The sequence below is a fragment of the Excalfactoria chinensis genome, chromosome 2 (genome assembly GCF_039878825.1).
Source record: "Excalfactoria chinensis isolate bCotChi1 chromosome 2, bCotChi1.hap2, whole genome shotgun sequence".
NCBI lineage: Eukaryota > Metazoa > Chordata > Aves > Galliformes > Phasianidae > Excalfactoria > Excalfactoria chinensis.
Window position 1 is genome coordinate 3,448,208 of NC_092826.1, and position 135,997 is coordinate 3,584,204.

The 135,997-nt window shown below is 44.8% G+C and overlaps 1 protein-coding gene across 1 annotated transcript; it reads left to right on the top strand.

The window, feature by feature from the left end:
• The first annotated feature begins 63,577 nt into the window (after nucleotides 1-63,577).
• On the top strand, nucleotides 63,578-106,115 carry PTP4A3 (protein tyrosine phosphatase 4A3). The gene is made up of 6 exons (XM_072329499.1): nucleotides 63,578-63,717; nucleotides 95,073-95,827; nucleotides 97,386-97,478; nucleotides 100,872-101,002; nucleotides 101,541-101,615; nucleotides 102,014-106,115. The coding sequence occupies exons 2-6, from the start codon at nucleotides 95,723-95,725 to the stop codon at nucleotides 102,129-102,131; spliced, it is 522 nt and encodes a 173-aa protein (XP_072185600.1). The 5' UTR covers nucleotides 63,578-63,717; nucleotides 95,073-95,722; the 3' UTR covers nucleotides 102,132-106,115.
• The last annotated feature ends 29,882 nt before the right edge of the window (nucleotides 106,116-135,997 follow it).

The following is a 135,997-nucleotide window of genomic DNA, read 5'->3' on the forward strand; positions in this document are numbered from 1 at the left end:
CATGGAGCAACGAGGCACTTTCAGCATTGAAGAATCTTAGAATGGTTGGAAGGAACCTCAAAGATCATCTATTTCTAACCCTGCTGCCATGGACAGGGTTGCCATGGTGGTCAGTGAATCAGAGGGATCAGCTTTTGCACAGATGTCAAAATTCTAGAAGTCTATGGAGAGTCACACAAATGCTACTATATGCACAGCAAGACAACAGAATTTGCAGTAACCTAAACTAGCACGAAAAGACATCTGTTTCTTCTTGGAGTTATACTCAATAGGAGGCTTCAATGACTGTAGAAAAACTCAGTCCAGCCCATTTTCCTACAGGGAGGCTTTACTAGTCCATGTCTCCTATGGGAGTCGACACTGTGAAAGCACTTAATGAGTATGATGGTCCCCGGCAAAAAACACCTTTTCTCTCTCTGCATGGAGATTTATCTGCCTCCCGTAAGAGGCTGGAATTGATGTGTGAAAGACGCACCCACTTCATTCACCCAGAGACCCATTCCTTACACATTCCTTTAGCTCACTTCATGCAAGTGCCAGAGCAGGGATTGATTCATAGAGAAAATTCCTTTCTGCCTCACATGAAAGCATTATTAGCTGAAACTGAGCTCTATACGAGACACACTGAAATGTATTGCCAGGCCTCTTTTTCTTCTCCTTTCTCAGCAACTGAACTATCCTGCCAGATAGTTTAGAAGGAAAATGTGCTATGAACAAAAGGAACAAAACAAATGATTTTCTTTTTGCTTCAGATGTCTTCAGATTCCTCAGTTCAAACAACATTCAGGATTTGTTGAAGCTCTCAGCACAGTCTTACAGCCACACCTGCTGGGGAAGGCTGTGAAGAGGAGGGTCTGCACCAGTTCTGCTCCAACACAACCGACTCAGCAACATGGAATCTGCCCGTCGCAAGCAGATAATGTGTTGGCTTTATGTCATTCCTAGTAAGCTCTTTGGAGGCAATGTTGTACCAGATAGAAGTGTGGGTGACCGTAAGAGATCCAGAACCATAAGAAAAGTGAATGAATCATAGAATCATAGAATCATTTAGTCCAACCATTAACCCATCACTGCCATGTCCATTAAACCATGTCCCTCAATGCCACATCTACCTTCTTCTTGAAAACCTCCAAGGATGGTGATTCTACCACTTCCTTGGGCTAATGGTACCATGATACATGGGTGGGATTTGCTATTACATTGTGCAGGCTAGTACAGCAGGGTTATCCCTGGTGTTTCATATACGGAGCTATTGATTTCACAGGTCAACACACTTTGGCCTCAACTTCACTTTGGCCTTCAACTTGCTGCTGGGCAAAGGAAAATGAGGCAATATCACCTTGGATATGGCTGTGGTAGCTCTGCTATATGGGAAAGAGAGGCAGCAAGAAGAAATTTTCCCTTCATACTGCCAGTGAGCTGCTATTTCCTATGCTGTGAAAGTGAGTAACAGTGCCACATAAGTGTATATACACCACTCTTGCTTGACTGTGAGATTCCAAGCAGCTCCATGGAAGAGCTAGGAAAGAGAGCGACGTGGGCAGGAAATGAGGGAGGAGGATTCATCAAGAGGAAGAATGCTAATGTGCAGCTGGAGAGGAAAGTGGTTGAAATAAAACAATAATGGAAACAAGAAAAAATGAGGAGAGAGGGGCTCATAGACTGCATGTGCGTTTATTATTTAAGCAAAGAATCCTGTGCATACTGATAATAGTGTTGGCTGGTCTTCATCAGATCATTGCCCAGCAGGAACTAAAATGAGGCAACCAGACCAGTTCATAAGGACCATCAGCAGTGCTGCCACATTTTCTCACTGGGAATTTAAATCTTTATAAAATCATAGCTCCTGGAGAGACCTGCTTTCTGTTCATCTCATTTATGTCTTAATTGTGCAGGTGAATGCATGTGGCAGCTGAGTTGTCACTGGGCTGGAGCCATCCATCTATCCATCTGTCCCTTCACACAGTAGAATGTATGCTCATGTCCTTCTGTTATCTTATGTCCTGTTATATCCATCATGTATGCAACACCTACTCTTCTTTCAATGCACATGCTAACACATGGCTCCTCACACCAACACACTGCCTTTGAGCTTTCAGTATGTTCCACCATCCATCACACCTGTCCCTCAGATCCCTCTTTCCTACACTGACCTCGTGTCCACCTTCCAGCATCCTTTCAATCACTCAAAGAGTTTAGGGGCTATCACACCAGATCCAAATTATTCTCAGTAACATCTAAGTCCCTCAAACTCCCCACCAATAAACTTGGATTCCCAAAGCCAGATCTGGGAGATGGCAGAAAGGCACCAAAGTAAGGAGACATGATTTAGAAAGGGAAAAGTGATCTAAATAAAGCCACAAAATCAACAAGATGTCTTATCTTCTGCACTTCAAAATCTGTGGGATGTTTGGTTTTTTCCTTCTAACACACACTTTTATTTTCATTGCCATTGCTGACATATTCTCAACAAAATGCTTTCAGAACTTCCTTGCTTCCTAAGTGCTGTTTTTGTTATGAGATCTAATGAGTGCCCAGGAAACCTCTTGAACCCCTATCAAATAGAGAAATCTATCTAAAGAAGATGTCTTTTCTTAGAAAACAGCATGTGCCCAGTCGAAAATGGGTCTATGCTACAAAAATAACTTCAAATAAGCTCAACCGCCTTGTCTCAGAAGTTGTTGGCTTCAGGTATCCTGAGTAACAGGGAACAAGGACAACATGTACAGCTTGGCACAAGGCATCTAGTTTGACAGTTTACACTCTATTTAGGCTTCACTTCCCCAGGCTTTCTTCTCCTTCTTCCTCAAACAGACATGTCTCCAGATAATACATGTTCTAGGGTTGACCAAATAGCATTACTACATTTCTTGTTATTGAAGGAAGGTGCATACCACCCAGCTAACCATTAGCATATGGTAATTTAAGCATTACTATGCTAGCATTGCAGCACATTCCTTCAGGCTTATACAAAATTGTTCACTTTGATGCCAAACAGCACCAAAGCAACAAATAATTCCTTTCATACAGTATTACTGAACTTGATTATGTAGTCTTTTTTTTTCTGAAAGTGGCTCTTTCAATCAAGATCCTGAAACCAGTCAAGGCTCTGTGCTGGGAGGGGGTGGAGTGAAGCAGCTGAGCTGGTTAAAGGGACAGTGAGAAAATGTGTGCATGAGTCCAGCCATTATTTATGCCTTTTCCATTTCAAATCCAAGAGCTACCTCAGGAGAACAGCCACCCAGCAGAGCACTGGCAAGTCACAGAACTCTTTTATGTGCAGAAACAATTCAGGCACTTCAGAGCTCTATGCTGCTTTCCCTGCAGCCAGGAGAGGAAGGGAAGATCCTGCTAGTTGTCTGCTAGCTGCAATGAGATTGTACATACACATCCATGCTTAGAATAGGTATTAAACAGGTCAAGAGTGAAGAGAGACAGTATACTACATGCAGATCAAAAATCATGAGCTCAGACTGACCAAAGCACTACAGATCTGATTCCTTCCACTAACAGCAACTGATGACATGCACCAAAATTGTATCAGAAATTGGCTTTGATGATCTTTGTGGGTCCTTTCCCACTCAGGATATTCTATGATTACATGACCCTAATTGGGTATTTCTATGGTTGCCCATCACTCCATCACTTGAGAAAGTGTTCAGACTTAAAGAAATATTGCAGGGCTACCTTTCTGTATGGCAACCCCACTAGATTCAAGCACTGCCCTCTCACCCATCTCCTACTTTTTCATCCTTGTTCCCTGCTTGGTTGCCCTTTGATGGTCCCAGGGTTATTTCTCTTTCTCACCTGCTCAGTCCTACTCCCAGCTTCTGTTCTCAGCAAATTCCACTCATTTCGCTGACCCTTTCCAGACACATGGGGTTCCTACCTTGCCTTCAGTCCATTGCATCCCATGGCCTTGTGATGTCTTCATCTTAGCTTCAGTATCTCAGCGTTTCTTTCATTGTAAGTCCAAAAGCAACTGACTATGCTCTGATTAACTGCTTCTCCCAGAGATATCCCCTTTGCAATTCATGCACTTAATGCTGGATAAGCAAGCAGAGTAAAAGCAATTCCAGCTGTTTGCAAATTACAGGCTTTGGATTTGGGTAGTTGTTGAGGCAAGGTATCACTGCTTTCCACTGAAAAGCAAAATCTGACTTCTTTGGCTTTCTGCATATGTTTTCACTGAAATTTCAGTTTCCAAAACTAGCTCCAGCCAGGCTCACTTTGTAACTTATATGTGGCTTTGAGCCCAGGAGATGACATAGATTTTAGTACTGCCTCTTCTGTACTCCTGTGCCTGGAATTAAATTACTGCAGTTCTTCATGCAGAAAGCTCCAAGACTTGCAACCTGTGACTTCTTCATTAAGAATAGCTACTTATATGAATTAATTAGTGCTTTAGGATATGGAATTCTATCATGCAAACAACAAAAATCCTGCACAGGAAAGCTCTTTTGAGGACAGTCTTGGACTCCAACCTTTGCTGGAGGACTGTAATACGTGAAGCATAACAAGGAAATGGGGATTTTGACTTTGCTGACAAGAACTTTAACTCTTGTTTTCTCTGTCAAGGCAGAACTTTCCTCAGAATCCACCAATAGTGCCCTACTCTGGCCTTCTCTTATTCATGAGGATGATTTCCGCACTACTGCTGTAATTTTTATAAGAGATTCTTATACACAACAGTGGGATTCCCACCAGCAGAAATCCATACTGAGTGATAAGGCAGCATTTCAGGATGACCGCAGAAGCTGAATATTATATTCTTATCATGCCTTATATTCAGGAAAAGCATTCATATTAAAAAGAGAAGGCAAGGACCAAGGAGATGAAAAAACACAGGCTGGCCTTAAGGACAGTCTACAAAGCATCTGTGTTACATTATGGGCAGAAAGTAAATGAAGAAGTTGATCTCCATCTCATAGAATATATCTGTGCAAAAGGAGCGTGTACAGCTAAGTGACTTCCAAGGGAGCAGGAACTGTTAACAGAAAAACAATCTCATAAGCACTTCCTTCCTCAGCCAGCTTTGTGTTTTGCTGGACTCCATGCATGCACACAGACAGGAGTTTCACTCTAGCCACAGTTCAGAGGGATGACACACAAGTTTTTGGGTAACAGAAATGAGCATTAGTAGGAATTCTAGTTTAGTAGATGGCCATGTTCATTTAATAAATTAGACATGAGACATGATATACATTTATGACCAGTGTTTAGCCTGTGATCGAGTTTCCTGAAAAGAAGCAAAATGTATATTGGTAAAAGACAGTGTAGAAAAATATGTATTATTAAAACAGGGCTGGCACTTTACAGGACATAAAGAGATGCTTCAAGGTCCACAAACATAATTTTAGAAAAAGAAGTAAATAATGATCACATTTTCCCTCCATGAGTGAGCAAACAGATGGAAAGTGATGCAGAAGCTTCAAAAGGGAAAATGATCAAATTGTGCTCCAAAGAAAAAAGCTCTAAGATCCACTTGGATGAATCTCATTGGTTTATCAAACAGCCTATAAACCCTACAAGCTTGGTGAAATCCTGCTTTGTTTGATGGAAATTTGTCTTTTTTCTTTTGCTATTTTATCCACTGGCTTTTCCCGATTTTCTTGCAGGAAGGATCCCAGTATGGCTTCTCCCCAGCTCCTTTCCATGTCAAAGCTGAAGAATAATATGTGATCTGAAATACAGCAGTATCCCAAGCAGCATTCACCTTGATGCTCGGGACTCCCCTGAAACTTGCCATGCTCTATGACTGAATTTTGTTCTTCATGTAACAAGCAGTAGGCACTCATCATCAAGAAAACACCACTGGTAATGTCCTCCTCAAAGAATGCCGTACCAATGAAAAAGTTTGTACTGTGGCAATGTGCCCACCTGCACTGATCCTTTTCTCCTCTCGTCCTAAAATCCAGTTCCTGTTTTCAGAAAGCATGCATGTGCACAGACCTTTGATCATACTGTAAAGGTGAACTTTCAGTCTTCAGGAGGTCTGGATACAAGGAAAAGGTTTTTTACAATAATAGTAGTGAAGCACTGGAGCAAGTTGTGTAGGGATCTGGTGGGTGCCCCATCCTTGCAAGGTCAGGCTGGACGGGGCTCTGAGCAACCTGATCGAGCTGTAGATTTCCCTGTTCATTTCAGGGGAGTTGGGATAGTTGACTTCTCAGGGTTCCTTCCAACAGAAACAATTCTATGATTCTACCATTCTAGGTCTTATAGGTTGTGGTATGAAAATTTCTAAGGAGAAAATGCTTCCCAAACAGCTCAAGCACTCAACACTAAGCAAAGGGAAATCTTTCCAGAGTGACCATAATTCCATCCCTGGCTTATTAGTCTTGAAATCTGATGAAACAGGAATTCATGGCTGACACAGGGCCTGCTCACAAAAGACTACTTTCCATGTTGATCCAACATGGAACCAGCACTGTCTTGCAATTTAGCTGCCTTCTCTCTTGGTAGCTTGCCTTTCTCAGCACCTGCTTGAAGAACCATGAATTCAACTTTCCAGCCACATTATCTACATAGAATCTTTTTCTGAAGCCTCAGACTCATCTTCTCAGACCATCCAGTATCAACTGATTGCTGTTTCTGGTGGTTTTCCAAACAATATTAAGCACAGAGCCTTTGTAAATGCAGAGGTTGACAGTGTATCTTCTTGGCTGTGGTGGCATTGTTTGCACTCTTCTCAAACTTTTTACTCTAACGAATTCATTTCTATAGAGGGCACATTTAAGAGCAAATTCTCAATAGAAAATATATTTTGGAGATGTACTCATTACATGCAATATCAGGTAGGGGATAAGATTATCTCACACTTAAGAATGCTTTTGATACATTCAAGACAGGATAACTAGGGATTCTATAGCATAAACAGCAGAACAACAGAGATCATTTCACTGCTTGGAAAAATTCCTGGAAGTAAGAAAAAATAACTAAATACAAACCAACCAGCATGTGTTTTGTCAGATATAATCAGTAAGGAACAATATTTTCTTTCTGAGGGTGTAAGAGAATATTAAATATAATGAAAAGTGTTGGGTTTCATCTGTTCTTCTATCACGAGAATGAGAAAAAAACCCACTCTTGTGTCCACTGATATGAGAGAGGTTAGAATTGAATGAGAGATCCATTCCAAATGGATCTATTCCCACCCTCAGGTGGGAATGCTGGGGATGCTAAACAAAAGATAAATGTAGTAAAGGCAAGTCAGAGGAAAGCCCTTTGGATAGCTTCAGCAAAACTACACACTACCAGAGCACAAGAAAAGCTAAGAACCAGATCTCGTGATTCTTTCACCAAATAGCCAGCCTACCTCATTACAGCCTCCAGTAAAAGCTTTGGCAATGCTGGCTGTGTTGGCCAGACAATGGGCCCTTGATACATGCCTTCCGTGCATCAGTACTGTGAACATTCATGTCCAAGAGACAGTCCAAAATGGAAATAACCATCACTCAGCAGCCAATTGAAAATCTCAGGAACCAAAAAGTTGATTTCCCATTTGCACAAAAGAAAAGGCACAGAGTAAAATGAGAACCACACTCAATTCCTTGTCCCATGACATCCAGGACTAGGAAGGACTGTTGCTCATGGTGAACATTAATCTATTTAGTTACTCTTGAAAATCGCATCCCTTCAGAGCTCTCTTGCTTACCCAAGCACACAGCAAAAAGAGCTGGTTGTGGATGACCTTCCAAGTCATAGAGGACAAAACGATTTAGCAGACTGCTTTCCAGAGGCTTAATTTCATCCTGATAATCAGAAATATACTTTGGGAAGGGATCCCAAAGAGAAGCTACTGCATGAGAGGAGAGCAAGAACTGTTAGAAGCTGTTAAGGAGAACAAGCTATGCAGACAGGATCGTAGAATTATTAGGAATTATTAAGGTTGGAAAAGATCTCTAAAATCATCTAGTCCAACCATCAAGCCATCAACACCATGACTAAGCTACATCCCTCAGTGCCACGTCTACCATTCAACACCTCTAGAGACAGTGACTCCATCATTTCCCTGGGCAGCCTGTTCCAGTGCGTCGGCACTCTTTCTAAGAAGAAATTTTTCCTAATATCCAATCTGCACCTTGTGCAACTTGAGGCCATTAATTCTTTTCCACTCTCAAGCAATGGTCCCACCTCCTGTCTCAAACCATTCCTGTACCAGGCTAATGTCCTTAATCTGAAGTGGCACTAGCCCATGGTTCTTTTTTAGTGATATATAAGCACATTTGCTACAGGAAATATAAAAATACTGCCCCACTGTGGTGTAGTCATAGTGTGCTGAGACTCATCTTGGACCACATTACCTGCTGGTGGGACCTGGCATCACAGCCATCAAACTCAATTACTTACACACCTCATAGGCTAAAAGTAAGTCCAGCAATGCTTATTTCATATAAATGTTCAGGACAAAGGCAGGAGCTGAAAGGACTGAGCCCAAAGTACAGCTTTATAGTCCTGGGTTTAATTATAGAGCAACTTCATGGCTTGCACTTTGATCCGGTGATCAGGAACAACAGTTATCTTGCAGGAGATGGATTGTTTTCCAAGACACACAAAATCTGGGGCAGTACCCACTATCTCTCTGCCCCAATCATCCCCATTCAGATGCAGCCACCAGCAAAGAGAAAATCCCTGCACATGTGACATCCACATCATTTCTGCTCAGGGTGTCCATAAAGACCAGGCAACTGAAGTAGGTGACAAACGTGAGATGCTTCCATGTTCTTCCATGCTCTACCACATGAGTACAGGCCTGAAGAGGGATGATGACATCTCACCCCTTTCTCCCTGGATCAACCATGCCAGATATTCCCTATTATAGCCCTACCATGTACATATTTAGGACTGATGATCATATTCTTTACCAGAAACATACTGCATTGTTTCACTCTTGTCTGGCAGCTTCAGCAGAGCACTGAGGAAGCAGCCTGAATGAATCTGTTTGAGCATCACATAAATTCTTGGAGGAAAAGGTTATGCAAATATTTCATTTGCACAGCAGCAGGCTTTGACCTCAGGGCAACCACTGTGTCTGTGTTGTGTCTGCTAAAGGCTTTCAAGTAAATTCAGATCTGGCATGTAAGATTAATAGCCATGTAAAGGGGTTAGGTTTTGTGCAGAAATGTTGTTGAAAGGAAACACAGTGATTTCTTTTACTCAGTAGCTATACAGCTTGTTTGGACAGTGAGAGGATTTCAGTGTAGCTCCAGCTTCAGTCCAGGTTCCTTCTGCAACAGTTCTACATCCACCTCCTGGTTTAGTGGGCATGGTGGTGATGAGAGTTGGACTAGATTATCTTAGTGACCTTTTCCAACTTTGATGATGCTATGATTCCTCAAAGGCTTTGGGGCACCCCATTCCTCACACAGAAATGTATAAGGGAAGCAACTACATTCATGTGATCAGACTTCCCTGGCTCATCCTGGATATTGTTCCTTGGCCAGAAATTCCTTCCTTAAATCCATTGCTTGTAGTGCAACAAGAGAATTGTCATCACAACCTCAGGGCTTTTCGGTGGATTTTTTTTGTAAGTTCTGACTGGAGTATGACTGCAAGAAAGTGGTCTGAAGCTCAAAATGCCTTTCATGACAGAGCAGCTCTAGACCCACATACCATTCAAACCATATATTAGTTGAACAAGACCCAGTATAATTTGTGAACAGTTATTGAGGTCTAGGCCAGCATGCAGTAATGATTTTCCAGCTTAGGGCTTCCTCTGGCAGAGTCTTTACTTGCAGTGTTTTTTGGCGGATTTTTCTCCCCTTTTAATTCATTTTCTGCTGTCTGGATCCACCTGGACTCCTGGTATCCTCACTGTTCCCTGGCAAGAAATACAGAATATTAATTAAAAAACTATACAAAGAAATAAATTTGTTTTTGAAGTGCCAACACTGAGACCTTTCCCTCAGTCCCATTACTCACCTGATTTACCATGGGCTTTTATGTCATTCAGCTTGGCAAAGGGTATTTCTTTCTGTTCCACTCACATCCTTGTAGACCACTGTCCTCAGTCCTGGGTGATCCCACCTATTTGAACAGATTTAGCTTTCTTCTCCAACTCTTGTTTATCTGTTTCCTGTTGAAGTGACAATCTTGCTATTCATCTTAATTAATACAAGCCGTCTGCAGTGCATTCCGTTTCAAGAAGCGTGTACACAGATGCGAGAATTATAACAAAATTTAAGTAAGAATAACCTCAGTAAATTCTCTTATCCAACTTCCTGCTCAAAAAAAGGGCTTTGACATTTTAACAAATTGCCCAGGGTCTAGTTGAATCTTTTTTTGTTGTTGTTGTTCTTTTTTGGTATCTCCAAGGAAACTCTGCAGCCTATCTGGGCATCCTGTTTCAGTGTTTAAACTAGCATTGATAGGAAAGAAATTTTATCAATACGTTAATATATTCTGGAACAAATTTGGGATGAGCCAGCCTGGACTTGACTTGTGCTGTATCTCTGTTCTTTGTATCTCATTATCAGTAACTCAAAGTAATTCTTCTCAAGGATTTTAATTCCAGGGGCTGTGATTGCTTTCAAATTGATTGTCTATGGTCACTTCTTATTCAGATCTAATTTCAGAACATTTGCTACTGTCTCATGGGCAACAATCTTCAAATCACCTTTTCCGCTTCTTCATGCAAACTTTTTAGTTGCACCACAGAAAACAAAAGTTAATGGAGAAAACCAGCGATAGGAAGACACTTTCTACAGTTCTATCCAGAGTAACTGGGAGAAAAAGTTTTATACCTTTTTTTTTTTTTTTTTCCTTTTTTCTTTCTTGTTTTTAAATCCCTCTTTATCAAGATTTGAAAAATATCCTGCTTTCAGGTTTCCAGATGGCCCCATCTCTATGATTATTTATTGTGTGGACATGAGGAGGCTGGTTGGCAGTAAACAAAGGTCCACAGATTTTCAAAGGAATTCATACCACTTGTTGAAAAACTAATTAAGTATCATACAGACTAGATGCATGCTACAGTGATTGCAAATGCTTTGTGTCTCAAATTCCATCATAGCACAGACATCAACTTTATAATTTTAATTTCCTTACACCCATCCTCTCTTCAGTTCCGCCCGAGCAGTTTACTTGGGCTTTTCAAGTGATATAAATTAGCATAAATTGAAATGTCAATATCAGGCAAGAGGAGGGAAAAAAAGAAAACAAACTCAAAAACTAATCACTCTTGGGAAAACTACGTGTCTTTTTTCAGTTACTCGAAGAGCTTTTATTTTTAACTAAGGAAGCACTACCACTTCAAAATGCTACAACCTCAAGAAGTTTAGTTATAAAGGAAAAGGAAGTGCAGATCATGGCTTAGTATATATGCTGGTCTGTCATTCTTAGTTTCCCATTCCTAAAGTGCAGGAGTGGAAATTTTCACCATTTATAACAGTAGAAGAGATGGAATGGTACAGCACAGAACCTCAGTGAGTTGGCAGTGGCCAATGATCAACAATGTGCCCTCAGCACAGAAAGGCAACTGTATGCTGGGCTGCACCAAAAGAAGTATGGCCAGTAGGTTGAGGGAGATGATCCCACTCCTCTACTCTGCACTTGTGAGGCCTCACCTGGAGTACTGCATCCAGATGTGGAGTCCTCAGTACAGGAGAGATATGGACCTGTTGGAGCATGTCCAGAAGAGGGCCACTCCCCAGTTCAAAAAAGACAGAGATCTCCTAGAAGTAGTCCAGAAGAGGGCCAAAAAGATTATAAAGGACCTGGAGCATCTCCTGTATGAGGAAAAGTTGAGTAACATCTATCTGTTCAGCCTGAGGAAAAGAAGACTGAGAGGGGATCTGATAAATGTTTATAAATATCTATAGGGTAGTGGGAGGCAAATGGATGAGGCCAGACTCTTCTTGGTGGTGTGTAGCAATAGGACAAGGCTTTAAGTAATGGCCTAGAATGTGTACACAGGAAGTTCCACACTAACAAGTGGAATAACTTCTTCACGGTTAAGGTGATGGAGCACTGGAACAGGTTGCCCAGAGAGGCTGTGGAGTCTCCTGCTATTAAAGATATTCAATACCTATCTGGATACCTATTTTTACTACAAAACCTATTGTAGGGTACCTGCTTTAGCAGCAGGGTTGGACTCCATGATCTCTTGAGGTCCCTTCCAGCCCCTGAGATTCTGTGAAGAATGAAGGATGTCTCTCTTATTTGAAGTATTCTGAGTCTCATGCAGAAGAAATTAATGCAGTCTCAAAGTACTGTCTGTCCCTTTGTCTTTAAATGAACTATGTTCAGATGGTATGTCAGACAGAAGCAGAGTGTAGGAAATTACTTACATCAAAGTAAACTCATTGTGCCAGGTAGAGAGGGTAGGTACTGGAGAAACCTAGAGATAATCTCTATCACAGTGAACTTTCCAACTAGGGTGATATGGATTACAGACACAGAACATGGTGATATGTTTTACAGGAGGTTTTATAAAAGCCAAGATGCAGCAAGCCAGTGAAATTTTTCATACCTTCCTAAGTCTTTAGTGAATCTTCCACTTATTGTTACCATCTGTGACATGAAATTAAGTCTAGGCAAAACAATCTAACAAGTCACAAACACATGACTGGGAAGCAAAGGTGCTCCTTCTGTAACTGTATCTGCAAGGAAAAGAGAACAGATGTGTTTCACTGCTACTCATCAAATATTCTAGAATTTTTAGACCAAAAGTGCTAAATGAGAGCCAAGTGCTAAGATGCATGGTGACAGCTAAATTAACAAACTATAACTACGAGCAGACAGGAAATAAATGGCACGTCTGAAATGAGTTTTCATTTCAAAGTGCAGTCACTTCAAATCAGCTGCAGCACTTTGGCCATGGCTTTTCCAACCTAGATGGTATATCCACTTCTTTTTCATATGATTGCAACTGCATATGACCTGGTGATCTTCCTACCTGTCATTTGTACTGTCCACCTCCTGTTCCCCATCACACCCTCAAGATTCTCACATCCTAGCATAAAGGGGCTGTAGGTGAGAATCTTTTATATAGGCATACAGCCTCCAACCATGCAGCCCATCAATTCTCTGCTGCTGCTATTCCATACCAAAGGGAGGAACAGATATCCACAGGTAAAAAGAATCAAACATTTCAGAGCTGAGTGTTCCATTATTTCAACAATATAGGTACCTAAATGCTCCTCCAGGCTCATTACTTTCCTTGCCTTCAAGGAAATCGGAGACCTTGATGGTATCAATAAATACATTATTACTCTTGTTCAATTACATTCCTGCCGCTTCTGAGCTGGCTAAAGGAAACCATTCATTGGGTTCAACTTTCATAATCTTATTGCTGCTACACAGCCTGCAGCTCAGCTCTGAGGTGGTGCCAGCCATCCCCTCCTTGTGCAAGGTACTGCCTACAAGGGCAGTCAGAGCATGTCATTATCTGAGAGGCAATGAAGCAATGAATGTATTAGGGATGAGGAGAAAAGTTGGTAAAACTGCTGATTATTATTTCTGACAGACTATGAGCTCATCTGTAGAAATGCAGCAGCATTAAGGGCAGAAAGGATTCCACTGCTTACTAGTTGCTTTGTGTGGTACAAAGTTTTTCTCTAGTTTTCTTTGGAAAAAAGGATGGATTCCTGTTTTCTAAGGCACGATGTTAAACATCTTTTTATGTACATCCTATATTTATGCAATACCAAAGTGACATAAATCTGTGTGAGATTCTGTGCTTGTAGAAATAAAATTTCTCAAACTAGGAAACCCGTTCATTTTCCAAACCTTCTGCAAAAGGAGAAACTCGTCTCACTAAAGCTTACGACTGCATGGTGGTAACACTAAGCCCAAAGACCACGTTCTCACCACAGTACAATTGGCATTGCCTGCTTCATTTTCCTTGGATGTGCTGTTAACATCCAGTTTGTAGCTGGGATACTACAGCCCCCTGCAATCCCTCCTGCTATTAGTGGGAGAGATAAAACAGATTGTCAAGACTTGAGTCAAGACAAGTAAGAAGCCTTTATTTCATTTTTCATTTGGAAAAAGAGACTTTGCAATGATCTTCAGCCTCTTGCCCTGCCAGAAGATTTCTGCTGGGGGACATTTCTTAATCATATGAAGTTCTAGATGTTAGTTTGCATCTGGAAATCTACAGAGTTTGAACCAGAAGCAAGGCCCATGTTGGATACTCAGAAAAACTTTATCTCAGGAAGACTGGTGAGGTATTGGCACAAGCTGTGCAGGGAAGTGGTGGAGTCACCATCCCCAGAGGTGTGAAACATGGAGATACGGTATTGAGGGACATGGTTTAATGGCATAATGGTGATGGATTGACAGCTGAACTAGATGATCTTAGTGGCCTTTCCAACCTTAATGATTCTATGATTTAAGATACTTTAACAGAGGACAATTAACTATTGGAGATTAGCATGATGGGACATAGGAAGACTGTCCAATACTTGAGTCTCTTAGTCAAAGTTGAATGTCTTTCCAAAAAGAGTGACTGCAAGTCATTAAAGAGAAACCTGAATGATTACAAAACTATGGAGCCTCCACAACTTCTGTACACCTAGAGCCTTCATATGTGCTCTTTCAGTCAATAACATTTAGACACTTAGTTCTTGGCATAGAGTATGAACTTTATAAATAAGCAATGGCCTTGATATGTTTTTGCTAAAAAATAAAAAAATAAAAAAATAATCATATCATTGTCAAAAATCAGGCACCTTTTAACAATCTGTTAGCAAACAGGTATTTTATTCTTCTGAGGGAAAATGTAGGAAGCAGCAGGACATCATCAAAATGCAGTGCAGAAAGGGACAAAAGGCACCAGTGTCACATAACCCCCTCCAGTTCATTCCTATATTTTGAAGTGGAAGGACTCAAAGTTGAAACTAGGTGGTCTATAAGGTCCCTTCTAACTCAAACCATTCTATGATTTTATGATTTTACGGATATTCCTACCCCACATCTGCACTGGCTATTACTGTCTATTACACATCAAGACCAAGTGTTGGATCCCTTGACAAAAAGTATTCTTTCCTCAAAATGCTGTAGTTAAGGTGGACCATTTAATAACTACGTGATTTTGCAGATGATCTGATATTTTATCGGTAGCAAATGTTGTCTTTAAGTAGGAAATGAACAAGGAGAATGTTATTCTTGCTTGCATGAGAACTGCAGCTTTCAACTAATGCAGTTTAAATTTACAAACGTGCTGTGAAGGAATGCTTTGGAACAGGGCCTATCTTTCCTCTGCACAACAAAGACCCATTACTGAGAATGTGCAGTGTAGCAGGAACACTTAATGAATGTGTTAATTAATCAGTTTTCTTTAGAAAGGTGTCACAGAGAATGGCTCCCAAAAAATTCTCCTCAGCATTAAGACTAAGAGGAAGGCTGTGACTGACTGGGTTAAAGAAGAAAATTGCCCAAAAACTAAGGGCTCCTACAAACTATCCTAGATTTACCCTTCCTAATTCAAAACACTGTTCTAAATTACATCTCTGGGGCAGATTCATCAGATGGGGACAGATTTACAGTAGCACTTTGCAACAGCACGTACCCATTTCACTCCGAAGTAGCTCCAGTTCTGAGCAGTAATAAAAACTAAATTACATGTATTAAATCCCTTGATTCCACCTTTAAGGATTGCCAGTAACAACATTTTCATAAAAGGAAATGTCTCTCCTAGCTCCAAATCTTTCAATTTCTGTTGGAATTTAAAGTGGGGAATAATTTAAGAAAAGATAACTACCAATGACAGACATTCGTGTTAGGAATGGTTAATGTTTAATAAAATTTTGAACACACCATGCTATATATCAAACACTTCATACACAAGATATTTGATGAGCATCATAGAAGAGATATTTCAGTTTACTGAATGTTCATTCCCATTGCTCCAGAGACCACGAACTTTCAAAATGCGTTGTGTTTTGGGGCTATTTTCTAGGAATTCCTACCATAGGTGATGCTACATCAGAAGAAATATATCCCTCTTGGGAGCAGGGGGCCTAAGTCACTGCTGACACACTCCATGTTTAATATAAAGTCCAAGAAATGGAATGAGTGCCTCAATCACACCGGTGCGAGGGGTAACAGTGGATACCCATGGAAGGACAAGAAACAAGAAAGGTATTTTTCTCCTAAACGTCCTCTACACTGTGCAGAGACATCATTAGTTCCTCATTTCATCAGTTCATCATTTTCCATGATCTGCTTTATGAATTGACAGGACAAACACCAGCTGAGATCACTGGTTTCTTGCCTGAGCAACTTGACATCATTGTGGACTCTCATCTCTGGCAAGTTGAAGCAGGGCAGTCCATGACCCCCCACTGTAGCTCCTCCTTATTGATGGGGGACTGTGGCATATTATCACAGAGACATGTTTACCACTAAAACAAGAATCTTCCCATAACAGAATATGATGCTACTTATAAAGTCCTAGTAGAATCTCTGGCCTATTCAGACTAATAGAATCTCACTTTCCACTGAAAAATTCTGAGGAGCACTTTCTGCTCTTTCCTGGTACCACAAATTGTGCTTCTCTTTTTATACTCTCATCTTAAAAGTCTGTCAAAAAATGAATTGGAACTTCTCAGCAAGCTCATTTTTCTACTGCATTTTTCTACAACAGCTGCAGTTAACAGAGATGTAAGGGCTGAGGCTTTGCCAGGATGATGGATGATTATTGACTGTAGAATTCCCTGAAAGTAGTTGTATGATGCAATTCATGTCCAGCAATGGCAGTACATTTACCATCAGTGATGGAAAGGGACTTACACTCCAAATTTATCCTGAAATAAAATGTGGTCGTCAAGGATAAACGAATTCAGGATTTCAAAAGAAAGCAAAGGAAGAGAAGCAAACAGAGAATAAGCTCTTCTTCCTCTGTGTGTGTTGCCACAACAGTGTGATGATGAAGAAAGAGGTTATTAACAGCAGATATGGAAGAAGAATACCTGTCTCCACTTTGTACTCTTTTTCCTCCAAATAAAAATAAGTGATAGCTTTTTGGCAGCATTTATAAGAATACAAGGAATACTTGACAAGGAAGGAAGGATACTATCCAGCTGTGGTTTTGTGGCTTTTTTTGTCTGTTTACTTCTTTCTTTTTAGACAAAGTCTTAACTGGAATTTGACTATGTTGATATGCCAGCAGTAACAAGAGAACCTCAAAATAACTTGCAGTGCTCCTCTAAAACAAAGCCTGGTTTGTCAAGCAGTGTCTGTGCTTGCACACCAGGGTACTGATTTAGTTGCAACTATAGGAGAAAAGTGCTGCAGGGGCTGAAAAGTTCAATCTTCTGAGGATTTACTGAGTGAAAAGCCCTCAGATCATTTACCACTTAAGATAAGCTGCCTTGCATTCACTGTACACAAGGGAATGACAGGAATATTCATGTATTATTATGGTCCTAACCCATTTAATGTCTGTTTAAGCAAGCAAAATTGAAACAAGAAAGATTTTGGAAATTTGAGGATGCTAGATGAAACCTTCATTTTAAGTTAATTTTTACTTCAAGCTTCAGGCATAAGGAGACTCTGCTTTAAAACAGTTTGGGATGTTTTTATGGGATGATCACAGAGTTACTGAGGTTAGCAGAGGCCAACCTCCTGACCAAAGCACGGTTAGCTAGAGAAGGTTACCCAGCCAAGTTCTGAAGATCTCCAAGGATGGAGACTCCATAGCCTTTCTGGGCAAGCTTTGGCAAGTTTTTGACCAATGACAAAACACTGACTTCATCTTCTTTACATGCTATTTGCCTCACTCACTGCACTGTGATTGTGATTAGACAGTTACGTTCTGCAGCCACTGGATCCTGATACCAATTACTTGAAGACATGCCTAAGAGCCTCTCAAAAGACGGACTGGATAGAAAAGAAACAGAACGCAGCTTCAGCCTTCAGGTCTTTCTCTTTTACAGCTTCACTGTTGGGAAATTGCAAATACAACACATGGCTTTCCAAAATATGCATACTAGAAAAGAGAAGATACCTTAGCTGACTTGTGGAGGCTGTAGGCAACATGGGAAAGATGAGACTGAAGAAGTAAGGCACATATTTTGCTGACTGTCTCCAAGAGGGACAAGGCCAATAGGCTTCAAGAGAAGACCAGATCTGAAAGCTCTAATGAAGTACTGCTGGTGGTCAATGTGACAATGAGATAAATTACGAACTTTGTAAAATAACATGACTTATGCATGAAGAACTTTCTCCACAAGTAAGGACAGCAAGCATGAGCTTGCTATCGTGTAATAGCTTTATTGCGCCTAAAGACTTGCCCACACTCTATTCCTGCCAATAAGTCCTGGTTTGGGTAACTGTAGTTGCTGTGGATTTGGGAAAAGCTCTGTGTTTTATATAGCTGAAAACAGACAACGTGAGGAAATGGGATTCTCCGGGCATCAGTGCCTGGGTTATCATGAAAATGCATTTTGAAGCTCTCTGTGATAAATTACAGTTATTCCTTCAGAAAAAAAAAAAAAAAAAATATATATATATATATATAGGAATAAAATTTTGGCTTTGTATACATTTTTCCATTCCCTTTAGAAAACAAAGAAAAACTGGGGGAAGATTGTGAACATCTCTTTACTGGCCAGTATGTGCTGGTTTTCATAATCATTGGCAATTCGTACATCCATCATCTGGTCTTTAATAATCACAAATAACTTTGACAAGGCAACCTGATAGAAAAGCATTCTGCACCATTCCCATGGTCTTAATTAAGAGACAGAGCTGAGACATCCTTAGATCATTCACGCCTGTTCTTTAGTTAAATGAAAACATTGGGTAGCTTAACAATATATGTCTTCTTTTGGATCCCTGTTTTGAAATGATAGCTAACTACATCAAAACAAAGTGTGAGGGTATGAGGTATTCCTTACTGCAATCACACATGGCAGCTATGTTGATTAATCATCTCAGCCTGGATGGTGGAGAGGTGAGATCATAAATTTAAACAGCCAGGGTCACATCTGTAACAAAGCCAGAATATAAGCCAAAAAGACTGGTGGGAAAGGAATAATATTTTAGCTATCTCTATTTTGGAAAAGTTCATTAATGGTGAAATGCCGTAGGAGTTAAGAAAACATTTTATCTACTAAAACTGATTGAATGCTGTTTCTCTGCAGAGAGGAAATTCTTGCCTGTTGCTATTTTTCGTTTCTTCAGAAAAATTTTGTCTCCAGAGACTATACCAGAATTGAAGTCCTCATGAACTGTTGCTACCAGCCACAAGCTTGAATATTTTGTTTTATTTGTTAGGGAATAAACTTGCTACTTTGTCCCAGCTAGTTAAATTAGCTTTGCTTTTTGCACTGATTCCCCAGGCCCAACAGAAAACAAAATATCACCATTCATTTGTTAAGGAAAAAAATATCAGAACTGGAAACTGGATTTTGGTGGATTTTTTAGCAAGAGATTTCTAGCAAAAATAAAATGAAGGCAATTTGTTTTCATTCTCCCTATCTCTGGGCTCCTTTGCAGAAACTTTAGTTTAACGAATGCTTTGAGAGCATCTGTTCTCATCATTGGTCCAGGATGAGCAACATAACAAACCATACCTTGATTTCTCTTTTCTGTAAGTATCCATTACCCTTTGACAATCTGAAAGTTTCCATTTTCTTAAATTATGTTTTTTTGGAAGATGGGAATGACGGGGTTTCATTCTCTGGGTGTACAACCATGGCTTTTGAAGTCTTAAAATCAATGGAAAGAGGAATGACAGGAATTGTGGCTGCTTCGTCTCCCACTGCCTCCCAAGCCATTGCTTTTCTCCTCTACCTCTGCTCCATCACCAAAATAAGGAGTGTTACTTCCCACTCACTGCCTTGGACATTGCTTCTCTTTTCTCTTAGTAGAAGAAGCTCAGCTACATCCCTGTTTCCACTTCCTGCTAAGAAGTGTTGAGAGATCATTGCTGAGCAATGAGCTCTTCTCTGCTGCATCATCAATTCCTCTTTTACTATTACCGGTAAGAGCAGGCATTGACTTCTGTAATTCCACCCTAGAGATAACCAGAGGGATTTGCACCCCAGAAATTCTAAGGGGACTCCATGGTAACTCCATGTTGATTCTAAGATGATTCCACAATGATTCTAAGGTAGTTCTATGTGACTCTAAAATGATTCTAAGCTGATTCCATGGGAGTACTGAGGTGATTCCATGGTGTTTCTAAGGTGACTCCATGGATATTTGAAGTTGATTCCATGTAAATACATGGTTGTCTGATTTCACAATGATTCAAAGGTAATTCTAAGATGATTGTAATTCGATTCTAGTGTGATTTTAATGTAATTTCATAGTGATTCCACAGAGACTTTAAAGTGATTCTAAGGTGATTCCACAGTATTTGTAGGGTGATTCCTTGTGGCACTAATGTTGTCTCAAGACAACATGTAACGAGCTCATCATGAATGACATGTCCCAGTGAGCAGCATGCTTTCTAGGTCCTTGTAGTGGTGAGGGTTGGTGTGGGAGGGTTGGTATTATCCTAAAGTTAATGGTCTTTAAATGCTCTGTATTGAAATACTCTATAAAACACTGAACTTTTCACCAGATCACTGATCCCCCAGAAGAGACCAGATTGCATTGTCTTTTAGGGCCAGTTTATTCATAACCATGCCTAACCTAAATTTTTCTCCTCCTATGCATTGAAAGTAATAAAGTTTTCTCACATTCTCCCTTGGTTCGTCTTGTTGGTACAGATAAGGGCTACTTTGCAAAATTCTCTATGCCTGTGTATTTACCTTGGGCTTAGCATAATGAGCCACTAATCCTGTTTCCGGCCTCCAAGCAGTATTGAAATATAGACTGTTATTAATAATGATAGCACTCGTATATTACTGTTGCTGAAATGGCAGCCCTTTCCACCTTGCTTGCAAATGCTGCAAGAGAATATGTTGCCTGAATATCAAATGAGTATGTCAGAAAAACAATGTTAAACACTCCAGCTATACCCAGCTTTAATAAGCATCTCTTCTTTGAATAATGGTGCTGCAGATTGCTGCATTAAATAATAAGTAAATAAATAAATAATGATATTACATGCTGGAATCTTCACACCAGGGATGCAGCTCACTGGGTTGATATGAGTCAAGCAAGGCACTGTTCCATCAAGTCTGATAAATCAGAGAATTGAATATGATGTCACTCATGGTGTCCCATCATATTCTCTGCTGAGTAATTGAAAATGTGGTCAAAAGATCCTCAGTCCCAGGAGCTGGGATGCATGTTATGGTCTACTCAGCTGGGAACGCTGCCACTGCTTTGGTTTTATCATAGAATCCCAGAATCATAGAGTTATAGGATGGCTTGGGTTGGAAGGAACATTTAAGATCCAATGTGGAGTTGGTCACAAAAATGACATTTTTCAGGTGTTTCAGCATGTCGAGAACTTTTGTCTCACAATAATTTTTCACTAGAAAATGACCTTTAATTAAAACAGAGATGCTGGGTTGAAACCTGATGGTTTCAGTGGCATTTCAGATGGTAAAAGTGGAAAAATAGGGATTGTTTTGACTTCCTCATTCCACTTTGATGTGAAAATATTTTGTTTCAGTAAAGGGGATCTATTTTTACTTTCTCACTCTTCGATTTCACCTTAATTTTATGTTATAACCCTTTAAATTTTATACTTATGTACTTGGCTATTATAGCAGTAGTTCCTCGGACCATCTGCAAATTTGAAAGAAATCAAGTATAATTCATATTTTCTGTTAATAGTACTGATTATTTCACATCATACTGTTTCTGAAATTGCTGATGGCTTTTTTATGTGGAGCTTTATTTTAAAAAGCCCAGTAAGTTTTATTTTATTTTGTTTGGGTTTGCGTTGGTTTTGTGGGGTTTTTAACTACAAAAGCAATTTTCAGAAAGGCAGTTTTTTCCCAAAGTCTTCAATCCCATCCAGCCTCCAGGGCAATAAATTTGCCCACCATGTGACAATGGTTGCCTTTTTTTCTGCTGATTGTAAAATCATAGAATCATTCAGATTGGAAAACATCTCTAAGATCATCAAGTTCAACCACCAACTGATCACCACCAAACCACTAACCGTGTGCCTCAGTGCCACATCTCCACCTTGCTCAAACACCTCCAGGAATGATGATTTCACCCATGCTGGATAACATGCTCCTGTGCCCAACCACTGTTTACAAGAAGAAATTTTTCCTAATATCCAACCTGAATCTCCCCTTGTGATCCTAAAATCCATGACCTCCGAACCTGTTACTAGTAACTGGGGAGAAGAGACTGACCTCCACCTCACCACAACCTCCTTTAGGGGAGTTGTAGAGAGTGATAAGGTCTCCCCTGAGCCTCCTTCAGACTAAACAATCCCAGCTCCCTTAGATGCCCTTCATGAGCTCCAGACCCCTCACAGCTTTGTTGTCATTCTCTGGACATTCTCCAGGATCTCAGTGTCTTTCTTCTTGTGAGGTCCAAAATTTGAGGCACTGTGCCTCATTGTACATCCTTCCCCTTGCACTGGAATAAGTCCTCTGGCCTCCTTGCTGGGAAAATTAGGTACTGCTTCTCTACAGTGTACAGAGAAGGCAGTTTTTGACTCCTTGTTTAATGTGATGGCAAGCACTAGAAGCAATCTGGATAATATTCATGTGAGCATGTACCGGTGATCCAGATATATCTTCAGAGAGGTGAACAACTTGGTTCTGCACAGCGTCTTCAGGAGGTTAGAGGATGATGGCAGTGTATCTATATCAGTCTTATTCCCTTGATGTTCATCTCATGTTATCTTTAGGTTCATACCAGTCCAAGTAATCAGAGAATAACAGAATCATAGAATCGTTTCAGTTGTAAGAGGCCTTTAAAGGCCATCTAGTCCAACTCCCCTGCAGTGAACAGGGACACCTACAGCTAGATCAGATTGCTCTCAGCCCCATCCAGCCTGACCTTGAAAGTCTCCAGGGACAAGGCATCCATCATCTCTCTGGGCAGTCTGTTCCAATTCCTCACTATCCTTATTGTAAAATTATTTTTTCTTATATTCAGTCTAAATCTTCTCTCTTTTAATTTGAAAGTATTTCTCTTTCTCCTGTCACAACAGACCCTGTTCAAGAGACTTTCTCTTTTATTCTTACATATAAATATAAAATATATCTTTTTCACATATATATATTTATAATAACATATTTTTATATTCATGTATCTTCATTTAACTCTTACGATCCCTCATGCACAGTATGCACAAAAACTCTGCAGCTTCATTCAGGAGTGATCATCCTTCTGCCAGAGCACTGCTAGCGTAACTCTGTAGTGACATGGCTTCAGCTTGAATGCTCTGACAAGTCTTTTGTTTCTCCTGTTTTTGACTAACATATTTGTGTTTCTAAACACTTTCCTTGTTCTCACTTCTATTTCCACCTCTGTACTGCTGTTATCTATTATTACCAGGTTGCCACAGTAACCACATTCCTCAACAGTCCTTATTTGTTCCATAGCAATTGTTATATGGGCACTATTTGTTCCCACTGTTGCCAAGATCTTGGTCTTTTTACTCGAAACTTCCAGCCCTATCTCCCCCCATTTATCAGCAGTTGGAAAGCTCTTGGCTACGTGTCATAGGGTGAGAAAGGGCCACCTACTTCTCCGAGGCCCTGCATTCACATTTCTCATTAGCAATGTTATTTTCTGTAGCAGCTGATCCTTACTCATCAGTGCCTGTGGAGCACTCAGTTTCTCCATCTTTTAAGTATTAACACTCCTTATGAAACAAGGTGACTCTCTTCAGCTATCAGTGCCTCACCCCTTTTCCTGGAATTGCTCTCATTTGGATTTTTAGCAAAATTCTCACCCTATCGGCTTTGAACAGGCTGCAGGAGCATCTCCATATGCAGCACTGTGCAACCCCCAGATCCCATGAACCCACCTTTAAAACCTTTAAAAATGTTCATGCAAGCTTTGCAAGGGAGAGGGGGGGAAAATCTCCTTTCTCTCTCTCTCTATGTTTTGCTGCCCTCTTCTGCACAGCTAGGAAATCTCTCACTGCTTTCAAATCAGAAAGCCCCTCTAAAAGTTCCCCCCCTGGATATTACAGTCAGCTGCATGCATATTATGGGTCTCCCCCAATTGGCACAAAGCAGCAGAGGCAGCAGCCAGGTACAAGGTGTTAGTGGAGACCTGGATTAACACTTCTGACAATACTGTGGGGGAAGATATTAAAAAAAAAAAGCCTAGTGAATGCTCTGCAGAAGAATCACGGAATCATAGGAGTTGAAAGGGACCACTGGAGATCATCAAGTCCAACTGCGTGCAGTAATGGCCAGCCTGTGCAGCTTCACCGCAGTGAAAGGGACATTTTCCAATGTTCCATGTGTGCCTTTGGGGTACTGAAGATGTTTCCCTTCCTTTTCCTCCTGTCTCACTGTTTTCCTTGAAATATTCCATAGCTTAAAGTGTGGCAGCAGGGAAGAAAGGGACATAGCAGGGGAGTTGGACTAGATGACCCTTACAGATCCCTTCCCACTTACAGTTTCATGATTCTATGATTCTGTGTTGCAGGAATGGCAGTCACAGAGCTGCAATAAAAGCCAAGTACCTTTCCACCTACATACCTGTCCCATATTTATGGGGCACATAATGGGTCTTGGCTACCACTTCAGATGTGACAGGAAAGATTTTATATTGCTATTACTGATGTGTTGAATGGCTTTTCCGCAGCGTAGAACAGAAACTTAGTTTGGGTTGATAGAAACCGAGAACCAATGGCCTGTACAGCTGCAACTCTGCCAGAGCATCAGGAATGGAGCAATTTCCTCCCACTAAAAGCCATCATAGGAAAAAGGAGACTGTGGCTGGTTTTAGTTGATTTTGTCCTTGAAAGGAAGGCAAATGGTTTCCGTTAACTCACTCCCTACAATCCAGCACAAGGACATTGCACAGTAATGCAGGAAACTGAGTCATCATGTCCCCTTCTTGATAGCCCTTGATTGGCACTGCTGTTGTACACATTACTGAGCCCATGGCTTGTTTTAGACACCAAATGGCTTCCCCCACTTGAAGACAAACTAACAAAAAACGTATCTATTGCAATATGTGATTTATATTCATCATTTCCATGTATCACTCATTACTATTTTCTCTGTGGAGCCAGAGTATAAAAACTCTGCAAGATAACACTTGACAGCAAAATATCAAATTAAATTCTTATATTAAATAGCATCCTCCTTCAGCAGTATATCATATTAGTTTAAATTTGTTGAAAGGCTGTCTTGACTTGAGAGTCAATAAAAATCTGTATATCTTTACACTCTGAAAGATCACCAACTAAGCTAATAGCTGCTAACCCTAAGGTGTTCATCCAACCTCCATTAAGAAGATCAGACAAGCAGAGGTTGCTGTCCTACATGGAATACACTTCCACGCACACCAAAGATGTTGGCAGAAAGCTCTGTCTAAAGCACAAGTGGAAGAATATCTAACAGAATGAGAGATACATCCAAGACACAGATGATGGACAAGTTACCCAAATACTCAGTGTTTAGGGATGTGTTGCCCGTGGGCTGGAGCTGTCAATGCCATGGAGAGGACATTATAGAGCCTGTGGACAGTCTGCAATCAGGAAAAGTCTGACTCCACTGAATGCCCAAATTATTGATAATCTTTTCCAAGAACACAGTCCTTTATGACAGTGTTAATATCTGGAGTTCCTTGTGCTAAGCATCTCCCTGGAAGAAACACATAAGCTGGCATCAGACAGCAGACAGAAAATAGACAAATGGCTGGGAAAAATACTGACTGTTTTGTTTTAAATTCAGATACTAACAGACTGAAATGTTGAGCAACAGCAGAATGGAATCAACTCAGCCTGTAAAAGCAAAATAAGCCACATTGTAAGAAAGCACTCTTAAAATAAGTTTTGATGTTCACTTAATTATATTCCCATGGTTCAGTCATAAAAACAAAAGCTTGCATTATTAATATCATTTCACATTTTTATGAAGGTCTTTGATTGGGTTTAGTAGATGGTCTTAATGGGATCTGTCAAACAATAGGATAATCCTAATTTAAATGAAAAAGCTATCTCTCTGAAAAGCACATTTGTTTGATTAATGGCTCTTTCATTAAGGCACAAGCCTAGCAAGGCATTGAGTCATGTGTTCAAAATATAATGGCTCACATGATTAACACAGAGTTAACACAGAAAGGTATAAGGTACTTAAGAAAAATCTCTTTATTCCCAAGAAGAAAAAGAAGGCTGTGATAGCAGTATTAATATTTACTGCTGGTTCTGCCACAGCTACCTCTGCACTCAGTATAAATTACCATTTAAATTCTACAGCCCTCCAGTAACATGGAGGTCCAGGGAACTTAGAATAATAGATTATATAGAGTTGCCTAAAAAATTCCATTGGAAGAAAATTCCTTAATATGTTTATCAAAATCATTACTAGAATGAATAATATCTACCAACACAATTAGAACTGGAGAATGATATCAATCAAATCAGCAAAAGCAGAAAGGCACATTTGTCAAAGCAGTATTACCAGCAAAGAGGCATATCATAGCAAAAAATGCAGAAAACTGCACTCTTTCTCCTCAGAAAAGCCATAATTTGGCAAAGAACTTCAGTATGTGCTTGAACTATAAAGTACATTATACACAACGGAAGTGAAGCAGTTGGGTTATTATTCCCCGGAATGGTGTAACTTAATTTCCTCAATTTAACAATTAACCTGGCATGGGAAAAATACCTTAGAAATTCAAAAATAAATATACCTTGGGAAGTGCTAATAAAGGTCTGATGTATAAGACGGTTGGCTATGATGTCCAAGCTTCACAAAACTTGTACAACCGCACACATTACTGATTCACTTGCAAACAAGCATGCTACAGATCTGCCAATACACCCGAGTGCCTCGGGCCTTTTTGAAAACCCATTCTACATGAGAAACAAGAAAATCCAGACTTCTTTTATTTATGATTTAAAGCAGAGTCTCTAGGGTTTTGTCAAGGCTGAGAAATGTTCATGCTTCAAGGCATGTTGCAACCATCAACTAGCAGAGGTCAGGAGGAATATGTCCTTGCTGGTACATCTCTTGAGGGTAGGACTACTGGTAGCATTTCAAGGCATGCGTGCTTGGCTACCATAAAAAAGAACTCATTGATCCAGGTTGTTAATTCCTCTGTCCCTGGTCACAAAGGACATCTCTATGAGGATCTCAAGGGATACTGGTTAGTTTTAGTCTTTGCATCTTCCCCAGCCAGACGCAACATGTCCAGAGTGTCTCTGAATTGAAGCTGAAGGATCATAGGCAAAGTAACGGTATACCAGAACTGCATATCGGTGGGGAGGACACCATAGCAAGTATGATTCTCAATAAAGCTGTGCTTTCATCTAGAAGTAGAGAACTGAAGAAAGATTTGATTTCTATACAGTATTGCCCTTTATCTTATCAAGTCAGCCCTGAAGCAGCCTTATGAATATTAAAGGCATTATGCAGTGACCTCTGGACAGATCACTCTACCATCATACAACTCAGCTTTCCAATCACCTCCAGGGTCCTAGCACCTGACGATCCATAGATATGTAAACGTCAGTTCACTACTAGGCTATTTTCAAATAAGCAACTACTTTCTTCCACAACAATTGCCAAGTTTCAGTTGGGTGTTTTTACTCAAAAAACCTTGCTACGTGAGCAACATAGATGGGACTGCATTATTCAGCTCTCTTAGCCTGACAGTGTGTTCAGGTGGGGTCCCAGCTGGCTTTACAACCTCCATAGTAGTGTGAACACTTCATTCTGCTCTAAAAGAGACACGTCCTGATTACTGTGGAGAATCAGTGGCCATAATGAATGAGAGGAATGGAGAAAGCAGGAAAGGATGGCAGTAGATGCTTAAGAAATCACAGCAGAGTTGGATGAAATCCCCAGACTTCACAAGTCTTTTATGTTGAATGTATTGTTCCCATTCAATAGCGTACTGCTGAATAGCACCATTCCCAGCTGCAGCCCCTTTCTGTGGTCTGCCATCTCATCTCTCCCGCAGCAATGCTGACAAATACAGCAAAAGTGAATTCCACAGGGCCACAGTTTCTCCGAGTTACATAGCTGTGCTATGCTCAAGTCTGCCCCAGTAGACCTGTGTGAAGCTTTGACAGAGGAAATCTGGGCCCAGTCCTCAAGAGTTCATGAACCTTTCAGCAAAACTGGCTCCAGTTCCAAAAAATCCTGGGATGATATCCAAGAAAAACTCCAGCTCCAAGAACATCCTGCCTTGCCATAGCTCTTCTGCACCCATCCACCAAGCTCATGCCAGAGAATGCTAAACTCTCTCTCTCTGCCCTTAATTGCACACACAGAAGCAGTAATAGATCTTACTATCAGGAAAGCAAACAAAAACAGAAAGGCCAGGTGTCTGCTAAAGCCAGCCAGAAGGAGACTCTCTCCTCTCTAATAGCTGGTATAACAAGTGGGTGTTAATTCATGCTAACTTACAGATGCATTCCCATGCACTATACCCACATCTGCTCTTGCACTGAGTACTGAGGAAGAAGGAAGCAGAGGCTAACATGCTTTTCCTCCTGTTTTGCAAGCAGAAGAGCATTTGGCTTCTCATATTTGTTAACCTCTTCTGGGAAAGTGACTTTGAAACACATCATCTGAACCCAGGGAGCCAAAAATAGACAAAGGGATCTGATGGTGTGTGTGCTCTTGCAGACAGTAGCTGTGTGCAAGCATTGTTAGAATAGGCAAAGCCAGTCCACAGCTACCAGGCTTCATCTACTACCTAAGGACCTGGCACTTGGACTTGTTGAACCTCATCCCATTCACCTCAGCCAAATGATTCAGCCTATTTAGATGCCTCTGAAGGGCCTCCCTACCCTCAGGCGGATCAACACCACCTCCCAACTTGGTGCCATCTGCAAACTTACTGAGGGTACACTCAATCCCCTCATCTAGGTCATCAGTGAAGGTATTAAACAAGATGGGCACCAGTACCAACCCCTGGGGGACACCACTTGTAAGGGAACACCAGCTGGACTTAACTCCATTAACCACTACCACTGGGCACAGCCCTTTAGCCAGTTCCTTACCCAAAGGAGGTTATACCTGTCTAGGCCCCGGGCAGCTAGTTTCCCCAGGAGAATACTGTTGCATCATGCCCATGGATTACTCTTGGATCTGCTCCAGCTCTCCATATATCACAAAATCATAAAATCATCAAGGTTGGAAAAGACCTCTAAGACCATCTAGCCCAGCCATCAACCCATCCCCACCATGCCCACTAGACCATGGTCTTCAGTACCACATCTCTGCATTTCTTGAACATCTCCAGGGACAGTGACTCCACCACTTCCCTGGGCAGCCTGATCAAATATCTCACCATTCCTTCTGAAAAATTTTCCTAAAATCCAACCTGACCACCCTAAGTGTGAAATAGCCACATTTTTTAGCCTGCAGTGATATGAAGGAGCGAGGTTCTTACCCTTGTATGACAGGGTGCACCCATTCTGGAGTCAATTGTAAGTCTTTCAGGAAGGTCTTTTCCAACCTTAATGATTCAATGACTCTGTGCAACAGCAGAGGGCAGAATTCTCTGTTCCAGGATTTGAACGTGTTTCAAACACAGAACTCAATCAGAAGGTTGGGGGTTTTACAAAGAACTGGTAGATCAAAGAAGCACTTATGTAGATATTTTTAGGTATAGTCAGAAAGGGTTAGATAGGACTAGGCAAGCATGCTGTTCTCATTTGCACTGTATTTCTAGCTATCACATGCTCAATGAGCAGAGAAAGTCTGCCCTTGATGTACGTACTGAGTGTGTAGGAGAGCACTAGAACCACTTAGCACAACATCACTATTTCCTATAACACTGACATCGATTTTCCTTTCAGTCAAGAAGAAATGGGGGAAGTCTCTATTTCAGTCACTGTCAAGTCCAAGAATTTCTAATTCTACATGCAGAGAAGCTTGTTATCATCACTTTGCAAATTATTAAGGAAGAAAAAATCCTTCTGCAGATTTGACATACAATGCCAGCCCCCTGAGAAGCAGGTTCAGGTCTTCAAGTCACCTCTCATTTCCTCCACGGCTCCGAAAAAGTTGTTTAATCTCTCTATGTCCTTCAGATCTGCCTCTCTAAGTGAGGATAATGCTGCTGACCCAGAAGCCTGTTGTAAGGAGAAAGGTCTTCGATTATCTCCAGTACCACACAGAAAAAAAAACAAGGGAGAGTTTGAAGAGAAAGGGATTACTTTCAGCTCTGCTTCTTAATTGCATAAAACTCTATTTGCAAGTAATTGGAGGAAAACACTCAAGTGTCTGTGAGTGGGGAAAGAGGAGAATTCCACTAATTTGCATCTCATTTTGTCTGAGATAAATATGCTTTTCTCTTTCTCAACAGATTTCTATGAATGGTGGACAAGTTGTGCGACACTGATCTTTCCTGAGAATGGATAGATGGTGTATGTGTTCAGCACTGACAGGACAAATGATTAATGAGATCTCCCTTGATGGTGATGCCTTTTTAGTCACAGTTATCACCTAAAGCTTTAAACTAATAGGTAGTTAAAGCCCGGAAGTTTCTCCTATTCGTTTTATGAAAAATCTCTCTCACTCCAACCTCCTTTGCAATTGCTCTTATAGTCTCCAGTTCTGCTTCAGATTTACCCAATAATGGAACTGAAGAAATCTTGAGCCTCTCTACAGCCTTGATACAAAGGTCCAGAGGAGTCCATATAAACTGTAAAATGAAGAGTCCAGATGTGCATCCAAATACAGAGTCCTCACCACAGGAGAGACACAGACCTGCTGGCGCACATCCAGAGGAAAGCCAAAAAGGATGATCCAATGAATGGAACACCTTCCCTATAAGGACAGGCTGAGAGAGCTGGGGCTGTTAAGCCTGGAAAAAAGAAGGCTCCAGGGAGACTTGAGAGCAGCCTTTCAGTATCTAAACAGGAGTTTTAAGAAAGAAGTGAACAGATTCTTTATGAGGGTCTGTTGTGATAGGACAAAGGAAAATGGTTTCAAACTAACAGATGAGAGATTTAGATTGGATATAAGGATAAAGTTTTCTATAATAAGAGTGGTGAGACACCTACACAGGTTGCCCAGAGAGGTGGTGGATGCTCCATTCCTGGAGACATTAAAGGTCAGGTTGGATGGGGTTCTGAGCAACCTGATCTAGATGTAGGTGTCCCTGTTTATTGCAGGGGAGTTGAATGAGATGACTTTTAAGGATCTGTTCCAGCTCAAATGATTCTGTGATTCTGACTCTAACAGCAGGCAAAGTGTGGTCCATCTGTTCACACTGCATTAGCAGGCACTTGGATTTCATGTTCCTCCAGATTTGTCCAACTATTTGCATCTCAGCCTTCACAGAAGTGATGGAAGCTGTGGTTCAGTTTCATAACAATTGGACCCACATCTCGTTTGAATGAGCATTGTGAACTGACCCTTGATGATATCAGCTGGTTTTTGGTTCGAGTTGGAATTTTGTGCATATATATGTATATATATATGTATAATTATTTCTTTAAACAGAGTATTTCCAGTCACCTGGCACCATAATCAGCAGTCAAGATTAGGTCATCTGCATGTAGATGTTGGCATACACCTGTATGCTAACGTATCAGCTACCGTAATATTCAGTGGACATCATGGGTAGCATGCAATTGCTTTTACACAGGTCTTTAGTGCAATTTTGGACACCTTACACAATCCTACTTGGCTACAGTTATGGCTTCACATGGGCACAGCACTCCTGTATGGGCTCTACTCTCTCTTCCGTTCCCATGAAAATTGTTCAGGTGTTAAATGGAAGCAAGAGCCTGTGACAACCAAGTATTACCACTGGCAAATAGTACCAACTCAGACCAGAGAGTAATGCTTTCTAAAAGCAGAAACCTGTGAGCTATTCATCCAGAAAGAGGCAGGTTACTCAGAAGACCTCTGCTACTTCTGCCTGCCCTGTAGATATTTTTGGATGCTGTCAGGCATCCCAAATGACATGGGTCATTCGTATTTGGCAAATGAACTCTACCTTTGTGCTGTCATCTGCAATAGTGAAAAATTAACAGAGTAAAAATCCAAGAGGTAATCATAGCCAAACTCAATGTAATTGACCTCATGAGGTATGATGTAGTGGGTAAATAAATCCATCATTTTGAGTCAGTTATTGTTTCTTTTCTCTGAGCAGTATTCCTACTTGACTTTTTAAGCTAGCAAATCTGCATTAAATAGTAGCATGTCACTTAACTCTGTTCATATTTATATATATATCACCTCTCACATATGTTTGCTGCACACGATGTTAACTGTGTTCCTTGCCAATAAGCCATCCAGAGAAGAAGAACAACATTAAAGATCAGGAGAAAACAAAAGCAAGTCAATAATAACCTCAGTGGTAATTTCAGAATGAGAAACACATTCACAGCCTTATTCGTGCCTGGGAGCTCTCATTGTTCTTATTACGAATCCTTATGCATGAAAAGTGGATGTGACTTCTAATACAACACAATTTGTATCACCCTCTAGAACTGAATCTTCCTGAAATCATTAAGCAGAGTTCCAACACTGCATTTTGAAGAGAGCTGCATGTTCTGAATAGTGTTGTGGCTACATAACTGAATGACGGAGACAAGCACCTCTGCCCTTCAGGTACAGAAATGGAAACCCTGATAACCACATTTCATACATTTCACATAGATACATGCTAACATGGAGAGGGTCTGTGCTTCTGGGGAAGAAAAGATAGAGAGTGCTCCCTTAGGTACCCTAGGAAGTCATCATAGTAGTAAAATTGCCTAATTGCTGCAGGTGATCAAAAGATATTTCTTTCTCTGCAAGTCCTTGACATTACATATCAAATCCTGCTACAGAGCTCACGTGGATCTTGGTACTCCTCAGACAACACAGAACATTGTGGCATCTCTCCCACTTATTATTTATCAGACAACCAACAACGCACCAATAGCTTTGTTCAAAGAATGCCCAGACAAGATATGAATTGGCACAATCACTCTGTAAGGTTTTGACACTGGGATTGTGTAGTCCACAGAAGAGGCTCAGGAGAGACTTTATCACACTCTAAAACTCCATGAAAGGAAGTTGTGTTGAGGTAGGGATTGGCCTCTTCTCCTGTATAACAGTGATAGGACAAAAAAGAACTGCCTCAAATAGCACCGGGGGGGTTTAGGTTGGATATTAGGGAAAATTTCTTCCCAGGAAGAGTGGTAATGCATTGGAACAGGCTGTGTGATGTGCACTGAGGGACACAGTTTATTGGGTATGCTGGGGGTGGGATGATGATTGGAGTAGATGATCTCAGTGGTCTTTTCTAACCTTAATGACTCTAACCACCAGTGAGGCCACACTTAGAGTATTGTGTTCAGTTCTGGGCCTCTTACTCCAAGAAAGACAATGTTCTGGAGCTTGTCCAGAAAAGGGCAACAAAGATGGTGAGGGTTCTGGAGCACAAGTCTTATGTGGAGAGTCTGTGGGAACTGGAAATGTTTAGTCTGAAGACTCGGGGAGCACTTTATAGCTCTCTACAACTCCCTGAAAGGAGGTAATGGTGAGGTGGGGGCTGGCCCCTTCTCCCACATAACAATATGATGAGAGGGAATGGCCTCAAGTTGTGCCAGGGGAAATTCAAGTTGGATGTTTGGAAAAAGTTCTCCTCCAAAAGATCAGTCAGGCACTGGAATGGGCTGCACAGGATGGTGATGGAGTCACCATTCCATCCAGTGCTCAAGAAACATTTAGATGTTGTACTAAGGGACGTGGTTTAGTGGGGAAATGGTGGAAGTTGGATGACTGGACTGGATGATCTTGGAGGTCTTTCCCAACTTCGGTGATTCTATGATTCTATGTTTCTATAATTCTAAGGTTAAAGCAGGAAAAAATATATGTATTTATTTGAAGGTAGACTGTCATGTCAGATTGTGTTATTGTATAGGTGAACAAAAAGAAACTTCCCTTGTTGTAGCAATATCTCAGATGTTTTTTATCATATCTTCTCCCCCAGGTGAAGTGAAATTTCCATCCATCACCTAAAGATGGATTCTCTACTGCTTATATTGCCTAAAGCAATTTGATTGCCCAAGTTTCTGAAGTTTTGTACACATGTCACCTACCCCTGTCCCTTGGTGAGAACAGCAGAGGTATGGCATGAAAGCTTCTAGGTCAGTTCAAATTAGTGTTACATAGACTTGCTCACCTCCTCCTCAAGGGCATTTCCTTCCTGTTTTCTGCCATTAGTGCTGCATTCGTACCTGACTTAGCACACTCTTGGCCTCAGGCTCCTTGTCTCTGCTACAGCTGCCTGAAAACACATTTGTTAAACTCCTGAATGATACGATGATGTATGAATGCATGTTTTTGGTACATTTGATTTCTTTTCCAAAATAACTTCTGCAGGAAAGTACAAAGACATGGGGACCAGGCACTATAGCCAAGAAACTGCGTTCTGGAAAGGAATATAGGATCCTACAAAGGATTTTGACATCAGAGCAATCTCCTTCAGCTAAATAAGTCCTTGGGTGCATGAAGAATTAAGCAGAACTAAGGAAAGGTTTTAACTTCTGTGTACGGCAGTCCCATATACAGATCCCATATAGGATCAAGTGGCTTGAAAAAATATTTAAAAGCATATAGTAACCACTTAGTGTTCAAGAACTATGGAAATTGACTTAAGAGAAGATTTTGAGGAACTGATCATTACAAGGATAGGGCTGATCTGAGTCTTGCAGAGTAAAAATTGGATATTAGTGCATTATATACATATATATATTTACATGAGAGAAAGAAGTAGCAATAAGATGAGTTGTCAATTGGTTGAACATCTCCACATCCTATTTTCTCTTTTATTCATATCTCTAGAATTTAGGAAAAATTATCACCAGAAATACCAGCATGCCTTCACTGACAAATGAAAACAAAGGCTCTACTATATTTTCACCAGCCAAACAAAACTGCATAAAACACTTCTCTGATCCTGTGGGATTGATTACAGGTCTGAACACTGATATGGAAGAAAATATTGCAAAGCAGAAGAGCGATGGAGATCTGGGATCTTTATGATGCCCCTGCCTGGGACTGAACACATGGTTTGCATAGTCTGCATCAAATGGCCATCAGTGACCCAAAAACTAGATCTCTTCCATTCCCAATCATGTGTTATGATAGAGGTTAAGATGACATTGAGGGAAGGTTGGCTGATAGGCATGAAATATTGGAGTCAGAAGGCTTCGTACTGCTGATTTTCTCTGTTTCAGAACAAGACAGCTCTAGAGGCAGGAAACCTTTCTGCTAAACCAGCCTCTTCCTCTGGAAATCACTTTGTCATATAATGAGCATAAAATGACAAATTCCATGGCTGAGGTCATGGCATAATCCACTTTAATAAAAGGTAAATAATGATTAGAACAAACTCATTATCTCCATCACATACAGAGGGAAATTGCAGAAAGGAAAGGGACTACTGAGAGCGCAGACAGGGGCATGAGCTGGAGCTCCATGGGTCATAGCTGGTGCTTCCCCTGAGTGCCTATGTAACCTTTGAGGCCCAGAAGCGAGTGTATGTTCCTATTTACCATGTCTCCCTTTCTTCCATGCTGCAATGGCTGTCATGAAGAATGCTGTTTCCATAGATGTAGGAGTGGACTGGGGTAAATCAGAGACAAACCCTGGATTTCTGTCTCCAGATCTATAGGTCTCTGGTTCTGTCCTTCTCTGGTAAGAGAGAAGTACTTGAATATGCAACAGAAGTTTAGATTGCTATTTCCAGTGCCCTCATCTCCATCACTGCTGGGAAATGCCTTATTTTTGCTAGCTGCTATTTTAATCCCTTTCAGAAAGTTCGCAAGGAGAAGCGTCTCTACTAAGCCTGAGCAGTATGTACCTACTATGGTTTCCTTTCTTATTCCTTACTCCCTCCCAGACATGGTGGGCTGAACACGTGGTCTGCACAAGGTCTCTGAGCAGTGCTAACCTGCATGAATATTGTCCTCTCTACACTCTTCTAGCACAGCTGGGCTTACCTCCCTTGCATGCCTACATGCAGCCTCAGCCTCTCCAAAGGTAGCACTGTCATTCTGTATTTTTTGTTTGGTTTTTCAGTTGCATCATAGATCAACTATTGAGGGTGACTGTATCAAAGATAGTTCACGTTATCAGTGAAAAGTCTTCTTTGGTAATTGAAACTAGTTTTTAAAGGAAAGAATAGAATCATAGAATCACCAAGGTTGGAAAAGACCTAAAAGATCATCCAGTCCAACTGTTCAACTATCACCAATAGCTCCCACTAAGCCATGTCCCTCAACACAACATCCAATTGTTCCTTGAACACCCCCAGGGTTGGTGACTCCACCACCTCCCTGGGCAGTCCATTCCAGTGCCTGACCACCCCTTCTGAGAAGTAATATTTCCTAAGGAGAATATACTCCCTTTTACTCTGCAGTAAGCTGGGAGTAGAAAGCTAGTAGAAAAAATAAAATAGATATCAGGTTGGGAAGAGATGTTTCTTTACAGATTCCGATTCCCGCAGGGGGGCTGGAACTGAATGATACTTAAAGTCCCTTTCAACCCAAGCCTTTCTATGATTCCCACTTTCAGCTAGGAGAAGCACAGGAACCCACACTGGGGAGTAGCAAGTTAGAAAAAAATAAAACAGATATCAGGTTGGGAAGAGATGTTTCTTTACAGATTCCCGCAGGGGAGCTGGGGAACTGAATGATACTTAAAGTCCCTTTCAACCCAAGCCTTTCTATGATTCCCACTTTCAGCTAGGAGAAGCACAGGAACCCACACTGCTGGGTATCAGGAAGTTGACCGTGGGTGGTGGATTTCCACACATTTCCATGTCTCACCTCTTGAGCACATCCAGTGAACCTGGCAACCACCAAGCCTTCTTCTGTTTGCTGTTCATTAAACCCATCACCCAGCTGCTGTGTCTTTCTCCATCCCTTAAACACTCAGAGGCATAAACAAAAGTATGCGCTAATAAAGCAAAGAAAAGAGCCTGTGGAATCATAGAATTATTTGAGCTGGAAGGGACCTTTAATAGCCATCTAGTCCAACTCCCCTGCAATGAACAGGGACCCCTACAGCTACATCAGGGTAGCTCACAGGTGTACATCAAGGTATATACCCTAAGAAATGTCACACTGTTATCAGTGGGGTAAGCGATTGCATCCCGCATCAAACAGAAGCTCTTGCTGCAGGAGCAGGGAGCAGGAAACACAAATCCCAGGCACTGTGCGGGTGAAGCTTTGCCCTTCACTTCAGGTCCTTGAGTTCAGCTGCAAACAACAGCAAGTGCAAGGGTGGGCAGATCTGAAGTTTCACACGACCTTCCTCCCTGAACCAAATCTGCTGACGTCCACCCAGCCCCAATCTGGGCACAAATCCAGAGCCTGCTTGTGAAAGTTTGTCCCCCTTCCAAACCACCCCAGCTGGAACCTCTGAGTTCCTGAACCTGCTGCTCCTGCAGTAAGAACAGCCCTGGGCTGTGGTTCACCTTCATGCAAACAGCTTCCGTCTGCATAGCTCCCCAGTAACAACCCAATAACAATCCCAAAAGCTGCCCCCACTGCAGGTTGAGTATTAAGAAGAATTTCTTCTCAGGAAGAGTGGTAATGCATTGGAACAGGCTGCCCAGAGAGGTGATGGAGCCACTGACCCAGGAGGTTTTCAAGAAACATGGAAATGTGGCACTGAGGGACATATATATATATAACTATAGTTGGCAATACTGGTGGTAGGCAGACAGTTGGACTAGATTATCTCAGTGGTCTTTTCCAACCTTAATGATTCTATGATTCTTTTCCCTCTTCTTTTCCTTCCGCGAGGTTCATTTTCCAACTGAAATAAACAAGGAAATGATTCCTTTGAGGGGTGCTCTTATCTTTAACAAGGTACCTGGATTTCCATATTAAGGGGCTGGCAATTATTTCTTAGAGTTAATAAAAAATGCTCCAGGAAATTCTGATCTACGCTCAGCCACTGGTGAGAAAGCTATTGATAAAAATAGGAAATAATGTAGGAAGAACTGGACAGACTATGAGAATTATCTCTAAACAAAATAGGTGTTTCAAATAAATAGGTAATAAAGGCCACTGCATCTAAACAGAGATACAGACAGTATTCTGCAGTATGAAAAGCCGTTATTGTCATTTTTATTCTTCAAAAAGATGAGAAAGAAGAGCTCAGACTCATAGACTAGCAAGTCAACATGATTAAAGTAATATACAAACATGAAGCAGTCAAAATAGAAATGCAATTAGGACAGTGAAGAAAGAAAAAAGAACCCACTGAATTGCACAATAACTTCACAAAATAGCATTTGAAATAGCAGTTTGGCCTCTCTCTAGTTAGAGGCTGGAAGGAAATGAGCTTAAAGAGCCCTGATAAGCGGATAACTGTATTATACCAATTCATTCCACCCTCCAACACAGCTCCTTAATGGGATCCTTGAGCATTGGAGAGGGTTGGAGAAGTGGCTATCATCCCTCGGATAACAATTCAAATCCTCTTCTCAGTGAGATGTTTAATCCCAGATCTGTTCTAAGGACAGCAGGCCAAGAAAAGGGCTGGAGCAGCTGCCAAGCTGTGTTGCTTCCCTATCTACTCAGGAACATGTTGCCCAAAGAAGGTATGGATGCTGCATCCCTGAAGGTCTTCAAGGCTAGGCTGGATGGGGCCCTGGGCAACACTAACTGGTGGGTGGCATCCAGCCAGGCAGGGAGTTTGAACTTGGTGCATTTCAAGGTCCCTTCCAACCTAAGCCATTCTATGATTTCCTATGAGAAAATCAGTTTCTCGGACCACAGCTTTGTCCTTGGGAAGACTGGTCCAGTCTGGTGGCTTCCCAAGTATCAGTGAGCAGAGGTAAAGACCATCACAGTGCAGAAGGTGACACAAGTTAATTCTGATGCAAGTCCTCAACTGGTTAAATTTCTTGCAGACATAGTTGATCACATAAATAGTGAAAGCCTGGATATTTATAATCCCTACTCACCAAAACACATGAACAAAGAAGGTAGAAAAGTAATACTGACTCCATGTCACCCCTGAAGTTCAGCCCTGGGAGAAGGAAGGGATTCAGACAACAGCTCTTTCCAGCTGCTCATCCATTGCAGAGCATCGCAGCAGTAGGCCCTAAAAGGTGGCATGGACATCAGGGATGTGAATGCAAGGCAGGTGGAAGGTGAAGGTGGCAATAAATGCTATATGAAACAAGGGGAAATGGAATAAGAGCTTCAGTTGGGAGGATAGATAATGAGAAAAAGGAGAGCTAAAATATCTTATGTAGAGAAAGTTCTGCATCTTCAGAGCCTTTCCTTGGGGTCCTGTCAGTGCTAATGGGACACTCCTGTCCACCAGGCTCTTAGCACTCTGTTCTAGATGTAGGTGTCCCTGTTAATTACAGGGAGGACCTGCAATGGGCCAGGCTTAGATATTTTATTAATGATAAGCAATGGCATATTTATCAGACTATGGCTCCAGCAAGAAACAAACAAACAGAAGCACATACTTAAGCTATATGTCAGAGCAGGCAGTGCTGGCACTCAGAGGCACTTCCAGACAGATCCAGACACTGATAAATCCTGACTTGGCCCTTAAAACTGAAGTGCCCAGCTTCAAAACCCACAGGAGAATGTGACATTTATAAATAATAATAACAGCAGCAGAAGCAGCAAAAACCTTGGCATCTTACCCTTGGCTATCCGCTGTATTCCCAGCTTGCATTTCTCAGCCAGCATTCACTTTTTGATGATGAAACCTGAGAATATCGTATGTTAGAGGATCCCAGGATCTCACTGTTTCAGGGAAAACCTCAAATATTGCAAAACTAACCCCAAAAAAATGGCACGACTTGACAGCAATGTTGTGCCTGACATCTTTAAGAAGCAGGCTTATATGCATTTCTTCCACTTACCTAAGAAAATCTACTGAATATTTGCCTTTTCCAGCAACTAAGTGACTTTTAGTCATATTTAGTTTTATGCTTTTCTCAGTTTATTCTTTTTTTTTTCTTCTTTTTTCCCCCTGAAAAGACAGAACGAGGGAGAGAGTAGAACGGGAAAGCCAAAAATATCCTTGATTTTCATTTTCAAAAAAAAAAAAAAAAAAAAAATGCTTTGCTTGGTGGGTTAAGGCAAATACCCATTTCTGAAATAACAACAACAACAACAAAAAAAAATGCTGTTTCCCATCCTAACAGCCTTCTGGCATGGGGAAATACATGATTTGATTGTGCAAGCTGAACATGTTGCAATGCACTTAGGACAAATGGAGAAGCGAACTGCAGATGCAGTTCTGGCTTCCATCCCCATCTCCATCCCTTCCTAAAATCCTCCGCCTCAGTTTCTCTGTGTGTACAAGACACTAAAAATAGCATCCTTCCTCCCAGAGGGAGCTCTGTGGAATAATTAACTAATGTTTGCAGAGTGTCGACAAGCACTAATTACTATCATTATGCTGGAGAGGAACAGTTGGGGTTTGCTTTGGTCCTAATGGTGCTTGTTTTCAGGGGCTCAATGATCCACTGCGTCAATGAGCCACTGATGGGGCTGTAAGTGGCTCCCCTGGGCTCTGCAACACATCCTGACAATATAAACACCAACAACTTAATGTAACACACCAGCAGCCTCCAGGACAGCAATGGTTCAGGCCTCAGTGTCAAGGAAGAGCAAAATACTGTTATTCCTGGTACTTGAGGCTCATAAAGAGCCCAGGCCATGCTGCCCATCTCCACTTGCCATTTGATTTGTCTGATCCTTTCTTTCAAACCTATGTAGCTTGCTCCAAAAGTAATGCATCCTATTTGTTTCCATGGAAATACAACAGTTACGAAGAACACAATAACACTATTTAATAAGGGGGGGAGGATGGGGAGGGGGGGGAAAGTCACATAACATTATTTTTCAACGTAGATGCCACCACTATCTGTACATTTGCACCAGCAATTAACAAGAGCCTGAATGTTGGGCTCATAAAATCTGCACCAGTGGAGTTGACCCACTATTTCACAGCTGTTATGACAGTGTAAATGATGAAATGCACCTCCCACCACCTCACTGTACTCAAATCCACTGTTTGGACTCCATAAACACTGGCCAAGCACCAACGAATGTCAACAAGCTTCATTTTTGTCACATGAAGGAATTCAGTTCCACATCTTTGCTTCAGATGCACTTCCATGTTGGATGCCAGTTTATCAGACAGCCCCTCTTCTGCCATCTGTTGCATGGCAACAAAATGAAATGGAATACTGGTGAGAAGATTTAACTTCTACTGCCATACCACCAACATCTGCCTCCAAAGTTGTGGGCCAGCATCATGAAATAGGAGGCATTACTTTTGGAGCAGCCCTCATATTTATCTGATCAGAAAAACATCAGCTACTCTGTCATCCTTTGGTTTTACACCAGGAGAAGCTGCCAGGTGTGCAGATCTGTGCAAGTTCAACCAAAATTACAGAAGGATTACATGAAGTGGTAATTATGTGACCTTATTTACCAGAAGGATTACATGAAGTGATAATTATGTGACCTTATTCACAGCTTATCGGTTGTTTTGACAACTTGAAACACAGAACTAAATTTTCTTTAGCAAAAAGCAAGCCAATGTCAGATATTTTCTTCTTTCCTTATAGTTAAGTTCCAAGTAAAAATACTTCCAATATTGATATTAACTAGCTGATTATCTGGAGCTTGTGTAGCACAATACTTCTAATAGAAAAAAAAGGGAGAACATTTTGTGGGATGAGCACTTCGATGTAGCTGCCACTGATCTAACTTCCTCTTGTCCTTCATATCCATCTTCTTGTGATTGCATGTAATCCAAGTATTCACACAGACTGCTAAAACCATGTCTTTATTAAGGAAAAGAATCTTAACAGATCCCACTTTCAGTACAACCTTTTGTTCTTTTTCTCTGTAATTTTTTTGCTTGTGTGTTTGCTTAATGGAAAAACAACATTTTCATCTCCTATGATTTTGCCAGTTACTAATACCCAGTACAGATAAATATACAGATAACTTTGCCTGCTGTAAGGAATCTGCTTTAGTAGGCTGATGATCTCTCTAAACTCAGTGACCTCTGGAGTTCTCTTCCAGCCCCTGTGATTCTGTGTGTGATAAGGAAATAAGGAAAACGTTTTATATGATGAGTAGTGAGACGCTGGAAGAGGTTGCCCAGAGAGGTGGTGGATGCTCCATCCTTGGAGACATCAAGGTCAATCTAGATGAGACTCTGAGCACCCTGATGTAGGCACCCCTGTTCCCTGCAGGGGAGTTGGACTGTATGGCTTTTAAGGGTCCCTTCAAACTTAAATGGTTCTATGATTCTATAATTATGGATGTGTGGTGGTGGTCCAGCGGGCACCAGGGGAGAAGAGGCAACTTGATCCTGTGAGGCACCCACTGAGGGAGGGTAATGGTCACCTCTTATGCTCTGTCCCCTAACAGGGGAGCAGGGGAGGGTCCCAGCAGGATGGCAGATGTACATAGCAATACCTCAGCTCCACAGTAAAGTTGGACGTGAATTGTTGTGATCCATCTCCTGCTGCTTATAAGGCAAAATGTTCTCCTTTCTCCAGTGAAGAATGCGTCTTTAAGAGCTAAGCGGACTTGATCCTTCTGTTTACTCCAAAGCCCATACAATTAACAGGACTAAGCTGGAAGAAAACAGCTTGTGTTACCCCAATGTGACATTAGATGTCACCCATGCACTGCATTTCCTGTATGTCCCACTGTCTTGGTCCCCACATTGGAGAGCTGCAGACAGACCATTCCCCCCTCACATCAGAAGACTGACTTCAAGTGATTCAGGTTGGGGTGGACCTCCAGAGGTCACCGAGTCCATGCACCTGGAAATGGCCCTAACAGAGATGTGCTGACAGCCCAAGATCTGAAACCTCAACCTGGAAGCAGTGGGATGGGAGAGGGGTATCTCATGCCCCCATGTCTTGGGGTGCAGCGGGAGGTAACCCTGCAGAGCAAGGAACTGGGGCCACAGGATGATCCACAGCACAGATATTTAACTCTCAACGTAGCTCATGATCCACATCAGCTAGCACTGCTTATGCTTAAGGAAGGGGAAATGGCTTCAAACTAAAACAGGGGTGATTTATATTGGATATAAGGAAAATGCTTTTTACAATAAAGATAGTAGGGCCATGGAGCAGGTTGCCTGGAGACATAGTGGATTCCCCATCCCTGGGGATATTCAAGGGCAGGCTGGACAGGACTCTGAGCAACCTGATCTATCTGTAGGTGTCCCTGTTCATAGCAGGGGGTTGGACTAGTTAACCTTTAAAAGTCCCTTCCAACTCAAATGGTTCTATGATTCTATGATCCTCTGGAAGGAACTGAAGGGTTTTCAGAATGGTCCCAAATTGGAAGTACACCTAATTCAGCATGAATCATGCACCTAATACATATTTATGGTATCAGCTGTACTGTTCTAGGGAATAGGTCATTGGATGGGACCGTGGCCAGCAATCACAAAGGGATCACCCTTACTTGTAAAACAAGCAGGCTGCTCTGCAAAACCAGGACTGAGCAGCCTTGGGCTGAAAACCTCCGTGCTGTTGGGCTACTGGGTGGAAAAGAATGGGCATCCTCCTGGCACTGCAGAAGAGCAAAGGAGGGCAACCACATGAAAGCCCATGGAAATCCCCTTCCACATTCCCAGCAGTGGTGTTTCCTCTCTCACAAGAGCATGTGGCAGGCGGAGAGAGGCACTTTAGGGAATGTGTTTACAGAGATCCTGCCAAACCACAGGAAGTCCCAGCTCCTGGGGATGAAGAGCAGGAAGAGGAGGAAGAGGAAGAGGCCAAGGCTCTGTCAACTCCTCTCCACCACTGCTGGCAAACAAAAGCCAGAGCACAGCTCTGCTGTTACGCAGAGACATGAGAGATACAGCTGGGGCTGTATCCTTCTCTCCTGGCTGTTTTATCTCACAGTAGATCAGAGGATGTAATCTGCCAGCAAAGGGAGAGGAAAGCATCTGGGAAATACATTGCTCTTCCATACGTAAGAAGGTAGCTTTGCTTGGACATCAGAGCTTCTGGATCTGGCAGCCATGGGCAGACCTTTACCAATAAGACACAACATCTCACAGTCCAGAAAGCTGATCAGAGGGCACTGAGCACCACTATTAAGTATTATGGAGCATTAAAGAGATCTTGGGACCAGGCACCATGGGGCTCTCCTCTACTGTTAGCCCTTGAGCAGCATTTGGGCAGTAGATTCATGGCGCAGTGAGTTTTCCCTATTCCTCCTCAGAGTGCAGCCCTGGGTGGCCTTGTTGAATTGCTGGCAAAGACCATGTGCTCATAGTATCCAAAGTGAAGCACTTCTCCATGTTCAGCAGAGTAGTACTCTGAATGGCTTCTCCCTGTTCTCATATTTGACTTGCTCAGTGAGGACAGATACTCCACACCCTGATTTATCTGTTCACATCTGCAGGGGCACAGACAGGCAGAAAAACAACGCACCTACTGAAATATTGCCTCATACTTCTCAAAGCCATTAGGAACTGCAAATTAATCTGTAACGGACTGAATTTAAGAGCTAAAGAAAAAAAAATATAACTTCATTTTGCTGGACATGCTATTTCAGAATGAATAATACAGCTCTGTTTTAATAGCCATTAAACGGACAGACTCATTAAAAGAGCGAATATCCCCGAGAGATTTCAGCTGACAATGAACATCCTACCGAATATAGCCAAGAGTTAAACTGATGTTGCTGCTGCAATGAAGTCTATGCAATTAGTAGTTCTCTGCACTCCTTTTTGGCAGTGAGTTTAGCCAATCCCAAATGTTCATAGTGAGTTAAAAGTTGTTGCAATACCTCGCAGTCAAAAACTTTGCACAGGCTCTCATATCCTGCAGCATTCTTAATCATTAATTACCTGTATATGATGCTGGTTCCCAGAAGAATGGCCTTTCCCATTAGCTGAGCAATATTTAACCTCATTTCTTTTTTTTTTTGTTTACAGCAGACTTCACGATGACCACTGTGATAACCCAGAGAGATTGGGCTTCTCCTCCTTAAGTTAAAAACTCCCGTTCTTTAGCATTCCTTTTGAGGTAAGACTTTCCAGGTATTACTATCTATTTCCCAAATAAGTTGTTCTCCATTCTGTATCTGTGCAGTTGGATGCTTCTGTTTCATTCCACCCTGCATGTCTCCTGCCTATAGCTCACTCTGCTTTTCCTATCCTAGTTCTCCACTGATCTGAAGCCACCCTACATTCCAGTTTCACGGACATGGTGATGACGGGTTGACAGTTGGACTAAATCATGGAATCATAGAACATCCAGAGTTGGAATGGACTCATAAGGATCATCAAGTTCAATTCCTAATGATCTTAGAGGTCTTTTTCATTCCTAAAGTTTCTGATTTTATAATCCTCCAGTGCCACCTTCAGTCCTTCCTGACTGTTCTGCAGTTCAAAAAGCCTCCTCTGTAGTCATTCATCCACCCTGTAGAAGCATGCTAAATCTTCACCTTCCTCTCTTGGAGGCCACTTTAACAAGCATGAGTCATGTGCTTTAGATATCTGAGGAGAATATCAGTGATGAAAGCCTTGCTGGAGCCAAGACAAGTGGCATTTGCTCTCTCCTTTCCAGAAAGACTCTCACAAAAATAATTCAATGGCTCTGAAAGTTTCTTCTGACATGACACATTTTTTGTGGTACTCAATCTATATTTGCAAAGAGGACATTTTACTGCCTGTCCCAGCCCTTGCTTCTTCTTTGTAAGACTGTATATGTCATGGGATATTAGCATAGGCTGCCCAAGGATGTGTTGGAGTCACCATTCTTGGAGGTGTTCAAAAAAGGGGGAGATGTGACACTGAGGGACATGGTTTAGTGGGCATGGTGAGGATGGATCAACAGCTGGACTGGATGATCTTAAAGGACTCTTCCAACCTTAATGATCTGATTATTCTATAATCCTGTCTCCTTTATTTCACCTATTGGCTCTGTTAATCCCATTTTACTGTGGTTGTATACTTTGTCTTAATGGCATTCTGTATCTTGATCTCTGATGCTCAGCATGAAACAGTCCTGCTACTAGGAAAAAAAAACACCATACAAAATCCTGTATGAACCTATGCTAAATTTTACCACTGTCTCCATTAAGCACTGGAGTCTCAGTCCATCAGACCCTAAGAAAACTTTAGGCACACAAGTAATACCAACTTCATTTCTGGCCACATAGTTTATTATTCTGGCCCATAACATTGTCAAATCTAAATGTTTTCACTCATGGGTTAAAAAAATACCTAGTGATGCTTATCTATTCCAGGGAAATAGAACTGATAATTTGACTCCGACCTATGAAGTGGATTCACATATGACAAACATTTTCCAAGTCTCAAAAGAAAAATACATGAGCCAAACAAGGGGAAATGGTTTCATACTAAAATAGGGGAGATTCAGATTGGATATAAGAAAAAAAAGTGCTTTACAATAAGGGTAGTGAAGCATTGGAACATATTACCCAGGATGTGGTTGATGCCATAACCCTGGAGACATTCAAGGGCAGGCTGGATGGGGCTCTGAGCAACCTGATCTATCTGTAGGTGTTCCTGTTCACTGCAGGGGAGTTGGACTAGGTGTCCTCTGAAGGACAACTCAAACAATTCTATGATTCTATGAAACCCTGGCTTCATGTTCCCTAGCCAGGGTCATACTCTTGTTCTCCTGGGAGACCTGTGCTAAGCTGGCCTCAAGAGGATTTCAAACACACTCAACTGAAGCACCGACATTTAAAAGCTGTCTCCCTAGGGCCCTTATATAACCCAAGAAGAGGCAGAACATCACTCCTGGAGCTTCTTTAGGGATCTCTAAGATAGCAAGCACGAATGCCAGCTCTTCTGGTATTGTTTCTTTTTTTTTTTTTTCTCCACTGCTTTGGGGCAAATTGCTTTCAGTCACGACAAGAAGGAATCAAAGCTTGCATTCCACCCACTGCTCAGCTCTTCTGCAGAGAGATAAAATTCATCCCAAAGCCAGTCCCTCGGTGCCAGAAAATGGAAGGGATCCAATGCAAACAGCAGGACAAATCATCCAGCCAGCACCAGCCCTCTCTGTCCATCCACATTCTCTCCAAAATGAAATGTAAGCAACTCCCAGAGGTCTCTCCTGCTCTTAGCATGCCTTTACAATTATAAATTACCCCAAAACTATCTCTGTCCCCAGTGCTGCTGTATTTACCTCCTCTGTGTTTGCTGGGGGGATTAATTGCTGCTGCATTGGCTGCACTGCAGTATAAAAGCTTGGGACATAGCAAAATCCTAATTACCACCATCATTCACTGGTAGCAAGAGGTGATAAATTTAAAGCCAAATATGTGAAGAAATGTTTTTTTCTTTTAACAGTCCACAAATCTGCAATTAACCAGCATGGAGCACTGCTGGGAAGGACATCAAGACAAATAGAACCAGCCACTCAAAAGACCCACAGAAAGAAGGGCTATTAGAGTTGCACTGGATAGGACAGCAATGCCCAGGGCATCATCCAGATACTTCTTGCTTTTACCACATCCTAGCATGATGTCTGACAGTGCCTGGCTGCAGCATCCATCCTAACCCTGATACCTTCCTGTCCCATGCAGTCAGATGGTCTGTAATGTATAACTAATGGGGCATCACCAAGATGAGAGAGGCTACAGTGGTGCCAGATTATGGGATTCTGCACTTGATGAAGGACAATCCCCACATTCAGCCTCCTTCTCTGGTGTAATGCATGTTCCACATGAAATGTGAAGGCAGTAATGTCAGAAAGGAGCTCAACAGAATAATCATAGATTCATCATTCTCCCTGATAGGACAAAGGGAAATAGTTTCAAATTAGAACGGGAGATTTAGAGTGGATATAAGAAAAAAGCGTTTTACAGTAAGGGTAGTGAGGCACTGAAACATCTTGCCCAGAGATATGGTGGATGCCCCATCCCTGGAGACATTAAAGGGCAGGCTGGATGGGGCTCTGAAGCACCCTGATCTAGCTATAGGTGTTCCTGTTCATTGCATGGGAGTTGAACTAGATGTTCTTTAAAAGTCCCTTCTAATTCAAATGATTCCATGATTCTGTGATCATCAGTCATCAACAGAAAATCTTCTGGTTTGCAGAATTCACCCTCATCATCCTCATCCATGATGGGAACAAGCAGTAAATACATTTCTCACCATCTTCAGGCTGGAGCACAGTAAAGCTCCATGGGATTGCTGGAAGCTTCTGGACACCAGAATCGCTGTCATTCTGGTGCTATGGGACTGCCATGCACCCAGAAATGTGGACCCAGAGGCTCAGATGAGATACTAGAAGAGCTCTATGGCCCTGAGTGGGCCTGGGCTGGAAATCTGAGAAGCTTTCTCATGAGATTTCCCCTCTCCCTCCTGGTTCTGTTCAAGCTGGAAACACCATGAGAATTACTTTCCTCCTCACATTTCAGCAGTTTTGCTTCCGGGCCTGGGCTAAACAAGGAAGTGCAGAGGCGTGGGAACTGAAGGGAGACACAAACATATGAGAGCATGGGCTGAGCTGCTCCAAATCTCTGTATGCAATTCATTGCTTCCATCGTGGCAGTTCTGCCAAAGTAACTCCTCCATCTGGATGGTACCTTCAGATGGAGATGGCTTTGTCAGACTTCCCTGTAGGCCAGATTGCATTCAGGCAACAAAGCAGTCCCAAAAATAGCTACTCAAATTGTAGTGCCAAATGCTTTGTTCATACATTCAGAATTCTGATGCATTTCAAAGACATACCAGCCCATGGACTACAGAGCACATGGACATGAAGACCAAACCTCCAGAGAACCTCATTCACTGCCTACCATGAGACACAGTAAAGAGCTTAATTTCTTGACTTAGTATCTCAGAACTCCAATACCAGGGAGCATTTCAGGTGAGTAAAGTTAAGCTTCCAGTGTAGAGAACCACAAACTATTGGCAGTTCAGGAAGGGGTTGACCTTCTCTTCCAGAATCCAGATTATTTCACTGTCATGTGTCTTCAGCACCCACAAACCAAACAAGGTGTGCTCACAGAAGCATGTTTGGTATGTGGGGATGAATAATGATCTTCTCACCCCTTATGTATGTCAGGATAAAGTTCAGCCATCACCACAGGCTAACACATAATGTAGGTTTAGACCAAACACGCAGTATCTCAAAGCTACAAAGAATGAGGAAATGGGAAGGAGCTGTTCCCACCCCAACTGACTTGCAATTTAAGGCATTGCTCCTTCCCACAAGCTGCCACCAGATTGGCATGAAAATCTCTTTAGGATTAGGAGTAGCTCAAAGGTTAATTGGAGCAACATCAGAGTTACAAGTAGAAAGACAGGGACAACTTGTCAGTAGGACAAGAGGTAATGGCCTTAAGTTGTGCCAGGGGAGGTTCAGGTTGGATATTAGGAAATATTTCTTCTCAGAAAGAATGGTAATACATTGGAACAGGCTCTCCAGGTAAGTGTGGAGATACTGTTCCTGCAGGTGTTACAAGGGTAGATGTGTCACTGAGGGACATGGTTTAGTGGACATGGTAGTGATGGGTTGGACTAGATGATCTTAGTGTTCTTTTCCAACCTTAGTGGTTTTGGGATGAACTTCTAGCATTAAGGTCATGGAGCTCCTGAGCATGATGCTCTGGAGCATTCACCAATATTTACTTACTGCTTTACTAATAGCTACTATGATTTAAGGTATCTGAGATCTCTTAAGCTTTTCAAAAGAAGCAAGACTCTGTTTTATTTGAGGACTTCTGAACAGGAGATGGGTATAGCAGCCCTCTAGTCCCACAGGTCCTGTCTCAGCACTGAGCACTGAAGGCCATAGGACTTCAAGATTTCTTGGTAGGATCAGGCTTAGACCATGGGCAAAGCAGTTCAGGCATATGTCAAGGATCTGCTTACATTTTCAGAGACTGAGACAATTTCAATGCTAGCTAGGACAGTGACTCAAGAGTCATTTTAGAGCAACCCTGAGAAGAAAGATATAGGGGTGTTGGTTGATGAAAAACTCAACGTGAGCTGGCAATATATGCTTGCAGCCCAAAAGGTCAACTGTATCCTGGGTTGCACCACTTCAGTGTGACCAGAAGGTTGAGGGAGGTGATTCTGTCCCTCTATTCTGCTCTTATGAGGCCCCACCTGAAGTACTGTGTCCAGTTCTGGACCCCCCAACACAAGAAGGACATGAAGGTGTTGGAGCAGGTCCAAAGGAGGGCTATGAGGATGATCAGAGGGCTGGAGCACCTCCCCTGTGTAGACAGGCTGAGGGAGGTGGGGCTCTTCAGCCTGGAGAAGAGAAAGCTCCAAGGGGACCTTATAGCAGCCTTCCAGTACCTGAAGGGGGCCTACAGAAAAGCTGGGGAAGGACTTTTAAAAGGACAGATAGTGACAGGATGAGGGGAAATGGCTTTAAACTGGAAGAGGGTAGATTTAGGCTAGTAGATATTAGGAAGAAATTCTTTAGTGTGAGAGTACTGAGACACTGGAACAGATTGCCCAGTGAGGTTGTGGATGCCCCCTCAGTGGATGCATTGAAGGCCAGGCTGGATGGGGATTTGAGCAACCTGGTCTAGAGGGAGGTGCTCCTGCCTATAGCAGGAGGTTGGAACTAGATGATCTTAAAGGTCCCATCCAACCCAAACCATTCTGTGATTCAATGATTCTATGATTCTATGATCGAAGATGTCACTTCTGGTTCCATCTGAAAACTTGGCTACCTTTACATACTGCTCAGCAACAAGGGATCTCCATCCAGCTGGGAGACAAAGGGACACGACAAACCATTTTTTCAGTGGTCTGTAGGGACAGCACTAGGGGAAATAGCCATAAAATGGAGCATTGGAAGTTCTGCACAAATATGCAAAAGAGCTTCATGGTGAGGGTGAGAGAGCACTGGAATGGGCTGCCCAGAGAGGTTGCAGAACCTCTTTCTCTGGAGATATTCAAGACCCACCTGGACACCTACCTATGCAACCTGATGTAGGGAGCCTACTTTAGCAATGAGGGAGGACTCAATGAGCTCTAGACATGCCTTCCAACCCCTTCAACTCTGTAATTCTGTGATTCTGTGATCCTATCAAACGCTTCTTGTTCAGTTTGTCCCATCTTTGCAAGGCCTTTGACACTGTCCCCCACAACATCCTCATGGAGAAGCTGGCTGCCCATGACTTGGATGGATGTACACTCTGCTGGGTGAAGCACTGGCTGGATGGCCAGGCCCAAAGAGTTGTGGTCAATAGAGTTAAACCTAGCTGGCAGCCAGTCACGAGCGGCATCCCCCAGGGCTCATTACTGGGGCTACTTCTATTTAACATCTTTATTAATGATCTTGATGAGGGGATTGAGTGCACCCTCAGTAAGTTTGCAGACGACATTGAGCTGGGAGGGAATGCTGATCTGCCTGAGGGGAGAAGGGCACTTCAGAGGGACCTGGATAGACTGGATCCATGGGACAAGGTTAACAGTATTGAGTTTCAATAGGGCCAAGTGTCGGGAGCATTTTGGTCACAACAACCCCATGCAACCCTACAGGCTTGGGGAGGAGTGACTGGAAAGCTACCTGATGGGAAGGAACCTTCGTGTGCTGATGGACAGTTGACTGAATGTGAACCAGCAATGTGCCCAGGTAGCCAAGAAGGTCAGTGGCATCCTGGCTTATATCAGGAATGGTGTGGTGAGCAGGACTAGGGAAGTCATCCTGCCCCTGTACTCGGCATTGGCGAGGCCTCACAAAATCACAGAATCACCATGGTTGGAAAAGACCTACAAGATCATCCAGTCTAACCATCCACCCATCACCAATAGCTCTCACTAAACCATGTCCTTCAACACAATGTCCAAATGTTCCTTGAATGCCTCCAGTCCAGAAACTAGGGCTGTTTAGTCTGGGGAAAAGGAGGCTGAGGGGAAACCTTATTGCTCTCTTCCAGTATCTGAAAGGTGCTTACAGTGAGAGCTGAGCTGGTCTCTTCTCACTGGTGACAGGTGACAGGTTGAAGGGAAATGGCCTCAAGTTGCGCTAGGGTAAGTTTAGGTTGGATATAAGGAAACTCTTCTTTACGGAAAGGGCTGTTAAGCAATGGAATAGGCTCCTCCTGGAGTCCCCATCCCTGGATGTATTTAAAACCATCTGGATGTGGTGCTCAGGGACGTGATTTAGCAGATTTAGTTAGTTAGGGTAGTATGGTTAGGTTGTGGTTGGACTCAATGATCTTAAGGTCTTTTCCAACCTGAGTGATTCTATGATTCCATTATCTGATTTTGAGCCTGGTATTCAGGATTAGTACTGGTTGCAAAGCTATATTCTCATCCTGGACAATTCTGCTTATCAGTCAGGTTCTGTAGTCTCTACAGCAGACACCATTTGCCTGCTCTGTACACTGGTATTATCTGTAAAGCTGGAGCTGCATCCCCAGAGGTATGTGCATGGTTTCTCTGTGTTCTTAGCTCACACAAAGTCCAATGGTCCTTCCTTTCTGCCTGTTAGAAGAAGCAAGAGAGGTAGAGACTGTCCATGAGCCATCCCATGACTCTGATCTTTGCCAGCTCCCTCCAGTCTGCCCTTCCTAAGGTATTTTTCCCCATCACAGTCTGGCAAATCTATTTCATATCTGAAATTCAGAGGATTGTCACATATCTCAGGGAATGAGAAACAGATTCCCACTGGGTAAGGCGGGTCCCAGAACAGTGTGGCGTCAATGGCATGTCCTTGAAGTTCAGAGGAGAAGGACCCAGCTGCTTATTAAAGCTACTTCTCAGCTGGTGATTTCTAGGGATAACCTAACCAGGGAATTCTAGGGAAAACTTCAGTAAAAAAGTTAAGCAATGCACTGTGAGAATAAAATCCCCCAGCCTTGCAGCTCACAGGGAGACAACGCTGCTCATAACACAATAAACCACTGGACACAGATTCAAAACTTGAGGAAACATACAGGAAAGTCTCTATGCCCTTTTATCAAAATGGTCTGTCTTTTGTGGATTGGCATTAGAAACCTGCTCGCAGTCTGGGGTGAAATATACAATGTCTCCATGTCTACTTTTCAGCCCCATTTTTCCACAGTTCTAGGATTTCCTACATTACTGATACTTTACCCCTCAGTACTTCTATTAATTCAGAGATGCCTTGTCTTGGAGAACAGGAAAGAGCAAGATGGAAGAACAAGGTAAGGCCACAGCTGCTCCTCCAGAAAACAAGCACGTGCTCAGTGGCCACCTTGATCATACTTTGCGTAGTCCTGCAAGTAATGAATTAGAAATGAATCAACAGAACAGTGCTTCACCTTTACACTGCAAGGAAAAAGAGTCAGGGATGAGGGTAAGTCATGACATCAGAGCTGCATCACTCAGCGTGGTCAGTGTGTCATCACACTGTGCAACTGACCACTTGAGTCACACCAGTGGAATTCATCTCACTTAAATTTATACACCTAAAATGCAGACTTGTATGCCTGGCCATGCAACTTCATCTTATTTTATAGCCTGTGATTCATCTGACCTCTCTCAGATGCTGCTATAGACTGAATCACACTCTGTTTCTTCTTATTTCTCTGCATCGGAAATAAAGAGAGCCAACAGCGACTGGTTCATCTGAAGTCAGACAGCTCTCTGTCAGATGCTGAAATAAGAGCAAAGGAATCCCACTCTGGGCATTGTCATTTCTCCCTAATTGAAGGGCTTAAAACTTTCAAAGCAGGAGGACAATGACAGTTGGATTTGCGGTTGGGTTTTTCATGCCAACATTCAGAGATCGTTCCTCCCCTGCCAGCTTGCTCAGCTTAATTCATGGGAATGTCTAGAAACAGGAACCCCTGGAGCACAGCAAAAAACGAGCCCAGCTCTGGCATTTGTGTGAGCAACTAGTTCTTTGTTATTTGAGCAATCCTAGCATTGTGCAGCAAATGCATGCACCAGAGGGACTGCAAAGAAAGACCCACAAGCATACCTCCATATGGAAGTGTATCGTGTATCTGCAGCATTCCAGGTGCAAGGGCACAATAGCCAGCAAAGAGGATGGGGCTTGTTTGTAGAGCTTAGAACATGTAAGAAATCAGCTGCCAGAATTCAAGAAGTGCTTGGGCAATGATCTCAGACACAGAGCCTGAATTTGGACTGGTCCTGTGTGGAGTCAGGAGTTGGACTCAATGATCCTTGTGTGTACCTTCCAACTCAGAATATTCTATGACTTATGATTCTATGATTCTGTGATTCTATGAGTAAGGTGCAAATTCTAGAGAGGACAGGAGTTGGCTGGAAGTGGGAGTGATAGGAAAACCACATGAGTGAGTAAAATTATTCATCAGTCCACAGAGGTTGGATCCCTGGGGATATGAGGTTTCCCACTTCCTTAGGAGACAGATCAGAGGAGGTTCAGGTTGGATATTAGGAAAAAATTCTTCTCAGAGTGGTGAGGCACTGAGACAGGCTGCCAAGGGAAGTGGTGCAGTCACCATCCCTGGAGGTGTCCAAGAAGCATGGAAATGTGGCATTTAGGGAGATGCTTCAGTGGTATGGTAGTTGTGTTTGATGGTTGAACTTGATGCTTTTCAGGTCTTTCCCAACTTTAAAGATTCTATAGATCACATATGACTAGAAATTAGGGCATTATCTTTCCTCTTCCTGCACTGAGAAGTGTTGCTAGCAGAGCAAGGAGGAGAGGAAAAGACTTGGGCTGTGCCTACAGGCTGCACTCAGACCCCATGGGGCTACAGCAGAGCACTGGAGAAGGAACTCTCCTGGCAAGGTTGTATAGCAGCTGTCTGCAGAAATGAATCCAGGAGCAGCATCCTCCTGGGGTGGGCCAGGAGGATCTTGTGTTGACTGACTGCCCTTTCTGAGTTTGGGAGGAAATTAATCTCTCACCATGAGCTCCAGTTTATTTTTACATTGCAAGTTGGCTCAAAGGGGAAAAAAAAAAATCATAAAAAAAAATCTATTCCCTAAAAGGAATCACAAATTTCACAGCAAACTAAGGAGATTAGTCAAATCTCTGTGACCGTCAGCAGTTACACGTAGGTCAAAGCCTGGCATAACTCAGTCTCTGTGAGAATAGAGGAGTGGTTCAGACTGCCCAGCTCTGCAAGCCTCTTTGACAGGTCCCTCTTGCAGTATCTGGAGGGAAATATCCCTTTTGCTGCCCTGGAGAGAAGAGGCAGTCAGCCTGGCCTGGAGTGCAGACAGCAAAAGGGAACGTTATCTCTTGCAGATACCAGAGTGAGACCTTCCAAGCTGGGAAGCAGGAGGGGGACCAATTTCCCAGGCTAGGAGACATCAAAATCTGTGTGAAACCTTCTGAAAATGCTCACCCTGAATTTCTCATGGCTGGTTGGGCATGTGGGATAACTCTCCATAGGGTCAGGGAAATGGAGAAAGTAAGAGCTGTTGGGTTCTGATTCACTTCTTGCTCTATGGAGAAGACAAAGAGATAGTTCAGTAGCTAAAGTTAAGTATGCCACCCATAGGTTTGATTTTGCACAGAAGCCAGCTCAGGTTAGCTAACTGAGGGCCCTTTTTGGATGAAGTCATTTCCATACCCTGGCTAACACATCTGTGCTGTTGGGCTCACAAGACATCAGCCTTCTTAACCACACACCAGATTTCATCCTGGAGATCAGAAACACTCAGGAGCTGTCATACCGTTGCAGTGCACATATCAAGCAGAGAGACGCTGGAGAAGGAAACCAAGGACAATTTCTTTGATTGCTCTAAGGAGAAATAGGCCTTTCAACTCATGATCAGTGATTTAAAAAGAACTGTAAACCTTTAGCTCTGAGGAAGGAGCTCCCTGATAGAAAATGAAGCGACAGTCTCCTTCCCTGTCATAGGAACACAGACGGTATTGTTTTAAACTGTCTCATGAAGCCAAATAGGATGGGAAAGCCCATGGTGCCTGCCTTCTACAGCAGAGAGGCCGGAGGCTTTTTGCAATTGTTTCCCTTTCCCTGATAGAGTTGCTGGTGTGGTTTTGAGATGAAATCAGCATTTTCTGCAATTCTTAGCTCTCCTCACAGGGCAGCTTGGTCTCTAGTCTGTCATTTGAACCCTTTCAGTAGTAGCAGCCCTGAGGTTTCCAAAATTATGAGTCAAGCATGGGGAAATCCTTGCACTGATTTAGATACAAGAAGATTAAAAACAAAACATCAAAAGAAAAACCAAAGATGGGAACTTTCAAATTGCTTCTGGTCTTTGAGCCTTTAATGTTGAGAGTGGAACAGTCTCACTGTGGTGTTTCTGGTCACCATCACACCTGCAATTCCAAATGCAGTTTCTATTCTACATTTTCAGCCCTTGGTATTTGCTCCTGACCCAGTGAGAACTTTCCTGCAGGAAAAAGGCAAGGCCAATGAAGATGATTTCAGTGTCACTGATGTCAAAGCACAGCATGCATACAGAAAAAGACAGTCAGGTCCTATTTCTAATAGCAGACATTGTGGAGGGCCCTGAAAGACCTCTGTGATCAGGTTCCCAGAGTGATTAGTACTGATAGAGCAAGCAGGAAGATATATCACTCCAATAAGGTTTACATCTACGAGGCAGAGCACAAAAGGACAAACATGGCCCTCGCCTCTACAAGTGGAAAAAGCAGATCCATAAGGATGGAGTAAGCTGAGATCCACCACCACTGGACTGTGCAATGGTCAGAATAACAGCTGGAGCATTAGAGTTGCACAGCTGACTCAAATGTGGGCACACCCAGAGCACCTCTTACTCCCAAGGGTCAGAGCAATGCTTGTGTGGCACCACAGCTAACCACTAAAGACAGTCAGACCTGCTCTGTCCAGCCCCAGAATATCTCTTCTCTTGGTCCCTTGCAAGGTCATGTTTCTCCAAGCTCGAGTTTGCAGCCCTGCGCCTATAATCCATGCAAAGAGGACACGAGCCCTGCGCTGTTTGACCAATTGATTGCCACTTGTTTCCAGGAATGCTGTTAAAGTGCCTCGCAAAGTGCATGGTTTTGGTATTTCTGCTGCAGAGGGTCTCCTCCAGTCCAAAATGGTATATAAAATGGATAATAATAGTAATAATACAATATTCTTCCAACCTCAAAGTGCTGCTATTTCTATAATATTGAGATGAGTTGGACTTTGCACCCCAGCGGGTTCAGAGGTTGCATGACCTTTTGAATCCAATGATCTCACCAGCCTGATATTTGCTCTCATGCATTTCTCCACTCTCCGTTCCATCTCCCTACCCCCTCCACCCACCAAAAAAACCCCAACCCTAACTAGAAACACACATTTCAAAGAAACATTTTCCAGACCACGTTGCAAAAGGTAAAGTGGGACAAACTTTTTCAACACGGCTTTGGCAGAACCTCCTGGCTCTTACCTGGCCCCATGTTGTCTGTGCCCTGACAGATTCCTCCAGCAATCTCCAGCTCCTCTCGACTTCGCCTTTTTGTGGTGTTTGCTTCTTTGCCCTTCTTAAATAAACCACTGGCAGTTACTATGGTAACACGCCTCATTCTTTCTCCCTCCTCCCTAAAAAGTCTACTTCTATTTAACAGGCTTTTAAAAAGACTATTTATACTTTCTTTTGTTATCCTGCCCCTGCTCCCTTGCAGCCAGACAAGGGCAGGCAGGGAGAAGTGCATGCACGAGCTGATGTTACTAATAATGGCTATAAACACCAGAATGAGCCACAGGGATCTAAGCTGTGACCTTCATCAAGAGATGTTCTGCGTCCCAGATGAACAAAAAGAAAACCTGAGCCATGGCACACAGTGAAGAGTGTCTGGAAGGGGCCATCCCCACCTTTCACAAAGGGCCGCGAATCCCCAGTAAAGCATCATGTGAAAAGCAGTCATGCTGTCACTGCAGGCAGCTTCCACCTTTCATCCATCCTCAATGTCAGACGTGTGTCTGCTCTGCTGGTAATTGGATAAAAAGAAGAGCCGTGCTCCTTTTTGTTTCCTGTGAGAAAGACAGGCTGCCTTCTTCTCTTTGCTTTTTCATCTTAAATCTCAGGGCTATTAGCAAGTGTCAGGGTTTACTTCCTTAAGGCTCATTATATTATTTCAACGTGCAGATTGCAATTTATCTTAACCCTTAGCTAGAGCAGTAGGTGTCTGAATTTCTACCATGGCAGCTTTTCCCCTATTGTTTCTCAGGCATTTATTTTAATACAAAGCAATGTGTCTGAAACAATCTCCATCGAGAGGTATCACTTGCATCAGGCTGGTGCCAGAAACCACGCGTTTTTTGGTCATCCTTAGGGTGTTCTAGGGAACATACTGTCGACAGAGCTCAATTTTTCAGTAGGAAAAGCAAGCAGAAGTAAGACTCTCCAGCCCTTCCCTTCTTCCCTCCACATAAAGATAGCTTTCAAGGTCTCTTTATTGATGAATCATGACCCCAAAAATCATTAATCCATTCTTTTTCTTGCTCGTGATTTCCGGATAGCACCAGAAACGGAGATGCTCTCAGTGACACTCCAGAAAGGGTTAAGATATCTAAAACTTCAGCCTCAATAAGCAGCTAGCAAAAGTGTCCTGTCCCCAGGGTAGGATCAGTGTATGAGAATTTGCTCAGATCATGTAATGTTTGTAACTTGATTTCCTGCCGGAAAGCTTCAGTGGGTGGAGTTTCTGCTGAACCAGACAGAACTAGAGTTATTTCCTTCTCCAGATTGCTTGTGCATGTCCAGTCAAGCTCGACTGAATTAATAGCAACCGGCTCATTTCCCCCACACACCCCTTCCCATTCACTTTTTGCAGTGGAGGTGCGGGAAATATGTGATAATCTTTCTGCCTGAGGATGTGGGATGGTCCTGCAAACTTGGCCAAGTCCCCTTCTTTCTCTGTACCTCTTAACCAGGTCTTCTTGAATTCTGGAGAAAGGATGTCCTCATGACCAGCTTGCTGCCCTATTGATTTCCTACATGACCTTGGGAAAGTCATTTAACCTCTGTTCCGTAAAATGTGGAAAGGAAACCAGTGGGAGACTTGGCCTCCCTGCTGCCAGCACCAGCATCAAAGCAGGACCCACCAGGACTGAATGAAGGAATTTCTCCAGTTTAAGCTTTAAAAAGTCACTATATATTTCCTGGAACAGTGGTAGAACAGTGGTCCTGGTCACAGAGGCGCTTCTGCAAGAGAAATACAACTCCCATGCTCCCAGCTGCAAACTGATGCATCCATCCCCTGCCTCCACACTCCAGGAACATGAGTTTCCTTTGTATCCATCACTGAGCACAAGCAAGGCTTCTTCAGAAGGCCAGATCCTACTTCAGGTGCTCTATTTTTTACCAAAGTTTTAGACCACACCTACCGCCAATGTGGTCTAAGCTAAACTACAGTAAAATGTTTTTGTCTGTATCAAGAGCATCCACAACGGGATGAGCACATGCCCTGCCAAGTGAGATCCTACAGATCCTGTAGGAGAATTAAAAGCCAGGGCCAGGTTTCTATGCCAGGTACAGCTCCAGGACTCTGTTGGCTTTGAATGGTAGCAGGTCAAGTTATTTGGCATTCAATATCCCAAGCTGGAAGGGATCCATAAGGATCACTGAGACCAACTCATGGCTCTACACAAGACCACTCAAAAATCAGACCATAAAATGAAGATGGACAGATTCCTTTTCCCCAGTCATTCAGCATTCACATTTTGCAAACCTCTCCCAGTTACCCTGACGAAAATAAATGTAGCACTCTTTTGTTGCTGTTGTTGTTTTTTGTTTGTTCTTGGTTGTTTTGTTGTTTTTTTTTTTGCACATGAGACCAAGCAAGAAACTCTTCCAAGGCAGAGAGACATTTCCGAGCTCCATTTTTCTCACCAGTCGCTGTCTCCATCAGCCTTGGGCACACCCTGTCCCTTCCACACTGATAGTATCGTGCCCTTAGGATGTGTCTGCTTTCCCTGGTAGCGCTTGTTATACAGAACAGTCCTTTCCGTAGGGGTGGCTAAGTCTGGATGCTTGGGTATGAGACAGAAAGTAGGCACTGCTGCTTATCAAACAAAGAAAAGTATGCAAGCTTGTCCTTTAATAAGGGAAAGGTTATGTTGATAGGTTGGTAACTTTGGGCAGTGAGAAGGGCCAAGTTTTCCAACTTCCAGATGAAGTGGGATACAGGTGGAGCAACCAGCTGCCCCTCAGCAACTTCCTTAAATCAAAGGACTGCTGCATCATCTGGATTTAAAAGAAATTGAACAAAACTTGAGCACTATTGCATGTAGCATCACTAGAGAGATTGCCACCAAGCTACAGAACTCAGATTTGTATCAACTTCTAATACTCTTTCCCTACCTCCTTTCTGACTGAGGGCTTACTGGCGTGGGAATGCATGTGTATGGCTTAGTATTTTTAATTGCAATCAATCTGCAGACCACCTTCAGACATGTTGGAGACCACCAATAGAGCAGGGACCACATGGGAAGAAGCCCTGCCCTGGGAGGCCCATCCTGCCTTCCCTCATGTGATTAAAATACCATTCCACATTGCAGTGTCTGCAAACATTTAACCAAATTCTCAGACCAAATGAAAAACCCTGGACTATGCCATGTGCATCAGCAAGCAGGACTGAGCCTGAGCTACACTGGATGGCAGAGAGGAGGCTATCTAGCCATCACCAATGATCCCTGCATAGCCTCTCACATCTCTGCTACATGCAAATGCAACTTAGCGCCAGGGCCCAGCTCCTTCTGTTCTGAAGCCTTCATCAGCTATTAATACCCACAGAATCTATGATGTATGCAAAGAAGGTTTTGATGAGTGTGGGAAAGAGAAAGGCATTAACACGTATGAGTGAACTTCAGTTTCACTCATGTGCTGAATGCAACTCAATTAGTCAGTTCCTTCAAGTGAAGGTCCAGCTTCAGGTGTTGGTCCAGCTATTAAATGACTCTTCATGAACAGGTGAATGCTCAACTTTCAGCATCTCCTGGAGGAAAAACCCACTTAATTTAAATAAAAACCAACCCAATAACACCTAAATTTTAACCAGAACTTTTGCATATGTATATATATATATACTGCAGCTTTCTTAGCTCTCCCAGAAAGAAGTACTCAGTAGACACTGCACAGCAAGCTGGAGAAACCCAGGTTGTTTGTAACGCAGGTGAGTATGATGTCTGTCTACTAACTGGAAACCTCATTCAGGTTTGGAATGGCATGTCTTAACTGCTCCACCAAAGGAGTAGAAAAGGACCTTGTGTACTTGGTGGAGAACTTGTTCACGTCAAACAATTAGTAGATGAGAAGGAGCAATCGGTGTTGAAACATTAAAACTGACATATCAGGAATCCATGTTTCACATCCTACCCTGGAGGAGTTGTTTCTCCTGTAACCTTTCCAAACGGGAATTATCATGTTTCTGCTGCCTTCCTCCACCACAGCAGCTATGAGAATCATTCTCTGCAAGTGGCAAAAGAAAGCAATTTGTTTTCCATCACTGATGTGTCGCAGTGCCCTGACTCAAAGAAAGCTTTTGCATTCAGCTGAAATGAAAATGACAGAAGGTCCACAGAAAAAAAAATGATTACAGAAACTCAGACAAAGCAGGTGCACGGGTGCTGCTACCATCCTTTCAGTAAACATGGTGGTTGCACGGACTTGATATGAGCAGGTGTTCAAGCTGTAATACAAGCACTGCCACAAGCACACATTAAAACACAGCCAGGCTTTCCACTAACTCTAAGGCAGATACAGTCCTCTGGGATTAGCATCCACACAGAGGTTACAATCCTCCCACATTGCTTTTCAGTGCATTATACTGGAAACCGTGCTCAAGGATGCTAACGTTCACAGGAGATTGTCAATATTTCTGCTGCAAATCCATTCAAATTCAGGAAATTACAGCTAACGTGAAGCCTATTTGATCCTCTTAAGGCAGTGACCTGATTGCAGAAACATTTCTCAGTCTGTTTTTCTAAAATATAGAGAAGTGAGTTGGCTGAAGATGAATACAGGCTTGCCAAGAGACCTGAAGGTGTTCCTCATATCAATTTTTAATGCCTCCATTTCCCCTTCAGCTTAGAGAGGACAAATGCTCACCCACCAAAGAGCAGAAGCAAAACCCAATCCTTCGCCCAAGGAGGTTGTGGATACCTGGAGCCATTCAAGGCCAGGCTGGATGTGGCTCTGGGCAGCCTGATCTGGTGGCTCGTGACCCTGCACATAGCAGGGGGGTTGAAACTGGATGATCATTGTGGTCCTTTTTAACCCAGGCCATTCTGTGATTCGACGCTACTATGAAAACTGGTATGAATTTGTACCCTTGGCCCAGCAAGACTTCAGCCTCTTCCATGACAGAAGGATCCAACTTTGACATTTGAGGGCACTTCTGAGACGTGCGGGAGGCTCATGCTGCTGCCCCTTTTTTCTTCTGCCAGCGCTCTCAAGCTGAGATTGCACTCGAGCGCTTCAATCTGCCATGTGACATTTCAAATGGTAAGTAAAGAACAGCCTGCCAAACAGCGCTCTCAGGTTCTCGACTAAATAAAAACAGATTACTGGCATTTGCTGCATCTGAAAGGAAGGCAGGCAGATCACATTCACAAACAGCAAAACAAACACATTCCCTTGGAGCCAAATGCAGTTCCCCCCATCATGCCTGGGAAACCCCCATGGAAGGAAAAAGGGTCATGCTGTTTCAGCAAGAAAGGATTTCACCAAAAATACCCGAGTAAAGCAGCTGCAAAGTTGTTTTTCTTTGTGCTGGATTTTGTTTGTTTCAGGGTTTTTTTGCTGTTTTTTTGTGTGTTTTTTTAAAGAAAGCATTCACAACTGGGCTTCTCAGTCAGTTCCAGTATCACCAGCACTAGCAGGAGTGCTGTGGTCCTTGCATTGCCAACAGACAGGCTAGAAAAAGTTAATGTGAATAACAGATGATTTTCTCGCTTAGGAAACGTAGCGGGGAGTCCAAGAGCAAAACCCAAACGTCAATAGCAAAGGAAGTAGCAGTTCTGTTTCTGTTCTCAGCGAGGTTGTATTATAAGGTGTGAATTTGCTGATGTCTCACCAAGGCTAAGCTTACGCGATGCCTTTCCCATGCGAGGGGAAGGAGCGAGCTAGGTGTGCTGATGGATATCCCTTTTATCCAGCTGCCTGCTTGCCAAAGCCTAACATCCTCCAAAGTACATCAACAGGTTCAAAGGTTTTAAGCGAAGGAACCATTCTGTATGCTCATCCACCTACACCGCAGTCGCATAAGAGTCACTGCAACAAGCAAGCTAAGGAAAACTGGCTTTCAATACTATTAATACTAATTCTTTCGCATGTGATGCGTTAAGAGATTCTGAACCGCATCTTTTCTACTTCTGGAAACACTCAGAATGCCAGATGGGACATTGAGGAGGCAGCCTGCTGAGTGAGACGTGCTCTCAGAAATTGGAAAGCTGTTCAGTTCTGGTTTCCATGTATGTGAATGCAATTCTGGGCACTAACTGCCTGTCTGTCACCCCACAAAGAGCTTTATCATACCTGGTGCGTGCCCCCTCTCCTTCACTCCAACCCTTAGCTAGCCCCGCCCCCATATAACGTAGCCACGCCCACCCAATAGCCCCGCCCACTACATAGCCACGCCTACTTGCTGCCCCTTCCACCTCCCCTTTCTCTCCATTGGCTCCCCCGCTGTCACGTGACTTCGCGCGGGGGCGAGGCTCTTTTGGGGGCGGGGCTTGCGGCGCGCGCGCGCGGCTCGGGAGCAGCGGGAGAAGGAGCGGCGGTGAAGAAGCGGTACCGGCGGCGGCTGCATGTGCGGGTGCGGAACGGAGCGGGGCCGAGCGGGGCGGAGCGGCCGGAGCTGGAGCCAGGCGAGCAGCAGGTCGGTGAGCAGCGAGTAAACGCGGTGAACTGGAGGAGGAAGAGGGGGGGGGGGGAGGTGGAGAAGCACGTGGGGCCGCCCGCGCAACAATGCCGGAGGTGGTGGTGGTGGAGGAGGGGGGGGGGACGGACCGCGTGTTTTGCGGCCGCTCCACGCGGTGAGGTCGGGATCGTGGCAGGGGAAGCGTTGAGAGCGGCGATGTCGCCCGCACGATGCGGTCGTGGCAAGGGGAGGCCGCCCGCGGGGTGAGCACGATGAGCGGGGGTGGCCACGCACGGGCGCCGGGCTCCGCTGTCACGGTGGGGGTGGGAGCTGCGTTTGCGTGGTGCTGAGGGGCCGTTTGTAGCATTGGGGGGGGGGGGGGGGGTCGTGCACCGCATTGCACCGTGCGGTAACTGGGAGAGGCATGCGTGGCATTGCACGGTGCGGTAAGCCCGGGGATGGGGGTAGAGGGGGGCAGGGATGGCGTTGCATTGTGCTATAAGCATGGAGGGTGTAGGGGGAGTCCTGCACGGGGGGTAAAGAGGGTTCTTGCGCCGTGAGGGGTCATGCATTTGCACAGTGCAGTGAATGGGGGGGTAGCGTAGCACTGCACGGTGCAGTAACCATGGGTGTGGTTCGGTGGGGGGCGGGGGGGTCGTGCGTTCATTGAATGGTGCAGTAACCCCGAGGGAGGGTTAGCACAGCATTGCATGGTGCAGTAATCATGGGAGGGGTACAAGGGGGGTCGAGCGTAGCATTTCAGATTGCGGTAACCCAGAGGGGTGGAAGGTGAAGTAGGTTATGTACTGCATTGCGCGGTGCAGCAACGATGAGGAGGTGCAAGGGGGTCATGTGTGGCTTTGCACAGTGCAGTAGCCATGGGGGCTGTAGTGGGGGTCGTGTATGGTATTGCACAGTGCAGTAACGCTGCTGGGGAATAGAGAGGGTCATGCACTGAGCAGCGATGGTGAAAGCAGCTGGGATTTTGTGCTTGGTGTGTTATATCAGTGCAACAGCCCCAAGGAGGCCACGTGCAGGGTTGCAGACTACAGACACCCATCTTAATGGGGCTGTGCATGGTGCTGTGCACCAGCAAAGCAGCTCCACGCAGAACTCGATGTCGCAAGGGACAAGTGTACACTCCCTTGCAAGTCCTGATTTTGGCTCTTTGCATAAAACGGCATCTATTGGATTGGATGCGTGGGGTTGCAGTGTCTCTCCACCCTACATAAGGTGGGTATTGCTTGCGACTGGGATTGCTAATAACAGCAAGGAGCTGGAATCTGGCATGTTGGCAGTGCTGCCAGTTTCCAGTTAATTCGGTTACAGCTTTGTCTTCCTGCTCATGGGAGCTGAAACGTAAATGGGGCATCTGGAGCTGTCGGGTGGCTCTTTGTGCAAACCTGGCATCCTTCATGCTGAAGGAGAATCAGCAACCAAGCAGCACCTTAAAGAAGTCGTGTTATTTATTGATAGCAATGGGGAAGGAGTATTTTGGGTAAATGTATACGGGATGGTAGATTTGGATCTCCCTACCCGGTGTTTGTAGTTTGCAGTTATAATATTTCTTCATGTTGGAGGTCAGATGATTGCTAACAGTGCACGGTGAAAGCCTGCAGGTGGATTTAAAGCTTGGGGAGCTGTATACCCACCAGCATTCAGCACCGATACCTATACGCAGCCGGCGAGGTTAATCTCATGTTATCAGTAGGTTTCAGAGTTAACCATCCAGGTGCAGGCAAAGGGTGTTGCAACATCAGCAGAGCTGCGTTTTGGGGGTGTCAGATGCCAGCAGCCACTATCAGATTTGGCACTTGGACAGGTGGAGGAAGCGACTTTTACCCTTTGGTGAATGCTCGGCACTGAAATCCCGCTCCCTCTGGAAGGCGATACTCGTGTTTGCATGGGGCTGAAAATAGTCATGTCACCGGAGCCCTGTCAGTTGTGCTTGCAGAAGCTGAAACCTTCTGTAAGACCACAGAATGGTTGGGGTTGGCAGGGACCTCTGGAGGTTATCTGGTGTAACCCCCTTCTCTCATTTATGCTCTTTTAGTTTCATTTTTATGTGTAACTCAATAACTGGAAATCACACGTTGGCTTCCAGGCAGTTCCTGATCATAGAACCAGTAAGGTTGGACAAGACCATTAAGATCAAATCCAGCTCTTTTCTGCCTGTCACCACCATGCCCACTCATAGAATCATTAAAGAGAAAAAGACCTCCGAGATCATCCAATTCAACCCAACCCATCACCACCATACCCACTAACCCAGGTGACTCAATGCCACATCTGTCTGTTGAGCAGCATCCTCTTGGATCAGCCTGCAAAGTGCATTTCTTTGGTCTGAAAGTACAAGTGCTTATAAAAACATTGGGGAAAAAAAAAAAGTAATAAAGACATATTTAGCCCCATTTCCAGCTTAACCATCCTATGCAGATGATGGAAATCAGTATCCGGAGGTCTAGCAATGCTTGATATCAAAATAGCCAGCAGCAAACATTGGCTCCTATCAATAACTTTAATTACAGTTTGGGTTTTGTCTTAAATAGCTGCACGCTGCCACGCTATAGGGAAACCCAAGGTTAGCATCCGGATGTGTTTTTATAGCCTAAGTGGGGGAAAAAAATAGGATTTCTTCCCCTATTTTTACCCATACTGTGCTGTTGTGGAAGAAAGCAACCAACTCTGGGGCTGGGAGTATGGGGTTTCTGTGCACTGCATGAGGCCGTCCCAGCTCTGGGACATCCTCATCTACATCCTAATGGATGGAGGCGAGCAGCACCCATTGCTCCGTTGCAGTCCCATTTTTACGTGGTTACACCACTTTGCGAACATGAGAAAGGCCTGGATTCCTGTGGCAAGGAGCCCTTAAAATTTCAACAGCCCTACCTATAAATCTATAAATATATTCAAGCGTGAAAGGCAATCTGCCTTTAAAAAAAAAAAATATGCACAACTCATGCTCTTTTTTTAGTCCCAACTGCATCTGCCTGACTTTAGTGCAATGCAATGCAATGCGTCTCCGGAGCGGAGCGCTGATTTATATGGACTAAAAGTCATCATTGCGGAGTGAAAGACTGGGATTTGTCAGTGGGGGTTGGGTTGAGGTGGAGGGGGGGGGGGGGGGGCAGCTTTTGTAGAGGGACTTTTGCTGATGGTTTGGTGCTGGTGGGGGTGAGGCACTGGTGGGTGATGCACTTGGAGCCCTTCGGGTGCGGAACGATGCATTGGTTGAAAATTAAAGCAAAAACAAAGTGATAACGCAGGGAGCTCCATCTCTCCGAGCAGGAGCTGGGTGTTGTCCCTGTGTCTCCAGTGTAAAAAGCACAGGGTCACCTTGCAGATTGAAAGCCGTGGACCGCCAGCCGGGTGGGGAAGTGCTGTGTGTGCACTTCTCTGGGCTGCGCTGGAGCTGCAGACAGCTCCTCACGTGACCGTCTGCATTTCAGATGATCACTGGATCACTTTGCCAACAGCCTCCTGCAGCTCTTCGGCTGCAAGAGAGCTTCTTAATTCCTTCCCCCTCCCCTTTCTCTCTCCCACCTCCCCACCCCAAAACGCCTGATTTCCAAACAGGAGGGATGGACGGCTGTGACGGAGGCTGGCTGCAGCTGCATACAGCTCTGCATCCAAATGGTTTCCTGGAAGGCGAGTTGTTTTATCTTAAAAAATGATATTTTTTTTTCCCTTCTTGCCTCCGTGCTGGTTGAACGTCGGGTTTCGTTTTCCCATGACATGGGTGGGGGGAAGGAAGGGTCAAATGCCTTTCATGCACGGATCTCCCCGCTGTGTTATCACACCCAATCAATGGCTGATGTGTCCCCTCTCATCTCTGCGATAGTTCCTGGCGATTTCCTCTTTACGTCACTGCTGTTAATAAGATGTTTAACTTGGGAGCTGGCAGCACTGCCGCGTTATCGCGTTGCAGCAGGGAGGGGATCAAGTGCCCAGGCAGCCCAGTGCTGGGGAAGAACAGATCAAGGCAGCCTTTGGAGTGGGGGAGAGTTGAGTGTGGAATTCTTTACCTTCCCTACATCTCATATTTTTTAGTTATTGTTATTTCTCCTTTAAATACTGAGGGAAGCAACTCAATCCCTACACCTGCTGCATTGCTGGAGTCAAGGACTTGAGTGCGTTCATTGTCTCTCATAAAGGACATGGTTTATTGGGCATAGAACCATAGACCCAATGGGCTGAAAAGACTGCAAAGATCATCTAGTCCAACCATCAACCCATCCCCACCATACCCACTAAACTACATCCCTCAATACCACATCCACCACATCCCCAGGCAGCCTGTTTCATAATGCTCGGTGGAGCTGGGTTGACCATTGGACTAAATGATCTTAGTGGTCTTTTCCAACCTTGATGATTCTACTTGCCTCTTCTTTTCCCCCCCCCTTTGTTCCTTGCATTATCACCTGCAGAGCCAGAGCCAACCCCAGCTCACAGCTTGGATTTGGGAGTCCCATGCATGTTGCCATTTGATGATAGAGCTAAAGCGTCTCTGTAGATGTGTCTGGACAGAAATAACACCTCTCCTGACTGTGGTTTGCAGGGCCAGCTTGTTGGGAGTGGGTAAGTTGGTCAATAAGTGCTTCCAGTGGCACCCTTGGGACTTCTGCACCAAAATGGAAACACCAGCATCCTTCAGTCCTTCCCTGCTCGCCAAGCCATTTCCTTCCCTGCTCTGACCTTCCACTCAAACCCTCTCCTTTCTGCTGTGTTTTTCCATAACTCTTTTGAACATGACAGCAGTGAGAAGAAAGCCAGCACGGGGCCACGAGGCTGATGCCATCAGCCCCCATTGCCCACGCACGTTCTTCTAGCTCTAGTTAAGCTTTTATCTGCCAGAACCCTTAAGTCCTCCACAGGACTCAATGAGTTCTTCTCTCAGAAGCCACCTCAGCCCTGGTGGTGGCATCTCCTAGGGCTTTCAGTCTTCAAGCAGGACCTGCCACTAGTTCAGGCTTCATACCAGTTACTTTAAATCCGTTTTATTATCATTTCTTAGGAAGGACAGGATGTTTTCTGGCAGACCATGTGATGAGTTTTGGGGTTGAGGGTGCATGCAGAGCAGGTCTCACCTGACTTGGTTTTTGACGGCTGCAGCCTCAAAGCTCTACTTTCACTCCAGGAAAGCCACATAGATGCAGTTTTCTGCTCACTTGGGCTCAGAAGAGATTTATGCATCCAGCCTATGCAAACTCGCATTTAATTGCTGGGTACAGGAGTTAATTTTTCTTGCTTCTGCCATGCAAAGTAGCCCTTCCCACGCAGGAACAAGGGGAAATTCAGATGAGAGTCGGGGTGATCCCAACTCAGCACATGTCCCCGATCTTGGCGGCCACCAGGGGCCCCTTTATGTGAACGGGGTCAGCAGCTGGGAAATTGCAGAGCAAAGTGCCTCCGTGGTAATTCCCAGCTGCCATTAAAGCGGCTTTAAAATAAATTCCCTCTGAGAGCAATTCCAAGTATTTGAGGGTTTGAACTTTTCCGGAGAGGACTTTGAGAGCTGCTGTGCTTCACCCTGGCACTGCAGGGAAGGGAGTCGGGGCAATTGGTTTCATCATCTCAGCCTCTAGAAAATGCTTTTTAATGTACATACCATCATTTATAATGTGTATACTGTTATTTGTGTGTATATGTCATGATTTTTTGCTTAGCAGTAGCACATGCAGTGCAACAAAACGCTGCTGGAAGCACGGCTTGCATTAAACTCAGGTACTCACTGAGCATTGCAGGTGTTGCCCTTGGGGCTCGATGGCCTTCACTGTGCCACCCTACCTGTCCCCACTCGTCCCCATGGGCTGGGTGCCCCTCTGCTGTGCATTCCTCAGCCAGCACTGCTTGGTAACATGGGCACAACAGAAAACAAACTTTGCAGTGAGCTTTGCTCTCCCAGAGCCCCTGAAGCTTTGCTTAACAACAACAACAACAAAAAAAAAGAAACACTTTGGAGCAATGCGGTGTTTTTTTTTTTTTCCCTTTCTCTTATTTTTTTTCTCATGCTCATGAAAATTCTCATACCAAAGCTGTAACCTCTGCTGTCCTGATTGCTTTATTTTTTAAGGTGGAATTTGGAGGCATTTCGGGGGAGGTTTATCCAGCCTTTGCATCCCTTTTCTTCTGCACCCCATTGACAGTGCTGGATTGCAGCAGCAGAAGGCAGTAAAAAGGGGATTTTGGTCAACAAATGGCAAAATTCATCTTGTCTTTATGCAGATAGATACCTGATATCCTCCAAATAATGGGGATGCCGTAGCAGGGCTCTGTGCACACTCACACCTCTACATCTCCGTAATCTTTGCTGTGTGTTCAGAGCAGTCTGGGGATGCGCTGAGCCTGTGTGGGTTCAAACCATGCTGGAAATGCAATGCAGTGATATTCTTTTTCCACCCTTCACCCAACTCAAACCCATTCTGTTCAATTCTTTGTGAACCCCTTTCCCATTCTTTCACCTAGCCGTTCTGCACACTTGACAGCTTTTAAATTAATGATTATTTTTACAGTTTATTATTATTGTGCATCGAGGTGGGAGAAATGAGTCTCCTTAAAGACAGAACAGGGAAATGGGAGCAAACTTCAGATTGCATGGGATGGGAGCTCAATGGGTGCAGTCCTTGTTCTTGGCCAGGTCCGGACTCCCATCCCCAATTCATATCCATCAGACCACACACTGAGCTTTCTCATTTCTCCCTCCCAAACTAATCTCTCCAGCCCCTTAGGCTTTGTTGTTGTTGTTGTTGTTGTTGTTGCTGCTGCAGCTTCTCTCTGAATTCCTTCTCATTTACAGGCTTGGTGCCAGCATACAACACGCTATAAAAAGGGGACTTGTTCTTCAGGCTCCCCTCTGGTACAGAACATTCACACGAATAGCAACACAAGTCAGCCCCATTTCCCCCCCTGCTATTACTGAGACGTCGGTAGGGTGCTTGGGGAAGCAGGGCTGCTGTTTTAAGAGAAGCCAAGCTGAATTTCACGAAGCCCAAATCTAGTCAGCAGTTAAGCTCCCCTCCTCCTCCTGTCAGCTGAAAAAACAGAGCCATGCCTTTATTTTATTTTATTTTTTATCCCTTCTCAATCCCCATGCAGTTTCCCCAAGAGGACGCATAGGCAGGCGCATTGCAGTGGATTTATAGAGTCATAGAATCAAACATTCGTTTTGAGTTGGAAGGGACACTGAAAGATCATTTAGTCCAACTTCCCTGCAGCAATCAGGGGTATGTACAGCTCGAATTTGCTTTGCATCCCTTTGGGCATGGGTATGGCCATAGGGCAGGATTTGGGCATAACCCCCCTGACAGCTTCCTTCTTCAAACTACAAACCCCTTTTGACTGCAGCAAATCTTCTGGACACATGCTGCTTGTCAAGCATTCTTGTTTTTAACTTGAATTCAGTTGTAGTTGACTTGGACCCATTTGTTCTTGTGCCTGCATTGGCTTTTAGAATCGCAGAATGGTGTGGATTTGAAGGGACCCCGAAGATCATCCAGTTCCCCTGTGCTCCAGTATTTACCATTTTCTGGGTCTGCCAGCCTAAATAACACCAGTGCTCATGGTCTGAGTGTGGTTGGGAAAGGTTTTGCTATTTTAGGAGCTCTGTATTCATTTGTAGGGATGTTGAGATGCTCGTCTCTGTATGGACCACGCAGAGCTCTTGCTGAGCCGCTCCTTCCTTCAAGCTTCCCCAGTGCTGCACCATCTAGACCTGCAGGAGAATGCTTTGCCATCAGCTAATTTCATTACCACTCTCTATTTTGCAGTGCAAAAAGCCTTTTTGGCAGAGGAGGTTTTTCTTAATGCAGCTTTCACTAACACCCTTCCCTTTCCCTCCAGCTTGCAACCTTGAGTAGCAACATCACAGCTTGCTGCTGGCCATGCTAATCTCGTGCTAATCTCTGCCCTGGTTGTGTGAAGCAGAAGTTTCCTGTGTGTGACTGAGCCAAGTGCTTTGTTCAACATTGATGTTTATTTATGACATCTAAGTTCATCAGAGCAAAATGCACGTAGCCCTGGTCCCCTCCAGATGCATGGGGCTATCTATGACTTGAAATGATTTGATTAAAACCCCACCAAGTGGGCTTGAGGCTCTGTGTGCGAGACCTTGCAAAACTCAGGTTGGAGGTTGGGAGCCTGCTCAAATGTAGGAATTGCTGCAAGGAGATTTCCACCTTAGAGGTGATACATTGTCACTTTGGTGTCTCATTTCCCTCACTGTTTCTCTTGAATGTCTTTGCCTTGCGTTTTCTTGGTGCCTTTTTTGCTCTTTCCTAGGAGACTCTGCACCTTCCTGGGATGCTCAGTGTGGTCTGGATACTCTCTTTGGCAGGTGAAACTTGGTTTGTACCTCTGGTGCAGAGAAAGGTGCTCCGGGTGTCCAACTTACCAGTCTGTTGGACATCACCAGCCAGATATTATGCTTACTCCAGGTTTTCATAGAATAAAACCATACTTTGGCTTAGGTTAGAAGGGACCATTTGAGATCATCTTGTTTTCCTTTAGTTAGAAGCTGATTTCTGTGGGTTTTTCATCCTTAATTTAAATTACATCAACGTGTGCCCGTTTGCAATAGTTTTGCATTCCACCGCAACGTTCTTCCATAATGCCACGTCGTCGTTAAACCACGTGTAAATTGGCATCACTGAGGAGGAGCTGGGCTCTGCGCTTATTAGCAGGATTATTCTTGGCTCTCCATTTACCAGCCAAACTGCTCTGCTGTAATAACACAATTCCCAGCTCCTCTTTGCTGTCGGGTGCCAACCTGACGCTGAGGATCAGCAGCAAATTCCTGGGAGTAAACCAGCAGAACCCACTGCTTCGCTCCACATCAAGTGGTTTTCCACCCTGAGCTTCTCTTCTCTGTGCCATGTGGTTTTGTATGTTACATCGGGCATTAAATCTCCAACCCAAATCCTTTATAAGCAGCCCGCAGGCTCCTTTGCAGCCCAGGTCTCACATTGTGCACTGTGTCCTCCTCACTGGTTTTGCTTTATTTTGTGGCATTGTATTTTCTCACCACCTAAATCACCCTCCGTTGCTTCCAGCACCTGTTATGGGTGCAGGTGAGTGTTTTCTCCCTGCAGTTGATTTTACTCTTTCTTCTCTCCCCACTTCCTTGATTTGAAGGCAGGGGTGCGTGTTTTGCAACCTTGTGCTCCTGTTGTTTGCTTCTTAGAAATGAAGGGGAAGGAACCACAAGCAGCAAAGATCCCGAGGTTTGGGGACTGGCTGTTTGTTTGTCAAAACTAGAAATGCTGAAGGAGATGAGAGGAAATCCTCAGCAAAAAATGAACCTCAATTACGTTCAGGCTCGGGCACATCAGAACTAAGTGGAGTATAAATGACTAATGAAGCAGCAAAGGATGGATGGAACATGGCCACGATAGCTGGAGTGGGAGGATGTCATCAAGTCATAAGACTCTTTGAGGTGGTAACTCCACCACATCCCTGGGCAGCCTGTTCCAATTCTTCACCACTCTTTCTGAGAAGAATTATTTTCCTAGTATCAATTTGAACCTCCCTTGAAACAACACGTGGCCCTCTCATCCTGTCATTGTTACTTGGGAGGAGAGGCTGACCCCCACCTTGCCACAACCTCCTTTCAGGGAGCTATTGAGATCCTTGAGGTCCCCCTTAAGCCTCCTTCAGAAGAAACAACCCCAATTCCCTCAGCCAATCCCCATAAGACTTATGCTTCAGAACCCATCACCATCTTTGTTGCCTGTCTTTGGAGATGGTTCCTCCTGATACTGTTTTCATGGAGTTGTTACCATTGCAAATGGCATCTCAAGTTGTTGTTTTGCACCATATTTTTGCAACCCCCTTGATCAGCCCTGTTTGCACAGTGTTGCCCATCTCATTGGCGTTGTGTCATCACCTGCAGTGGGTTTGCTCCTGGTTGGCTAGTCCCAAAGGTGCCAGTGCTGGTAAGGAAACTTAGGCCAACTTCAAGATGCTTGGGACAGAGAATAAGGTGTTGAAGTACAAGATGTTCTGAGGTCCAGAAAAGAAAGAAATAGGTGTCTGGATTATTAAAGCACCTTGAGGGCTGCTTCAAATCTTTTCCCTTGGGAGTAGCAATTGACCAGATATAAATGAAGACGATGTCTTCAAGCAGGCATCTAGACATCTTGGAGCATCTGTTTTGGATTTTGCAGATGTGTTTGGGGCAGAAGGGAATGTTGCTCACCATGTTTCTAGCTGGGCTGGGGGGAGTGGTGTTCTTTAGGGAATATGACAGCGCTTATGAAACAGCTTCAACAGGAGTGATTTCCACATCTTGTCTCTGTTTCAGTGTGCATAGTTGATACTTTTTTCAGGTGCTGATACAGAGCAGAAGCTGTTTTACTGCTCATAGAAACTGCCTTTGCACAAAGCAACGAGCAGGGAGTTACACGTGCAGTTTTCTCGTTCCTTTTTTCCCCTCCTTGCTACTGAGGAGGCATGGGCATGTAATTACCACCAGCTGTAATCCAGCATGACCAACTGTCTTTCTGGCAAATGCATACAGAATAGGAGCCAAAGGCTATTGCATGCCCCAAATAAACTGATTATGGCCCCCAAGCAGTTTGCAAAGCATCCAGGATCAACTTAATGCCGTTTTCTCAAACCCAGAAGTCTTGTTTTGATGGCATTGGCCAGTACATTTGTGGGTTTTTTTCTTGGTTTCTGTGCTAAGCCACCTGCCCGTTCGCAGTGGCTGCATCTTGAGGTGCACCTGCAGCTGCCAACAGCAAAACATGTGGCTGCCGTTTGCAAGCCTTCTGCAGATTGTGCTCTGTTCAGGGCTTTCTTGCTAAAATTATTCATGGCTTTAATTGAAACTAAGAGTGGGCAAAGGGATGTCATGCTGGCTGGCACATGACTTTGTCCAACGCTTCGGCCAGCTGATAGAAGGATGGAGACACCAAGCATCATGCAAGGAGGCTGGAGGAGACATCCTAGAGGACCTTGAGGGCTACTAAGGTGATTAAGGGCCTGGAGCATTTCCTTTACAAGGAAAGGCTGAGATACCTCGGACTGTTCAGCCTGGAGGAGATGGAGAAGAGATCATGCCGATGCTTATCAGTATCTAATGGGAAGGAGACAATTGGATGGGGCCAGATTCATGTCAAAGGTATGACAGGACAAGTGGCAGAAGGCACAAACTCAATCATAGGAAGTGCCATATGAGCAAGAGGAACGTGCAGCCTACTCTATGGAACCTGCTTTAGCAGGGGGATTGGACTAGATGTGGTCCCAGAGGTCCCTTCCAACCCCTACGATTGATTCTATGATCCCACTGTGCTTCTACTCCAGCTCTTGCTCTCAGCTGAGATTTGCAGTGAAACTCAAAAGGATTTAACTTTCTAGCCCTGAGCAAACACATCTCGAAGTGATGCAAATGCGTGACCTGACCCAAATCTCAGGAACAGGTAAGTATTGCATCACACAGATCTATCTGCCTCCTTTGCCCCACTGTGAAAAACTTTGCTTTATTTTTTTGTCATCCTCCGCGGTGCTTTTGACAGAGAAGAATGTACTATAAAATCATCAAGGTTGGAAAAGACCACTAGGATCATCTACAGCCCAGCCAGCAGTTGGGCTCAGTACTATTGGCTGCTCATTTGAAGTGCTGTTGGTTGTCACCCAGCTGGAGAGGCACTGCTGCTCTTAATTTGTGCTGATGCAAAAGATCACTGCTTAGCACCAATAGGAAATGTTGAAGCTCAAACCCAGCTCCGTTCCGGGCAGAATGTTTGGGGAAGGTGGGGAGGAGATAAACGGTGGGAAAAGCTTTGCCACTTTAATGATTATAGAATCATAGAACCATTAGGGTTGGAAAGACAATAAGATCCAACCATCAACCCATGCCTGTGTCCACTCTAGACCATTTCACTCCGTACAACATCTGTCCTTTTCTTCAGCGCCTCCAGGGATGGGTGTCGCCATTTGTAACATGGCAGGCATCCATCTTGTTCATCCCCCCCCTTCCTCCCCAGTTCTGGATGCCAGCATCCCAGTACTGCTGCCAGCAGGGAGTAATTGGGTTTCACAACCTTTCAGGCTCCCACAAGATTACTGGAGGGAGAGGAATGTGCCAGAGAAAATATCCCAACTGCTGTGAAAAGGCATGACTTTCTCTACTCCTTCCCTCCGCATATCACCCTGGGGTGCTTTTGCCCTCCTGGCCTCTCCTTCATGTGCAAATAGTTGCAGATGTGATAAGCAGGAGCTGTATGACTTTCCTATGGAGGAGCTTGTTGCTTTTCCTCACCGTGCTCCTGGGACAGAACTCAGCCACTTGATATCTGAACAATAAATCTCATGGCTGGCCAGGACGCGCCCTTTGCACAAGGCAATAATGCCTCTTAAATAATGAGGCTGCCAGAATCTTATTCTGTCTGGGTGAAGAGCGTGCCAGCCAGTTGTAGCATCTGTAAGTTGTTTTCCAGGAGGGCCCAGACAGCACAGGAGTCTCAATCAGATCTATTTCACCCAACCCTTTGAATCCCTGAATTTATTTCTCAGTGAATAGTATTTCTCAGGAGATGAAGCATCAGCATGCCAGTGATGAAGGAAACACCCTACATATCTTGGGAAATAAAATCATTGAATCATTACGGTTGGAAAAGACCACTAAGATTATCTAGTCCAGCCATCAACCCATCCTCACCATTTCCACTAACCATGTCCCTCAGTTGGGTGCTGGGCAGGAAAGTTGGTAAATCTCCCTCCTTGTTCCTCCTGCTCCTGGAAAGCATGAAATGCTTGCCAGGCAGAGATTAATTGAAGCCATTTAGATCTATTATTCGTGTCCAGTGATGCCTTAAAGTGAGAGCATTGCTCGGAGAGATGTGGTCCTGGGTGGTGGGGATGGTGGTTGGCTTGTTGTTGAGTTATCTCTTCTTGGTTGGTGAGACACTAGGAATGCTGACAGTGGGAATAAGTGATGTTCTCCACTGCTCTTGTTCTCCCAATCACTTTTTGCCTCCAGCAAGAAGAGCTTCAACAAATTCTCTGCAGAAGATCTCATTGCATCTGACACGCCAGGGATGGTGTCTTTGCAATACACTTGCCTTGGTTTCTCTCCCAGGCTAATTACAAGCCTCTTGGACTCTCTCAGGCGGCTTTGGCAGGTGCTTTGCTTTTCTAGCTCCAGCAACGGGGAGCCCCGGCCACAGCCGTCAAGTCTTTCCCCAGCTATTAGAAAGCGTCTTCCGTTGCTGGAATCTGGGAAGTGAAAGGGATCTACACAAATAAACTTCTCAAGGGCAGGGAGTCAAAATATCCCTGGGCATGTTTGGTGGAAAAAAAAAAAGAGAAGTTAACCAACTGGAAGCTTAGGACTTGCTGCTGACCCAAACTTGTTGACAAAATACGGCATTATTAATTGGAGTTGCAGGCAAACAGCCTGAGGATGTTTAGCAGGAGTTTGTCCATCGCAGTGGCTGAGACCTCCCTGGGCAGTGTTGTGAGAGCAGATCTGACCTTGCTCTTTGGAGAGCTCTGCAGAAAGCTGAATGAAATCTCTTCAGGATTTATTTGCTTGCCAAGCTACCCTGAAAGCCAATGCTGCTGTGCAGAGCTCGGATGGAGAGGATGTTGCAGCAGACTCTGCTTTTCTTGCTCTCTCTCTGGTCCTCTTCCAGCCACAGACTTCATCTCTCAAGAACATAATGCCTTTGGATGTGTACTTAGGGTCTTGGCCATGGCTCTGGGCTTGGGTTTTATTGCTAAGGATAATGTGTGGAGGGATCTCAGGTTTCCACAATGGCCATGGGAGTGTGGGGGGTCTTGAACAGTGGGTCTACAGCAGGAGAAAACCTAAATTCAGGTATCTTCTCTCAAATTTAGTCCTTCCCATAGCATCATCACCTGGACAGGAGGAAGAGCTTCACTATGAAGTGAAGCACGTGGTCCTAAGCTTCACCCCAATTAGAGCTACATGGTTTTGGAGATGCTGACCATCCTGATCCACCGGCTAGGTGATTAACTTTGTATCCCAGCGGAGTGACTGTGGCTCTTTTGGCATTTCATCTGCAGAGCAGGAGCCGTCTGTTCCTATAGTGGCTGGCAAGTTGATTCACAGGATCTCACGGCAGCGAACAGCCCCATCTGCTTCTCTCAGCTCGAAAAGCAAGCAGAAAGCAGTCCTGGCGCTGGCCCAGAACAGAAGCTATGGGATTCCTCCTCAACAGCGTGACAGCAAATACTTGTCTCACATGGGGCCGGTGTTGGGAGGCTCTTGTCTGCCGAGCCAGCAGCAAAGCCCATCCTATTTCAGGAAGAACTTGCCCTGGGCTGCCAGAATTCCTACACCTGAGTGACTAAGCATGCTGGAAAGCACCTTTGGTACATGGTAAGGTGCTGGAAATAGGGCTCAGTGAACAAACACGCTCGTGCACATGCCACCACGCTTTGAAGAGATGGGTAGCACCTGACAGAGGGGCTGTGCAGTGCCCTCAGTCTCCTTTGAAAGGCTGTCATCTCCTAGGTAAGGTCAGGCACGTTTAGATTGTGCCCCATGTGGGTGAAGTGTGCTCCTCGAGGTCCGTGTAGACTCTCAACTGAAGCCCCCTTGCTCGGAATACTCAGTTTTTGTTTTTCTCCCTTAATTCAAGTCATGCTGTGCTAAGGAGCATGTGGGAGCAAGGTGCCTGATCATTCTCCTTGTGCAGCCACTTGGCGTGGTCTTGCCCACGGTGAGACCATTGCAGGATGGAGCAGGAATGTGCAGCAGCCCAACAGTTCCCTGCTGAGCAGTGATGGCAAGCGGCCCGCGTTGCACAAGTGGGGTTTTCCCATCAGACTCTCCAGCTGCTATAAATAACAGGAAACACTTTGTCATCTCTGCTCTGGAGAAGGTCAGGAGCTGGATTCTGTGGTCTTTGGAGTTGTAATGAGGTTGGAGATGTCTGCAGAAGTCTCATGGGACGGCCTGCCTGAGGCCATTTGATTCCTCGGATCTAGGAGTCTTGAGCACCAGCCTTTGACAAAGTTGCTTTAGCCACCCTGGTGAGATTAATTTATCCTTCTCCTCACTCAAAGAATCACAGAATGAATGGATCGGGTTGGAAGGAAACCTAAAGATCATCCAGTTCCAACTCCCCCGCTGTGGACAGGGTTACCAGCAGCTGGATCAGATTGTCCATCAAGGAAGCTGCTTCCTCCTTTATTATCCCTGAGTCTGATGGACAAGCCCTTTGACTCCTCGGTACCTATATCCTCAAAATGGGTTTTGTCTTAGGCATGTCTTGCTGGAGAGCACTGTCTATGATTGTATGAGGGATGGAGAGAGACTTCCAGAACTTGTTTTGCTCTGCACAGTGCAAAAAATGCCCTTTTCCTGTATATTACTTCAGAAGGAATAAAATGCAAAAATAATGTTTGTCCAGGTCTAGCTGGTGTGAAATCAAATCACACACTGATCTTCTGGCTAGCGGTAGTGACGGATCTCTTTTGGGGCTGTATTATTTCCCATTGGGCATCCCCAGCTTCTCTCTGCACACTCGGAGAGCTTGCTGAGGCATCTCAGCAGCTTCCCCTGCTTGTAGATTGCTGGGTGGAGAGCTGTGCAGGGAGGAGGCAGACGTCTGCTGCCTCTCCCTTTTCCCCAGCAGCTGCAGGAATGCTTTGATGTTTTCTCTTGCAGCCCCGAGCACCCAGTACCAGGATTAACCACCAGTCAGACCCCTGCACCACCTCCAAATAAATCTCTAGAACACAGACAAGGCTTGCTCTGAGGGGTCCTGGCATTCTCTGCTTGCAGAATAAGAGTTAAAAATAACTTCTCCCCTTGCACCTGCTCCTCCAAAGCCAAATCTGAGCTTTATTTTTATCGCTCAGATTTCCTGGTGATTGTTTCCACTGATGGATGAGGCACAGGAACAGGGAAGAATAAAAAACCCACAGTGGCACAGTGTGGATAGGCACAATGTGGATAGGCAGCATGGAAAGTGCTTATGCTACATGTAGACCGGAGGGAGCCTTTCCTCTGTTTCAAATCTGTGGCAGAAATGATGATTCTCGGTAAAAAAAAAATGCATGATTTTGCTCCGTTTTGCACTTTTCCTTCAACAATTACGAATGGAACTGGGTGTTTTTTGGGAGTGTTATTTCTGTTTGTGAGTGGTTTCCTGGGTCTGAGTTAGCATCCCATGTGCAGATCCATGAAGCAGAGAAGAAAGCCTGGCTCGGCCCCAGTTAAATGGCTTTTTAAGTCTATATGTTTATGTTTCATAAGCTTATTTTAAAACACATATATACAAAAGCAGGCTTATAAATAAGGCAGAATAGCCCGCTGTGTCCTTACCTGACTGGAATGTCAAAGAAGCTGCTTTTTTTTTTACTTTTTACAAGCACAGTTTAAAATAAAATACTGTTTTGTTGCACCCCAGTGAATCTGCCCAAGAGGAGGTCAGGGCAAGGTCTTGTTTTCTGACTATAAAAAACTCTTTTGCTTGTTTACAGAGCATCTTCTTGCCAGCCATCATTTCAGGGCAATCTGTTAATGACAGCTATAGGTAAAAAAGAAAAATCATTTCCATCCTCTAGAGTCTTGGCATGCCTGCACTGCTCAAATCCCAAACCAACACAGCTTCCCAGGAAAAAAAAAGCACTTGGGTATTTTCCATCTGTAGAGCCGGATCCGCTGGGTGACCCATTCAGTTGAGGTCTTGGCAGAGTTTCTGGCTCCAAATCCCCAAGGTAAATTCATCAGAAAGCCTTTTTGGGGTGATGGATGTTATTTCCCTGTTGGTCCTGCTGGGTAAACTCTCGCTGTCTGCATTCAAGAAGCTTCTCTACCAAGAATGGGGTAGACCCAAGTGTGGAAGAGATGGAAAAGGAAGAGAATGCCCATGACCAAAGGAGGATTTTATTCTTTACCATTTGAATTGACAGGAAGGTGGGAAGCACCTTATTTTGGTGCAGAAAAGTTTCAGGTGGATGTAAGTATGGTGAGATATTAAGTATGAACCTTAACAGCTGGACAGAACAGGCAAGGGGAACCCCAAGGAGTAAAATCAACCACTAATTCACAAGAAAGCAAAGTGAAGCATAAAATTCATTTCATACAAGGGAGAAGAAGCCTGTAAATGTTCATATGCCTATGCTGAGATTTTTTTTGCCAGCTTCTATGAAGCACGTGATCTTAATGGGTATGAAGATGAAGAGCTAGGAGGTAGGAACACGAGCAGCCACCATTTATTTATACCCAAGGAAATAGCTGAAGCAGACATAGAATGAAGGACCTTTTTTTTTGATCCAGCAAAGCTGTAAAACCAAAGCCCTGACCACTGGTGGTTATTTAAAGACTTCCTGCGATGGGAAGGTGCTTGGCCTGTGTTCAGGCTGGGTGACTGCTCTCTGCAAAGCCAAATAAACAGAGACCACTTGAACTTTCCACCTTGCGAGTTCAGCCTCGTTCCTTGCCACAAGCAAGGCTCCTGTGTGTTTCAAATGAGCTTTGCTGATGGGATCTGGGGTGACCACCATCCTGTGGGGTGCTTTTCCCTTTGCCCAAAGGGAGGAGTTTGCCATCCGAGTGCTTGGAACTGGAAGGCAGAAGCTGGGTGGGAAGGTCTGTGTCTCCAGGATGGGCTGGGATGCCCTGCATGTGGTCTGTGTCCTCAAATGACTGTGGGCAGGGCAGCGAGACAGGAAATTATATCCTTTAATGCTAGACGTGTAGTTTAGATGCTAATTTCCCTAGAGGAGCACGGTTGAGATATTTCTGAGTAGCTGGGACCAGGAATCTCGTCCATCCATCATGGATCTACTGGATTGAGTCCAACAAAGTGGCCATGAAAACAGTGGGACTGGAACACATCAGCTACCAAGAAAGAGAGAGCTGGGACTGTTCAGTATAGAGAAGAGGCTCAGGGGGATCTTAACAATGCCCAAAAAGGGAGACATAAAGAAGACAGAACGTGGCTTTTTTCATTGGTGCCCAGTGCCAGGACAAGAGGCACTGGCACAAACTGGAGCCCAGGAGATTTCCCCTGAACATCAGGAAGCTCTCCTGTGCTGTGCAGGTAACAGAGCATTGGTACAGGCTGCCCAGAGAGGTTACTGTACCCAGAGGGGCTGTTGGCTCTCCTCTTTGAAGATCTCAAAAGCCACCTGGGTAGGGGTGCACTTCCACTATGACTCCCTGCTGCCAGTCCCGTGGCCTGGGAATTTTTGCAAGACTTGGCAGTGGAGCCGTTGTGGGATTATTTCACACAGGACCCAAAAATACTGTCGTCAGGGTAGCGTTGGTCGGTTCAAACACAGGGTCAGGTCCCCAAGAAATCTGAGACTGTTGATGGACAAACTTGAGCGTATTCAAATGTTTCGTCTGATTTTCTTGGATTGCAGAGTGTCCAAGGGAGCCAAAAAGCTCGCTTCTCTTCTTGTTTGCTTTGCAGACCAGCGAGACAGCTGGGTTCAGTGAAATTAGGAAGCTCAAGTTCTTGTAGCAGAGGGGGCAACTGGAAAAGCTCAGATGTCTGTTTCAAAGTCCATACAATCAGTCCAAGATGTCGTGCCTCAGTCTGCTGCCCTGTCTCTGCTCCCTGCCTGCATTCAACATCAGTACATGGGGCAGCCCCGACATTGAAATCCTGGCTTGAAATCCTTCTGAATGTGTAGCAAAGCAATGAATCTGGAGGCGTTTCTCTCAATAAAGGTCGAGTCGGGAACACACAGGCGTTTCTGAGCTCCTTATGTGCCAGCGCTGAGTTTGGATGATAGCATGGGAGATACCGGGTGCGACCAGAGTATGGCTTTAAACTGTGAATGAACTCTGAAATAACAGCAAATTTAAAGCAAGCCCGTGTTTTGGCCCAGGCTGTCCTTGAATCAGCTTTGGAAAAAATGAAAGATGAAACTTTCTGACTTCAGCTCAAGTTATGAACTTATAAACTCCCAATTATCCGATGAACTGGAGGCAAGCCAGAGAAAAACATTTTTCAAGGCAAGCGTATGGGGTAGCTTCCTGAAAGTGAACTCATTCAAAAAAGGCGTGATTTGGAGACGAGAAATTACACTGTAAATCTGGTGTTCTAAAAACTGGGTTAATCCTACACACAATTAGCTTGCTATGGGTTCCCGAGCTCCTCTTGAGCATCCTCGGAGTGCCTGGTTCCCCTCTAAAATACTGATTTCTATTTAAAAAATTGCTGTGTAGTCCCCAGAACTGTTTTTCCAACGTATACTCTGATTTTATTCATAGTTCCTGAGTTTGGGTTATTTTTTTGCATGTTTAAAGCTAAAAATTACCCGTGTGTCTCTAATGCAAAACTGAAAGGAATTGGAGAAGTATATTTAAGGAGAGGGAAATTGGCTTTTTCATGCTTAGAAAGCAAAATGTCTTCAGCAGGTTGGTTACTAGGAAAAATTTCTTCTCTGAAGGAGTGGTGAGGCATTGGAAGAGGCTGCAAGGGAGGCGGTGCCATCTCCGTCCATCCAAGAAATGAGTAAACATGGCTCTGGTAGGACATGGTTTGGTGGGCATGGTGGGATGGGTTGACAGTTGGACTGGATGATCTTAGTGGTCTTTTCCAATCTCAGTTACTCTCCATGAATGAAATTGGTGGGATGGATGTGGAACTGGGACAAGAACAGACTTGGCGATGGTCTCCCGTGCTGCTTTGACCATCTTAGCTTTCAAAGAGTGACATTGTGCACACAGCTTGGCAGCAGTTCTTCCCATGAGCTACTGGAAGTGCTACCAGAGAATTTTTTTTAGTTCTGTTTGTTTGAGTCAAGTGGATGAGTCAAGGACGGGTTTTATTGGTTCCTGGACATCAAAGGGATGTACCTCTCATTCCGTCTGCTGGGAATTGCCCTCCCTCTTGGGGGCTGCGAGCTGGGAGGATTGCCAGGGTGTGCTGTAGGTGGGGAGATGGCTGGTGGCCCTGGGATCTCTCCCCTCTCTGCATTTCCAGTGCTGAGTTGTATGCTTTGCAACAGGAGGGTCATTTGAAGTAGTGTTTGGGGACCTTAGGTAAATCAATTTGCAAAAGCCTTGACTTGCTTTGGGTTGAGCCCAGGTGTCAAGCACAGCCTGCTGGAGATCCGAAGTCCCCAAAGTCTTTTTGGTGTCACTGCTGGGCAGAGCAAATGGAGCCCATGGGTAATGCTTGGGGGAACTACTTTTACTGTGTTTCTAGTAAATGCCCGCTCAGACTTTGCTATTGTCTGTAGAGAGGATGCGTTCCATCTGATTGAAGAATGCCATCTGCAGTAGATTTGCAAATGGAATGGGGAGGGTTCTTTTAAGGCAGATAAAATCGCTGGGGAGCAAGCAGCTGAGTTTCATGTCATGCTGGTGTCTTCAATTAGCGCTCATTTAGCATCCCTTGGCTGCTTGTCCCTGGCCTCATGCTTCCCACTGTGCTGTGTCAGGGTGATTGCGGATGGGTTGGGATTGGCTTTAGCTGAAAATAATGCTTTTTTGTGTTCCATTCCCCAAGGTAGGATCAGGCTCCTGGGTGCAGTTGCTCAGAAGGGAGCAACCAGCAAGAGCTCATAAGAAGGTCTGAGTTTTGCAGGGATGGAGGAGAACCCCAGTTTTGCTGTCAACTTTTCAGTGCTCTCCTGCTGATGAGACTGAACCAAGCTAGGATTTCAGCTGACTTCTTGCTGAAGCAGATGAGCCCCATGTGCTGTGGTTTTTGGGACATCTTTGGTGGCCTTCATCTCCCCACACCCAGGCTGGACTGCGGAGACAACCCATCCCTTGGCTGGTTTTACTCTTAATTCTCATGTGCCAAATCTGCAGTACTGCCAAGTAGCAAGATGTCCTTTCTGCTGGCTGCTCTAAGTGCTCTGTGCACAACTCCTGTAGGGCAAAGTAATGTTCTTTTTTTTGCTGAGATAGTTAAAACTGTACGGATTTCAGCACAGAGCCAGGTATATTAATAGGCATGCCCTCATTTAGTTGTGCTGAGTTTGTAAGGGAGGAACTGAACAGCATTAAGCTCTGGGTATTTCTGCATGGTCCCCAGGGATTTTCTCAATGTTATATTTTCTGTTTGCTATAGCTGGGCTCTTTAGGAAGCAGCAGGAAACAGGTGGAGAGAAATGCAGGTGCAATAGGGAGAATTGGGAATGGCTGTGTGTCCACCAGCCTGAAACCATCTCATGTGTCCTTCTAACCCCAAAGCAGAGAAAACACACCCAATGACTTCTGCTTTCCAAAGGGGTGATGGGGATGCCCAGCCCAGCCTACAACAGGGTGTGTGACAAAATGCATTGAGGTGAATCTAAAAATAAATATTTGCTATTTTCATCATCATCATCATGACTGGTGAATTTACACTCACGGCTTAATTGATGCAAGCCAGGGAAGCTCATTCACTTTCAGCCTGGTTAGAACCTGCTCCAGCACAGCAAGGGTGGCCAGGAAGTGCCACCCACGCCGAGGTGTCAAGATGTCACTGAAACGATGGGGAGCGGAGCAGCTTGCGTGTCTCCAGTCCATCAAAACCTCCCCCGCGGGGCTGGGAAGGATGTGCAGAGCACAGATGAAACGCAGAGTCCTGCCTGGCCCATCCCTGCCAGATCCGGCTGTAGGAGCTGGGGAAGGTTTCCTGCTGAGCAGGGTGGGGAAGCTTTGCATCTCAGCCTTGATTTAATTTTCAGGTGGTAGAAGTTTTTGCCTCCCTGCCCAGCACGTCTGAGCAGCCAGCACGTCCAAACACTTCCCTTTCTGTATGGAATTTGCATTTCCTTATAAACAGCACCAGTTTTATGCAAATATCCTAATGAAAGAAAGCCAAAGTATGCTCGTGACTACGTGTTATTGGGCAATCCTGGAGAAATCAGGTGCTCTCTTATAAGCCACATACTGCCATCCATGGGCTCCTCCAGTCTTAAAATCACTGTGTGATGACCACTTCATCTCCGTGTAGTCCTAAACATCTGGCAAGGCAGTGTCCTGCTGCTGGGTTTGCTTTCCCTTAGTGCACCATTCCTATGTGTGTTTAACCCAACAGGTGCCTCGGCATCTCACAGTTGTTCTCTCTCCTCCCCTCTTCCCGGTGAGACGGGGGAGAGAACTGGAGAAAAGGGAAGTAGAACTCATGGGTTGAGATAAAACTAATTACTAAGATAGAGAAAAGGAAAAGGACAATAGTTAGTATTACGTATATATATAAATGTATGTAACAAGTGACACACAAGCAATTGCTCACCACCCTCTAACCAATGCTCAGCTGGCTCCCCCAGCAGCAGAAAAGAGGGTGATGAACCCCACCCCCTTCAAAACTCCTTCTACATGATGTCATATGGCACAGAGTATCCCTTTGGCCGGTTTACGTCAGCTGTACTGATTCTGTTCCCTCCCAGCTCCTTGGGCCCTTCACTGATAAAGGCTTTGGCTCAGTGCAACACTGCTTAGCAGCAACTATAAACACCAGTGTGTTATCAGCATTGTTTTTCCCCTAGAATCAAAACACAGCATCATCCCAAACAGTCTGAAGAAAAATCCATCCCGAGTGAAACTAAGACAGTGTGGCATCCCCACTTGTTGCAGTGTTCACATGATGCTCTGTAGCATCCGCTTCGTTGCTGCAGGCAAAGGGTTTCTGAGCTGTAAACGTTTAATCTCTTCTTTCCTCCCCTTCCTGCCGTTCCCTTGAAGACATCATACTTCTTCCGTGCTCTCCAAAATCACCTGGACATAGTCCATTGCAGCCAGCTGTGCAGTGCTACACAACATCCTCCTTGCTTTCTCTGCCCGGACGGGAAGTTGGTGAGCAGCAGCATCCTGTAGAGTTTCTGGTGTCTTCTATTTAGAGCAGGCTTTTTTTTTTTGCTCTTTGTGAACAATTCACTGGCTTTTATGAAGGCAGGCCAGGCCCTGGGCAGTGTGATCTAGTGCTTGATCTAGCAGTCGGCAACACTGCCCACAGCAGGAGGGTTAGATCTGGATGATATTTGTGATCTCTTCCAACACAAGCCATTCTGTGATTGTGTGATGAGGACACTTTTTAAGCTGGGTGCTGCTCTTGGGAGGCTTTCAACACCGTGCACATGGCTGGTTGATGATCTGAGACATTGGCTGCCCTGTCAGTGAGTGGTTACGCCTCCGTGTGTTTGGTGATGACTACACGTAGCTCAGCAAAACATCTCCCTTCTGGAGCACCATCTCTTTACTCGCTCAGGCTATTGCTTCCAAAGCAATGCTTGATCCTGCCTCCTCCTTCCAGTTTCGTTCCCCATCTCCCTGGTGGATCGAATGCCAAGGGCAGCTGTGACTTTCATCATTTTTGTTCCCTTTGATCTTTTATTTGAAAGAAAACCACCTTTATTTGCTCTGCAAGCTCTGATGGGTAGGGGAGGCCAGCACAGCATCTCTCAATGCCGGGCTTTTGCGCAAGAGTAGCCACGGGTCAGAACAAAGCCCTGCTGGGTTTTGTCCCTGCTCATCATAAAGCGGCAGGTCAGAGGCACTCACAAACCCCGCTTTTATCCCCAGAGCTTTGTCTTCATGCCATGTTTGCAGAGCTATGTCCCAGGATGACCGAGGAGCTCTTGATGTGGCTTTTTTGCTAGAGCTGGGGCTTCTGGAGGGGCTTTTCAGAGGGAACTCTTGTTATTTGTTCTCCGCATGATGTGGGCTTAAGAGTCACAAAGCGTAAACCACACATCAGCGGTGGAAGAGCTGTTAAGAGGAGCAGTTTCTGCTCCTGGGTTGTAACTAAAATAGAGAAGATTTAAATTGTAAATAAAGTTTTTTACAGTAAGGGTAGTGAGGCACTGGAACAGGTTGCCCGGAGAGGTGGTGGATGTCCCGTCCTTCAAGACATTTGTGGTCAGATTGTACAGGAGCAACCTGATGGAGCTGTAGGTGCAATGTTCATTGCAGAGGAGTTGGACTAGATTACCTTTAATGGTCCCTTCCAGCACAAACGGTTCTATGGTTCAGGGGAAGAAACACATAGACCTGGAGAACATCCTAGATTGCAATCGTTTGGGAGGACAACCACCAAGAGCACTTGCTCTGGATGATGGAAGTAACTTAAAGATGGGGTAGGAACTCTGTGGGTGCTAGTAGGGGCTGCTTTTCTTCAGTGTCTGATTTCCCTGGGCTTGGTGTCACCGGAGAATATCTCTCCACAGTACTTAACCACAAAACACTCTGGCAGAGCATGTTTTCCCTGTTTCCATATTGCCGTCCTCAACGTATCACAGGACAGCATGTACTTTGAACACTGCCCACAGATCAAATCCACCTGTTGAGTAGGTTGAGTCCTCATTTTTTGTCAACAAAAGTCCATCAAAGCCACCGACAGCTGTTTGGCGACGAGGTTGTGCAAGACTCACTGCTGATGCAAAAAAGATGACCGCTGCCCTTTTGTTCAGAGCTGCTCTGCTGTCACTGGCTTGCCAGAATGGTAGAACCAAGTGGTGAGAGGCAAATACACACCACCAGGCAGGGACGTGTGTATCATAGAATCATTAAGGTTGGAAAGACCACTGAAATCATCTAGTCCAACTGTTGAGCTATCACCACCATGGCCATTAAATCGCGTCCCCAAGTGTAATATCAACACATTTATTTAACACCTCCAAGGACAGTGACTCCACCACATCCCTGGGCAACGTGTTGCAATGCATTACCACTCTTTCTGAGAAGAAATTTTTCCTAATACCAACCTGAACCTCTCCTGGAAAAATTTAAGGCCATTAGCTCTGATTGTTTTCTGATTCCTCCCTTTGTTCATAGGAACAGTAGCTGCCCATGTTTCTTATGATTCCCCAGTCAGGGGCATTACTCCCCTCACATCTTGCCCTTCTTGCCCAGCACCCAATATTTCGAGCTTGCTGTGAAATGTGGGGATCCACCATCTCCAAACAACCAACCGTTTACCCTCCCCAAAGAAGCACTGCATATTTGGGTGGCAGCCAGCCTAGAGCATGCAATTACCATTCCCTACAGAGCTGGCCTCTTCCCCCTCACACCACCTCTTTTTTTTCCTTTCTTTCCCTTCACATCCAAGCCAGGAAAAAGCCTCTGACGTTGGCTTCGTAGGCACAAGCTGGTGGGGGAAGTCAGTAGGGGGCTATCCCAGATCATCAAACGAAGTCCACACCGCCCATAAGTTAACCCACTGCTGGGCATGGGGTGGGTGCTGGATTTTTTTTCCCCCCAAATACTGAATGTTTGATGCCTGTTTTTCATTTTTCATGAGCTTTACCCACTTGCTGAATCTCCTGGGGTGCAAAGCAAGACTTGAGGTACAAAAATAAAGGTTGTCAGCACACACCCCAGATTTGGATTGCTCAGGGGTTGGAGAGAAACACAAAAACAACAGTAAAGGGCTGTTAAAGGGATGTCTGGAGCATCTCCTCTCATCTCCAGGGTTGTAGGTGCCTCTCTTCAAAGAATAGAGCTGCAAATAAAAGATAAAAAAGAGTTGATCATGTTACCCCAGCCCCGGGTGCATTCCCTGCTTGCACAATGCCGGGAGGACTGTGCTGTTCTTGTTATCTCTCTGTCTGTCTGTCTGCCTAGCTATCTGATCTTCCCCATTCCTCTCTCTTTCCCCACCTCCTATGCTTGCCAGTCTCCACCCTGACACCATGCCAGCATCCTTGCTCCTTTCCTAAATACCACCAAACTCCTCCGAGGGCTATAATATAAGGAGCTATACAGTTCTTTACTATGAGTTAAAGTGTGAGCTGCTGTTTGCCATGTGCTGTAAAGGAATTGGAGGAGATGCAGGAACTCCTCAGCTGCTCTCAGCACCTGGAGCAGGACGTGCTGATGGCTGCCTGTAGCTCTGCCCCCCAGCACTGGGCTCCTGCAGGGTTTCTTGTTTTTGTCTCTCTCCTCCTGAACCTTTCCTGTCAAATTCCTGTTTCCTTCCGCACGGATGTGGCTGAAGGAAGTCTCAGCACGACTGCTTTCCTCCAGCTGGCCCCACTTCTTCTCCTTGCCTTGGGGCACCAGGGGTGGTAGTGGGTCCCCTGCAGACCCCTGTGTGATCAAGAGTGTACATGGCAGTGATGGGTTGGTGCAAAACTCCTACATGAGAGTGACTCAGAAACTTGCATTCAAGGTTTTCAGGGTGTCAGGATGGAAATGTTTTTGGTGCAGCCGGGTTTGGGAGCAGAAAGAGAAGGACTCAGTCATAAGGGAAATGGACTGGCATCATCTTGCTGCTTGGGATGAAGCCAGGAGAGTAGCTGAGCAAATGTAGCACAGATGAGTGTTTTGTTAAGTTTTTCTGGAGGTGAACTTTGAACGTGAGATGTGCGCACTCAGGAGATATATTTATATACAAGTAAGATACGTATCGTCTGGGTGAGTAAGGCCCTTTGTTCCAAGTGCTGCTGCTAAAACCCATGTGGAGCAATAATTTGGCTCTGCAGAGCTTCCTTTTCCTTTGCTTAGGGAGTTACTGTGTTTAGGAAAACCTGACTTTAGCAGATGCATCCCACTAACACCAATGTAATGCTTAACACCAGCCAGTCCAGCAGTCTGGCATCTGCTCGTCTGTCCGGTCCCTGTCATTAAGTGCATCAAGGAAGACTGGATCTCTGTTTTTCACCACAGTACCAGAAGGACAAGTAGCCCTATCCTTGCCATTGCTAGTCCACACCCATATGGCTTTAATAAGGCTAACATATGTTTAACAGAGCAATCACACTGCAAATAAATGATTAAGAAGAGAGAGCAGTGCTCCCTTCTGCTCCAGGATGGCCACAAGTTGCACCAGGAGGTGTTTAGATTGGATATAAGCAAAAATATCCTCAGAAAGAGAGTAGTCAATTATTGAAACAGGATGCCCGGGGAAGTGGTAGAATCATCATCCCTGGAGATATGCAAGAGACATGTGGACGTGGTACCAAGAGACATGGTTCAATGATGGGACTCAGTACATCAGGTTAATGGCTGGACTTGATGTTCTTGAAGGTCTTTTCCAACCAAGATGATTCTCTTACTGCATCCTCACCATGCCAGAGTGTGCTCACTGTGTGCTCACTTAAACCAAGGCAATTTTTTGTGTTTGAGCTCTCCTGGCCACCTGTCCCTAGGTTTCTTAGCACAAAAAGCAGCACAGGGCTCTTTCCTGCACCTTGGTATGCACCAGGATCCAGCTATGGTCATCCCATGCTTGCAGCACTTTCACACCCAGCAGCGTATCATGGTAGGTAACCCAAGCAGCAAATTGCAATGGCTTAAGAACACAACCTCCAGAATGCATGGAGATTTGGAGGGATAAAGACCACTTCATCCATCTTTAGAAGCTGAAGTCCATGTGTGCATGCAAAGGTGAAGATGAAAGTGGGCCAAGATGAAGTTCTGTTGTGCTGTCAACCAAGCTGAGCTGCAGAATGAGGGCAGCTGGGGCAGTGTGGCACCTCTCCAGTGCTTGTCCCTTGCCGTGCAGTGTCTGGGTGCTAGGAAAGAATGGCCTCATCAAGTGCCACCATGGCTGTTCTCATTCCCTTGTTGTCCTCTTTCAACCCAGCAACACCTCTTCCTGCATCACAGCCAAACTGCAGATATTGTGTGCATTGTAGGGAGGTGGTCCCCATCCCTCCCTGTGCTCTGGTTTGGCAGGATCGTAGAATCATAGAATTACCCAGGTTGGAAAAGACCTTGGATGATGATGGCAGTGGGGATAAAACAGAGTACCCAGCTCCTCCACTTGCTCACACTAGATTTCTTTCACTGGGCTTCACCCCAATGAGTTTGAGCCTAGAAGACCAGCACTGTACCACTGTGCATCTTTGTCCAGGATTTGCTTATTGCCTATAGAATCATTGAATCATTTGAGTTGGAAGAGACCCTTAAAAGTTGTCTAGTTCCAACTCCCATGCAATGAACAGGGACATCTGCAGCTAGGTGCAGCTATATCTCTGTGCTACATCCTGCTTCCCTGCAGCTCTACAGTCTGAAGGATATTTATTCACTTGGCAGGTTATTAATATTAGCCAAAATACCCTTGCCTGCATTGTTCTGCCATACTTAATATGGTAATCAGCATTGCAGCCTGTATAGCTAGGGATGATTTGTGATTGAAAATCCATTAGGAATTTATGGGCTTTGGGCTGAATTGCCAGGATGTGCAGTTGCCAAAATACTTGAAATGCTTCCACTGGAAATGAGACCTTGTGGGAAATGAGTACTTGCTTTTCTCATACACAGTCAGTTCCCATTGAATCTCCATTGCTGGCAGCTAGTACACCCAAGGCAATAAAAACACATGTAATACTCAGGGCACCAATGGAGCACTAACCTTGTGTCAGATGATGATGGATAACAGATTTCAGCTCCTGACACACAGTGCAGAGTTGGTGCTCACAGCAGCTCAGCAGCTCACAGCACTGTTTCAGTGTCTGGCTTTAATCTGTGCATGAGGCACTTGATGCTTTTTGCTGTGCATTGCAAATTGATGGTTGGACTAAATGATCTTAGTTGGTGTTTTCCAACTTAAATGATTCTGTGCTTCTATAATACCATGCAGATGCAATGGGAGAAAAGCATAGATGTGTCTTGCGAGGATACAGTCTAAGGCAATTTCCACTTTCTGACTTCTCCCTTTAAGCAGGCACCTGTGGCTGCCTCCCATCCCTGAAGGGGATTTCATCTCTTTTAACTTAAAGCATATGGAGAAGAAGGGAAAAATCTTGCTGGAGAAGATAAATGCCAGCCAGTATTCCTTGGCAGGCATTCACTTGATGGGTTGCTGGCTCTTCTGAAGTCCAGTTCTGAACAAAAAATCCCAGCTTCTGTGATCTGGGCAATAGGTGGTGAGCTGCATGGGGGGGGATCTGCAAAGCCCACTCAAGACATCCCATTCGCCCCCATGGCTCCAATATATCATCAAGCCCAGTTTTAACAAAGCTTTGCAGGAAGCACCAGCTGCTCTGCACCAATCACTGCAGCCTCTTATCATTCTGAGTCCAGTCTGGCTTTGAATTCCACAAAGGAGCAAGGCTTAGCATCAGTCAAGTGACGATCACCTTGAGGAACAGCAGAGCTGCCTCCATCTCATCTCCTTCTGGCTCCAAAGTAGCATTATCCTTTTTTTAATGAGAAAAAAAAAAGAAGATAGGAATGAAACGATGGGATTGACATTGGTGGAGTTGAAGTAATGCCAGTAGTGCTGCTAATTCCCAGCTAAGAAGAATGGCTGGAAAAATGAATTGGCTCTGAAAATATCATAGAATCACAGAACCATTAAGGTTGGAAAAGACTGCTAAGATGATCTAGTCCAACCATCAGCCCATCGTCACCATGCCCACTAAACCACGTAATAAGGAGTAGTGCTCCTTCAAACCCTGCATACCGTGTGGTATGGATGCTATTGTTTCCATCCTCATGTCCCTCCTCTGTCTTCTTTGTGATCTCTTACCCAGAAAAAACAGATTTGGTGGAACTGTAGTGCCAAAATCCCTTTGGTTTGTGCCCCTTTTCCAGCTCCCATCCCTCTCTAATCTCCTTTCCCTAAACCCATCCACATGGGGCTGGGCTCTGTGCTGCACACCGGGGCAAAGCCAGGGCTGGCACGTGCTGTGAATAATAAATAATTAGCACACTAACATTGGGAAAGTCCATACATTTTCACAGCCAGCTTGGGCAGGTTTCCATTGGAAAGCTTCCCCGTGCCACTTCAGCTGCTCCCTGGTTTTGCTTTTTGTTTGTTTGGGGTTTTTTTTTTCTTCCACTTTTTCTGTTTCTATTCATTCCTCGGGTACCACTTGAAGATCAAACCTGGCGGAGCAGCTGGAGTAGCTGGAAATAATGCTTGGGAAGTGTGATGAGCTACTCAGTGCACAGCCCCTCTTTCTCTCTTTACATCAGTGCTTTTTCAGTGTAAAACAACATAGGGGGTATTTTCCAGGCGACGGATAGGAGGAGAGGTGAGGGGACGTGTATTCTTCCAGCTTGGGTTACTTATGTACTTATGTTCTATTTTGAGGCTCCGGCCACACGGCACTAAGCAGCTGCTGACCCAGGGAAGGGACGAGCTTCAAAACAAGAGTCTGGTGGGTAACAGTCTGGGGAAATGATAGGTTTCCTTCAGCACAAAGCAGGGTTCACAGCATCATCACGTTCACCTGTGTCCGTTCTCTGTTGACTGGAGGTTTGTCCATGGGGGAAATCTTATTTTTCTATACCCTCTATCTTAATCTTGGTGTCCAGAATGAAACCTAATGCTGAATATGCTGTTCAAAGCGACCTTTGGGTATATTTGTGCATAGTGGGAGGTCAGCATGTTCCAGGACCTGTGTCCTGGGCAAACCCAGCGGCTTCCTTCTTCCCATCGCTCTCATTGTTATGTGGTCTGACAGTGATAAAGAGAGGGGGAATGGTTTTAAAAACTAGAAGAGGGGAAATTCACGCTAGATGTTAGGAAGAAATTATTTACTTATAAGGTAGTGAGGCACTGAAATAGGCTGTGCAGAGAAGCTGTGTGTGCCCCATCCCTAGAGACATTCAGGGCCAGGTTGGATGGGGCCCTGGACAGCCTGATCTGGTGGGTGGCAGCCCTGCCCGTGTCAGGGATTTGGAAGTGGATGATCTTTAAGATCTTTTCCAACCTAAGCCATTCTATGATCACAAAGGCAAAGACATGTCCCAGTTGTGGGGTACTTTATAGGGAGCGATATGCTGGCAACAGTGGGGATACAGATGAGCAGTCAGAGCGGACAAGGGAGCATCCATCTCCCAAGATCTGCAAAACCACATGCATGCCACCCCCCTCCTCCACCAGTTCCCCTGAAAAAAGCTCATTTGCAGGCGGCTTAGGTGGCCTAAGAGCATTAGAGATGCATTTGGTTGACATTAGCTGCTCGAGTAACTCCGGGAGCATGTGGCTGATTAGGGGCAGGCTCGGCTCGTTGCGCACGGTGGAAATATTGCTGGGACTCTCTGGTAAGGTCTGGAGGGACAGGATGGGTGAGAATTGGGTTGCTGCCCCAACATGTCACCCCCATGGGGTGCCTGCGAGCTTCCCTTGGGTGCTGCTGGGTGATTACGAAAATGCTGGGCTGAATTGCATTAAAAAAAATGCAGATGGCTGCAGAAGGATTTGGGTGAACACGTGCCAGCTGGCAGAGGAACATCAGGACCACCAGTGCTTCACCACCTCAGCCCCCCCCCCCCAGTCTCTTCCTTGCACCCTGTGTGTCATCCAAACATCAGTGCTGAGGCTCGGAATGCTCAATGGGGATGCGGTGAAGGGCTGTGGGTCGTCCCTTGGGTGGAATGGAGTTTTGTCTCCCTATCCCTCTTCTGATTTCAGGGGGAACCCCCATCCCAATATTCCATCCACTGAGATGTACAGGGCAGTTCCAAGGCACCATCCTAGGGCTTTCTTTGGATGTGTTTTCATTGGAACTGCCCTGACCGCTATGTTTTGTTTTTCCTCCCTTTACAGCCTCGCTCTCCACCGGGATTTATGGAGGTGTTGAGAAGCAGCTTTGAGCTCTGCAGTCCCCGGACACCTCTCTTCACCCGGCAACCCAGCCTTCGGATTTAACCATTCAAGGCTCCCGTGCATGGATTGCCCGAGCCAAGCACCGCTGCCGGCCGTCGCCGCCCCGTAGGCTCCCAGCCCCCCTTGCCACCCCCAAGTACTCCACATACCCCGATGGGGTAACGTGACGGGGCCACCACTGTGCCACCACCATCCCCATATGCAGAGGCCTTTCTAGAGCGCAGCACCGGAGGCGACAGCCGCTCGCCATTGCACACACGCCGAGGACACCGACACTACGACAAAGGGATTTGTTTTGTTTTGTTTTATTTTGTTTTTTTTTTTCTAATTATTATTATTATTATTATCATTAATATTATTATTACCGTTTGGCTTTTTACCCGGGGGCTTGCGGCGTGTCGAGGAAGCCAGCGCGCTCCCAGGAGCTGGGATTATTTGCACAACGGTTGTACATTGAGTTCTCCATTCTCTTCTATTATTTTTAAGTGCAGAGAGGGGGTGCTGGTTTTTCTTTTCCCCTCCACACCACTCTTTTCTTGGGCTTTTTCATCATCAGCGCCACCTCCGCATCATCCTTCTCTTGTCCCACCATGGCCCGGATGAACCGCCCTGCGCCGGTGGAGGTCTGCTACAAAAACATGAGGTTCCTCATCACCCACAACCCCACCAACGCCACACTGAGCACCTTCTTGGAGGTAAGAAGCGGGGATCGTAGTCCACATTCGAGGGCTAAAAGCTAAGCTGCAGATAGTTCATTGGAATGGAATGGAAAAGCCCTGTTCCATTGGACGGTGCAATGGAGCATCCTGTTGGTACCCCAGCCCTGCTAGCATCCCATATATTGTCCATATCGCCATCTGTTTCTTGGGGCAGGACATTTGGAGGACTCTGAGTATAGGGTTTGTCAACCCCATTGCACCCCTACCAAACTCCCTAAAAACACTGCACAGATGCAACCTCCCCTGCATCTTCCAGCATGTTAGTGAAGGGCTTCTCACCCCGAGTAGCTTCAAAGCTACCTCTGAGTGCAAGGAAACTCTACAGACACACACAGCAAAGCATAAGCACCAAGGTCTTGCAGCAGAGAAACAGTGGGGACAACCACCCTGTGGTTCTACACACCACACTTTTAGCAAAATTCACCTTCCCTCCAGACCTGCAGGTTTATTCGGCTGAGCATAAAGGGATTTTTAGTGATTTGGAAGCCTCATGCAGGGAGGGGATCAATGGGATCATCCAAGCCCCCAGCCCGCCACAAGCAGGCACAGGGATGATCTCACTCGGCTCCTGGCCGGGGCTGATATGCCAGCACGTAATCCAGGGGCAATCCATGCAGTGGGTGATAAGCCCAGCTGGAGACAGCCCAAGTCCCAGCGTGCCTGCAGCACGTTCAAGTAATTAACTCATGGGGTACAGCAGCAAAACGCCTTCATCAGTCAAAGAGAAGCCTCGAGCAAATTCATGGGAATGTGCCAAGCACTCACTCATCTCCGTGCACTTCTGCAGGGGGAGTTGAATCCTCACTGAACACCCAATAATTTCTCCTTCATAGGATTTGTTGCTTTGTAGGAATTGTCCCCATTTGTGGGATTTTTCTCTGGGATATCCATTATAGCTCAGCATCATGCCCCATGCTGTTGGTTTTGCACTTGGCACAGGGCCCCCGGGTGCTGGTTTTATTCAGCCTGGAGTTGAACTTGATGATCTTTATGAGTCCCTTCAAACTCAGGATATTCTGTGATTTGAAGCTTTGGTTGCTTAAGTGGGGAATATGATGTGCTTTTGAATACCTTCAAGGCTTTAAAATTACATGATTCCACTGATGCTCTGGATAAAAAAATCTCATGCCCGTGTGGAGGTTTGGTGCTCTAGGATTTAATGTTTCATCAGGAATTAGTTGCAGTTTTTCCTTCCCAGCCCATGCATACCATGGGGATTTTGTTTGGGCATCCAGGGTTTGGGCATGATGCAGTTTTTGGGATCGTATGGGTCCATGTGGTCATAGAATCATTAAGGTTGGAAAAGACCACTAAGATCATCTAGCCCAGACATAAACCCATCACCACCACCATGCCCACTAACCCATGTCCCTCTGTGCCGTATCTGTCCTCCCTCCTCTGTACTTCTGGGGAAGGCCCGCCTCCATGGCCAACCTGTTGATGCAGGGCTTGGCCATGTTGAGGAAAACCAGGGTGGAACCCAGTGTGATTTTCCCATATCTGTCCATCATAAGACTTCTCCTTCCCTCTCCAGGATCTGAAGAAATATGGTGCCACCACAGTTGTGCGAGTGTGCGAAGTGACCTACGACAAGACGCCCCTAGAGAAGGATGGCATCACTGTCATGGTAGGTGGACAGCACCCCGTCTATACCTCCTACCCATCCTATGGGTGCAAAAAGAAATGCTTCTCCATGATGGGACACAGAGGAGCTTGAGGTCCCCTCATTCTTGGAGGACAGCACTGGGATATGATGTTTTATGCAGAGACATGTATTGCTCCAGGTGACCATCCAGCTTTTTGCACATCCCAAAATGGATGTTTTATGGGTGGATTGGCTCAAATGGGTTTTAGGGCACGGAGAGGAAGAACTGGGGATGGTATCAAGGTCCTGACACCTCTCTGCTACCCAATCCCTTTTGAGACAGAAGGCTGCTCAGTCAGCTCATTCTTGTCATGGTGTGAGCAGCATCTCTGCTTCATTTCCAAGCACCCACATGATTCAATCAGAGGGACTTAAAAAGATAACCAGGCTCCTGCTGGGAAAGCTGGAAGTGGCTGGTCTCTGTCCAGGACAGATATGAGATGATGGAGGAGATGTATGTGGGTTTGGGGCAGTTGAGGCCTTTCCACGGCACTGCAGAAGCCTTTGGAGGATTTTTGTGTTGTCTGAGCTGCAGGCTCCCTGCCGTGCAGCCAGAGCTTCCCACTTAGCTACTGTTGCTCAAATAGGATTCCTGCAGCAAACCTTCCCACGCAGCCAGCGAAGGGAGTGTTTTAACAAGTGGGGAATTCTTTCCAAAATAAATGAAATATCACAGGCTTTCCTTGGTCGACAGAGTGGAAAAGCTACAAATAGAAGGAGAAATTCAGCTTGCTTTCAACCAGCATGCAGCACATGCTTCCCAAAGCAGGGACAAAACCGAGCAGCAAACACCATCCCTGGGGTCTACTTAGCATCCCTTGTTCAGCGTTGCTCATGCTTGCCCAGGAGCTTGAAGGCAGGGTTTGAAAGCCAGCTTTGGCCTCAGGCAGAGGCAGGCAAACTCCCTGCTTCCCGGCGTCAGTCTGAAATTGGGCTGGTGCTTTAAAAAAAGAAAGCATTGCCCACGCACTCGAAACTGTGACTCATGCTGCCGAGCCCGCAGCTGCCTGTGCTGCCCTGTGCTGGGGCTTGGAAGTACACAGGGAATGAAAGCCCTTGATCCCACATGGAAGATAGATATCCATCGTTCCCGTTACCCTCAGCGTTATCTTATCTAAGGGGTATTAAAAAAGCGGGCGGCTTTTTTTTGCTCTTTTACTGGGGAATCAAAGGGAGAGTGCAGCGAGGAGAGAAAAAAAAGCAAGGATGCTGAGCTGGCACAGCTTGGTCTTTATCTCAGGTGATAAATAATTGGAGATGATGTCAGGTGTGATTGCCCTGCTGGGGAATTGGCACGACCAGCGCTAGGTGAGCTGAGAGCCCCGCGGGGCAGGCAGTGCGTAATTGAATAAAGGCAGCAAGCTTTTGGAAAAGTCCCTGTATGGGGCAGGCATGTTTCTGTGGGCTCCAGCCTTTCTGCTGTTGAAACAGGGAGTTCTTAGGAAGGGTCTGGGGAGTCTGGAAGTGCTGAGAGCACATGGGGAACTGCCTGGTGTGGGATGGTTGAGAGTTCTCGTTATGTGAGATGTGTCCTGGATGAAATGAATATCATAGATATCATAGAATCATTCAGGTCAGGAAGAAACTCTTAAGATCATGTAGTGTAACCATCAATATAGATAAGTCCTAGATGAAAGACATATAGAGACAGCAAGATCAGCTTGGATATTAGGAAAAAAATTCTCTGAAAGAGTGGTGAGGCATTGGAACAGGCTGCCCAGGGAGGTGGTGGAGTTACCATCCCTGGAGGTTTACAAGAGAAGGGTAGATGTGGCACTGAGGGATATGGTTTAGTGGGCATGATGTAGTTGAACTACATGTTTATAGTCCTTTCAGTCTTAACAGTTCTATGATTTTTTGACACATATCTTAGTTACAGAAACTCAGCCTGGAGGACTCCAGACAGAAATGGGGTAAAAGGCAAAATTTGATATGCACAGGAACTGTGCCCTACCTATACATCCTATATGTGGGATATAGTTACCTGTCTGTATAAGATATATCCTATATAGAAAGATGTCTACATCTTAGATCTATGATAACCTATAGCATATGGATATCTCTATATATTTTCAGAAGGGAGATATCTATATTGTATTTATCTGTGGATAGATATATCTGTACAGATAGAGAGACATCTCCACATTATTTACCAAATACATCCATATATACAGAATCATTTAGATTGGAAAAGACCATTAAGATAAACCTACCCAACTGTCATCCCATCACATATAGACTAGATATCCTGACCTCTTCTTTGAGGAATAGGTTCAAACTAGTCTTGTCCTGACATTCTCCTTGGCTCAAGCATTGGAATGCCCTGGAGCCCAGCATGCTCATTTCCTCTCAAAGCCTGATAGATATTGCATCACTTGTTCAAATCCCAAAGTGAAGTGAAGCTTAGTGGCTTTTTTTGCCATTGTACACCAGGGGTGACTCTAACACAGCAGCTCAGTGACTCAGCCTGTAGCCACCGGGATTCTGTCCCTATGCTACTCACCTGTCAGATTTCACTGCATCTCATAGAATCATAGAATCATAGAATTACCCAGGTTGGAAAAGACCTCAAAGATCATCAAGTCCAACCGCAGCCTAACCAGTACCCTATCTCTAAAAACCCTCTGCTAAATCATCCAAACGGCTCTTAAACACATCCAGGGATGGCGATTCAACCACCTCCCTGGGGAGCCCATTCCAGTACCTAACCACCCTTTCTGTAAAGAAGTTCTTTCTAATATCCCAGTTATGCTCTCCTGCCCATCATTGTGTCACATGCCAGGCTCCTCCTGCCAAATCCCCCATTTTGGAAGAGAAATCCCCATATTAGGAGGAATGTGCAATGTCAGCTGCATGATGGTGCCCATAGGGAGGGGAGGGACTGTCCCTTCCCCAAAACACTGCAGAGGAGGAGGGGGATGCTTTTCTTCCCTGCAAAGTGGCTTTGTGGTCCTGGCACTGGATTTAGATGAGAGGAAGGATAGGGATTGTGGCTACCCAAAGCTCAGCACATCCATCCAAATGGCCATTGCCAAACCCAAGTGTGTTGGAATGAAACCCCAAATGGGTTTGGAGGAGGTAGACAATGGCCTGTAAAGGCAAATGGATGTGGAGACAGGACCATGTTGGAGGTCATGAAGGTACTTGTAAAGGATGAGCCTCTTCCTAGGAGACAGGAAGATCATGGACCTGGCATCATTCAACCCAAACCCTGAGCCAAAGAATTTGTTCTCGGCTTGCTGCACTATGAGCTCAGTTCCAAGAACGTGCACCCACCAAAAGGCATCACCTCAGGATAAAAACAGTCCTGTATAGTTTTCAGCATGGGATCTGATAGTGTTTCCCTCTCTCCTAATCCTTCTCCCATCCCTGCAGGATTGGCCATTTGATGATGGAGCACCTCCTCCCAGCAAGATAGTGGAAGATTGGCTCAACTTACTGAAGACAAAGTTCTGTGAAGACCCCGGCTGCTGCGTGGCTGTGCACTGTGTGGCCGGCTTGGGGCGGTGAGTCGCAGTCTGGTACAAAGTGGGAAACACCCACTTGTTTCCCCTCCCCATTTTAGTGGGGTTTTGCAGCAGTGAGGGTGTTAGTGGGAACAGGCATGGATGTGCTGCTCTCTGAGTGCATACTTACTAAATTCTGGGTACCAAGGGGTATGCCAGCAATGCTCACTGCCTAGTAGGGCATTTGCTTTTGTAATCTTATTGAAGTCCTCTCACTCTAACCAGGAGCTGCTGCTTCCCCTTGCAGCAAGTCAGGGCTTTGTTTTGCATGGATGTTTGTATCTGCTTGTACAGTTTGCTTCCAAAATCCTTCCGCTCATTAAAGCACAGCTATCAGCCCCGTCCTGTGGGTTTTACCTGTGGGATCAGCCGCTCTTTGGGGCCACGCTTGCAGCCTAATCTGAAGAAATAACAAAATTAAACCCTCGTGCTGGTTTCTGCCTAACCGCCCTGTGTTCCCCAGCCTGGGATGGAATATGAGTGCCCAGATTGGAGGCTGCATGGTTTGGAGTTGAACACTGCTGTTGTTGCCTTTCAGCGCTCCCGTCCTCGTTGCCCTGGCTTTGATTGAGAGCGGGATGAAGTATGAAGACGCCATCCAGTTCATCCGACAGTAAGTGCCCTGGCGAGCAGCATTTCAGCACAGGGGCAGAATCACAGAGTGGTGGTTGGGGTTGGAAGAGACCGCTGGGCCCATCTGGTGCGGCCCTTGCTCAAGCAGGGACACCCAGAGTGGGTTGCCCAAAACCATATCCTGCCAGCTCCTGAAGATGTCCAAGGAGGGACACTGTAAGGTGGGGAAAAAGCAGCCCTGTTCCAAGGGAACAGAATATCAGAGCTGTAAAAGCCTCAATATCCATCACAATCCTTTGAGGATGCACACAGTTTCAATATCTGAAATCCATTATTTGCTCCAGATGGGGGATTTTACACCACGATGGGTGGGTTTGGGTTGGTGTTCTCCTGCCGTGTTGCTGACTGCACCAACCCCTCTGTTATCATTCCTTGCAGAAAGCGCAGAGGAGCCATCAACAGCAAGCAGCTGACATACTTGGAAAAATACCGACCAAAGCAGAGACTCCGGTTTAAGGACCCTCATAACCACAAGAACAAATGCTGCATCATGTAACCTCAATGACCTCTTGCCAAAATTTGTGCACACAGACACCCGGGCACTCGCACACATCTCCCCTGTCTCTTCCCAGCCCCGTGCACCCCCACGCACTGCCCTGTTCGTGGACCCCACTGCTGGGGGCTGGGGAGGGGAGGGGGGGGATACAGAGCACCGCCAACGTGTCCCGGCACCTGGAGCGCACTTGCCTTGCTGAATCCCCAAGAAAGGATGCTCAGTCCAGCTGCGGCCCCAAGGAGGGAAGGCAGTGCTGCCCTTTGACTCTTGACATTAGCAGGCAATGAGTTTATGTGCCGGTTCTTTTGTCGCCTTCCCTCTCCTCTTCCTCTTCCCCTTCCCTTCCTGTTGCACTGAGGTCAAGTCCGGCACAAAGAGAGTGCGCACAAGGGCACTTGTTTTGGGGGTGATGCAGGTAGGGTTATGCCAGCCATGGAGGGGTGGGGAGCAGGAAAACTGGGGTACCCACAGAAAAAACCCTTTCCCAACTCTTCCCCTCCAAAAGGGCTGCAGCAGTGGGTATGGAGGTGGAGATGGCTCAGAGACCTCGGGAGGTAGATGGTGATGGCAAGGAGAGGAAAGGGGCTCATAGCATGGTGGTCATGGGAACAGCTAAGCTAAGTGCCTCCAGCACTGTCCCCTTTCTCCTGCCCCTCTCCATCACCATGTCCATATAGGATTTGCAGGGAGCTCAGTGTCCCTCTGGACCCTGCAGGTATATGGCGAAGGCATCAGAAAATTTGGGGATGATGGCAGGGCTTTGATTTACCCAGCTCTCAGGGGTGCAGGGTCAACACTGGGTCCCGCCAAGTGCTGGATGCTCTTATTTATGGCTTCCAGACTCAATGCATGGAGTGATGGTTTCTCTTCCACCATGTCCCCTCTGCTGAGCTTGCAGTGATGCAGTGGGACTGAGCTCATGCTCAGCATCTTTGCCATTGCATCCCCAAGCCATGGCGCAAACCCAAGTTCTGGCTGTGATGCCCAGTAAACACAAAGTGCATTTTGGGGCATGTCCACATCTTCCACCACTATATTTGCTGGCCAAAGGGTGGGTGCAGTTTTCCCGGGGGATTTTGGGTGCTCCTGGCAAGAGCACATCACCAAATTTTGCACCTTCCTTTCCTCCCTTTCTGTTGGCATCTGCAACATACGCAGCACCTGGCACCCCAGAACCTCACCAGTATATGCCATGGGGTAGATACAAAGCTGCCCCTGAGCCAGGATGGGAAACATCTCTCAACTTTCTGCCTTTGAATGCTTGCAGCTGTGGGAGCAGTGGGCACATAGGGGGCACAGGTGTGGTTTTTCTTTTGATGAGGGTAAGAAGAAATTTGCTAATTAAAGGAAAAAAGAAAAAAAAACTCTTTGTCTTCCGCACGTCCTCTGGCCTTTATTTCTCCCATTGCTGCCCTGTAGAGTCCAGGAGGTGACTTTCAGCCCTCCAGCCTGATCCCTAGCACTATGACTGGGACTTTCATGTGGCCCAAGTAATGTTCCATATATCCTATGGGGCTCACTGTCACTCACCCGTCAGCTGCGGAGTCACAGACGTTTGGGCAAGGCAAGCTAGTCATCCAACATCTGTGGTTTGGGGCTTACCAACTTATGATGCCTTCAGTGCCCTGTGTTGGGTGTCTCTAGAGCTTTGTGTGCCTTCTGAAATGCAGACTATCCAGAAACGGTTCAGAGGGCTTATTTCTTGGGGTAAATACTGAGGAAGTTGGGCTGAGGATGAGCTTGGAACCCTTTCCAAAGAGCTAGACCCACTGTATAGCAGGGACGACCACCTCAGGAGAAACTGATGGTACCAAGCAAGGTGGACCTGTTATATGAATCTGCTATACCAAGCCCCACATAGTGGGGATGCCCAAGATCCCCTCAGTTTCTGATGCCCCATTTCAGGCTGTTGATTCCCACGTTTCATGGGGAAGACAGTGGTGGCTGTAGGGCCTGCTCTGTTGGGAAGGATGATAAATTGGTCTGATTAAAAGGCCTGATCCTGTATTAAAGCAGTCTCTATGAGTGGGTCATTCTCCCCTTCCTGCCCCATCATGTCCTGCTGCTAAAATAGGTGCTGTGGCTGCTGCTTCGTCCCCAGAGGTTTTGGGAAGTGTCTTGGCATTGTGACTGAGACAGCCCCAATTCCTCTTAGAGACCTATGGAGGATTTAGGATGAAGTGATGGGAACCACCATAGAGGTATTTCTGCCCTGACAAACATAGGAGAAATGTTTTAAGTCTAAGCTTGTTTTGGAGTCACTAAGGGACGGGCTTTGCAGTGCTTCTCCACTTCATGTAGCATCAACCCAACCACCTTAAAAATAGGGAACTCCTCACGTAAGAGCAGTCCTTGACCTGGAAAAATCCATGTGGCCAAATCTTGAGCACCTCTGGCTGGCAGAGCAGTGTCTTGATGTCCTTTGGTTTTGTGAGTCACTGCAGAAGAAATTATGCTGCTTTAATTGCCCTGCTTCTTTTCCTTATTTTCTTTTTCTTTTTTTTCTCTAATGGGTGTTTCCTCCTGTTGTGGGACTTTCTGTCACCTCCCATGTGCTTCTCTGACCTACGGTCAATTACAGAAACACAACAGGGTGAGGAAATTGAGGGTATCCCAACTGGGTTAGAAATCTCAAGCCAATTCCTTAACGTAAGTCTTGAGATGGTAATAGGGAAGGCTGGAGCTCAGTAGATACAGAGCACCTGAGCAAGTCCTGAGTGACCAAGGGCTTATAGCTTGGCTAATTGTGCAGTCTTTTCTTTATTCCTGTTTCATCTCAGATGCCAGACATGTTGAAAGAAGAAATGTAAAAATGCTACATTTGCCAGTTTTGTCATGGCTCCAGTTGTCTTCATTGGGTCTTGTAGAAGTCATAGAGAATGGACACCTGCATGGCTTTGGCCGCAAACAAGCCTCCTAATCCTGCCCTTACCTGCAGAAGCAAAGGCACAAACTGGGTTTCATCCCTCCTACCCCCATCCATCTCCTTCCCCTCCTCCATGGAAACCCTCCATCATTCCATCAGTAAGTCATGGCTGAACATCACATGGGGGATAAATCTGAGCAGCAATCCGTGATCGTGTCCTCTTGTGGCATTACAGGTGTGCCTCTCTTTGCATTTCGGCTTTGCATGCCCTTTGTGTTCTCCATGTTTGCCGGTCTGATGATGGATTGCACAGTGGGAGCAGTGGTTGAAAGGAGAACACCACGTCCATCACAGATTATTTAAGAAAGGTCTGGTGGCAGACATTGCAAATATATATTATGGGTCTTGTAGCAAAAGGCTGACACTGTGGTGCTTGAGCTGAGAGCTTCGGATGAGGATGTTTATGAGTAACAGATGTTCTGAGGATGCAGAGTGATTGTCTACAACAGAACGAGTCCATTTGTTTTATTTTGTTTCTCTTGAGTTTGTTTCTTTTTGTTATTAGTCCCAGTGGGGAAATGCACAGGGAGATTCGTGACTTCCACACAGTTTCCAGGGTCTTATATCTCATTTGCTTCCATCAGGCTGGGTAGGCGGGGTATGGTGGATGGGTTTGGATGGGATGCTGTCTTGTGGGAGAGAAATGCAGCCGGTTTCCTTGCATGATGGGGGCCATGAGGGGCTGCATTCCCCTTCACAGACTCTATCAGACATTGATGGCAAGGGGGATGTTTCTCCACGCTCGGCTTCCCTTCAGACAATGATCTCCAGATGAACCCTCGACTTCCCAGCTGTTTCTTTCTGTGCAACAAAAGAGCTGCATGTTTTCCTTTTTAACTCTGTGGGCAATCATAGTAGAATGTAGATTAAGCCCAGATGACTTTTTATTTTTATTGGTTGTTTTTTGTTTTTTTTTCGGTCTGAGCCATAGCTTAAGTTATTATACCCATTGCTTTTTGTATCAGACAGCATCACTTTGAATATGCAGATGAGGTATAGGATCTTGACACTTTATAACCTTTTTAAAAAGAAACTTGTCTGTTTACTTATGTCTTGTGTAAAAAGGAAAAAAAAAAAAATGTATGCCTTTTAGTAATCACTTTTTTTTTCTTTTTTTTTTCCTTTTTTTTTTTTTTTTTTTTTTTGAGTTTTATGAAATTACAGTGGTTTCACTCCAGCAGCAGCAAAATAAAAAGTGTTCACTCTTTTGTACATCCCTGTGTGCTGCAGTGCTGCTAATGGGGAAGGCAGCGAAATGGGAAGAGGCAGAGGCAAGGGTTAATGGAGAGGTGCACAGGGAGGGCACATTGGAGTCCCTTGGACTAATCTCTGTCCCATCCAGCACTATCACTTCATGGTCCATCTTGTATCCCACCACAGCAGGGTTATGAGGTGGAAGCCTTGCCCAAGAGCCCAACTATCACATCTCCTTCCAGTCCAAGCAGGACTTCTCCAGAGGAAGCTCTAGCAATGGGGAGGCCCTGGAGCAGCAGACTTGCCTAAGATGAAGAAGCTAATTGCATCCCTCAGCTGCCAAAGTGTGTCACAGCTTTTAGATATCCACCGTCATCAAATAATTGGCGTAAGCTAAGCCCTCACGCACACCCTTATCCAATATCTAGCATGTCTCAATGCACACCCTTATCCTGTGTTTAGCATGTCTCAACTGATGGAGTTGGACAAATGATTTTGCTGTAGATGTTGTAACGTTCAGAGATGCCTTTATCCCACGTGTCAAGAGTTAGCCTCATGGCAAGGCTGCAGGATGCTGTTGGTCAGTCTGATGAGCTGAGAACACTGGCTGAGACCCTGAAGGGCCGTGGCTACTAAATCAAAACCCTACTTGCTCTTGAGTTCATCTGTGCAGCCCCTGTAGCAGAAATATCTGGAATCAAATGTGACTGGCCTCTCTCAGGTCTGGCATGAAGTAGGAGGAACCAGCTCCTGCATCCACCAGTATGAATATAACTGGGATGTCTGGGTTAGGAACCTGGGTGGGGACTGTGGCTGGATTTGCTTTGCTCTCCCTTGCTGTTTCTCCTATTATAGACCAGAAGGACAGCTAAGTCTATTGGGTGGAGAACAGCCATTGCAACTGGGGTCTTGGGGTAGCAAGTTGACCTCAGTCTCCCTATGAAGTGGACTGGTGTAGTGGACTGGTCAGCACACCAGCAAGGAGACAGGCCGTATATTTGGGCAGGAAGTGTCTTTTCTGTTGGCAAGAGGTGGACTTTTGCAGGGAGGATGTGGTCTCCCAGCTTTTGGAGGACTTGAAGAACAAGGCTGTTTTGTCCCATCCAAGTTCAGGATGGGAGTATGACCTCTGCAGTGTGAATTTTATCCCAAACCACATTAATGCTCTGGGGTCAGCTGTGGTCCAGCCCAACTCCTCTCTAAGCTCAGGACCAACATAACTAATGTAAACTTCTGAGACAGTTGAGCCAGGCAAGATATAGGGCACTCTGAGACATGATGGATACCTCGGCCTTTCTGCAGGAACTGAAATATGTTTTCTATGGGAAAATATCTTCCCTTGCGTGGGAGAGGGGTAAGACTGAAATGGTCAGAACTCATAATGTTTTCTGCAGGATGGGCCTGTATAGCCAGACTTCTCTGAAGAGCCAATTGTTGTAATGTATCAGCTGAGCTGCCTGATAGGTAGGATTTGGGGAATCACCACAGCTCATCAAAACCAACACATCTGGGAGTAGTTTTGACCCTCTCCAATGAGTGCTGTGCTCTGCAAAGGTCTTTGAAGGGAAAATATTCAACTGACTCAGTGCTGGGTTAGGGCAGAGAGCACAGGCCAGCGGACTGGTGCATGGGAAGATGCTACAGGATTTCTGCAGGGTAGGTACTGGCATTACTTAAATTCAAGAGTGTAATCAGTTTTCCTTACACTAACCCTACTACACTGATGGTTCAGCATTAAACTTAATGATGCAGGGCCCATTTGTCCATCTTTCTACCCCAAGACTTAGAATCTGGTGACTGATAATAATCACAAAAGCTCCCAACACCGTCACATTCCTACAAGGCTGAAGACAACAGCAGATAAAAGAACGACCTAATGTCCTACATGGGAGATATTACACATATCTCACCCACGTGAGATCTGCTCAGTGCTTCATTACAATCAGGGAACACCCATGAGGAATGAAACTAAGCTTTGTTCATGAAACCAAGCTTTGTTCATGATACCAGTGGGGTTTCCCACTCTGCCTCCCATGACCACAACAAGAAGGCAAAAGCTGGATGCTCCGTGGAGACCAAGAATCAGAAGTTTACAAGAACAGACCAGTAAGAAAGGCTGAGGCCAATTGTGTGAGCTCCTGAGTAATTAACTACACAGGGTCAGGTGGGGTAAGCAGGAGAGGGTAGAGGAAGCTTCCCTTGCACTGCTGTAGGCTCCAGTTTGCCATAATGGAGAATCACCGGTCAGATCACACTGGGGCAGCACAACAGAAGATGTCCTTGGTTTGCCCCAGTGCTCCCCAAGCACTGTGCGAGGCCGATTGTTATCTCTCCACCCGCTTTGAAACAGGCAGCTGCAAGGGGCACTGCCTCCAGGGTTGTGCAATAAGCAACTGGGCCTTCAATCAGCCTAATTACTCCCTCGCCTCCCCACCAGAAGGGCCAGGGGGACTTCTGAACACAAGTGTGTGTGCTGGAAGAACACCCGCCCAACAGTCCTGCCCATACATGCTGTCTTCTACCAGCCAGCATTCCTTCTCTCCTTCCACCACTGAAAAATGTGCACCCCTTTAGTGGCCAGACCTCAACTCTCCCCTGCACTTGGCTGGTACCACTCCATGCAGAGGAGCTCAAGAGAAACACGACAAATCAGGGATATCTGGAAGGGTTTGAGTTGGTTGATCATGAGTTATAGAGTCATAGAATGGCTGGGTTGGAAGCAACTTTAAAGATTAGTGGGTGCCAACCCCCCGCCACAGGCAGAGTTGTCACCCACCAGATCAGGTGCACGGGGCCCCATTTAATCTGGCCTTGAGCACCTCCAGGGATGGGTCACCCACAGCCTCTTTGGGCAGCCTGTACCAATGTCTCTCTACCCTCTCAGTCTACTACTTCCCTTGACACCTTCTCTCTTTAGTTTAAAACCATTTCCCCTTGTCCTATCACTACCCATCTAAAACATTGATTTCCCTCCTGTTTACAAAATCCCTTAAAATACTGAAAGAATGAGGTCTCCACAGAGCCTTCTTCAGACTGAACAAGCCCAACTCCCTCAACCTTTCTTCACAGGAGAGGTGCTCCATACTTCTGATTATCTTCATGGATCTTATCTGGACCCATTCCAACAGCATCACATCTTTCTTGTTCCAGAGGCCCCAGGGCTCCACATGGGGTCCTGAGATATCTTCCCAACTCACACCATGGTCTTCAGTGCTCCAGTCCCCTCTTAATGGAGGAGGTGAGCAAGGTGGGTACCTATGAGAGTTACCATAACCACATACCTCAGAGCCTTCAGTCATGCTACCACCAAAATTAGAGAGACCTACCCAGCTCAAGCTTAGCACCCATCATGTGAACTCATGATTCTTTTTAGGTAGAAGTTATCAAGACAAGAGTCAGTACAGGAGATCTGGGAGGGATCAATCTCATGCTGACATGGACACTTCAGAGCTTCACTATCACAGTGGAACCCCAGATATCCAGCTCCCATGCTGGACACCCATACAAAGCCTTACAGAGCCAGCTCTATGCAGAGACATGGAGGAAGAAGTTGCAGAGATGTCACCAAAGCCTGGACCAGCCATGGGACAGTGCTGAAACAGCCAACACTACTTTGTCTTGGGCATGACGCATCTCTCCTTGTCGTTCCTATCAAGTTACTTGGTATCTGCCCTTTTGCAATATCTCCATCTGTGGGAGAGGAATTTGTGCTGTCTGAAAGGGGATTTCCAGCTTCTGCCTGTGCCCGGAGGGAGATGCCCCGTTAGGGAGAGGCTCTGTGTGGTGGGAGGATGCAAAGGTGAAGGTCTCACATCTCCTTGTGGTGCAGGGATATGCACGAGGTACAGGAGGATGGGAGGTGCTGTCCCACTTGCACTGTGGTATCTGGAAACTCCCATGCATGTAGGGCAGAGCTTGGGTTGGGAGGAAAATTAAAGTGTTCCCAAAAAATGGAGCTAAAAAGTCAACTGAGGAATTAGGTGCTATTTGTCAAAGGTACAGGAACCCCAGTTGCTGAAGGTGGGTTTTGCCCTGGAACATTTCCCTGCAAGCAGAGCAAGGAAGGGAAGGAGCAACCCTGTGCCCACAGGCCACGATCCCCATAGTCCAGAAGGGGGTTCTGCAAACCAAGGGAGTTATGCTGTCCCATGCGAGATGCTCACCAGGCAGGACCTCAGAGCAGAACTCGTTTTAACTACCAGATAGAGACAGTATTTGAGTGTCAGGAAGGGAAGAGGCTTGCACAGAACCTGGAAAGGGCTGAGTCACACGCTGTAGCATCCAAGGAGAGAGCGCTGCTGCTAAACAGCCACCTAGATCTTTGTCAGAGCATCCTTAAAATAAATAAAGGAAGAAAGAAAGGAAGAAAAGTAAAAAGAATAAAAGAAAATTGGTTGAACTGACAGCCTCTCCTGCATGCCAATGTGCTACGTGTGCTGCACACAGCTAGGGAGTTCCCTGCTGTGGAAAATGCCCATCCCTGGCTGCAGGTGCTGGTTTCTCTTGCAACACCTCCCTGGGGTTCATGGAGCAAAGGAGGCTGCGTGCCTCTCCCACAGGAACCAGGCAGCCTCCAGGGATGTGTCATGGCCACGCTGGGGCTCAGTCCAAGGACTGGAGGTGGAAGATGATTTGAGAGTGCTAGCTGGGTGCTAAGAGAAGCCAGAGCTGCCTCTGCCTCGCACAGATAACTGTGACACTGGAAGCACTGCTGACATCAGCCCAAGAGTGGTTCACCCGCATCTTGATATCAGGTGGAGACAAGGAGAAGTGCAGCATTTAAATGAACAAACAACACTGGCTGATTGTGCAGCATTCAGGCTGACAGACAAGGAGAGCAATTTCATAGAAGCAAAGAATATCCCCAGTTGGACACACAAAAATCAAGTCCAGCTCCTGACTCCACACAGGAATACCCAGAATCCAGAACCTATGTCTCAGAGCTTTGTTCTTGAACTCTATAAGCTTAGGGCCATGCCCACTACCCTGGGGAGCCCAACACCCTCCGGTAAAGAACCTTTTCCCTTCTGGGTTTCATGTTTTCTCTGTGTATTAGGACTGGGGGGACATTAAAGTCTTAGTACAGAGCCACACATCCCACAGCAGCCCAGCAGTTTGTTGTTGCAGCTATGACTGCAGCAGCTGCAGCCAAGTGACCCATCCAGGAAGTTGAGTTTTGTGGTTGCAGCTCCTCAGCCTCTGACAGCTGCACTCTCCATTCTGGGAGGGGCTCAATATAAAGCCCTGAGCAACCTGGTCTTAACTCCATAGCTGACCCTGCTTTCAGCAGCAAGTTGGACTGGAAACTTCCCAAGTCCCTTCCATCCTGTGTTACCCTGTGGTCCCATGAGGATCTCAACAGAGTAAAGGATATTTGGCACTTCATACAATGCAAAGTTGGGTTGCTGAAAGAGTTTTCAGAGAAACACTCCTCTTGGAGCATGCACATTCAGACACTGACACTGTCTCTTCCAGCTCCATGTGTTAGGGTCAAGGTGTCCATAGCATTAATGGGAACTAAGTCCAGTCTGCAATGCTCCCCACCCAGACAATTCACTGATAATTATGAAGACCCATCTAATCTGCTTTTTGTACAACAGTTAAATCTTTTCCCTGCGTGCACCTCTTAATTTGCAATCTGTTCTCTATAGAGATCTTTTAATCCTAAAATGCAGATTTTCCAAATTCGAAGCTCTGCAAAGAGATGTTTCTGTCTCCATCAGCTGTCACCGCACAGTCCATCACGCCTTTAGTGAAACTGAGCTTCAGTCCATCGCATTTCAATCCCTTCATCAATCACCATGGTTCTCTTCCCCATAGATATAACTTTTTGGCTGGATTGAACTCTGCATACAAAAGATCAGTCTCTGTGGCTGTGTCTCCTCATTCACATCATTCCACTCTTTTTAATCCCTCCCCAGCTCCATCAGGAACAATTTGGGTTTTATTTCCAGCACACCGGTGAAGAATACTGCATGGCTTTGGATTTTCTTCAGACAAAACAGATCCATTCACTAATGATTCCACGTTGATCATCTTTTCTTGAGATCTGTCAGTTAGCCAACTCTTAGCTCATATAACATATGCTCTATTGATGCTGTGTGGTGCTTTTTCCCCCCACTGGAATGTCACTTGGTATAAATCAAATATTTCACAAGCGTGTTGCACATGCAGTTATGTTTATGAACCAATCCTCTGATCTAAAAGAACAAAATCAAGTTGGTCCAACAAGACCTTTTTTCCACAAAATCACTTTGACTGGCACTTTTTATATTGCTGTTCTCTATGTTTTTATTAATCAGATTCTAGATCAGACTGTTATTATTAACAATCAGACTGTTGTTATTATCCTGACATCACTCCTAGACATGTCTGGCCCATAAAGGCTGTTGAGCTATTCAGCAGGCTTAGCACCACATTAGTATGGATGCTGGAGACTGAGAAGATGTTGGCACATGTATTGAAGCCTTTGCATCTCCGATGGAGCTGAAGACCAGCAAACTTCACTGTTTCCATATGGATCCTCCTTACTGCCTCAACTCAGCCTCTGCTTGAGATTGTTTGGCAAGGATCTGCTCCTACTTCATTCAATTTGTGCAGCTTCCTCCACAATATGGACATGAATTCTTGTTCTGTCAGGTCTTCCAGAAATACCCAATCAATCAAATCTTCAATTGAATTCCCATGAATCTAAAGCAGAAGAGGTCTCAAGTTTTGAACTCAACACCAAGCCAGATCCTAGTCATAGCATCATAGAGTTGGAAGGGGCCTCAGATATAACCAACTTTGAACCCCCCTGCCACAGGCGGGGTTGACATGCACTTGATCAAGTACTAGATCAGAATGCTCGGGGCCCCATCCAACTCCATCCAACCTGGCCTTGAACATCTGCAGGGACAGAACATCCACTACCTCTCCAGGCAACCTCTTCCAGCACCTCACCATTCGCTCAGTGAAAAATGTACTTTGCTTTGTTGAACTTCATTATGTTCACAAGGGTCCACCTTCTGAGTTTATCAAGATCCCTCTGGAAGGAAACCCTACATTCTGCTGTATCAACTGCACTGCTCAGCTTCGGGTCATCAGCAAGCTTACTGAGGGTGCACTTGATCCTCTCATCTATGTCACTGATAAAGATCTTAAAGAGTACCTGTCCCACTACAGACCCCTTCACCTCTATTTCAACCTGAGCATGCACCTAACCCAACCTTCTCTTCTGCTCCACTAAAATGCTAAAAAACACTAAAACCTTCAGCTAGCACAAAAATCCAGCTGCCTACCACCGGGGTAGAGAATCAACGTCCTTAAGGACACAGCCTTGAACAAAAGCCAGGGAATTAAACCAAAACAAGTTGCTCTGCAGTCTGACCTTTTATTGTCCATACGGGGCTGCCAAACCAAACTGCGCAGCAGGTCCTTCCCGCTTCTCACAGACTCATCCAATATTCCACCCACCAAGGCTTACTGGGAATCATCCCCAGCTGTGTCATTGGGACTTCCCTGGTGTTAGGAAGACAATGGGGAGAAGAAGACAATGAAGGGATCCTGTGTCCAGCATAGGCTGCCCTCAGACAATAGCTATGGCTGGTTGCTTCCACTGATTCCATTTGGCAAGGGAGTTTAACGGGGAGGCTGAGTGAAGGCTGGGATCTGTAATTCTTGGTGAGTGGGATGGAGAGGAAAGGTGAAAGCAGATGCAGAGTTCAGAGAGCACCAGGGTGAACACAGTGGGTTTAAATAATTTTCTCCCCTCCAGAGTCTGTTTGGGTGACAAATATATATATATATATATATACAAAAAAGGTCTCCTTGTGAATATCTGGTAGCAGCTGCCAGAAGAAAAGCTTCGCTCTGGGCTGTGCTCACCCCTACAGAGCCTGCCTCGCTTTTGCTGCCCTTCATTTTTCTCCGCTGCCCCACTCAGCTTGTGAGCTCCTGAGGACACGAACTTGAGCTTGAGAAGCCAAGAGCCCATTGCCTGGAGGTGGCAAGCCCTGCTCTCCCTGCCTGCAAGCACGCAGTCAGAGCTTATCCACATCAGTCAGAGCTGGCTGCCTCTAATTAGCAGCGGGTGATAAATCTTGGGGGGGAGATGACAACCCAGTGAGATGAATCCAAGCACCCTGCCTTTTCAATTCTCTTCTGCTCATCACACATGGCTGGGTTTACCCAGTCTTGTAATCTCCTGAGTCAAGGGGGGGACAAATTCAGATGGGGGACAAATTCAGTGGACCCATGTGCAGTCCCATCTGAGGGAATGAGGGATTTGTTTTGTGTCCTCCCATGGGAAAGTAGAGGCCATCCCAGCTTTGTTTTCCCACTGGTAGTGGAGGGATTTAGTACAAAGTCTCTCTTGTTAGACCATGGATGGGCTCAGCCATGTTGTCAGGTGTCCAAGCTGACCTGAGGTCCTACACAGAACACCAACCACTTTGTTTTGATAGACGAAAAACCACTTTGTTTTGCTTGGACAAATCACCTACTCTTATGGTCTCTTTTATCACTGCTGTCTCTTCCTGTAAAACAGGCTCTTGCAATTGCAACCTGAATTGCAGAGAATGTGAACAGCCAAAAGAACTGGCTCCAAACTCGCACCCTTCCATAATGTTTGGTTCAGCCCAGCACAGTAGACCTGGATTACGTCTTGTCTAACATCTTGTTCCTAAAGCTGCAGTCTCACCTTACCACCCATCCCTCCAATACTGTGTTCTCCTCACTTGCTCAGAACTGAGTCCAACCACCTTACAACACCACCCCTGTACGCTTCTAGCCCGGTGATGGAATTGCTGCTGGCGTGGAATCAGGGGCAGAGGAAGAGCTTTGGCCAAGCAGACAGGGTGGAGTGGACCAACACTGCCCTTCCAGCCCTCTCTGGCCACTCCCAGATTAACTCCATCCCAGCTAATGAGGAGGCCTGGCTCAGTGTTCAGGGCTCAGACCATTTTCTTTTTGCCAATGGTTTTAGTTCCTGGATCCTGCCAAGGAAAGGAAGGGTCCCTCAATGCAGTGGTCACCAAGATTAGTGTCTGCTTTTCCCCTTCGGATCTGGAGGGAACATAACCTTCTTGAGCACTCTTCAGCTCAGAGTCATTTGGGTTGAAACTGCCCGGGATGATTCACATAAATCTTTCTTCTTTAGGAAAACAAGGGAAAAAGCTGGGGTGTGGTGTAAAAGCAGTTTGTTGTGCCAAACACATCCCTACTGGGTTTGTTAAACCTTCCCTGGTGGTTTGCAACCCAATTCTGCAATCAGAGCTTTTGGGTGGCTATAAAAAGTCACTGGGATTGGCATGGCTTTAGGGACCACCACCTTCAGGAGTGGTGAAGACCTGCATCTGCTCTGCAGGCCTCTATAAGCTGCTTAAACAGAGCCCATCCCCTGCTGTGAATTCATCGCCACTAAGGACAAAGGGGGATTCATGGTCATTTCTCACTCATAAGCGAAGCGTGCATCTCACCAGGGAGTTTCTTCCCACAGTCTTGCATAGTCAAAGTTTGGTTTATGGTACATTTCCCATTGCACCAGTCATTATTGCAGGACAAATAAAAAAACAAATGAGAGAGAATGTAGAAAATATAGCCGTAGGGTATGAGCTTACAGTGGGACAGCACTGGGCTGCATCCTGGCCAGCAGGGAGAGGTGATTGTCCTCCTCTGCTCTGCCCTTGTGAGGCCCCATCTGGAGTACTGCATCCAAGGCTGGGGCTCAGGTACAGGAAGGAAATGGAGATGTTGGAGTGGGTCCAGAGGAAGACCATGAAGATCAGAGAGCTAGAGCACCTCTCCTATGAAGAAAGGCTGGGGGAGTTGGGCTTGTTCAGCCTGGAGAAGAGAAAGTGCCAGGAAGACCTCATTGAGGTCTTCCAATACTTGAAGAGAGCTTATAAGCAAGAGGGGAACTGACTCTTTAAGTTGTCTGACAGTGATAGGACAAGGGAGAATGGCTTTAAACTAAAAGAGAGGAGATTATTTAAGTTAGAGGAGGAAATGCCCTTTGGGCACAGGCTGCCCAGAGAAGTTGTGGATGCCCTATCCCCTGCCGTGTTTAAGGCCAGGTTGGATGGGGCCCTGGGCAGCCTGACCTGGTGGGTGGCAGCCCTGCCTGCAGCAGGGGGATTGGAACTAGTTGATCTTTAAGGTCCCTTCCAACTTAAGCCATTATATGGTATGAGTCTATGACACCACATGAAACCATGGGACATGGTTTCACAGTGATGCCTTGCTTTATATGGAGACTGGACTGGAGGCTTGTGGAGGCATTTCAGATCCTGCCAACAGCCTGGAGAGGCAAAAATCATCATTAGCTGGAGCAGGAGGCAGCAGGTGAGGATACAGATGCAGAGCTGGTGAAGCCTGGATATTTGAGCTGTAGCCCTGACTCAGATGCTCATCTGCCAGCAAATGGTTTCTCCTCCTTTGGAGTAGCCCAATTCCTGATTTTGGGTAGAAGCTGCCACTTAGCTGTGTAGAAGGACAGCAGTAGATCCGTGAGTCAAGGTATAGGGGATAAAACTGCCCACCCAGCTGTCATTCCCCCAGCCATGCATGGTGCATCAGTGCCCTCTTCAGGAACCGTGAAGGTACCGTCACACGCTGCAAGGACAGGGCTGCACACTGCAGGCACTAAAAACACCTGGGAGCAGGTTTCTGTAGCTCTAGTTGGTGTGGCCTGTCTTCGGGCAGACCCTACAGTATATGCAAAAGGCCAACCTCATCATCTATGAGATGATCCAAGTGAGCAGAAAGCGCATCATCAAAGTTAACAGCTCTCCTACATTAGATTGTTTTTAAAGGAGAGGGATAGAATCAATTGTAGGCTAATTAAACACACTTCTCAGTGACAGTTGCAGTCAGTATGGTGTCTGGCTCTCTTGGAGTTAAATCTAGCTGGTGACTGACCATGAGTGGTGTTCCCCAAGGGCAGATATTGAGGCCTGTCCTGTTCACGGAACTGTCTCAACACAGAGTCCTCCACATTTCCTGCCTTTCCAGGCTTGATGCAGGTAATAACAACGTTGTTGACCAAACCATCCAACACCATGGCTCTGGGACACAGAAGTGAGGCAAGCAGATGTGAGTTTTGGTCTTCATCTTAATTACATAATCTGAATGCTCTTTTTTGCTTTATTCAGTACAAGCTGATCGGGTAATAGTGCCTTGTGCTTATAGATAGCAATCTGACGTTGTTGCTTATTAGACTAGTACTGGACTAGCAAGGAAACTAAGATGTCTGCATTTCCATGGTTAAACAATGGAACAGGTGCTTATGTGCTTATGTGCTGCACCAATTACTCACTAGATTCATCAGATTTGCACTGCCTATTTTCTTGAACTAAGCTGACACTTGCAAGCCTTGTCGGCGTGCTTAAATCTCTTGGCCTCAGTGGCACTTAACTGCAACCTTGTGCAGTTTGCTGAATTTAAGGACCTTGTATTTTTTGGATTAAAAAGATAACATGTCCTCATAATTGCCAAAATAAGTGTCATGACGTCGTCTTGCTTGTCAGCACAATGTTCTTCATCACTATGTTCTCTCTTAAGCAGTGAAATAGTAACTGACAATGTGTTTTTATGTGTTTTTACCTTCTGTGGGTATGTGTAGCAATGCTGATTTCTATCTGACCTGTATGAAGCACTTTTCAAACTGGACTCTGAGCTTGGAGGGCTTAGTTGTAGCTTAATGGACTACATCCCATTTGGTGTCCACTTGTCTACCTGGTAATACATAAAGATACCAGGACACTTTCAATAGTGTACCAGGTGCCCAGACAATCTGTGATAGGATGAGCGGTAATGGCCTCAGGTTGTTCTAGGGGAGGTTCAGGTTGGGTATTAGAAAACATTTCTTCTCAGAAAGAGTGGTGAGGTATTGAAACAGGCTGCCCAGGGAGGTGGTAGGGTCACCATTCCAAGAGGTGTTCAAGAAACGTGTAGATGTGGCACTTGGCTTTTGTTCCCTGCAGTTTTTTATTCACCTGGGGGACCGAACTTCTTACATTCAGAGTATTCTCTTCTTTTTCCTTGCTCTTGCGCTCCCTCTGCCGTTCCAAATGATCTATTAAAAAAGAGAAATGCTGGAGCCAGAGTTGAGTAAAGTAAGGGGCACTTTTGTATAACAGAAAATGAAACAGTTTGTACAAACTGGAGCCTACGTGAAAAAAAGATGTGAAGCACACAAACGTGCTCGTAATCCATTTCATGTCTAAGACAGCAATGTGGTTTTGGGCTGGCATAGCCAGAGCTGTATCAGGCTGCAAACATGTGCATGTCTGCCTTTGTTATCATTTTAGCTAAGTCATTCTGGATACTGAAGGAAGTTCAGATGAGCCTTTGGAAGCCAGCGTCAGGGCATAGAAAGTAAAGCTGTCAGCACCCTTTCACTAGTGCACCCATACACCAAATCAATAGCACACAGAGTTGGAAAAACAGAGCTCCTGCAAATAAAGACAAAAAAAAGCCTTTTGACTATGCCTGGTACAGTCCTACATTTGCAGGTCAGGACAATAAGATCCATTTCCCACCATTAATGGATGCATCATCAGAGCTAGCATCTATCCTGTTCAACTTGCCCCCTGAGGAACTTCAGCATATGAGGACGTTTCACAAGGCTTCAAACTCGAGTCTCTTCTGCTACCGTGATCCCAGACTGAGGTGGAGTGGTCAGGTCTGGGCTAGGAAAGGCAGGAGGCAGTCCTCCACTTCTCCACCTCTACTTCTGAAGCTCAGAGCTGCTGTACCTTGCTCCTTTTTCCTCTCCCCATCTTGCAGTGACTGCTCACAGTGGCTCTCAGCAACCTAATATTATGTGGTAGAAGACAAGGCAAGAAGGGGACAGATGGGTTTAATCCTCTTATACAGTCTTAAAACTATGGTCAAGACAGTGATGCGTCTTTTATCCACACTCCTCTGTGTATGCCTTGTCCTTTAGTGTGGATTTCTTGGACCTACCACCATGTTGGGCACACACCCCATGAAAACAGGCCCAAAATACAAAGCCTCATGGTTCAGCTTTGGAGGCAAGTTCTTTGGGCCAGAAGAAACATAACCCACAGAGGCACAGTTAACCTTTCCCCAAACCACTTTGCCTTTCAAAGCCAAAAAGATGAGAACTAATGGGGCTGCTGGGAAGCAGAGAATTGCTCTATGTGTCCTTTTGAAGGTCCCAAAAGGAAAAGGTCTCTGACAAGGAGTTTATTTTCATTAAACATGACAGGTCCAGCTCAACCAGACAAATAAACAAAGCAAGTCTGTAGAACAGCAAGTGCAGAAGGTCCTGAGTTATTTATAAAGGGCTTTTAAGTATATTAGGCCTAACACCAAGATAAATCAACCCTGCTAGGATTCCAGAGGCATATCACATGTGGCTCTAGCTGTTGTCGGCTTTGAGCTGGAATATATTTAGCTACCTGATACCTTCCAGATCCTCTCTGCTTTTTCCCTAGGGAATCCCCTTTGAAAATTAATACATTGAGAACAAACACAAGTTCCTATGCTCAATCCCATACTGACCAGCTCAAATCCTTCAGAAGCAACTGAATGCTTGCCATAGCATTCAACAGACATTTTGCTGCCCAGTGCCTTACAGAATGGCAAAGGACCCTCTTTGAGACCAGGCCTCCTCCTCAAAGAGGAGCTACAAGATTTAGTGGTTTAGTGGCTTGTGGTAGCAGTGGTGATAGGAGGACAGTTGGACTAGATGATCTTGTAGGTCCTTTCCAACCTTGTGATTCTATGATTTTATGATTCTATGAAGATGTTTGGGATTGTGTAGATCTGGTTCACATGACTGACTGAAGGCTCTGCAGCCTTTGGTCTCTGGGTTGTAGGGCTCTGGGAAACAACGTAGGCCTTGCTGAAAAAGGGATCTGAAAGAAAACCATTCTAAATGTGGTCTCCGTCAGTTTGAGAGCTGAACTCAAAGGTTGTAGAGCACCTGAAAGAAAATAAAGGATCTTGTTCAGCTGGGACACAGAAATATCACATTAGCCATCAACCAACTTTGTGTGTTCGGACCCTGGCCTCCTCCCCATATCTTCAAGGCATCCTGAAATATCTCAAAATGTATCATATATTTAGGTAATTGGATTGTTCTCTATATGCCCCAGAAACTTCAGGACAGCTTGGGTAACACTTATCCCATAGAGTGCCTTGCATTATATCACTTGGGATAGTATCATTTGTATGTAATGGCCTTAATTCATAGAATCATAGAAACATTAAGATTGTTGAAGACCACTGAGATGATCTAGCCCAAACATAAACCCATCAGTTCCTCCCAGTCTTGCTTGGAAAGGATGCCACATCAGAGAAGGGGACTTTTAGGGTAGAGGAACCATGTACTGGAGCAATGTTCAGATGGATGCCCAGCTTTGGGACACCAGTTTCCCTACCAAATATGTTTGTGCACTTCTGCCGGAGCAATCTGGACAGCAGGATTTGTTCTTCCAGAAAGGATGCAGGTTAGGGCTTTTGTCTTTACAATGAGCTCAGACTACATCTCACTGACTGGGGAAGCAGTGAGGTTTTTTCATCACTGCAAGGCCAGTATCATAGAGAAGGTTTAAGAAAAGAAGTGGAGAATCACAGAATCATTAGGGTTGGAAAAGACCACTAAGATTATCTAGTCCAACCACCAACTCACCACCTCCATACCCCACTGTATGTCCCTCAGTGGAGAGGGCATGTTAAACCTTAAGGGAGAAAGAGAAATACTTCATTTGGGAAACACAAATGGAATCCTTGAGGTTTACTTTTTGATGCCAAATGCCTCAAATGCTTTCAATTTATTGAAATCAACTCCAGTTTAGTAACACCCAGTAACTGCTTAACTGGCTTGAACTAATTGACAACATGCAACCCAGGAGATACCAGCTTGTGACTCCCTGCCTTTCTGACATGTCTGTGGGAACTGTCTGTAGGAACAACTGCTCAGCAGGAAAGGCAAGCTTTGCAAAATCAGGTTTTACTATGAGAAGAAGCTGTGGTTTTGTTCAAGTAATTCTATTTTTTGTGTGTGTGTTTGTTTGATTTGTTTTTTTTCTTCCCTCAAAGCTCAAATAAAGTGTCCCGGTTTGGTTTAGTTTAGTGCCAGACATCTGCTTTTAACTCAGTGCCATGATACGCAAAGCGACTGCTTGTGAACAAAGCTGAGACAGCTCCCCTCTTCAGCCAGACAAGAAGAAGATGAAAGCATTGAGGAGATTAAGAAAAATTAAACTTTAGCCATTAAGTCTTATATAGGGACTTCTGTTGCCTTTTGCTACCATAGATAAGAGATGACACTGCTTTTTCCAGAGTGGCACTCAGCATACTCAGCATGTCATCTTCAAGACAACAGCTACCCAAATTTCACTAACCCCATAGACTCAAACACTTCTTATAAAAGACAGGGGTCTGGCCTCCATTGCCAATCACTTTTCTTTTTTCCTCCATCCCTGCACTTAGCATCTTGCAATTTGATGTTCTGAGTGTTTCTGAAGAGGAAATCGGGTTAGAAAACACAGGGGACCAGACTGATGTCATTGAATGATGTCTGAACGACTTGAGTCAGATCAGCACTTCTGGGCTAGAACCATCAGTACCAGCTCTGATCAGCTGTAAAATCGCAGGCAAGCGTATGCATCCTGGAGCTGCTCAGAATCGGTTAATTCACATGAACTTACAGCAGATGGCGGTGCCAGCCCGTCTCCAGCTTCACTTAAGAAACGGCAGAGGCAAGCCCTGTAGCATTCCTGAATTGTCCGGGTTTTGTTGTTTTTGTTTCTTTTTTTTTTTTAATGTACTAGTTTCTAATGCCTGGGCCATGCAAGTGTCCCAGATGGTCCATGGTAAGGTGAACCTTCTTGGGCACTATGTGCTCAATCTTCCTAATATCCTGGGAGAAATGAGAGAAGAGAGGAGAAGAGTAGAGGACCACTAATTTGTCCGGGACAAGGAACACTTTATAGGTGAAAAGCACAGCTGGATATAAGGGCTCACTCTGTGGCCTTGGAAGATGCCAGGAGCAAGATCAGGGCTCAGCAGCCAACAAAATAGCCCCTTAGCCTGGTAGATCACAGAATCATTTGAGTTAGAAGGGACCTTTAAAGGTCATACAATCTAACTTCCCTGCAATGATCAGGGACATCTACAGTTAGTTCAGGGAGCTCAGAGCCCTGTCCAGCCTGACCATGAATGTCTCTGGATGAGGCATCTTTCTGGGCAACCTGTGCGCTCCTATAAGCCCATTTCTGGGAATCAAGCTGCAGACACCATGGTCTGCCTACCACGAATATTTCCATCACCTCCAGTGAACCCAAAACCTGATAGGGAGTTGCCTAGTAAACACCAATTGAATTTGCAGATCTTGTTCCTGAACAGGATGTATATCTGATCAGAGAGGAGTCTGGCCTCTCTTCTACCCAAAGGTGAAGGATGGGTCTGGATGGAGGTGGCTGGGTTGAAGAAACCAGTCTAACCTCAGTGGGACGTGTCTTTTGACACTTCCCACAGCAGTAATAACCACCTGCTCTAGTGGGTTAAAAGCTCTGCTTTCCAGTCAGCAGAAATTTTAATCCCTCATTTGCCCACACAAGCAACAGCCTGATCTCAGGGGAATTTTGCATCAGAAAGAAAATATGTGCTAACACTAACATGTGCAAAGGTTTAGACCAGGCTGTCAAACAAACTCCAATCACTCATTGTTTAGCAGTTATGGAACCAAACTATATAAATCAGTGGCAGAGCACACTGGGAATTCATCCACCTTTCTCTTCCGGAAAGCCTCAAGGAATTTAGGAGTGATGTACTTAATGACTCTGCTGATCCCTCCAGCTAGCTTGGCTTTTTGCAGGAGGTATCAATCCTCTGCATGACAGGATGAGCACCATCTGGCATAGGGAAGAGATGAGGAAAGGACCATAGAGGACTGGATGAAGGTGTCTTGGAAGTAAGTACTTGCCATACTGGCCATGCCTAACCCTGTGTTGAGTGGGGCAGGTAATGAGATGGTTTCCTTGTTCTCAGAACTGCTGGATAAATTCTGACTGAAAAGAGAAGAAAGAAGAAGCTAAGTTTTTCATGGAAAATCAGAACGAGTGGAGCAGACACAACTTGATGGTTATTAGTCGGACTAGTGGTCTTTTCCAGCCTTACTGATTCTATGATCCTATGATTCTTGTTGCTTGGCCAGTTCATAGGCAAGTCACATCTTTTGGATAGTCTACAGCTCTGTTTCATTCTCATACAACACAACAACACAACTTTCAACCACAACATTTACCCCCGCTACTGCAGAAGTCTACCTATCCTGCTCAAATGCTGTGCTGTGCATGTTGCTCAGAGCCTTATCTGGTCAAACTTTGAATATCCCTATAGCTGGAGATTCTGCAAGCTGTCTGGAAATCTATCTCAGTTCTTAAGTACTCTCAGGGTACATTTCTCTGATATTTCTAGTTAGAAATTCTATTGATATTTGGGCTTGTTACTTCTTACACCTTTGAGAAGAGCTTGGCTACAGCTTTCTCTAATTCCCTTCCAGTGGAAGTGAGTGGTTACATCCTCCTTTCATCTCATCTTCAAAGCCAACCCAATTCGCTCAGCAGCTCCACACATGGGCTCCAGCCCCACAAAAATCTTCTTGGCCTCTGTCCTGGAAGATCCCCAGACTTGACACAGTACTCCAGCAGCAGCATCTCAAGCACAGAACAGAGGTGAATAATCAGTTCCCCTGACCTGCTGGCTACATCTTTGATAATAGAGTCCAGTATTGGGTTAGTGCAAGGATGCACTGCTGGCTCATATCTGTGTTGAACTGCCTCATTTTGCAAAAGCCAGTGTCTGCTGTAGCAGAGATTTGTAGTTCCTTCTGCTATGGGATTTCCGAATTAGCCATACTCAAATAAAATTGCATACAAAGTCCTCTCCAGTTTTGACCACAAATTCACTGTGGGACTTCAGAAGCTCTTCTCAACCGAATTTTCATTGTAATTGTTATTTTCCAATGGAAAGACTCAGTTTCCAATAAAACAGGATTTATTGATGGGAAAAAAAAAAAAAATACTCATCAGAAAGCATTCCAGCCTATTCTAGACAAATTTACCTCAAATGTTACACAGAAGACTTTCCTTAAATTTGGAAAAGGATCTGAGTTTTCAGCTTGTACCCAGAAAACATTTTTTCTGATGTAGAAACATGGCATGAAAGCTTTGTGTTTGATGATTTTGTTTGTCTTTATTTGATTAAGAGAGTTAGAATTGTCCTTCCATAGTTTTGATGAAAAACATCTTCTGGAGTCAAAAGCATTTTTATTGCAAACCCTAAATTCTTCAGAGCAATGAAAGGAGTTTGAATCCTTACTAAAGACTTCCTTCCTCCCAGTGTTGTTTATTCATTGGATAAAGATAGGCTAAAACAAACAGAAAGGACTGGTATAGACTTAAAAATTTCAGTGGTTACAACATGATTTTCCCATCCGTGTTCCACATAACTTCCTTCCTTCTTAAGAAGGAACTCTGTTTCTCAATCTCTCCAGTTCAGCCTAAACAGCCTCAGATGGCAGACAAAGCCGTTCTTTGTCTTGAATAAATTTTTCAGAATTTTGGAAATAAAATATTCTGACATGCATGGATGCTTCCTTGGATCACCCCCACACACACACATAGATCTGCTGTTCATCATTGTCTTGGTCAGGAGCTCCTGTCAGCAGTTGCGTCTTGTTCAGCCATGTTCCTGTATCAAACCTTTGTGCTCTGAATTCCCGTGAAAGGCTGCCCTCCCTTGCTTTCCTCAATAGCTCACATGCAGAATCATAAGATCATTAAGATTGGAAAGGCACTAAATTCATCTAGTCCAACAATCAACCCATCAAGAAGAAACATCCCTCTTTGGTTTTCCAAAGGTTTGATGGTTAGGAGTAAACCATAGCTGACAGCCCATATTACCTTCAGAATCGTTCTTAGTTCTTTCCTAAGGACAGTCATGACGCTCAAAGATGTGAAGCCTTTTTGGGCACGAGTTTATGGCAAAGTATCAATTTCTTCTTCTTGTATGGTAGAAACACCTGCTACTTAGTCTAAAGTGGTCAGAAAGCTAAAAGGAAAGAGTTCAACTTGAGGCCACTTGAGCAATTACTGGCAAGAACACATCTTTTTTGTTGAAGCTCCTTATGTGTTTAGTCCTCAGAAAAACAGATTGCCTGAGGAAAACACAAAAGGCATGTGAGAATCATTTGACTTTTGAAAGACAATAAATGAGAAAACAACATGCATTTCATTTGGCACATGTCCACATTCAGATCCCAATGCAATGTATGCAGAAACGTTGACATTTCAGAGTTGGAGATCTTTAAATTAGAGACCAGAAAGTATAAAGCATGGCATGCATGGCAAAAGAAAAAGAAAAAGGAATGATTCCTGATGGTTGATCATGCTAGAAACCAATCTGTACTCAAAGAAAAGTAAGGAAAAGGTGCTGATGCCAACAAAAGGAGAGATCAGAGATCTTTTCATCTACTTGGTGTGTGCAATAAACTTGTGGGGCTTGTCACAGGGTGTCGTGGAGGCCAACTGTATGAATGGGTTCACAAAGAAGTTTTTGAAAACCCTGGAGAATTTCAATAGGAAGGCTCAGCTCAGCAGTCTGGCTTCAAGAATGTTGCTGTAAGCATCTGTGTTTCGTTCAGGCAGTCTCCAAACATCTGCTCCACTGGAAAAAGCAACAGATGCACAATGATGCACTGACAGAGTTGTTTATTGCCCAGTGTGGCAAGGAAAGTCTAGGGGTTAATGAGATAATCTCCTTTTTCACAGGATGTGGAGGGCAGATTTTTAACTGCTGTAAATCAGTCTAGCTTCCTATGTTTCCTTGAGGCCCTGGAGATTTACTCTTGCCAGTGACCTGGCCCTGTTTGTCTGTTCTAGACACAATAGGAAAATAGTTTCCAGCATGCCCTCAAGAGCTCCCCTTGCATTGCAAAAGATCCTAGCAAAGCTCTTCAGACTTTCTGGGAGTGCACAGAAGAGTTTCCCCAAAGTATGTCTCTTTGGGCTTTTAATCATAGGATTGTTAAAGCTGGAAAAAACCACTAAGATCATCTAGTCCAACCACACGCCCATCCCCACCATGCCCCGGAGTGTAACATCTACCTTGTTCTCGAACAGCTCCAGGGATGGTGAATCCAACACATCCCTGGGCAGCCTGTTACGATGCCTAACCACTCTTTTTGAGAATAATTTTTTCCTAATATCCAGCCTGACTTTCATGGGACCCTCACTGCAGTCCTGTGTCCACTTGAACAGTGCAGATGTCTTGATGGATGTTTCAGACACTTCAACAGCAGCCAGACATGGGGGTCAGTCAAGGAGTAAGCCAATGGACATCCCTCCAGTGCTGAGCCATTCCTATTGCTCTCTTCTCTCCTATTCATGAGTCTTTTCCTCTCCCTTCAGAACTACCTTCAGCAGCAAAATAGCTACTTTGGGAGCTTTTCAGTACAGCGTGGACTTTCTTTAGCAAAAACAATGCTCATTTCTTGGAATTCATCAAATATTCGACCTTGGAATAACTGGGGAAAGGTGTACAATATATCAGCTACACTGTGATAATGCAAACCAACAACAAAAAGAAATGCAAAACCATTCTCTCTCCAGCAGAAAAAAAAAATCACGCATACTCAGCACAATAGAGCCAGCTATTTGGCAGCCCATAGCCCTTCCCATGGGACCACTCTTATCTGTTCCTAAAGGAACTGCCACCATCACATTATATTACAGAGTTCCTTTCCCTGTAGTTCGCTAAGTAAACTGTTCTAATACCCATCAGATGGACTGATCCCAACTGCTCAGAAGATAGATGGCTGCATCACAGATCAGTATCATATCCTGACGTAACACTGAGGAGCTTTTCCTCCCCCACTTCCCACTCCTTACGATATCCTATTTCACAAGAATAATTGTTAGCAATCCCCAGTGAACAGCTCAGAGGCTGAAAATGAAATCTAGAGATGAGATCTACTCCTGCTCTTAAGGATTTACACCAGCTGGCTGAGTAGGCAGATAGAGAGAAATGTTGCCTCCAAATGATAGAATCATAGAATTACCCAGGTTGGAAAAGACCTTGAAGATCATCAAGTCCAACCACAGCCTAACCAGTACCCCATCTCTAAAAAAACCTCTGCTAAATCATATCCCTGAGTACCACATCCAAACGGCTCTTAAACACATCCAGGGATGGTGATTTAACCACCTCCCTGGGGAGCCCATTCCAGTACCTAACCACCCTTTCTGTAAAGAAGTTCTTCCTAATATCCAACCTGAACTTGCCCTGGCGCAACTTGAGGCCATTTCCCCTCGTCCTGTCACTTGTCACTAGTGAGAAGAGACCTGCCCCACTCTCGCTGTAAGAACCTTTCAGGAACTGGAAGATAGAATCATAGAATTACCCAGGTTGGAAAAGACCTTAAAGATCATCAAGTCCAACCTCAGCCTAACCAATATTGATACTGATGAAATTGGAAGTTTTCTGTTTCCTGGGGTGGTGGTAAACCATGGAGAACATGTGATCCGGGCCTTTTCTCTGTTGGGCTGACTACCATGGACCCCCTACAGACCTGACATCATCTACCAAGATCTTTGGGATGAGGAGCCTGGGATTCATTTTCCTCTGAAACCAAACTATCACCTTGCTGCTAAAGTTGCACTTTCTACCAAGAAGTAGCAGAGCAGCGTGAAGAGGATGCTATGAAATTGTTCTGTGCAGCTCTAGGTGTCAAGGCTGTATTTTTCCTTGTGGTAATTCAGTCTACCTGTGTTCCAAGGTAAAACCGATCGCCTGGCCCTTGTCATGTGTTAAAAGCAAAAAGTCAATGAACCTTAACTGGAAGTGTTAACTTCCCAGCAAGATTCATGTTAGACTTCCTCCTTCAGTTAATCAGCTGCAGCCTATCCATCAGTCTCACAGGGGTCTGCCAGGGGTCTTTCCTACAGAGGACAGCCAAAGGTCTGTCTCCATTAGTCTGCTGAGCCTGCCAGAGCTAGCACTCGCCTAGTAAAGTGAGTATGAATAGGGATGAACTGCAGTAAAACCTCACCAATATATTCCTACTTCAGTGAGAAGGGCTGTATCTCCCACTGGTAAAATACACTGTATTCTCCTTCCAGGGATTTGTTCTAGCATAGGAATCATTTTCTGCATTCATAAGATCTCATGTCATGGAGATCCACATTGAGCTGTACTCTTGTTGAGTAAGGAGCTGCAGCCAGGACCACCACAAACAAACCTCTTCATGCTATTTCCACAAGGTCACAACGATTTGGAAATTGCATTGGTGCTGTATATTATTTTTTGTGCTGCTGAAAGCCACCAAGCAAGTGTGCATGGAGTGGCTCATTCATGCACTGTCTCTCATTGTATGCAGCCCCAGAAATATCCTGGAGTACAAGGTTACAATTCTTCATTCTGGGCAGTATCTTCTTTCTTTATCTAATATCCTTTGTGTTTCTATGATACCATAAGCTGGTGGATGGTATGGTAAAGCTGGAGAGAGCATAGCAAGAGACTTGTGGTACTGACCACATCTGGGACCAAGACTGATGCACACTCAGCATTCATCATACTTATTTTGGCCTACATCTTGATATCCAAGAAGGTTTTCTAGATGTCTCATCTGCAGACACAAGTTGTGCATCACTTGGGTACATGGGGAAGGCTGACCCAGAGAGACCCCATTGGCACTGAGGGGTAATGCTGCTAGAGGATGCTCTAAAGCACCATAGCTACATATAGTAATAAATATAGTAGTAAATGTCTACCACAAGCCCATGGTCCACCCTCTTTTTAATTTCAGCTTTTGTTCTCTCCAGACTAGTGAACTCAGGAGTTGGACTCAGTGATCGGTATAGATCCCTTCCAAATCAGGATATTCTGTGATTCTATGAATCTTACCCTATCTGGCCACACAAACCAACCTACAGAGCCCAAACACAGATATCAATGGCATATACACTATAAAAACTACTCCCCCTACCCACCTGTATGCTCTTGCAACCCAGCAGCTGTATGAGTCTATTCCATGAGCACGAGTAATAGAGACATATTTGGAAGCTAAACATCCTGTATTTCAGAAGGGACTGCCAAAAGAAAAATTTCCTCCCTTGATTCAATTTCTACAGGCTTTTAGCAGCTGGAGACATCCCAGGGTCTTGCTGCTGTTTATTACTCTTCCCTCCTTACTCCCCCCTGAGATAGATCTCTGAGTAGTACAGGCCAGGGATCACCACCTCTTGTCCCCAGTGCAAACTCTGAAGTCCACTGTTTTGTGGTCACAGAGGCTTTCTTTTTGATTCCTCTGACAGAATCCAGTTTCCAGTGCATGCTCCTGAGTCCTTATCAGACCATAGAAGTGGACTGCACAGTGGGGATTACTCAGGTTCCCTGGTACTTAATTCATTTCACTGCCTTAACATCCTCTTCATGCTTTTGCCAACCCTGAGGTTGCCCAGGAAAGTGATGCAGTCACCACCCCTGGTAGATGGGAATGGTTTAATAGGCATGCTGGTGATGGGTTGATAGTTGGACCAGATGATATTCCTGGTCTTTTCCTATCTGAATGATTCTATGATTCTATCTCTTGGGTCCTGCTGCAGCTCAGATCATCTTCCCAAACTCAAACCCCTGCAGCAACCCCTTTTCTGCTACACCAAAGAGGGAAAGCCCTCCCTTGCATCTCCTCACCCTCCTGCACTTCAGCAACCATCAGGATCCAACTCCTGTCCCCCATCAGCCACCAGCGTGGGCGTCAGCTCCCCTGAAAGAAATGCATACAAGGTGCTGAGGGATATTACTGCACTGACAGCTGGATTTACACTTTCTCCATCTGGACCAGACGTCACTTTTCACAGCTTATTGCTCTGCTTTGTGTCCAGCACTGCTTCCCCCTCCCTCTTCTCCCTTTACGTATAGATATTTTATTGCAAACACTCTGGCTTTTTACGACCGGATTTTTCACGCTCTAGCCCACTTCCCCCATCCATTCTGTTGTCACTTTTACCGTTAGCTGCTCCTGGATAAAAATAACAAGGAGGGATAGGTTTTGTGAGATGGTCTCCATGCTTATGGGAACCTACAGAGAGCAAGGGGAAAATGATTTTAAATAACCAGGTTATCTGTCAGGAGGAACGGCTAATAATAATAATACACTGGGTGAAGAGACTGGTGTGGTTGTAACTTACTATTTAATTGAATTGCTGCTCCACTCTTCTTTAAGGTCCTCTCTTAGGCAAAGAGCAACTGGGTGTTCATTACAAAGTCCATCCCAACCTGAAACAGGAGCAAGTAGATGCTGTTTTAATTCTCCATCCAAATAATCCCTAATTCCACGCTTAAAGCAAATAATACTGGTGTTCATCCATCACTGAATATCTAGAAAGGCACTCTCGTTTACAGATGTTCATGAAATCCAAAGGAGATCAGCCAAGAAGACCTGATTGAGATAATCAAGGTAATGGATTAAGATAATCAAGATAATGGCCTCAGGTTGTGCCAGGGTCGGTTCTGGTTGGATATTAGGAAACATTTCTTCTCAGAAAGAATGGTGAGGATGCCCAGGGCAGTGATGGAGTCACTGTTTCTGGAGATATTCAAGAAACAGGTAGATGTGGCACTTGGTTTTGTGGGCATGGTGATGGTGGGTCAATGACTGGACTAGATGATTTTAAAGGTCTCTTCCAACCTTAGTGATTCAATGATTCTATGATCCTGCTCTTATCTTGAGCCCATCAGTCATTACCTCTACACCAGCACTCTTGGCTGTTGCAGATCACTACTTCTGGAATCACAGTAGAACATCATCTCTTATACAGGTAAACTGTTGTCGCAGCTCTTGACCTGATTTTGGCCAGGGACAACTAAAACCCTCCTAAATGACTCCCCAGCATAAAAATCAGGAGTTATTACCATGCTTTTCCCACCAGGCAACTTGCATGCTGACACCTCATTTTGGAGGTAAGGAGTTTATGAGTACTGATGCACCTAGATCACTACCGTTAAGCTCAAGGTAGTAAGAAATTCATTGTCACTGGTGAATTTACTGTTATATGTGGCCAATCTCAATGAGCTGTTATTGCAGCTGGTCCCCTTCTGGATTGAACATTACTCATATTGTACAGCCTTGTAGGACTGTTCCATACAGGATGAGAAGTCAGTTTTACAGCCAAGATCCTTGCTAATGTTCTTGTTTACTTACAAAAAAGCCGCCATAACTTATCCTTCACAGCAGTCCCCACCTGCAGATCTGCTCTCTGCTGGCCTCTCTCCAAGAAAGCCCCATCTCCCTGCTCGTCATCCTTGCTCAAAGCTGCTCTCCTAGATTCTCTTTCAATAGATAGCCATTTTCTGACGAAAAGGAAGATAACTTTGTATAAAATGACTTGGGTATTGCTGCTTCAGGAACACCACGAGCAAAGTCATTTCATGCCGGCACCCAGCGGTTAGACATTAAATCTGGGCCCATCATTTAAGCTTCTTCTCTTGATCATATCTAAACAGATCATCTCATGCATATTGTAGCTGAGCATGAAAAGAAAAAAAAGAAACCTATGAATATGGAAGATTCTACTTTAAGCCTGTGAATATTGGCCAGATAACATGGATTATGGTAAGTTAAGGATTTTTTTTTGGCACAGAATTCACTTCCTTGAAGAGAAGACTTGATTCGGATGCTACAATCTTTTTTCTTGAAAACAATGCTTAGAAGTAATTATTCAACATTTGTTACAGGCATGGAAGGTTCTGTAGTAGTTCGTGAACACATGAATGATACAGGTGATGCAGCAGTTCAGTTCACTGTATAAGATACATATATATATACATATATTATATTTCATACTGATCAAAGATAGTAAAGTTGCATTTTTTTTCTTTCATGTGTGTTACACTGAGAGCAGCACAGGCAGAACGACACAAGTGTGATTCTAATTGGCAGGAAAGCATGGCTTCCAAGTTGACAGGAAAAAAAATTAGTGTCCAAATTGCATTCAAATCTGTATATGTGTATTTTTTAGTTTCCTGGAAAGAGGAATATTTCCAAACATGGTGCACAGCCAATGGAACTGGCATTTTATCAGCTCCACAGCCAGCAGCAACACAACAGACACTGATACCAGCTGCAGCACATTGCCGCAGGCAGCACCCAAGTTCCCCTGCTCATGGGGTTAATCACTGCGTGAACTCACCCAGGGCTTGAAGAATGGCAGGTTCAAGAGTTCCTGGCCCATAATTCTGGTCAGGTTTCACTGAAGTTTAACTTGTACTCAGTGAAACCGCTTTAAGCCCGCGTTTATTTCAAAGAATGTCATGTTTGCTGAAATAGTACTTTCCCATGGTCCTTATACTTTAGAAAAGAAGGACAATAATCTGAATAATTCCAGTTGCAACAGTTGGTCTTTCATATGCTTATCCTTGATTTTACATGGACAACTGTGCAACTTTCCGACCCAAGCAAAGGTCAAGTGCACATTATATATCCTCATATCTAATAAAAGTATCTCATGTCAGAGATAGCCTGGAAACAGGAGGTAAAAACATAGATTTAAAACATCTTCAACTCAGTTGGTTCAGCTTCATCTTTCTCCTTCAAGGTTCAAAGCACATCATCAGTTCTCAGGTAAACAAAACAAAGCATTACTGGCACTGGGAATTCACTTTAGGTTTAAGTATAAACAATCCAGGCATTCTGATGTAAAGAAATGTGAAGGTAGGATCATAAAAAATATTTACTCTGCTCTGGAGGAAGCCCACACAAAAGTCATTTCATTATGAGACATGCTGTAGTTCTGTTCTCCATTTTTCAGCCATCAATTAGAAGGAGCTACCCAAGGCCACATCAAATCTTTTTGCTTTTGTATTTCATGATGTGTTTCAGACAAAATTAACAAACAAATGTCAAGAGCTTTTTAAAAAAAGTGTCTTTGCAAATGTATATGGAGGCAGTGGAATTTTCTTGCAATAACAGCCTTATGGCTGGAGTTGTTTAAATGTAGACAAGGCACTTGAGAATGAAGCAGAGACAGTCCCATTCTGCTCCTGCTGGGGCATGTGGACAGGATGACCTAACGAGCCTTTCCCATCTGCCACCCCTATGGTTCTCTGAGAAAACGAATCCCAGGAGACCCAGGGCCTGATCCTGAGAGGTGAACCCAGCGGACCAGACTTCACCCTACTTAGACTTACTATAAATAAGCCTGTGTCAAGCCCGGTTTCTGGCATTTTCCTCTTTCTCAGTCCTTTCAGTCAGCCCCTCTTGGCATTTAACAATGTGATTTTTCCAGCGAAATATGAATTGCTTTCACTTCCACATTTTTCCCAGCCATCCGACTCCGAAATGTGAGCTGACTTGGTTAAATCTGAGGTGCCAACACTAGAAAGATGGGCGAAGATTAATAAAGAAAGAAAGAAATCCCACTCATAATTATGCAAATATTTGTGCAAAGGAAAAAATGAACCCGCCTCTGCCATGCCTACCCTCCAGCTGAGTTTATAGTAAGGATGCCAACAGATGAAGTTTCTGGCAAGAAACCTGGGGTAAAGAGGGCGCATTAAGCAAATTCTTAAAAATATTTCAGGAGGGTTTAGTTTTAATTGCACAACTCATCTTCTAAATGTCATTAATCTCATCAAAGATCAAAGACGTTGCTGGGTAATCTGTGTATCCTACAAAAAGTTAACCAGACATGAAACTGTCGCTAACAGAGAAATATTTACTACAACCAGATGAAAAATAATATCCAATAATTTCTACAATCAAATAAAAACCTTCATGCCAGAGGGGAGAAATTGAAAACAGAAGAGGAGACCAGAATCCTGAAATGGGCTGTGTAACTGAATTACATTTTCAGTCTTCCTTTCAGTTTTATTCACATGAGCCTTCCAGTCTGGGGAAAGAGTTTGGCAATATTGTAGAGCTAGCAACAATTGTGTGTGGGCAACTGTTTGTTTGAATGGAATCAGCCATTAAGAAGGGCAGTTGAACTACATGTGGATTAGAAGATGTCCGAACTGAATGAAGAGAAGGCAGACCTGATGTCCTGACAGATCATAAAGATCTGGAGACATTTCTGGTTCTCTGTAACCTTCTCTGTGTGGATTGATTGGTGTCCACCTTGAACAGCCCACATTATACAATCAAGGAGAAGACAACAAAGATGTTCCTCCATGTCCTGGTGTGCCTGTGTACAGTATCTTCCACTCAAGAACTCTGTCTAGAAGGTTGAGTTGTTCTTGATGGAAAATATTTCCAGGTTCACAGTCAGTTCTCTCAGTACTTTATGACTGGATTGTGCCCTGTGCTTCCAAACAGACCAAATCAGTTTTGAGAGTTGGCAAGATCATCTGTGAAAAAGAAAGAAGAAAGAAGAAAGAAAGAAAGAAAGAAAGAAAGAAAGAAAGAAAGAAAGAAAGAAAGAAAGAAAGAAAGAAAGAAAGAAAGAAAGAAAGAAAGAAAGAAAGAAAGAAAGAAAGAAAGAAAGAAAGAAAGAAAGAAAGAAAGAAAGAAAGAAAGAAAGAAAGAAAGAAAGAAAGAAAGAAAGAAAGAAAGAAAGAAAGAAAGAAAGAAAGAAAGAAAGAAAGAAAGAAAGAAAGAAAGAAAGAAAGAAAGAAAGAAAGAAAGAAAGAAAGAAAGAAAGAAAGAAAGAAAGAAAGAAAGAAAGAAAGAAAGAAAGAAAGAAAGAAAGAAAGAAAGAAAGAAAGAAAGAAAGAAAGAAAGAAAGAAAGAAAGAAAGAAAGAAAGAAAGAAAGAAAGAAAGAAAGAAAGAGCAATATTGAGAAACACATTTGTGGAAAAGCTGAGAATACTATGGGGAATGAAAACAGCATAGTCTCCTAGTGACCTGGCAAGTAGGCACAGCAACAGGTCACTGGTCATTGAGCTCAGGGATGACTGGAGCAGGCTGCAGAAAGATCCCACAAGCACAGATATCTAAGCAGGCTATGACAGGGAAACTACAGAGCTACCCAGCAACCCCTAGCTAAGATGTGGTGGACCTGATGTCCACAATGGCAATAACACAAGTCATGTCTTCAGTCCATTCCATGCAATGTCCTGTTCCATGCAATGTCCTGTCCTTCCCAAGGATACCAGTTCCAAGAGGTAGAAACTAATATCTACTTAAATAAGACCTGAGAAAAGCAGATGAATAGGCAGCAAGAGTAGAAGGAATTAGGGCTAGTTGTGCTTTCTGGATTCATTCTTCTGCACCCATTTATCTTGCCATGAATGGAGACTACATCTCTTCAAAGGAAAACCATGCTCCTACCTCAGCCAGTGGCAAAATGCCCAGCAATTTCAATGACGGCAGAGCAAAGCCTTTTGAGAAAAGGGCAAAGAAGAAGGGGAGCAAATTCACCATTGCCATAAATGTGCTTGCATGCTGGCTTTCTATCTGCAGAGGCTTTGCATGAGATCACCTCATCCCCATCACCGCAAGCCATCAGCCGACATGTGGGTGGTCAGGGCAGCATTCGGTGCATGCTGAATGTATATCAATAAGCCTCTGAGCATCAGAGCTCTGTTGTACTCACAGGGGAGGTCCTCTGTTCTGAGATCTCCCATGTTAGGTAGTGCTTGAGAGATGCACAGAGACTGTGCCAACCCAATGCCAGAACCAGGAGACAGATGAGGGAATTCAGGCATGGGGCTGGGAGCTTCCCAGCATTGCTGTGCAGCATCATCTTTCAAGGATTGCTCATTCTCTATTGATTTCAGAGCCTGTGCATG

Coding starts and splice junctions, on each gene's coding strand:
- PTP4A3 (XM_072329499.1), top strand. CDS start 95,723: ATGGCCCGGATGAACCGCCCTGCGCCGGTGGAGGTCTGCTACAAAAAC. Junction 101,003..101,540: donor TGTGTGGCCGGCTTGGGGCG/GTGAGTCGCAGT, acceptor GTTGCCTTTCAG/CGCTCCCGTCCTCGTTGCCC. Junction 101,616..102,013: donor GCCATCCAGTTCATCCGACA/GTAAGTGCCCTG, acceptor CATTCCTTGCAG/AAAGCGCAGAGGAGCCATCA.